A 144,179-nucleotide genomic window follows, 5' to 3' on the forward strand; every position below is an offset into this window, starting at 1 on the left:
AACCGAAGGTCACTCTAAAATCCTACCAATTTAAATACATAGAACAAACCAAGAGCTATGTATCAAGGAACATGAAACAGTTGTCATGAAAATAACACCCAACTGTTTTAACAAACAGCTTATGCATCCCTCCAACCCAATGCAAGTAATCAATCTGTTGTCAAGATGGGTATTAAGTAGACAATCACTAACAGAAATACAACACCTTTGAACCCGTCATTGCAGAAGCTGCTCTGCATTCATTGGGACTCCTCACTGAGTCTTTATGACTTGGGCAAAAAAAAACCCTGTTTCCTGACCAACAGGCCAAATCCAGAGCCCCACACCTATTACCCAACTGGTACTGTCAATATTGTATTTTTTTGATTGGCAGATTTGTTCTCGCCTAACAATATATCCAACAGGAAGACAATTGTTTGATTGCTTTGCTGGACAAACATAAGATTCAACCCTGATTCAGATGTCTTAAGTAAGGCAAAGATGTATTTGACATTGTTTCATACATATAGTCACGTCAAAAGGGTGTTCATGATACGTGACTAAAGGATCACAGATATGTATATATATCAGGGTCAAAATCAGCAAAGCTTTTCACATTGTCTATACTAATGTATATGATTAATGCACTTAAAAAGAAAAGCACATTTTAAAAACGTTATGCTAAAACTACTAAAAGCATCATTCACTTTCATGAATCATTTCAATTTCGAAAACCCTGTTCAACACAAATAACCTCTTCATAAACATGAAAAACAACCCAAAAAGCACCAACATTTCTTACAAGCAGAACAAAAGCATCCCATATTACGAAAACATTTTTTTCGTTTTTTCCAAAGCATTAAGTACTTTAGCAATATTTGCATCAAGTGCTGCTATGCCCTCTCTGAAAGCCATGTCATCAACTGTTGACAGTGATGTAGTTGATGTGACTGCTGACACAACAGATCGAACATCTTCTTCAATAGTACTGAGACTAAGATCTAACTCTGTGCCTTTGAAAGCTTCACTCTGTAATGAAGATTCTTGTGGGGCTGCCTGACTGGGAGGAATAGGCTTGGAGGCCCCAGGGGTACCCTCTGTATCAAGCCCACTGTCACTTGTGTCAAAGTTAGGTTGTGGCAGCTTCATCACCTGTCTGCTACTCCCTGTGCTAGACTTAATTGGATCTCTGATTTCACGACCTCTACTTGAACAGTTCCTCAGCAACATCTCGGTCACAGACCCTCGGTCACTCTTCGGGGAGGAATTGAATGGAGACATGTAACTCTGGAATCCTTTCTCAAGAGCTACAATGTCTTCAGTCTTTGGGGTCTCCTTGCGTAGTAGTTTGTTGTGTTGATGTAGGGCTTCTTTACTGAGAGGTGAAACTTTACTATTCCTTGGAGATGACCCAGGATTGTTGTCAAACCTGAGGTTTTTCTTAGCACTTGCCACAGTTTCCTTATTTGCAGTCGGCTGTCCAGGATCAGACATAACACTCTTGGCAGGACTAAAACAACCAACAAATGACCCATCTCAATATTCACATCATATGGAAGCCATCTTTAGTATAATAGGTAAGTAGTTACTGTGAAACGGAACTTCTTTCTACCTAGCAAAATAGTAATCAGACTAAAAGTAAATTTCAGTCTCATTAAGATGAAAGTTATGCTTGTTCCTTACACACTAAAATCGGGAGAACATCTCATTAACACTCACATCAGAAAGTACCATTTCCAACACCTGATTAACCAATGACCTCACTAGCAAAAAGAATCAACACTACCCACAGAAAAGCATGTTTCTGGTCTTAGTGCGTAAACCAATTACTTCCACTTCAGACTACATTTGGAGAAAGTATTTTGACAAAGGTCTCAATTAGAACTTTAAAAACAGAACAAAGGATAATTCTAGACTGTTTAATCACGTTTGTAGATGGCTGAAATTGTACAACTATACCTGCATGGGTTTTTTTCAAAATTATTATCCACTTTCAAAACCTTCACCTCTTGTCCAAAATACCTTGTGTAAACCTTTTCAAGGTTGAAGAATTAAAAACATATTCCAGGTGTGGCTTTTCCAATACAAGTACTCAAATATACCTAATACAGTCACCACATGGCAAAACCTACCTGTAGCCTGATCCCTGTTTGTTGAGTAGAAGTAGCATTTTCTGAAGACTGAAGCTGTTTTCTGTTGTAGATGACCCATTTGTCTGACCTCCATTATCCAAACTCCGAAGAACCTCACCCACACCATCTTTTAATGTCCTGAAAAATGTAATTTTCTAAATAAAATTGATATTTTATACTTATCCTGACTCACGCTTAATTGCCTATCTCCTATCCTGGTGGAGGTAGTGGAACACCTGAAATAAATTGAAGTTCCCTTCTAAAAGAAGTGAACATAAAAATACACTCACCCACAAGTCGCCTCCCCTCCCGCGCACATGGTCAGCTAATCAGCCATGATTATCACAGTCTGCTTAATAATCACGGACACGAGAATATAGGATTTCAGTGTGTCTGTGAGGGGCGGCTGGGAGGGCTTTTGTCATGAGTCAGGATAAGTATAAAATATGTCAATCTTATTCAGAAAATTACATATTTTTCCTTATCCTCACTCATGCTTAATTGCTTACAGAATCCTATGGAAACAGCTGTGGGTCAGACCACGCTGGATTCTGTTGGCTCTCTGCTAATATTACGTCCACATTTTCCCCTTTGGGAACTTGTAACGGCGATAATTCGGTCATGTTCTTCTAATATTCAGAAGAATACTGTAAACAGCCAAATTTTCGCGACCGTTTAATTTTCGCGAACTTCGCGTCAGACTTCATGACGCGAGAATAAAAACATGCGATAATATAGATATATCACACACTCTATTCAGGTAAGTCAACAACACAAAAACAATACAGGTGTCACTGCTCAATCACGTGTCACCGCTGGGCTAATCTGGATTAACACGGCTCAATCACGTTCTATATTCATTGCTCTTAAACCTAATTAAAAAGGATTAATTCCGAAATCAATTACATGAACTTGTTGTTAGATCACTTCACAAATCTGTTTATTTTATAACAGCTCAATGGTCACGCACCTGCTTGTCGTGTAAAAACATTCAGAGACGCCCCTGTAACAAGATCACCTCGCGAAGATAAGAAGGCGCGAAAAGGTTTAGTGACCATCACTCGCGAAAATTTAAAGGCGTGGAAATAAGACAGTTTACAGTATTGAGTGAGTTTAGTTTAACGCTGCACTCAGCAATATTCCAGCTATATGGCGGCGGTCTGTAAATAATCATGTATGGACCAGACAATCCAGTGATCAACAATATGAGCATCGACCTGCACAATTTGGAACCAATGACATGTGTCAACCAGCGAGTCTGACCACCCGATCCCGTTAATCGCCTCATATGACAAGCATAGTCGCCTTTTGTGGCAAGCATCGGTTGCTGAAGGCCTATTCTACCACGGACCTTCACAGGTCTAATATTCATTGTAGATTCAGGGGGGGATCACATCCAGTCGAACTTGTCTTCCATAGAAGGCTTCGTTGACTGGCATGTGATGACATCAAAAGCAACTAGCATCCTGCTAGTTTGCCAACCAGTACTACAACTACTGTGTTTGACTTCCAAAAGCAGCCCTCCATTATAGTTGATGGCGAGCAATTCTCATGTAGCGCTAGTGTAGAGGCTAGCGCTCTGACTTGGCTTGGAAGTTCACGGAGTTTCCAATCCTGCTGCTTTATATGCTCTTAGTATAACAGCTGACGACGTTTAGATCCCATGCTGGAGCTCTAAACTTGCGTTGCTGAGCTTCCAGCTTGAAGGAGCATAGTAAGTTAACTCCAGTACATTAGTCAATTTGGTCCCATTCCCATAGTGACAACTGAGCTGAGAGTTGCCATGTATGTAGATAATGTAGAGCCTTTCAGACCTCCGGAATGACATAGATGGCATAGATAATCTGCTATCTGAGGATGAGTCGCCTTAATCGCCAAGAATCCCTTCTTCCTGGCGTATGCCTCAAATCGTTTCCACTTGTCATCATATAGTGTGCGAGTGGATTTCCGTAAGGCTAAGGTGACTGCTTTCGCTAAATATCCTCTGTGTTTTAAAGAGGTCTTAATAAGGTCCATATATGAAGTCGGAACACAGATGGTTTGTCTTGCACCTGCTTTGTGTGGGGGTGGACGAGAAGATTCTTCCACTCTGGTAGTTGTAGTACTGGTTGTCCAAACACTTCTATAAGTGTTGAAACCAATCTCTCGTTGGTCAGTAAGGCGTGACCAAAATCAGTTGTAACCCCTTCGTTTGTCTGATTTTCTCAATGACTTTTGGTAGCAGCACTGGTGGGGGAAACGCATACTCGTTTAGTCCTTCCCATGGGATGCTGAGAGCATTTGTTGCCCAGGCTAAGGGATCTGGTACCGGTGACACAAAGGTTGCTGTCTGTTGAAACTTGTTGCAAATAGGTCTATTTGCGGCGATTCCAATGCCTGACTGATTAGTTGAAATGCTTACTGATGCAGCATCCATTCTGTTCATGATGGACGAGGAGGACGAGGTAGGGCATCTGCCATGATGTTGCAGGCTCCTGGTATGTGACATGCTTTTACTTGGAGGTTCAAACTGTTGACTAGGTCGAAGAGTTGAAACGTCAGGTGAAGTGGAGATGGTAATCTCGTTGACCCTTGTTTGTTTATGTAGAAAGCCACTCTTGAGTTGTCCGTATGGATCATCAATAGCTTGTCTCTCAGTGATATCAACCAGTGGTGGATGGCATGAATGACCGCTTTCATTTCCAACTGGTTGATGTGAAGAGGCTGTTCCTTTCTTTTCTGTTCCTAACCAGATTCCTGCTGCTACCTCGTTCTCTAGATGAGCTCGCCATCCTTGTGTCTACATAGAGATGGTTGTTACCAGCTCTAACAAATAAATCCCTATTCAATCGGCGAGTCCATCAAAGCAGACAGGACTTCTGGGAGTGGAATCTGACCTCTGTTGTTGAGATGAAGATTCAAGAAACATTGTAATGGCGGCAGCTGCAGTCTTCCTCATATCTTGCACTGATGTGAGGAGACCTAGTAGACACTGCCATTGTCGAAGTGTCAACGGAGAGAGTAGCGCTTGATTTATCATGATTTCATGAATCAGATCCGGGACGACAATTAACAAGTGTGGAATGGCGCCACATGATGTTGTTGAAACTGATTGCTGATTTAAACGCCATAGACAACGTCTCGGGGATCTTAGATATGGGAGCTATCAGCGTGAACGTTAACGTATCAATGTCATCATTCTTCATCTTGTACGTATTAAGTTCATTTGAGTCCTTAGATAGTGAGACTAAGTTTAAGCCATCCGTGATCCATGATGTGATTCAGAGAACATTCTTCTGGAGCATGTGCATGCATACATCTCTTCTTCGTCTTTCGGGTGTGAGTGCAGGTCTAGAAGAGTGATCTCTGTGAGTCGCGGTTGACATTGTTGATGAGTGCATTCTTCTCTCTTCTTCCAACCGTCGCTCCATATGGCTCATCATCTGCATTGGTTGCAGTAACAGCCAAGTTGTAGAGTTGTCTGCTGCGATGCCCGAGGTTACTGACGAAGTCTGCGATGTCTGATGATGATCATAAGCGTTCTGACGCGTTGATGATGCCGTCGGTGTCGATCTAGATGACGACGTACGTTGACTACGTTGGTTGATATTTTGCTCACTGCTCATCAACGGAGGTTCATCAAAGATGTGTCATTCTTGTAGGGGGACGATCTTTTCCCCAAACGATTTCTTCATTGAAGAATGTTGATTCTGCAATGATCTGGGAGACGAGGGCTTCGACTTAGATTTCTTTGACTGTGACGGCCCTGCCCCTGTAGACGGTCTCTTAGGTTTTAGGTAACGACTCGCCCGACCCTGGACATAACCTCGGAGATACGGCTGACATATCACTGGAATGAATCTCAGCAGCGATAAATTAACGGTTACCCCAAATTTAGACATGGCTAATGTGAGCTGACGTTGCCTGTCTCTCGCACGTCTGTGAACAGACCGGATGTATAAAGTCAATTCTGATTCAGATAAATTTATACAAAACACAAATTCAGCTAAAGGACCAAAGGAATGAAAAACTTATCGCCATATATGGGACACCAGGTGCCTCCAGCGCCCTCGTAAGGCGATAGGGAGAGAGTGATAATCATGGCCGATCAGCTGACCAGAGAGGGGAGGCTACTGGTGTTTTTTTACGTCCACTTTTTTTAGCAGGGAACTTCAAGGGATTTCAGGTGTTCCACTACCTTCGCTAGGAAGAGGAGATAAGCAATTAAGCATGAGTCAGGATAAGGAATAATATAAGCTATTTTCTTTGGAAGGAAGTGGTTTCTAACATTAGCCTTTCATCCAGAAAACTAAATCCCTACAATGATAGACAGCATAACTTACTGGACTAGGCCCTGTAGCCTGGAGATCTCCATGTCTCGTTGTTTGAGAGATACCTGCAGGATACGATTCTCACTCTCTGCTGCTGCATGTCTCAGATGACTTCCCTCAGTCTGTTTTCGGGCAAGTTCCAGCTCAAACTGCAATTTCTGAGACTCCTTTGAAGATTCTTCTCGGGTTCTTGTACAGTCATTCTCCTGATAATAAAACCATATACCAGCATATATTATCTTCATCATACTTACACAACTTATACTAATATAGGTATAAATGTCAGGCTGAAAAGAGAATTTACACGGACATTTTAATTCATTATGAAAAGTATATCTTTCCAAATCAGTCTCAAAACAAATGTGACAGGGGGCGAGTGGAATCGTGGTCATCAATATCTCATGAATCATAACATGGGTTCCATTTTCAAAATCCACCATGGCTTGACAAAAAACACCAAATCGGGTTTCCCAAAAACGGTTTCTAAGAAGATGTACCCATTGGGGATACCACGCACTAAGTAAAATAACACATGAAAAGGGCCATAACTCTGTAATAAACTGTAACACGGTTTCAATTTTGGAACTATATCTATGGATTCAAGTCCTGAAAACATACACAACATTTAGTTTCCCTATCTGTCCAACCATCTTGGACAAATGAAAGGACCAATGATAAAAGATGGATGGAGCTCAAACTATGTCCCCCTTCCACTAGTCAAAAGAACCATTGATTAAACCAGGTTATGTATACAAATATATACACATGATACAGTTCTTACCTTATCACCAAGTACAACAATCAGCCTCTGTCTCTCATACTTCATGCGTTCAAGCTCCTGGGACAGTCTCTGAGTCAGTTCTTTCTCCTCCTTCAGCTGCCGGTGCAGAGAAGCATTGTCAGTCTGGAGATGCAGCACTGAAACACAGACACAGGATCACCCTCACTTCCGTTGCTGAAGTGACATGAACATCACCCTCAAGTCACACAGAAAAAGCCGTGAATTTGTCATTATAAGCAATTTAACCTCATTCACTGCTGGGGAGCTTATGCTTCTCCATTTGACTTCCCCACTACCTCTGTAATGAATTATAAAACCTGAGATCTGTGCAATTACCAGTGGTATCTGAGATGACATATCAAACATATCTTGTTCAACTTGAAAATGCCCTTATTTGCCTACATAAAGTTCAGCACTATTTAAAATCCTAAATCATCCATCAGTAGACGGATTTTCAGATATATTTTGGAGGTGTGCACCAGAACCAGAGCTTTGGCAGACAGAAAGACATGGTGATTGCAATAGTCGAACCCCGTTGACCCGGACCCCACATATCCGGAAACCCCGCCTTCCGGACGATTTTTATGTGAAACGAAACTTACGTTCATTAATTGTACTCGCTTAACCGGACCCCGCACTTCCGGACCCAGACGGGGAATTTTCAAACCATTCCTATACATTTCCATTGAAAAATGATCCAGTTATCCGGACGGAGAGATCTGTGCAACGTGCATGTGTATGCGTCACATCAATACCGTTTACCGCACAACTACGTGATTTCTTAATCTATTAGAAGGCATTTGGTGTGAATTGATTAATTAGCCATCAAAACACTAGTGATGCGTGTCACTCGGGTTGTTCATTAGGATTTGGCGCGTGGGAGAACACCTCATCAGTGACGAAAACACATGTTAAGTAGGATTAAGGGAAACTACACTGTAATTGTACTGTATATAAAACTTATAAATCAACCCCTGCTATCTGTCGCGATGCAAGTTAAAAACAGCATACAGCATAAATTCGATACGATGTTGTATGTTTGAGGGCATTTAAAATCAAAAAAAGAATATGCAGTTGGCAAAAATAGAAACTTTTTGTCACCGATTTTTGTTTTTCATCTAACTTACCATCTGAAGCTCCACACGCTACACAATTACGTCCGAGACAACTTGATAAATGGTAACCTACATTCCGTCTTCCATGTATTAGCGGTACACTTATATGTTATGATGATTCACTGTTATTACTACTGACTGTTGATTTATTGATAGACGTACATATTTTTTGCTTTCACTTAATTTTCACGTTTTGGATGTTTCAATGCAGTTAACCGGACGTCTCGCTATCCGGACGATTTTCGAGTGATACTAAAACGTCCGGGTAAACGGGGTTCGACTGTATCCCATTTAACAAACTGAAGGGACAACATGAAATATACAGTATTTTCATTGTACTGCTACATGAATGACAGATCATAATTCAATGACAATTTTGGTTATCTTCTTATTACAGTCTTTGCACACATAAGCAAATGATCAAATACATGTAAATTAAGTGTTTGGGTTTTCATAAAAACTGATATTACCATTATTTGATTGCCAATATTCCGCAACAAAATGACTCACTTTCAAAGTTGATTCCATGGTTAGTGTTTTCCTTCTCTTGTCTCTCCCTTTCTTTCAGTTGCTGGTTGACAATCCTAAGTCTCCTGCAATACCATGGAATCATATGCAATTGATACTCAACTGACAGACAGGAACCTAAATGCGGTTACTGAACAAATACAAGAACTAGAATGAAACTGACTTGACCCTCTGCCTTTATGAAACTGAACATAAACAAAATGTCACTGCTTCATCAGTGTTCGCAGTAGGTTTTCTACGAATGCGTTCCAAACCTTTCTCCTGAGAAATTTTTATTACAATTCTCAATCATTTCAAACTTTATTGTATTTAACATGCTGCTGTTTTAAGGTACTTATACAAATTAATAAGATCAGAATCCAGGTGTCCAAAACACGCACACTAAACACTGTTTGTGTGTCTTTTGCTTGAAAAACAAAGGATTCTGTGTTAAATGCTGACACTGTTCAAACCTTATGCATGAACTAACACAAAATTAATTTATCAAATTAGCACAGTCAGCAATAAGTATGCCCAGATTGATCCAGCATTGTTCAAACTGAGCCAAGGTTACAGAGGCTAGTAGCTTATATGTAGTTAGCAAGCTACATGTAAGCTGCAAGCCCCTGTAATCTTGTATCTGAGCATACCACTGTGAATGTTAGACACACTGTTCTACCTTCTGAGTTGACTGTTCTCTGAGCGTAGAGGCTGAAGCAAAAGGTCAACCTCTGTCTGGAGATTGAATGTGGGTTTCAGTTGAGGGATGGCCTCAATGCATTCCTGAATGTCTTCAACTACATACTGTAGCTCAGACTCCCCTGTTCAACAAATGTAAAGACAATTCAGTTCAGATGTGCAGTGAAAGAAACAGCTTGTTACTGGACAGCTCAACAATAGTTCATCAACACTTGATAACATCAATACAAAATCAAGACTGATGTACAATATAAATGTTGGTACCCAGAATATTAAAACTTAACATTAAACACCTAGCAAGAAACTTACACTTTCATTGTAAATTTTAAAAAGTGACCTTCCAGTAATTCAGAAAATTGTTCCACATTTCTGTCTTACAAACTAGTACATTTTATCGCCTTTTCAGATAATGTCAAAATGAAACATAACATTTATTTGTATGGACCATTATATGTAAATTATTTGCATGTTATTGAACATATTGTATATGATTCTGCAAATTTCTTTCTTCCTCACCTCCAAGCTTGCAGACTTCTCCAAGTTCTTTGATAAGATACCTCAGCTTCCTAGGTCCAGCAATGGCCTCCAGTCTTGCTGGTAATGATGGCTGGTTCTGTGACACAGGATGCATGGACTGAGGAGCCGGGGTAGGACCAAGCAAATTACTAGGGCCTTGATGCAGGGTTTGGTTAGGAGCAGGAGTGGCAGGTGCCCTGTTTATGAATTTCGGTTCCTGACAAATTCTGGCTGCAGGAGAATTGACAGGTGTCATAGTCCACTGTGGATCAGTTTGCTCAGCTTGAAAGGTAGCAGTTTCCACTTCATAATTTTCCATTTGTTCTGCGTCCTCTATTTCAGGGGCATGGTTAGCTTCGTCTTGAAACCGTCTTTCTAGATTATCACTTGCCCCCCTTCGAGGCCTTATGTTGTCTGCATATAGATGGGGTTCATGGCCCTGTGCGGTCTCTCGAGTCATCCTTCTGAGAGTAGCCTCCCTTAGGTCCCGAGCTCTGTTCCTTGGTGTTAAACTAACAGGTGAATTTGCTGGAGTTTCCAACATTGGCAACTGAGATGCAACAGGTTTCGATATGCACACATTTGAGTTAAGGGTGGACGGATTAATCAGAGATGAAGGATAGTTCTCCCTCATGTCAATTTCTTGAGCTTCATCTTTGTTCAAGGAAAACTGTGCAAGCCTGTTGGACATGTCATAATATGGATCACCTCTATCAGACGGTCTACCTGCATCTCTGTTCATATCTGAATCATCAGTCTGTGCTCTCTCATAATTCACAAATATGTCTTTGGTCTCAGCATGTTGCTCAAAATGCTCAACCTTATTGCTGTTTAATTCTGTAGGCGTTAAATTCTTTCCAGTATGGCGTCCCAATATTGCACGTGGTTCAACAGGTATGGTTCTAACAGGACTTGACACAGATGGGTGATGGACTTCCTGGACTGATCGTTCCTCTGTCGATGAATGTGCTATCAGCTGATCAGAAGGTTGCTGCACACGATCAGTGTTTCTGGGAGTAAGTCCTGATCTTGCCGATTCTTTCTTGTCTACTTTCTGTGACAGGTTGTACTGGTAGGCTTCATTCAGAATAGGGCCTTGATTCTCTTCTGGGCCACAATCCAAATCATACTGCTCATCTCTGCTGGTTCTTCGTCTATAACCAGGACCAAACATCTTAACCTGGGAGCTGTTGAACAGAGGAACAGAATAGTCGTCCTGCTGGTCAGGATCGAAATCATTATTCAAATAGTCTCTGTTATGGGGATCAGGACTCTTTTCAGGGCCTTGCTTCTCTTTAGAACATATGTACACTTTGTCCTCAACTCTGGACTGCACAGCCGGTGCTGGGTAAACCAGCTCCTCAGTTGCAGATATTCTGTTCCCAAGCAAATCCTTTTCCTCCAGTCCTGGTCTTTGAGATGGATCAGGATCTTTGCTCATAGCCTCTGTCCTAGGCTTATCTTGACTAGATGGGAACAAGGGTGGAGAGAATCCTGTTGACTCTCGCTGAAGATAACACTGAAAATCACCAATGCTACTCTTCCTGTTATGGCAAGCTGGGAAGGAATCTTCAAATCTCTTTACACCTTCAATAAAGTCATTTTCAGCATGGAATGAAACAGGTCTGAACATCTTTTCAAAAGATTCTCCTTCTTTTAGATAGTTTTGGTTGTTGTCAATTTTCAAATCTGCAATTTCTTTAACAATATTTTGTTGAGGGAGAGGCAACCTGGGTGTATAAGTGATCATTTTCTCCTTGCTTGGTTTAGAAGGGTTTGTATCTTTCTCAGGTATCATCTGAGCATATCCATCATCATCAACAACCTTCTCAGGGTCAGGAGTGGATGAAACAAGACGCTGGTTAAAAGGTGTGCGAACCTCCACCAGTGGAGCACGGGATCTTGCCAGTCTGCCATCAACCATATTGGCTACCTGCGTATCAGGGGCTGGAAAGTGAAATAATGTTTTACCAACCAAATCATTTCTACATGCATGACTTATCTGAGCACGCGGAAATCTGAGCAGCATTTAACAATTTGACTGATAGGGGCAAAATACACCATGTACCTACAACTTGGGAAAGAGAAAAATGAACTGTTCAAACATTAACATTATTCACAACTTCCGGAAATTATCAATGGAAAGTGAAACCATTTTCACTTCAACAAACATGACATAGCTCAACTGGTCACCAGAAAACCAGTCTATTGTTTTGTTTGCCATGTTTCTGTACCTCCTGTTCACACAATAATGGACATACTTATTTTCTTGGAAGCAGAGTTACCAACAGTTTGAAATGGCAGACAAGCCACTGATTACATTTTGTGAAGTTTGTAATTTGACGTGAAAGTAGAAAATACTTGACTGGCTGTCGAATCAGACCCTCCATAATCATATAATTGTATTTTTTGAGTTTTAATAAATGTTTATCAGCATTTCCATCACGTCGGTTGTGTAGATATCAGTCATGTTGGTGGTCAAGCTGAAGTAGTATGGCAGTGTTGTATATATATGCATAGTGAAGCACTGTGAAATCAAATGCATTTTCAATCAAAAAATTTCAAATTGCGTATGTGGAAAAATCTCAAGTCCACATCAAAATCCATGGAGTTGTTGTTATGATCAGCCGACTTTGTGGTCAAAAGGAGGTCAGTAGTATAGGGAATGACAGTTCTAAAACACTTTCAAGAAAAGTCTCTACAAAGCCTTATTTACTAAATAAGGCTTTGTTTGGGTCCTTAGCTCTTGCTACTATTACCCCTACTACTCAACGTGTGTTGGAGGTAACACTGTGCCGTACGGTACGATCAATAATTCTTCTCTTACAAACCCCCTACCCGGCCCATCCCTCAAGTAGTACAAGTTAGGTTCGTCGGCTTTCATATCCACTTTATCTATGTTGTAAGTTTTGACTGACCATATAGGATCGGTGGCCCGCTTACGGCTATCACCCTCGTGTTCCCCCGGCTGGTATAGATACCTCACTAGGGCCCTATCTGGTATCTGTTTCTCCTTCCCACGCAATGGAGCGGCCGACTCTGCAACTATTGATTTTAGTTTGATAGCGTCTGCCGGTTTCTTACCGGTGAGACGGGTGACTTCATGGTTGATTGCCGACACCACCTTGGGTAACCTCGTGACCCATTCAGTCGATCGTTTTCCAGGGGTGACCATCTCCCTAGCATACTGATGGCCGAACAAGCGCTCAGCCAAAGTCCTATTAAATCTCTCAACTATGGCTTGGCTGCGATGGGCTCCGGCCGTGCCACGCCTGACCTTTGTATCGTGTTTGGCTAGCAGTTGTGACACGGCACCCATGAACGTCCGGGGTCAACTTGCAGCTCTGTTGGCCACGTCAGCGGGCTGCCTTTGTATATGCGTTCGAATCCTCTGGCTACCTGGGCCGAATCTTTCGTGGTCAAGGGTTCGGCTTCCTTGTAACAACTGGCTACGTCCACTACGGTTAAGGCATACTTGTACCTCTTGTCGTGGGGTAGGAACAGTAGGTCTGCCTGGTGAACGCTATTAGGTATGTTAATACCGAACCTCCTTCTAGGCACGTAGCGTGGTGCCGGCAAATAGATCTGCCACAGGGCTTGTTTTTCAAGCCACGCTTTGGCTTCCTCCGGGGGTACTCGCGCTATTTTAGCTAGCTTATCTACTGCGCTAGCTCCTTTCCAGTACCCACGCGGGCTGTAGTAAATAGCCTCAAATTTTTTCATGTCCATACGCGTATGTGTTTATCCCATCAATAGCTATCCAACGTTTCGTGTCCATAGGCGACAGGGACGTCTTGTTTATAGTCAGTCCGTATATCTTATGCCCATCACTTCTAAGTGTGTTCATTTTATGCCTAAAGGTACGGGTCTTGAACAGGGATTCCTTGAATCTGGCGTGTTTGATGTGTTGTTTCACCACATACTTCTTAACCCCCTTAGCCTTCCGGATCTCACTATTGTCGGCTTTCAGTATGGAGTACATCTTAGGTCTCAAACCTATGTACTCGGCTATGGGCGTGCCAGCACACTCGTCCTTCATCTTACCTAGGACCTTTTTATTTACCGTACTGTGTATGGCATGGGTCTTAGGGTAGTCGCTGGTGTCGTATAAATCGAGGTGTTTTTTCATGTCCTCGTACACGTCCTCGGTTCGAATCTCCATCAGAAGGGAATCCGTGTCAGTGTACAGCACTTCACACCTGTCACCGTACTGTTTCTTGAGCTCGTTGTAGTAAAAGTCGTACATCAGGTGTTTGGATAAATCGAGGATGCTCATCCCCACGTAAACAGGCCGGTTGAATTTTATGTGGCTTTTCTTCATGTGTAGGGCAACCAGGTTGTCTGTGAATATCTTACTACGGTTGAATGCCGGACTGGCTATCAATCTCCTCAGCTTGTCTTCCTCACTCGACCGAACCAGCTTCACGGTCACGCGTTTCCTCAGGTTCTCCATAGTCTTACCAAACACCGAGTTGTTCATGAGTTTGTAGAGATTTTTCTCAAAATCACTGGTGGCTTTTTTCGTAGGTCTGTGTTCATTCTGATGTAAGGCTCCATCCATGGGCTCTGGTCGAACATGAGCACCCTGTGTATTTTGGTCAGCCTCATACCCAACGACAGGTACAGCTGTAGGTTGCGATAGTGAACGATGTACTTGGTCTTATTCATTAAGTTAGGCACGAGTTTTTCAACGTCTGTCACACGCCCACCTAACAAGTTATGTTGGTACTCAGACATCCAGTCTGGGTTAACCCTCATACGTTCGGGGGCCAGGGGGTAGCTGTTGTGTGATGTGTGTAATTCCTTGGTATACTCTAAGTCAACCTCGAGGATATACCCTTTGTTCGAATCTGGTGCAACCCCCATAACATCAACGTGGGGTACCCATTCGAATCCCCCTGTAGGTAGATACTGGCTCATGGCCCAGCCGTACAGGTTGTTTGCGTCGAGGTAGAGAATGTGATTGGTTGGCTTGTTAGGATCGTAACCTTTCACGTATTGATTATTTGCTTTCGCGTATCGTTTGGATGCCATGGAAATCCCACCTCGCAAGCCTTTCTCAATGAATAGGTGCATGTCGTAATCTGTGAGCAATTCCAAATTAACTCTGGTCTTTTTAAGCAAGGCGTCCCACGACAGACCTGGGCTGGTGTAATACTGGTCGAGTTTATACTGCTTGAAACACGTCTGCCTAAACGTCTCAAACACGTCGGCTAACAGCAGTACATCTGTCCTCAAGTACAGGTCGTGATAATCACCCAGGTTCTTACAACCCAGTTTATTCCATACGTTAGTCGCGTGCGAGTAATCATCTCGTGAGACGGACGCCTCATTCAGCTTGCTATAAAAGCAGTCAATAGGGGGTAGTCTGGTCTCGGTGAACTTGACCCAACTATCCATGTACTCATAGGGGTACACACCCTTCCTCATAAGCAGGGGTCTAGTCTCGGCGTCTGTGTATCGATCGGTGATAGGGAAGGTATTGTTGGCCTTGACCAGACTGTCGAGTGACGACAGGAGGAACTGAAACGAGTCAATGAACCTAAGTCCGTATAAGCTGAAGGAGATGTATCTCTCCATGTTGTTGGGGATGCACGTTATATTACCATCGATTTTCGCGATGGCCTGCATGATCAAGTGTGAGTCGTACCCTCTCAAGTTGTGAAAGACAACGGGGATGTTTATTGTCTTAGGGTTGATTTTAAGCTTGAGGTTGCACGCGTTGTGAGCGGCGCCTCTATACTTACCAGTTATGTGACAGTGATCTCTCACCGAATCACCGTTAAGTGGTGAGTCACACACGTGACAGTTAGTGCTACTAGCGTGAGCTAGCCTGTCGACTCGGGTCATACGCATAGGAGCGATTCTATACAATACATTCCTAATAATTTTTTCTTCCTCCTGCAAACATTTTAGAAACCTTTCAGCTGCGTCAGGGCCCCTATACACTACCGGAGCTTTCGTTTCCCCGTCACAACGGACGACAATGTATCCAAACCCACAGGCTTTATGCTCGTGTGTTTTGTGGGTGAAGTTACCACTGGGGGAATCCCCACCCACAACTAAGGCTTCGAAGTCGGCGTATATGATATAAGGCACAGACATTTGGTTCTTGTGGTTACTGAATTTTAGGATATTATCACCTTCCTTAGGCATGTCGACTCGTATGGCCGTCTGCCCCACACCTTGGCAATCCTCCCGGTGGGATTCTAATAAATCAGCTCGACTGAAACCGTGTAGGCATCGTACACAAAAGTGTTTTTCCCCATCGTGTTTCGACTGGTCGTGCAACAACCGGCTGAGATGTTTTATCCACGTGTAGTGATACTTTTCACCTCGTTGGATCATGAATATATTGATAACTTGGCGATCCTTCACCGGGCTGACCCTGTGTACTATTGTTTTGTTACCTTCGTGTCCAAAGACATTTATAGCCAGATTATTCTGTTTTTCTACTTTAGTGATCTGGGATATGGGGGTGGGTTCATCTATACCATCCCAGTTGAGCCCATCATCCTGAGGATAATTAGAAGGCCTGTTCGGATTAGTGTCAGCTGGAAATAAGGCTGACCTGATAGCTAACCTCAGGCAATCGTTTCCTCTATTCTTAACGTTTACTATGGCATGTTTGTTCCTATAGTAAGTAGGGGTGCAAGGCTAGGTATGACCCGCCTCTGAACGGCACGTAGTTAGCTATGTCTAGATAGACATTATCGATTTTATCTACAGCCCACCCGGACCCCAAGTGTGTGTAGCGTTCTAGGTATTCTCGTATCTGCTGAAAACTGGTATCGATTGATGTATCAATGGTCTCTGTATGTGTGGCGACCTCTTGTTGGCCTCGGAAGTAAGGCTGAACATACTCAGTGGTACTCCCAACCTGCTTATCGAGCGACATTTTCACTGTGATCTGAAACTTGATACTTCCTAGGTTATTTAGTTCCTGGTTGACCTTATCAGCTATCAGAGGCTTGATATCTGTAATGTCTATGTTTCTATCAACGTGCATGCGCCAACCTCTCAAATAGTTGCCTACAGCGCGCTCAGTGCGCACGAACTGTAGGTCAATAGCTCTATTCTGTCGTAATAATTCTACAAGCTGTGGTTTTCTCATACGGGAATACCCACCTAAACCCAAATCGTGTGCCTCGGCTTTCAGTTGTTTTACAGTGGGACGTGCTACGGGGGCATGTGATAACAATGCTGTTAACCCGGCTCTCCCCAGGTTTGAATAACCCGTGTATCCAAGCTGTTTTGCTTGAGTTTTTAATTGTGTTACCGTAGGAGGGGCTTCTAAACCTAGTAATCTCAACAATGCTGACTTCCGCATTCGAGAATACCCGATCACACCTCTCTGTTTTGCGACCCGCTTCAGCTCGCGCACAGTAGTCATAGTGTTTACACCTAAGAGAACCAATGTCTAATTGGTTCACAGTAAAGGGAGGTAACCCTTAAGTGGCTGTTTCACGCACTGTTGGATATATTGGAGTCTATCTTGAGCAGTCGCCTACGTTCTTTTATGTATCCCTTTTTATTCTCGTAGATGAGTTGATGTCTGACTACGTTCGCTCCGTGAGCTTTACATAGACAGTAGTGAGCTTTAACCCCGATACCACACACAGAACACATGTAGTTAGGACTTCCCATATGGAAACAACAGAACCCCTGATTCCTGCATTTCCTACCACAGGCCTCGGTCTTCCCCATAAGTATGTATTCGCATCGGTATGGAGCGGGTCTCATGTTTACTTATATAGGTATTTTAATTTAATTGCTTCGCAACCAACGCAGTAGCTGCTATACCCAACACTATGAAGCCCAGTTCACGATTCATTTGTCCCTTGGATGGTGTGTAGTACTGAGCGAGTGTGGGTTTATTGAGCGGTTCCAATTGTTTACCAGTTAGTAGGTAGTATTCTTTCATTGCTTCATCAACATCGTTGAATGTTTGAACGGCATGGTTTTCACGCTGGAGTTGTTCGTTAATAAAATCGATCCTCTGGAGGCGTTTTTTAGCGTACTCGGCCTGTGCTCTTTGTAATTTCTCAGTAGCGAGATCGTGCCGCTTCCTTTCTTCCTGTATTTCAGCCGCGTGATCATCTCGTAGTTTCGAGAAGAGGAAATTACTCCCGGAAAATGCCAGGGCATTTACTAACGCCCCACCGACCATCATAGCTATCGTGGCCATCCCTATATTTATTTCATTATATTATCAGGTATGATCCCTTGTTTTACTAGGATGTCTTTTGTGGCCATCGCCATACCAAGGTTCATTATGAGCATACCCATATCCTGCAGGTTGAAATCTAGCTTGATAGTTGGTTGTTTAAGCACCATTTTAGTCAACCAAGCGTACCCTACTGCTAGACTGGCGACCACTGTGGCGTGGTATGCGTCGTTGACGAACGTTTTCCCCTCAGACATTATGTATATGATATAAAATATTAAAATTATAACATGATATGCGGGTCGACAGTGGGGGTGGGGGGCTCACTGTTGGGTGGTGGCTCACTGTGGGAGGGTACCCCCACGTATAACCACGAGATAGCCAAGGCAGCAGTTACGCCTACAGCCAACAACAGTCGGGTTGGGTTGGTCACTTTATGTTGGTTACACCACCGTTTTTTACCGGCAGCTACTCTCTTAGGATTCTTCTGCCTGGTTACTGTGGGGGGTACCCCCACTGAAGGGGTTTCCACCATCACCTCGGGACTCACTGTTGGGGGTGGGGTCTCCTCCATCACTGTGTCCACTGGGGTTTCCTGTGCAGCATCCATCTATACTATTATTATTATTCTTTCTCTCAAATTGACAATGTTTTGCCGTGATAATCGCCGCCGTCACTGGAGCCAACAACATACCATATTTGTGGTACAGCCCGCAGCTGATAGAGCTCACGGCGTGTTCGATAAAAGGGTCTTTCTTGAGGTCTTCCCACAGGTAAAGTCGGCGCTCTGGTGGAATGGGAAGGAAGTATGACACAATACCGGTGTATATCTGGGTCATAGCCGATCCTATTGTCTTTGTCATTTCTGCTCCGAGCCGGGACTCGTATCTAGCGTACAGCTTATCGATTTCTTCGGCTGACATTTTGTGAATTTTATCCGGAGTGTAGTCTCCAAAGTAATGTTTGGCTTTGCCACCAACAGCCAACGCCACCAGTTTCTCTCGCTTATCATCAGTGGGGCCTGCCGGCGGCGTGGGGGAGACCCCCAACTGTTCGAGCAATTCCTCACACTCCATCTTATAATATAACAAGTAAGATTTAGTTTTAACTATATAATACCCGATGCAGACAAAACACAGAGAAATGAAGGTTAAGTTGCACACGACAAATACTTCAAATATCATAGCTTTGCTTAGCTTTGCTTAGCTTTGCTTAGCATACTATATATGCTACTGGTTGGTCGGTCTTTAGCACGAGCTTAGCGTGTTTAGTTTCAGCGAGCTGTTTCTTCACCCGTTCCCGTTCTAATTTGCTCATCACATCGTTCTCTCTCAAACACTCCTCAAACGAATCCCTGTCCTTGCAGTGAAATAAGGCTACCCATCGCGTCTGCTCCCTGAGGTCTTTCAACACCGAGTTGAACTTCTGCGTTAGCACCCAGACGCTGTGATTTGCATGCCGGCCGGAGAAGGCCAGGTACGATAGCATGTCTCTCTTTTTTGTTATCTCGCGATTAGCGCTGCAGTCGTCCAGTATGAACAGCGTCGGTTCCCCTTTAAATTTCTCGTGAAGAGCTTTCAACCAGTCCTGCAGGCGTGTTCCAGGGTCGATTTTGTGTACGTCCGGGTCCGTCATCACCCAAGGTCGCGCGTACGTTTTATTCATGCTCAGAGTAGGGCACATGATAACGATGTTATCGAACACATCCTTGTAGTAACTCTCCAACATATCCAACACGAAAACGGTCTTCCCACAGCCAGTCTGCCCGCACACTATGGCGCAGTGTGGGTCAGTGGGTAGTTGTGGGTACCCCCCATCAGTAGATGGCTTGCACGAATCTCCCATTGTCTATATTAAGTTGCGCGTCCATAATAACGTACAGATATAATTTCAACTTACCAGCGGGTTGAGCCTTCTTAGTAATCTGAATGGTTATCCCTTCGCTGCCGTTATCTATACGACGCCCGCTACCGTGCAGTTTATCATCATCCGTGGATCGCATGTCCAACCATAGGGCGTACTTGGTGGTCAGGTATTCACCGATCTGCACGGAGCCGAGGTCCAGGTCCTTTGTTATATAATGTTGGGTCCCCCCAACTGTCACTGGTAGCTTTTTTATCTCATCCCACTGCTGGTGTGGTCTCATACCATGACTGAACAGCTGGTTGGGCACGCCCTCGATGGTCACTTCCACCTTTTCAATCTCGGGGTTGAAAAACTTCTCGCTGTCCCTCCGGAATGGCTCGTAATCCTCCACGGGGACGACCAGGATACCTTTCATCGATCGCGCCGGCACGTTCAGGTTGATATTCCACACAGTGTCGCTCTTATCTCGCATGACTGATCTATGCCTCAGTACGCGATCGTACAGGATAGCCATCTTCCCAGAGTACTGGCTTCGAACCTGCCTGGCCAGCTCCGGGCTAGTGACCATGTCGAACTCCAGAGAGATGTTGTCTATGGCATAACTTTCCTCATCACCGTTCGGCGTACGCACTACTTTGCTATAGTCGTTAAACGTGAGCTCGTATTCGAGCCTATCACCCAGCGCGGCCTGGTAAAACGGCGCGTGTCCCGTGAGCAACTCGAAGTCGAGCGGCACGCAGAATCGATTCCCGTATGCTCGAGCGATGGCCTTTTCACCGTCCGATAGCTTGTCTAGCTGGTCTTGTGTGAAGGCATACCCAATGCGCGACCGGGTTGATTTGCTGATGCCCTGGTACACATCATTGACTCGTTCTCCCTCGCTTTTCCAGAGATCCCCGTAGCAGTGAAACACGTCGCTGTCGTCGATGCTCAGCACCTCGTTACCGCTGATCTTGACGGTCGTTTTCTTGATGATGGCTCGCCCCACGTTCCGCACTAGCTCGCGTTTGTCGTTGTCGGAGGTCAACGTGATATTGAACGCCAGTCGAACAGTGCCTGGTACAATGAGGTCATTCTCACCAAGGTTTGGAAATCTAACCAGCAGAGTTTGATTCTGGTCTATCTTGCTGGGATTGTTGGTGATGGTCACCGACTGGCGCACGGCTCTGGCGCCTAATGGCTCTCTCAATCTTCTGAAAGGATCTAATTTTCTACCGTACATTGTTATATATAAATAAAATATATTTTAATACTAATGGATGAAGACATAGATATGACGGAGATGCCGGGCGCTAGTGCCCAGGCATCTGATGAGCAGGAGACCTCATTTACTAGTTCACCATTGAACCAAGAACTTTTGGAAACAACGGTAAATGATTATTACGAAAGTTTAAGAAGTGATAAATACTACGTTGAACCACAGGGCCGATACCTTGATAATTTTTTTATTGATACAAAGGGTGTTCTACGCCTTAAGTCTAAACCAGAGGTTGACCTCGTTAACAAGCGCAATAAAAAACCACTGGCCTTGTCAACTCTAGCCAGACGCCATGGTGTCGAATTTATCCGTGAACATCTAAACATGCATGATTAAGTTGGTGCAATACCTAAGGCCGTTGTTGAAGATCTGCAAGCTACCAGATCCCACCTCACCACTAGAGATGAAATGACACCACAGCGTGCTACAGAAGCCTCGGACAGCATAGAAAAACTGTTGAGCACCTACTGGGACAAACCGTTACCGGGGTTTGACTTTCCGGTAAGGGAACTGCACGGCTTAGACGAAGCCGTGAAACGCGTGCGTGGAGAACTCGTGAACAACATGGGGAAACTGAACAAAATCGACGAGGACATCGCTAAGGAAAAAACCAAACTCAACGAAACTGAAAACGATGATATAAAACGTCGTATCAATGAACGACTACGCGATTTAGAAGACGAGAGACGTACACGATTGGAAGCCGCTTCCTCGAATCGTGAACAGCTTAGATCCCAGATCAGTCGCATTCGGGAAACAATCGATAGAATACTGAACGAGGATACAACTTTAGCCAACAGGATTCGGATATTGTTCCGGGAGCAAGGGATCACCATCGCCAGCATTCTGACTGCATTGGGTTTCATCATATCAACCCTGGTGGTGTCACTGGTGGGGGGTACTGTGGTGCCTGCCGGCGGCGGGGGAACTCCCACACCTACCGGCGGTGTTAAAGACTGGATAAAAAAACTCGGTGAAGGCCTAGCTAAACTGGCTGGTAAAGCCGCCGAAGCCCTTCCCGGCATCCTGGGTAGCATCGTCTCGTGGTTGTTGGGCGCTCTGGCTAAAACTGCCATGTGGCTCAGTCAAAACATGTGGGCAGCCATCGTCGCCGTGGCGGGTCTGGTGTACGTAGCGGCTAAGAAATCTTTAACCAAATAAGTCCCAAAGTTACCCCACCAACCACCAGGGCCGTTTTACTATCAATATGCTGCTGATAGGAGGCCTGAATATGGGGGGCCACCTCCTGTGGTGTTGGTTGAACTTTAGGCTCCGGGGGCGGCGCAACTATACCCGTTTCACGTGGTGGGATGTGTGGGATATAGAGGGTGTTAATATCGGGGTTGATACCCAACTTTTGATCCGCCGTGGCTATGACTATTTTGTTGTTATAACCCACAACTTTTTTTACTCTCAGTTGCATATCACTCGGAGCCATGTACAGCCCCACGCCGAACACGTAATTGACTTTCGATCTGGCGTATTCTAACACATTTTGGTAACGGTCGATGGCCCGCGGGAGATCAACTGGAGAATTGATAGCATCCTCAACGTTGGAAACGAACTGTTTCTGAGCGTCGTAAGCAGTTCCCTTACCGAGGATGTTGGAACGCGTCATCGACTGCGCACCCAACAGCGCCCACACGTACGTTCGAATGGAGTCGTTCAAGCGTATTGTACCAGCACGAGTGAATTCTTTCGATGTTTTTGAGATCATTTTAGTCCAGGCTGTGGCTGCATCAGGATTGATTTGCTTTATACAGCTGACATGGACCTTTTCATTCGTTGTGGGACCTGTAAATGTATGTTTGCTTGGGTTGTATGAACCATCTTTAGAACCGGCATAATATGTTCCGGACCTGTAGAAGTACACGAGAACTATACCGAGACCATGGTTCACACCAGGAAGGCGAAAGTCTTTATTCGTTGGAATCTCAAACTCCCCACAAACACGTTCATAAGCGCGTTTATCATAGGGGTTATTCGTCATACTCCACGCTTTATCTTGGGGAAGAGGAGCACTTATTTCCTTCAATATTCGTCTCGTTTGATAATAAATATGAAACAAAATGACTGCCTTACTCAGTTCGTCTATACCGTAGTCTGGTGTCACACCCGACCCTGTCGTCGCACACCACACAGCAAAGTTGAGTTGGTTCTGCCAAAACTGCATTGGGTTTTGATTCCAATTTACCACCGTCTGCGCGTTATTAACGGACACGATATAGTTTTCAAAGATATTAATAAAGGTTGTTTTAAACCCCGTACTACCTTCCACCACGATTTTCAAGTGTGCTAAATCCATATTATAATATATAAATTATATATTATAATATGTACATAACACTTCCAGGAATAACGAGCGGTGAGGCCGTTCAGCTGACGCACGCGATCGATAACACGTCAGGTCAACTCGAAGTCGCACTCTGCGATATCACCTACCTACCGCAATGGACTAACATCAACGCCAGCAACAATAAGCTGTTCGTCAGTGGGGCTCGCAGTCAGATAACTGACGGCTACTACAACGTGTGCTCTCTAAACGACGAGGTCTTCAAACCCCTGGGAGCCGAACTCAAGATGAACGACTCAAACGGCACAGTGGTGTTAATCAACAACGGAAGAACCTCCTTGAGGCTCGGCCGACCATTAGCGAGGATACTCGGTATGTCTCCTGACGAGATAAAACCAACAACAACCGTCACAGGCACGAAGTTACCCGACCTAGTACCGTACCGAGAGCTGTACATTCATCTCGGTCAGGTGAGCACAACGTACAACATTCAAGGAGGTCACCCTTCCACTATACTGAGAGCAGTGCCGGTGAAAACTGAGAAATACAACGACGGTAGAACCGAGTCGTTTTCACCACGGCAGTATAAGAGATTAACCCAGGGCAACATATCTGAGCTGATAATATCAGTGTTAGATATAAATCATAATCCTGTAAATATAGGATACCTCAGCTTAACGCTTCATGTAAAATGACCAGCGCCCAAGGTCCCGGAGTGAAAAAATGCGTCAATATCGGGATCTCCGACCTCGGAGACACGCGCGGTTTCGACGCTCCCGGAGTAGATGGTAAATCGTACGCCTTGCAACTGAAAAACAACATTTACAAACGCGTTGAAATCCCCTCCGGTGGAACCCTAAGTGATATAGTAGATACCACAAGAGCAACAGTCAACACTAAGTACACCCTTGTCAACACCGGTAATAATAATTGGATAATATACCCATCGTTCGGGGGTAAACTGTTCGACTTAGACGATGTTGAGGGCACTACCGTCGCCCGAAACAAGCCATATATGCTCGTCTTCACCAAAGATGACAAGTGGGTGTTGTTACCCGATAACGACTGGTTTCTCAATATTAGACTCGTCTCTCCCTACGTGTTCACGGATAACAAAGACAACCACCTAAACAAAGTCGTGAACAATGGAACCCTGCTCGTGGCTTACGTCCCAACTCAGAGACGTAGCGTAGTCGTCAGCCCACTCAACACTATAGCAGCCCACATGCTATCGAGTAAACCGACCATACAAAACGTGAAATTGCAGTTGGTGTCTGAATTCGAAGGCGTGGCCACTCTACTAGAGAGTCTACCGGCAAACTCAACACTGATCATCAAAGTCTGCCTAGGGGAACCATCGGGGAATGATGTCGAGATCGTGAATGGGATCAAACTTGGGTGGGTGAAACGACACCAGTATCAAGTTTGCAACGTTTACGTGCGGGTGGGTTCCGACTCCAACACCAGTCTGGAGGGGGTCAACGTGATCGTGGAAAACAAGATATCACTAACCAATATCTTCCTGCCTGCCAACATACACTTCATGGGTATGAAGTTCGCCCCTGAATTATTATCAAAAAACCAGTTGGAAATTATATCGTAATAGTATAATAATGGCCAGTCATCGTCCCAACACTACGCTTAACGACCTAGGAGATACGGAGGGATTCGATCAGCCTGGTGAGGAAGATGAATTATATATCCTGCACTTCAAAGACAACGTGTACAGACTGGTGCCGTTATCAGATTTAAAAGAGCCCAAATGGCTGATCAACTTAACACTCGCCTCACCTTATATCACAATAGATACAGATACGGGGTTTGTCACTAAGATTAGGAACAACGGTATCTGGACCGGGGATTTCATTCCGGAGAGGATATTCATAGCAACTACTGAGACCGCAAAAAATAGGTTAAAGCCTGGAGAAAAAAATAAATTAGCATTCATCAATTATTCTTTTAATATAAGTCTTGATATATTCTCCCCTTTCACACTCATCATAGAAGTCTTCTTTTCCTATTTAGGTCATGAAAACACCTCAAGAGTACACCAAATTTTACCCGGGGTGTCAATACACTGGTTTGACGAACACCATGGCCAATATTGTCGTATTGTTATACAACGGGATACCCACGGGGGTCCTATAAACCGCTTAATAAACCTCAGTGGGGTTTTTATTACAACAGGAAATTCTATTAGACTCTCACCTATTACCCTGACTACTAGAATAGAACTTGTAGACTTCAAATTAATTTATAGAGTATTAACTGAAACCCAATTAAAATATCTTTCAAAATATATATTATAGGATGGGTCTGTACCCAGTCGTAGAGGAAGTAGCGAAGACGCTGGAAACCGTAGATGGGTTCCGCTTGAGGCAGTTATGTGATGTGAAACGTCAACTAGAACAAGACCGTGACACGCGGAAAGCACTATGTAAGAAGTACAATAGAGCTTTCAATATCGTGGATGGGGCTGACACTACCCTTATGGCAACCAGCATGGGACTAGGGGCGGCAGGTGTTGGATTGTTGGCTACCATCGTGGCTGCACCTATAGTGCTAGGTATTGAAATAACGGCAGGGGTGGCAGGGTTGGCAGGATTGGCGCTTAAGTTAGTATCACGCAGACTTCATCGTAAGGCATTGAAACACGACGAGATCAGGGTTCTGGCCGAAGCAAAGCTGAACACAGTGAGTGAGCGTATTTCCACGGCACTCTCTGATAGTAAGATCTCAGAAGAGGAGTTTCGTTCAATCCTCTCTGAACTCAAAAAATATAACGGAATGAAACAAGATATTCGATCCAAGTCTCGTAAGTCTGCTATCAGCGAGGACGAGAAAAAAAAGTACATAGAACAGGGGATACAAAAAGCCCAACAAGCCTTTATTATGAACACCAAAGAGATCGTAGGCGGTTCACGTTAAACTGTTTCATCGATATAAACGTGTATTGATCGTACCATACGGCACAGTGTTACCTCCTACCAACACACGGTAATAGGCACAGTAATTACCGCCAACTTTTTTGTAGTAGGGGTAATAGTAGCAAGAACTAAGGGCCCAACCAAAGCCTTATTTACTAAATAAGGCTTTGTAGAGACTTTTCTTGAAAGTGTTTTAGAACTGTCATTCCCTATACTACTAGGTCTCACAGTAAGACTTGTTAATGCACGGTGAAATGGCCTAAAATCAGATGAGTGTCAATCCAGAATTGATGCCATCAGATTTTTCTGAACAACCAATCAGAATCCAGTATTTTCTCGAGTCATGGTAGAATCGCAAATACACTCAGATCTGATCAGTTTATAAATCCTAAGGGATAGCTTGGTTAGGTCTATTTTAATCGTGATAATAATACTAGCAAAATCATGGTGGCGTACACCAGAAATGGGCTTCACACACTGTACCAGTAAGGGGAATCGAGCCCAGGTTTTCTGATTGAAAATGAACTCTTGACTTACACTCAGTGCCAGCTGTTGGTATGAAAACTCGATCTTTGGTCTGAGAAACTGGTGTGTGTCTTGAGGTATGAGGCAAGTTCACAACATCAAAATTCTCATTCCCTTCTTGGCTTAGCATGACCACTGGCTTAGCCCATTGGTTCCCTCCTACAAAAGTCAAAATAAAAACAATGTACAAGAGATTTGTTTCTTTTACCAGCAGCACTTGTTTTCTTTCAACATATTCAGAGACATTCTTTAAATCACGGTAAAAGGATCCTGAGTGTTTAGCCTAAAACCTTATCACATAAATGCAATGAGTTATGAGTCTAACTGATGATTCATATAACTGTTAACAATTTCAACTCATAAGCAACGTTTTGTTTTCAGTGCATAACTGGACATCATAAAGGAATGATCACCTTTCTTCCTCTGAATCAGATTAGCTAGGAGTTCAGAACACTTGTCAATGCCACAGTTGAGAGATGTTATCTGATCTTCAGAGTCTGAAGAATACAGAGAGTATCCAGGCTTTGGACGAGGAGCTTTCTTGGTGATCTTCTTTCCAGATTTAGTTTGCCTCTCCTTGAAACATCCTGATCTGTGAATGGAGTAATTCAATAACAACATGTGATAAACAATATAATGCTTGGAAAATCACATAATAGATACCATTTAAATCCCTGACAAACTGATTTGAAAAACATTTTCAGGTCACCAGTCATTATGTTTTCATTAGTGTATCACACTATCACCACACATAGGCAACTGAATGGTCATCAATCATGATCAAACTGTGAGCTGGCAGCAGCTCATATCAAAAGTATCATAACGCCAACCTACATATGGATATGGACAAGCTTTATGGATGAACAGCTTCTTTTTTCACATGATGAAATGTTTTGATAGAGATTCTAGTATCGTCGTCAAGCAAGTATACTTGGAACTGTATCAGAATGGTGCATCAACTGAATATGGATGCTGTTCATCCGTAAAGCTTGTCCAAGTTCTAAATAGCGCCACTCAAAGAAGTTATAACTCCAGGATGTAATGAAAAATAACACATCATGGATATATGTGAATATGAACAGATACACTACATAGAATAATAACAGTGGGTTTTCAGAGGTATATCACACCATTTCAGTGAAATGCCATGTTAATAAAGCTTTTAATACTAATAGATACAAATTATTTCTCAAAAGATACATCACCTTTTGACTGGGGTTGACTTTATCCCAGGCTTCACAGACACAGATTTGACTTTTGAAACCTAAAACACAAGCACTGCTATTTAAGCATATACTGAAAGAACCAAATACAAAAAGTTTGAACTTGTAGAAGAAACCATAAATACAAAAGCAACAACATGCTATTGAGCATATATATATCAGCAATATGAAGCAAGAATGCCCTGAGAATGGCGAAAGAAATTGGTTTACTTATCATCAAAGGTTTTAATGCATTTATAATGAGGTCAACTTGATCTACATTGTAAGAGTAACTTGATACAGATTTTATCACACGTGAAAAACCATAACATATAACAAGTGTCTGACAGTATATGGCTTCACACATTGTACCTATGTACACACTTTGTAAACACAAACCAAAATATAGCAACATGACCACAGGAATAAAGAGGAAAATGTAAGTTGTCTTGAATCATTACAAGCAACAGAAGAAAGGAGACACGACTTCACCTTGCCCCTTCCTGCTGTTGCTGCCTTCCTTCCTTTTTCTGACATCTTGAATATTCAGTCTGTCATCTTTTCTGTTTGCTGATACCTGTGTGTAGACATACTAACTTCAGAATCTCAAATAAATATTCTTATTAACCAATTAATAACATTTTATGAGGAACCAGTTGAACAACCACGTCTTCCTCTCTGATAATGAACATGAGAGATAGGTCTCACACGCAGTGTTTGCCCTGATGCAGAAAACCTTTGCTGCACAAATTATCTTAAATACACAGCAAATTTAAAAGCTTGCATCTTTGTTGACGCAATGCTGCTGGGCCCTAAGTTCAGACAATCTAAGCTTGAAATTTGCTATTTTATAAAACTGGTAAGTTTATTGTTTGCCAGTTAACTGCTCCGTGTTGATTAAATACCTGACCTGCTTTCTATCATTATTAAACAATCACAGTTGATGTCTTGATGAAAGTTCCATACTGAAGTTGACTCCCAAAAACATATCCATGACTCCCTCTGATGACATTAAATTTTCATGTCTAAGGCAAACACTGCTCAAATATATTCTCATTACACAACTACAATGTGAACGGCTTTATCAAAACACTTCATTGCAGGTAAGTTACAACTAATCCAAATGAGTTTAAAATATGTCATAAAACTGTAACTGCTAGAAAAATGAACAAGACTAAGCATGTTACACCACCACATTCTAGTTGAAACTAATTTATCGGAACCAGTAACATGGAAACACACTTATTTACTTCTTGAAAATCAACGTCAAGAACATTATTTTGCAGAAAGAGTTCCTTCTGTCCGCCAACACTCATTCCTCTGCAGATTAACAGAAATAATACTAAGTGGTTCAACCCTATATACTGCATTTTATTTTGGGGCTTCTAGCTATTTCACGGAGTCCTCTAGTAATTGTTGTGTTAGGTATTGTTAATAATTCTACCACATATCAATCTATAAATATTATTTGGAATGGGGAACTCCTGCCTAAGCATACATCAATAATTCGTCATGTGCAACAGTACAATCTGCGTTACATGGTAAACAATATAGTCTTTAATAATCAAAATGATAACATAATTAAAAACAACAGTTCAAGACTTCAACGGCAATCAGCATCAGCAAATTCGATATTTATCATGGAAGGTGCAATAAATGTGCTAGCTCAGTAGCTGCTTCACTACACAAAATGCTTGCACTGTTTAATCAACATGAATATTTGATCAGGGCAATTAAGATAGATGTATGTTCCAACATTTATATGACAGATGTGACATTATTTGATACCTGCAAAAATAAAATAATAAATACTTTATGAGCATTTCAAACCACACCGAGATCTTCCTTGACTGATATTTGGAACACAAGCGTGCATGGGCCTGTTGGCAAGGTGTCAGCGCTCAAGTCATGACTGATGTCGACTGTCTACTTGTTGTCTAGGATGCATGAAATGTGCACAGCCTCGAGGATTCAAAATACTTTTGTGGGAACATTCTTATTTACCTACTCAGCTCCTAAGCTCCTTCTTTGAACAATATGCGAAATCTTGCCGCTCGTGAAGTCTGCTCACGAAACGAGCCTAACAACAGTTTTGATATATCTGTAACCGACTTCCGGTTTGTAAGAATATAGTCTGTTCACCCGTACGCTCCTGCAGATTTGTAAGATGATCTAATGCAGAAATAAGGTATCATAAAGGTGTTTATACAAGGGGTAACCACAAACACTGCTCTTCTTTTTGTACTGTCCATTTACTGACACCTACCGGCGAACGAATACAAATGAGAAAACATAAAAGTCGAAACGATACATATTCGTACAACGAGTTTAACAGTAAGGGAGACAAATTCTAAACTCTGTGGCTTGTACTAAATGCAAAGTAATGAAACCATGTTGTCCAATTAATAATATTGTGCTTGAGAAACAAGGTACTGATTCCACTAAACTATGATATGTAATTGCATGTTCTAAAAGTTACATCCAAATGGCTTGTGTGACACAATTAATTTTAGTGCGCGAGATGGTTTAGCCCGTATTTAATCAACACTCGTTTGATTTGTATACGAAGGTGGATATGATTTATATAACATAGAAGTGAAACAGCATGTGTCTGACGCCACGTGTTTTTGTAGCGTGCGTGTGATGTTTAGCTCTGGTTTAGTAAACCTGTTGTTAACGCCTCGATCTGTATTATGTTTGTGTGTCTGGCCAATCATAATAACTTTCTTTTGCTGGTCAGTTCATATGTGATTAGTATATCGAAGATCATCAGTGTTGCATCCAACGCAGCAATTTAATTTTTACATCTTTATCTTCTACCCCACTTCAGACGAACATCTCGTCTCTGAATATAATATGTTTTGCAGATTAACAGAATAGTTCATAAATAATGTGCATTCTGGACTCGCCACACATTCTGGACTTGCCACACATTCTGGACTTGCCACATATTCTGGACTTGCCACATATTCTAGACTTGCCACACATTCTGGACTTGCCACATATTCCGAACTTGCCACATATTCTAGACTTGCCACATATTATAGCCACATATTCTAGACTTGCCACATATTCTAGACTTGCCACACATTCTGGACTTGCCACATATTCTAGACTTGCCACATATTCTAGACTTGCCACATATTCCGGACTTGCCACATATTCTGGACTTGCCACATATTCCGGACTTGCCACATATTCCGGACTTGCATGGACTATGTTGGATGTAATCATTATCTCTTTCAGATAGACTGACAAACTAATCCCATTTTGTGCTTGTGTGGACATTTTGCTTTGTACTATTACAAAGGTAAATAACCCTTTGTATCTCGCAGCTATGTCTCCACAGATCGTTTCAGAAATGACGTCAGATTCTCCATCCCATCTCATTCAAGTGAGCTGTTATGCTTCAAGGTCTCATGCACTCAGTTATCTGGTTGACCAAAAGTCGATATTTTCTGGCGTCACAGGTCGATACTGCAGAATTCACTCAAGTATTCATACCTCCAAAGGCGAGTAGTTTCACACTGGTGATTAACTCGCTAATTCTGACATTACGTTTCGTGATGTGCAAACATGGATGAAGGGACGTTTTCTGAAAAAAGGATTAAAGACTGTGGCAGAACACTGTACCAGAGCGGAGGTCTCTATGAAGTGGATATGACCTCCAAGTATGGAGTTTTATACTTAAGATATTGTTCCATGTTATAAATGTGACTGAAAAACGAATCGGACGAGGAAACTTTATCCGCATATAGTTATCCGCATTGCACAGCTGGTAATGCTCGTAGCTAACGTCTGGAGTTGACGGTCGTAGCATGATATTAACTGCTAATGATAATGAAGTAGTGATGGAGTGCAACTGATAAAACAGCTTCCACACGCTGCAGTCGTGGCACAGGCCAAGGGAAACGCATGCTTTTTACACAGTGTCAGATGTAGAAGGTTCCAGCAGAATGTCGCTATGCAGTCACTATAGTTAACCACTACAATATAATTTTCCAGAAGTCGGATTCCGATCTGAAGGAAACACAGACACTGTGATCAGTGTCCTCGAGACAATTTTCAGTCGTAAAGGGTAGGCCTAGCTAGTATCTGATGACTAAACAGAATTTGTGTCCGCAAAATGCGAGCAGTTTTTTAGTGAGTTTAGGTTTACGCCGCATTTAGCAATATTCCAGCAATATCCAGGCAGGGGACACCAGAAATGGGTTTCGCACATTGTACCAATGTGGGGAGAAGAACCCGGGTCTTCGGCATGACGCTCGAAAGCTTTAACTAGTCTACCCACCGGCCCCTGCTCGTTGTCAATGACAGAAGCTTAAAGCACACGACTGTCCCCATGCAAATAGATTTGTAGATGTTGGCTGCATCCCATTGGTGTGAAAGGTTGACGTACAAAACAACCTTAGCTCCAAGACTACCTCAAGTCTATCTTAAGGAATGAGGGTTACGATCGCCATAAATCAAAGATCGCTTTGTGCAACGGCACCAACTGCACGTTATTTGGATACATGTCGATCAGTGATCCTAAACATATCTGGTTTCCCTCCAACTTCAGACTGAGACGCCTTAACATGACGACATCATTGTTGAAATCAGCATTAAACCACTGGCACTTATTACTTTTTCACAACGCAAAGGATACTTTTCACCACCTCGTACCTCATTCATAAATCAGTTTATATAACATGTCACATGTCTTCATTTCAATGGCAATCACCCGTGAAGATCCGGGTTAGAATTGGTCTTCAGTAACCCAGGAGGCGACAAACGGGATCAGGTGGTCAGACTCGCTGAATTGGTTGACATGTGTCATCGTATCCAAATTGCATAGGTCGATGTTCATGTTGTTGATCGCTGGATTGTCTGGTTCAGACTCGATTATTTACAGACCGTCGCCAATGTAGCTGCAGGTTTGTTGATCGCGGCGTAAAACTAAAACGGCGTAAACTCACTCCCTCGTTCAGTGACAAAATTTGTTCACTGGCAGATCTGAATGACAGTCCATAATTATTTCTAAATAATTCCCAATTAACTATGCTTAATCTACAAAATGCAATTGTTGTTTCCCTTTGTCATTATGGGTTTATTAGGTCCTAAACGTAACCTGGCTGTGATGTATTGATCAGACGCGTTGACTTGGTTGATTGTGCGCCGATAATGTGTCAGACTGAATGTAGCATTTACTATTTTGTCCGGTCAAAAAATATACGTGTGTGCAGGGCCTAACTGAATTATTGAAGCGTTAAACGTGAAACAAGCAGGATACAAACGTCAAAGTGATCTTCAAAGTTAAGGCTGTCTCATACTGGTTACATCCAGAATGAATAGGTCACACTTGCCCAGCTGTATCATGCTTGGCGACATACGTGGTTGTGTGCCATCGTATCCACAGAGAGCGTTGATCATGAGATAACTCCAAATTTGACTATTTACAAGCCGTCACCATGTTACAGGGAATGTTGATGAGCGCGAGGTTAAACATCAGTCAGCGTGCCTAGGTCCTTCCACCCCCAAACAGGAACCTACTGACCCCCTTTTTGTGTTGACAACTGATTTGTGTCCATTTGTGTCATAATTCAAACATCGTAATGGCAGCAGTGATGCGAATGTGTGCTACGCGGCGTAGATGAAGTATTAGTGTAAAGCTCAAAGGGAGACTACTCCATACGGCATATAAGTTGTTCATATGACGTCGGTCTTTATTGGCCGTGCAAAGGTGATTAAAACTTCATTCAGATCCAAACATTTTGTATAATCTAATATCTCAGGCTAAAGCAACACAACGCTATGGATCTTGGAAGGAGTGCCATTAATTCAACAAATCCCAACATGGGCAGTTCCGACGATGATCTAAGGGAGGTAACTGTGAATCTTATTTACTATATTTGCTATGCATCGTTGTCTCCCTTTGTGCTAATTCTTATATATGTATATGGTTAGCTCCCTTTTATTGTCGGCGCATGTCATGTGTGAAGTTCTGAAAGAGACACTGTGTGGAGTTAAAGGGAGGGAACTAACTCATGTATAAACATAATAATGATTACCCCTCTTTGACCGTACACTAGAAATGCGGTAACGCGTACATGAACATGCTTACCTCACTTTTACCTCACTAAATAAAAACACTTTCAACAAACATGTAAACTGATCAGGAGCTACACCCAGTGTCCCAAAGCTAAGTCTCTTCAGCAAATGATGTGAAACCTCAGCAGATAGGGTACATGGTTTCGTTGGTGGTCTCAGGGAGGTAACTGTAATTGTTTTATTAAATTTTCTATAAACTGTTATCTCCACGTCTGACTAGGGAAATGACTGCTGATTAGTTTACATGGTTAATTCCGTTTAATTGTTTAATGCCGCACACGCCATATATGACGTTCTAAAAGGGACACTGTGTGGAGTTAAAGGAAGGGAGCTAACTCAGGTATAAACATAATTATGATAACCTCCCTTTGACCATGAACAAAAAGCAGTTACGAGTGTCTGAACACAATTACCTCCCTTTGACTGTACATTAAACCACTTTCGCAGGTGTATATTGGTCAGGAGTTATGCCCCTTGTCCCAAAGCAACGCCTGCATTGCAAATTCTATGAAAGCTCTTTCCTCAAAGGGTTGGAATTTGGATCGACTTCGCTGATTCAAAATTTGCATATTAACAGCTGCATGATTGCTTTATATGTATGTATTAGAATGAGTGTGTGGAGTCTCACCTGAACTAAGGCACCGTTCATAATTTATGGCTAGGAGTAGGCGTCATGATGATTTTTTATGGAGTTGCATGTACAACTGAACCATCACCACCCACCACCAACCCTAGCCATAAGTTGTGAACGACCAGGGATAGTCAACAACATTTCTATATAGTCTCCCTGACCGGACTCGCAGAGATTTTCTGTACACTTCCTCCTATCGACCAATGATTCAATCATTTCAGTCATCATCAACTGAACTGATTATCAAAAACTGAGATTGCAACTTTCTTATTGATGCATTTCAGTACTGAGAGAGAGAGAGAGAGGAGAGAGATGCAACTTATTGACGCATTTCAGCACTGAGAGAGAGAGAGAGAGAGAGAGAGAGAGAGAGTTAGTTTATGTTTATTTAAGTCTCGTTAAATATATTTCTGTCAAATATAGTTATAAGTTCACTGCAGATTCTTTTGACAGGAGTTCACATTAACCATCCAATGGCAAACTGTTTTGGGAGCTGGGTTTTTTTTATCTATTGCCTCTAAAATATAACATATTTATGTAATATATTTTGGATCAATTGATGCGACTTTCAACATCAAATGTCATGAATATTAAGGGGTCAAAGTCAATCTTATCATCTGCGCATTCAGAAATCTGAACATTCTTTCACCTTTCACCGCGGGGATACTCTTCGTTCATCTCAAATACAGTTAACATACATTTACAAGACACCCCACTCCTTTAATAAATTACCAGTCTCTTTAAAAAGTTGAAATTTACCAATCCTTCAAAGAATGTTTAAATTCGTTACCATTTTGTTCAGTTGAATAAATAGAACTGCATCCTACCCATCTAAACCAACCGTTGATTCATTTTAGCAACCTAATGAAATTATGAACCATTTCTCTTTCCTTGTGAAACTTTATTGAACCAGGAAACGATCAAAGTATAAAACGTGTTTGTGTAGTTTCAGAATATAAAACGACAACTGCTCTTAAAAGGGGCGTCAAAATAGAATAAGTAGATATTCCTTGTACCACCACCAGTAACCTCCCTTGACAATTTCCACCAGAGGGCAGTGCTCGATGGCGTGCACAGCAACGGGACTCGCACTTGTCAAGAGTAGTGTCTTCAACAAAAAGGACCGTCAACCGGGTCAAACAGTTGGAAATTAATGGAGAAGCCGTTGTAACAATGTTTTCACCAATTGTATGTGCCTGTGTATTGACAACTATTCATGTCGCAGGAGGTACGTAGAAAGGGCCCCTGCAGAATTTAATTTAGTTTCAGAGTTTGATGGCTTTTGATATATTGATCACAGCGTGCAAAGCGATGAAAATTACCCATGCGTGTCAGTATAAGTCTTGGAAAGGGTTCCTTCCGTTCCCCTATATTCTTTCTTCAGATTAACAGACGTAACACTAAGTGGTTCAACCCTATATATATTGTGCATGAGTTCCGCCCGTTACCCCCGCTGGAAAGGTATCCTATTTATTAGGATTAGTTTGAGGTTTTAGGGTCTTAGGGTTAGGGTAATGGTTAGTGTTAACGATTTTGATAAAAATATTTGTTCTTTATCATAGAATGATAATCTTTCCCACCTAAAAACAAATGGAATGGCCAAATGGCTTCAGATCATGTGACACAAAACTGACATACGATGAACATTTTCCTTATTAACAAATTCCCTTTGTACTAATGTTTAGTTTCGCAACATATTTTCCTAAATTCCCGAATAAGAGCAACACCAGACCAAACAGCCAGAATCAGAAGAAAATGTGGTTAGGATCTGTTGTTATTCCCTATATGTCAGTTTCATATAACATCAGTATTCCAAATTATCAAATATTATAAATTTTGTGAAATGATTAAGCTACCAGACTCATACATATGAACTTATTTGCAGGTAGCTTATCAGATTCATTGAGCTACTATGAAGTCATCGACCACATCAACGTTTTCTCGAGGTCAAAACGGAGCGCTGATGATGCAGAAGAGGGTTTAACAAGAGAATTTAGTTTTCATGCTTACAACAGGTGATTTGAAATGGAAAAAAAGCATACTTCAATGCAGATATTCTTAACTTGACTTCCATCTAGTTTTTTAATGTTTTTTCCACTATATTTGCCACTATCATCTTTGTGCTATGGGTTTTCAGACAGTTAAGAAGATCCATTGTTTTCTTGTTTATCCAGCATTTACAATGTCATAGCCCAAGTAAATACTTAAACGTCCATAAACGTATGACATAAAAAATGTATAAATCCAATTAAGCCTGTGATTGTGTTGACTGTTACAGTTTAGCACAATTTTTGCTGTGCATGTACTGTTTTTATTGGTAAAAATATTATGAGAAAGAATCTTAAGTTCCTTTCAGGAATAGTGACTGAGTGAGTTTAGTATTACGCCACACTCGGCAATATTCCAGCTGTATGGTGTGATCCAGTGATCAACAAGATGAGCATCAACTCACCTTTTAAATTTGTTTCTTAATTCCTTTTATATAGTACTAGGGTAGGGTCTATACACATATATGTCTTTCAAGCGCTGTTTCTAAGCGATACAAGTCCCTGTGATGGCAAGCATGGGTTGCTGAAGGCCTATTCTACCCCAGAATCTTTACGGGTCCCTTTCAGGGATAAATTAGCTTGTTCAGATATTGTCTCAAACTGAATACAATAACAATTCTCTTTCAGAACTTTCACAAATAGACTTCGTCCCAGAACTGAGATTTTTTCTTCCGGATTTAAGATCATGGTCATTCATGGTGACAACAGCAGGGAGGTGGTTGGTCTTCAAGAAGGAAACTTCTTCGCAGGGAATGTTGTTGGTAAGTGTCTGCTAAATCTGGTGGTGTCTACAGCCAGTTTTGAGCCCTGTTGACTCAAGCACGCCAAGATGTTCAGCACACAAACTACTCTACAGTGTTTAGAGAATATTATCAGCCCATCTCATGAGGCTCTGTACTTGACTTTGACAATTGTAGCAGTATTTTCCTGTTTGAAGATTCGTTCTTAACTATTCTTGAAGTGTTTTGGATCTGAATGTTTTAAATATTTACCCATCAATGACCAGTGATCTCCCTGGACGTAGGCACCATTATTTAATCTCTGATCTCTTAATCGCTGATCTCTGATATATTCTGACCAGGTCAAGGGCTTTTGTCTTTGAGCATATTTAACCTGCCATTTAAAAATGATGTTTGGCTCAGAAATGGTCCAAAACTTAGCAGAAATTCTGCATTTATATGACATTTTGATAGCATACACAGTCAACTCTTGTTAATCCGACATCATCCATTGCACAGCAAATCGTCAGATTAATTAGGATGTCAGACTAAATAAATCAGACTAAATTATATTTATTCAATTTGTTACCATCAAAACCGTCACATAAAGCCCATTCTTGGATAAAAGGATAATGAGACTTGACTGTATCAGGATATAGCACAGGGTTCATTGTTTCTTCGAAGGTGTGGAAGATTCAGAAGTGCATGGCTACTTTGAAGGAGAAATGTTCACAGGAACTGTGTTCGTGGAAAGAGAACTGTTTGTCATAGAGGTATGTTCAGTTGATGGCATCCATCAATACCATGTATATAGGCATGATGTTTGACTGACAGCAATGTGTAATGACAAGAACAATAACAGTTCCCTCACAAAATATCAGCAACTTGTGGATACATTTTCTTCAATGCAGGAAATCATAAGAATACTAAGTTGGATAATAAGGTGATGGTTGTATTTTGTGTTTCAGAATTAGTGAATGTTGTCAATGGGCTGCTACTTCAGTTGTACCAATACAAGTGTAGCAATCTGATGCCAGGATTATGGATGATATCCCAGTGTTACCATATTTTATCTTGCTTTGTACTTGTGAGCTGCATCTAAGTAGTAAATGTAAACAGACTTATGAACTGCCTCCCTGATTAATGAAGTGATATAACTGAGATATTATTCAAGATGATATTGAACCAAAAACTCTCACTGAATTTGACTTAGATATTCAGTATCATTTTCATGTTTGTGTTGCCCAGCCTATGTGGCGCCATGTTGACAAAGCTAGCAGACAGAAGTACAGAGGAAGGATGGTAGTTTACCGAGGCTCTGACATCAAGCTGGACTTCAACCAACATGAGGCAGGGAAAAGGTAATGGGGTGCAATATTGGTAAATTAGGACAACAAAGTGATGTGACGATATTACACATGAAATGAGTGCTCTTTTTGAGTATATTTTTATTATGATGAAACCATCAAGGATGGTCATTCTGGCACTGTAACCTGATTATCAATCTCTCCATTGTTACAGTATTGTTACTTCTTGAACGGAGCTGCTGCGTGTTTCAGGGGGACTTTTTGTGGGTCTGTCCATGCAGAGGATGAGGCTGACCCTATGGATGCCCAAGACCCACCTACATCAGGCAGAGGTTGGTACCTCCATTGGAATTCCATGTAAGATAGGTCCCCAAAATTGTTTGCTGATATGGATCGAGAGGTTTTGACAGGTTTCAACCGCAAATGTAGCATGTTGACGGTTCCATTTTCACATATTACTTTCCGTTCTGTAATTGCAACATTTTGTTATATAAGTGAAAAGTGTATCTGCCTGCACCCCAGTCTAACCATTGTAAACAAAATACAGACTGTAATGATCATATGGAAATTACTTGCAGACTGGTCAGAAAGAGTTTTTTCTTGTTCTTTACCAGGATGCTAAATACAATTCAGATGTTGATCTGACACTTGGAGGTCTGGGATAGAATAGGCCTTCAGCAACCCATGCTTGCCCCAGATGGCAACTATGCTTGTCGTATGAGGAGACTAACAGGCTAGGGTGGTCAGGCTTGCTGACTTAGTTGACACGTGTCTTCAGTTCCAAACTGTGCAGATCGATGCTCATGCTGTTGGTCACTGGATTGTCTGATCCGTACTCGATTATTTACAGACTGCCGCCATATAGCTGGAATATTGCTGAGTGTGGCATAAAACTAAACTCACTCACTCACAAACATTGATCTCATGATTAGTAGATGGTCATCTGACAGGACCTATGCATTGATGAGACGCCATCATGCCATCTTTGCACAACATTTCCAGGAAGTTAATTTAGATTCATCTGTTTGTTAGTGCTCATTAAACCCAACATGTCTGCAATATGTTTGGCAGTTTATTCTGCATGATGCACCCTGCACCATTTCCAAAGTTACTTTTGCAAATGATATTTTCAATTTTGATTAATTCACATATAACAGTACATGCACAAGAGATGATTATATACATGTGTTTTTGTATTATTTTTTTGTATTATATTTTGTTGGGTTTTTTTATTACTAAAACACTCCCTGCTAATAATCTCCATGTGTGTCTTCGAACTCTATGTTACTTGCAAGTGATAATACCCTTGCAGGATTTCCTGGGCGTAGTAAGAGATCCACTCCAAGCTGGAACACTTGTCAACTTGTAGCTGTAGCCGATTACAGGTTCTACCAGACGATTGGTGGCAGTGACATTTATACCACAGCCTCATATATGGTTAGTAGTCAAGAGACAGTTAGCCCCCAAATACATGTACCATTTGAGGTGCATTTGGGTGACATGATCTGAAGGGGCAAAATACAGAATGTTTCCACATTATCTTGGGTTAAGAGAGACAACTAGTATGTGCCAGGTTCCATATTAAATGATATTTTTGTCCCCCAAAATTGCATTTATATTGCATGATATGGTTACTTTGCAACCAGTTGTATATCCAAGCCTTAGCAAGAATCCTTATATTCCTTTGTTAGGCAGGTGTTATTGAGAGAGTAGATGCGATATACAAGAGAACAGTGTGGAACAGTGCTGGACTCACAGGACTTGGATTTGAGATTGCATTGGTAAGTAGCAATTTGGGATCTGTGAATAAGTTAGTGCTCAGGCACATGGCAGATTCAGGCTGCTTGAATACTGAACCAGGGGAGATAACTCACATCTTCACTTCTTTAAAGTTCCATTTGCAGTGAAACAGTGAAACTGAAAATATGGTCATTTATATGGTATATGACCAATGAAATAAGGTGATCTCAAAAGATATCTTTGAGGATGCTTATCATATATAATGCTGACTTGTTGCAGGAGAAGATAAGAAGGTTTTATGTTAAAACAAAGTGATTATGCTATAACAGGCAACCTTAATCAACTTCTCACTTACTTTATATGTACTGCATGTTTTATCATTAAGATTGTTTGTCTAGTTTCCTCTTCCCGTTGTGTTGCCACATAATATGTAAATAATGTCTATTATAGGTAAAATTGAAGGAATTATGAAACCACCCTCTAGTTGTGAGAAATGAGCGGGCCTCTGCAAATGATTATGGCCCGCTGAATCTTTAACGATGGGTCATTGTTGCCAAATGAAGTCACTGTATATAACAACATCATAAATGTTGTTTGGCTCCAAGATCAAAAATGTTGTTCCATGTTCAAACATTACAAGATTTTTGAAGTAATCTTACAATTAAATTTATGATGGTGTTTTGTCTTCTTAATTTTTCTTATCAGTTTCCACCCGTTTTATCTATTATAGAGTTAACACTGTTTTTCACCGCGGTATCATTTGCCTCCTTTGTCAAGCAGTTGATTGAAGACCTCAGGCTTCTGTATTGATAACAGTGTTACCCCTATAACATATGTATAGTCTTCACCCCAGGCACCTGCCATTCTCCCTAGCTACAGCCTCCAATAACCTCGTCTACCATGTGGTGGGGCCAGAACATCCCAGCTCTTATTTAGAGGCAGTCATTCTCTCTTGCAGATGCAGATCTATGAGAGCCCAACTACCGTGACTGGTGATGCTGTACACTTCAACATGGCCACGTCAAGCTGGGACACACTCACATTACTCCAGGTTTGCATTCAAGGGCTTATATCATACACTTGAGAGAACTGAATTTCAAAGTGACACAGTTTGGATTTTGGTCACATTTCCTTTAATAATAACCCCATTTTATCTCGGCATCATCATTTTTAACACATCTCTTCGTAGCAATGTGTGAAATCCTTTTTGTTTAACAGTAAAACGGTGTAGGACATTCCAGTGAACACCTTCAACCACCTTGCCCCATATGACAAGATGTGTTAACTGTAGACTATCATTTCAATTTGAAGTTGGAGTTTTCTGTCTTTGATTTGATTGCTGAGTGAGAAGTTTTGATTATGAAATGTGTATGTGCAGTTTTCAAGCCATACTTTAAAATAAATGGCTGTCAACTTTCTTACTTTGTGTTCATGTATTACTGTTAAACATCACTACAGTAATCATTCTGTTGTCCTTTTGTTTTCATGAAAGTAAATAAATGTACTGTGGAGACATGGTGTATCTCACATTCTGCACATGAACTTTTCTTCCCATCCTGATTATGACACTCTCTTGGTAAAACCTCACCAGAGAACAAAACTTTGTGGAAAAACTCTTATACAGTTAGGTCCAGTAGATATGTTGGCAGTATCTCTCTATCACAGAGGCAGAAGCTACTCATCAGTGACTACACCTGTGTGTATCTGAGCTAACTTCTCAGGAGACCTATGTTTCCCGCCGAGTTCAGTAAGGGTGGGGACAGGACTTCTACAGTGAGTTAGGAGGATGCGTTCGGGCACCTGTCTCATGATAATGCTGTGACGTTCATTTCATCAACCAGTGCACTCAAACAAGTGTCACACCCCATATTGCAAAGGTCTCGTCAGAAATTTGCACTGTCTAGAGTCACTGACACTGAGTGTGTTATCACTTCACACAACATGATGATCTCCATAGGTTTCTTGAAGGGTCAGCTCTCACCATTCATCAAACACATCTGTCAATGACTGGAAATAATCTTCTTTTCAGACATGTATCCATGAGCATAAGATCGTACTTAGAAACAAGTGTTTGTGAATTCTTGGTCTGTCAGGACGCACCATTACATGCAACATTCATGATGATATCCATAACAACCATTAATTGACACCAACACATTTCTATATCTTACTCTTATATTTCTCTTCTCAGGTATTTGGCCAAGATCTGAGCTTCAAGGATTACTGTTTAGCCCACTTGTTTACACACCTATCGTTTGTCAACAATGTACTCGGACTCGCTTACATTGCCTCACCCAAAACAAGCAGTGTTGGAGGAATCTGCTCTAAAGGTACAACTTTCAACTTCAAACATTCTACACAGGCGCTGTCATAATCATGCATGAAATGTGCTTACACCTGAATTTAGTCTGTACACCCAAGTTGTTTCCACTGTAGAGTCCGCTAACTGTATACAGTAGTGAAATGCTTTTCTTTAACAACAAGTTTTATGTTGTCACCATCAGGGGTGAAATGGTATGGCATGGTATTAGTAGAACAGTCTGTATTTTACAGTCAGTTTGGTATACCATAATACAATAACAAAATTCAATATTTTCAGTTTCTGTACCACCATTTTGTTCGCCTTTTTGAACCTTTTCAAAGATGTTTAGAGGTTGACCCATTTTTTTAGGTTTGACTCTTGTCAATTTTCTTCATTGTGATTATATTTCATGTACCAAACTGAAGGCCTTGCACTGCAATACGTATTGTACCTTAGTCACTAACATGATCACAATTTTTTTACAAGTGTACAATTTCATATTCTTATTGCATTAAAGGAATATACTTGAATATATACTACTCTCAGAAATGATAAAGCAAATGAGATATGGCAAAGATAATTCTAATTATTTGTTCTGTTCAAGTTGGATCAATCAATGGTGTTCAAACAAGTCTGAATACTGCATTCAGCAGTACCAGAAACGAGAATGGGGATGTTGTGCTGGCCCAGATGGCGGACCTTGTCACTGCTCATGGTCAGTTGTTACAAATCTTGTTGGTTTACTTCCACTGTGCCCACTTTGGTATATGGGTGGTGTTAATTAACAGGGGAATAATGGTCTGTATCAGGCTAGTGGGCAGAGGTATATAGTATAGTGTAAGTAACTCTTGAAGTCGTAATCTACATACTTAATCCTCTCAATGCTGCCGTCGAACCCATTCGACAGGAGTGCAGGATAATGACATCTCCAAATAAATCTTGCAATAATTATTCAACGAGTCGGATTTACGTGTCATATGAATTATGTATGGAATGTACTAATTCTCACCTTTTTAAATATATAATGTTCAATACGTTTATATACCTTAAAACGAAACGCCCGCGAAATAAAAATGAGATCGCCGAATTTCTCGGCACGCAGTCGAAAATAACGGCCATTGTTGACTTCCAGGGCACCACCGTCATATGGTACCCAGTCAAATATTTTCTTCATAATGAAATATTTTTTGATAGTTTAATCAATATTTTGTGTTCCTTGACGAAGAGAAAGCCCATAAGTTTCCCATTTTCTAAAAATTAGTAACTTTCGGCTCAAATAATTATAAACAAAACTAATCTCAATGTTACATCATCGATTGGATGAAGCATGCCATGTTTGTTTTTCGTACGTGTAACACGATCTAACACCGTCTTTTTGCGGGTTTGTGCAAAACTTATTGAACCATAACACTTGAAATTTGCACTCATGAATGTTTATAAATCATGTACTTTATTCGGCTATTTTCATGACATGACACGTTTAAATAAACGTAATAGTGCCATTTCAGTAAGACCTGTCATGACATCGAAAACATGATTTGATTACGACGAACGTTTTCGATTATTTTTTTTTCAGGATTAATTTTTAATTTGTCGTCGCGCGGATATTTGCCGATACAAATATACGAAATTAAAGTCAGATACTTATGAAATATCAGTAGTAAGAATATTGAAATCGGTTTGCAATAATTGGACAATTTATACGGCTCCTAATATAAAATGCATCCGGCTGTCAATCGAGCAGTTCAGTTAAATTCAATAAAATTTACTTTATTTATGTTTGTCTTGCAATTAATGTCTGTACGTTTGAAATTGTCTGGATATTTTTTGATAATAATGTTTATTTTTCTATCTAGTATTGATGAGCTGAATATTTTTTCAGTTGTTCCTTATTTAATGACACACCGACTGTTTGAAATCACCCACCCTCTTCTCAGCGCCTTATGCTGAAATTAATTCAGCAGGCTAAAGGTTAATTAATTCATAAACTAGTATATAACAGTTACAAATCGTTTGCTTCTAGTTATGAAGCGATGAACTCTTTGCTTAAAACCTTGTTTGAAATAGTTTCTAGATCTTATCTGTGGATGTAAAAGAAGGCATTTTTCTGATTTCACTATATTTAGTACACGTAAAGAAATAATGCTCCCAAGAGCATTTTGTCCACCCTGTGCATTATCAATGTAGTGAACTTGGGCATTAGTCATGATGAAGAATGATGAAATGGAGGCTCATTTTAACATACATATACAGGACTGTGACAGATTTGTGTGGAAATGTGCTCACCAATTTATTCAGACTTGTGGTCATGGTGTAGAGAGTCTTGCCTTGAAACAACTTCTTTTTTGTGAATAGCTCAACGTCAGGTGATGAAAGAGCAAGCATAGAAAGATCATGTTATTCACAATAAAGAAGTTGACATCCAGAAATCTTGCTTTTCTTATGCATCCCACTTCTAAATGCCCTTCAAGATTTTACATGGAAACAGACTATAAATAATCCTGCTATTGTTCTCTGGGTGACTGCAGTTTGCTGTTATAAGAAAAGTGGGCACAGTGGGGTACACTATGTCTTGATGATTCCCACTTTTATCTCAGAGTAAGATTTGGTTCCACCTCCCCTCTCTCTTTCACTTTCACATGGACATTAATAAACTTTCTTTGAAAGTTAATATTTGCAATATGATCACAATATTCTTTTTCCTGTTCATAAATACACCTCAGTTGTCTTCTTTAGGGTTTTGGTGTGGGCGTTATGGTATCATTTGATCGTTGCTAGGTGTATACTCAGACCTTGTTGTATTGCGGTATTCATGGTATCGCAGCAAATTGGTATTTCCGGTTTTGCGTGCTAGACATGGCTCTTAGAGGTGATTTTGTGTGTAAATCCACAGCCTAACGTCAGTGGTTTGTATACTTTTTTGAAACCAACAGCATGCATCGAATCTCCGTAAGCATTATCCAGCAGAATTATTAACATTCAAATCTGGAATCTGTCTGACCCCCATCTATGAAATACATGCTATAACATTTACGTTTCATATATGACCCTTCCCACTCCATCTGAACTAAGTCATCTGCATATCCTTATTGCCAAAACTAACGCGGAATTGATGTCATGAGCTATATTTATCTCCTGGGGAATGAAGTATTTTGTTTACTGCGATACGATGGAGTTCTCTCCTTCGCTAGATATTAACAGGCTCCATTCATCTAATGGCTTTAGCTGAAATACTGTCAACGTTAAAATAAAAGTTTTTTCACGAATGTGTTGATCAAATGTCATGTTAATCGGATTTCTCAATAAAATAGGCCACATAAGTTCAGAATTTTATATCCGATTACGGATGTGTCAAGTACCGCAATACAACGAGGTGGCAGGCTACCACCATAATGGCGAGTCAGTGTTTATTTGTTGACTCAAATTTGTTTCTTTTCATATTTTTCAACATGCTGCTGTTTTTCGACCTAAATATATGCAGAACTTGGTAAGTGTCCACCCCATAATATCTAATTCAATTTGATTCTTCTTTTATACCTCATTATAGAATGGTTAATTTGTCTCTGACAAAGCAAAAGTACTTTCTTCCATCAGATCAAAGTACTGTTACAACATCACTCTACTGCTGTTTTGTTTGGGATTGTTATGTGAAACACTTAAGAATATGAAGAAATGAATTTGCACATAACTCATCCACACTCTACTTTTGTTGGTGAGAGTCTTAATAGCAGTAAACTAAGATGAAATAAAATTCAATGTTTGTGAATTGTTGTGAAATTGCTGCATTTTTTCAGGACACAACTGGGGAAGTGAGCATGATGGAAGTGACTGTTCTCCTTCCTTCATACTAGGTGACGGCAAATACCTCATGTACCCCTACTCTGTGAGCGGGGTGGACCCCAACAACTATGTGAGTTGTGAAACTGTTTGCATACATTGCATACCAGATGTATATGATAATATGTCCATCTGGCAGAGGGTCTATCTTGTTTTAAAGATAACCAAGATATAAGTATGATTTAATTTTATTATGTTTTAATTGTGTGGGTTTTTTTTGTAATTTTTGAAAGATCATTAGAGATAGTGAAATAGAAAATGATTCAGTTTAAAAAGGTTTAAGTATGGATACAAAGCTTTTACATCCCAGCCCATGTGAATTTTGTACCATTTTCCATCATCATCCTTTTCCTGGCAATAAAATATCCAGTAAAGTCATACTGGATCTTCTTCAAAGGAAATCACCATTTCAACATCAATGTCAGCTGTGGCTTTCAGGTAAGTAAAATAAAAACTAATTTGAGGTCAGTGTTCTGATTAGTTCCTTTAATTTCAGCAATTTTCCACGTGCAGCAAAGTTCTGATTGACAGAGTTCTGCAGTCAAAAGGCAGTGCTTGTTTCAAAGGTAGGTGCACTGGTGCTGTTAAGAAAGAAACCAAAAGAGGTTTATGTGTAACATCGAAATGCCACACCAAAGTTGATGTTGTGAATCCCAAAATTCATTCAGTCTTGAAAATTGTTAAGCCAGACAAGTCCACAGGGATAATTTTTGATATTTTTGTTATTATTAGAAGTTGATGTCGTGCCACCCAGTCTGGGTATTTTGGTAAAACATTGTACATGTATATGTGCAAGGGGACATTACTCCTCTCCCATCTCCAACCTCACAGGCATAATTTTTGATGATATGTTTGTTTCAGAAGGTAATGTGTCATTATCAATATGTTATTTGCTTCTGATATTGTAAATGCATTTGAAACATGTTAATTTTGAGCATGCATTTGTTGTAGGGGTGAGTCCTTACAAATAGCAAACTGTATGTGTGTGTGGACATTTATTCCACAGGAATCAAATGATCAGTCAATCACCCTTTAATAAAGTATGGCAAAATATGAATATCACTGGTTTCATATAGATAAGTTATTATTACTAAAATTAATAAAACACTTCATAGTTTTTACAATTTAACATATGGAAGACAAATGATCAACCTTAATGATCACATATAGATAATTAGTCCGAAAGCAATGACAGGAAGATGATATGGATATGTGGATGATGGTAAGAGTGCATCCCATAACCCCCAACCTGAAGTGTATTCTATAAATTAGGATTATTTCCTCCCCCCAAGGGAAGGAAAAAGTAGCTGTCTAACCTGAGCTATGTGCCAGTGTCTTGTCCAGAGTTATAAGCAGTGTGACCAGAAATTCGGGTGCAAAAGCTGTGGAAGTACTCTGTAGTTATGTATTGTTAATCAAATAGGAAGCTGAGGGCTATTGTATTGAAAAGCTTGATTGTTTTAGAATGGAATAACCTGTCCACCCTTTTTATAAAACAGACTAACTCCTTAGACTGATAACCCCAGTACATACAGCTATGTCAATAAACATAGAAAAACTTGAAATGGCAAGTCTAAAACTGTATTCTTTAAAAGCACAATGTCACTACACACTTCTCTAAAAATGCAAAATGCATTGCTCTCTGCCCTAAGTATCAGCCTTCAGGCAAACTAACAATTTATTCTAAAGAAAATTATGTATTTAGATTACAGTGTTAAATTAAAAAATTCAGTTGAATTTATGCAACATTGCTTTAAATCGACTCTCACCCCCAGATACTACCTGAACATTATTTCAAGCGAAATCCACAGAGTTATGTTCACTTTTTTTTAATGTCCTACACACAACTTTTAACTGAAACCAGTTCTGCAACACAAAAAGCACTGTGCAACATTTTTCGAATGTACGGAATCATTTATGGCCCATGTATGGCAAGTGTTATCTGTTTCGAAGCTGTTTACCTCAAAGTTTCAATTATCAATTTCAGGCAAGTCGTAAGGGATAATGAGTCTTGTGTTGCCTCAATAGGAAGCTAAAGTCAATGAATATGCCCGAATATATATATATATATATATATATATAATATAGGCCAAAATATTGCCACGCACGTGTGACATTGTGCCTTTAAGAACTACATATAGAACATCCTGTTAGTCATTATTGGCACTGCAATAATGAGAATGAATGATTTCATTTCTAAGTTTAAGATAAGGGTACAGAAGCATAAGGTCAAAACTCAAACATTAATTTAATGCATACTCCCACTGCACACATGACACCTTTTTGGAAATGTGGTCGTCCTGCCATAATCTATTTACACAGATAATAGCTTCATAATTTGACTTACTCTATGCTCTGTACACAGATATGCTGACTTGACAATGCTGTACCCAGATCAAAAAGAAGTAAAGTGATTTTAAAAAACTCAAACACAATCCCATTTCCTTATTTTTGACAAGAAGATCAGATGATGTTTTTGATGTTTTTTCTGATATACTGTTTAACCAGCAATGCTAATGGTAAAGGTTTATTTAAATTATGGTTACATTGCTGTTGTCACCTAGAGAGGACTCCACAGCAGGCGTGTGGTAACGGTCGTGTTGAGAGTGAACTCGGGGAGCAATGTGATGCTGGATACCTTGGCAAATTTGGCCTTGACCCTTGCTGCAGTTCCACCTGCCAGTTTTCGGGAAGTGCAGTGTGCAGGTATGACCATCTTACACACCTGTACATGTCTGATGCCTTAAATCATAATTATGATGTGCTAGGTTAACAGTTTGATCTTAAATATTTCATAGTTTCATTTAAGACTTGACACTGCCTATAAATTATATGTAAATTCATCCGACACAGCTTGTGTTTTTTTATATCATGAATTTGCACATGTTTTGTCCTATGACACTGATTACATTGTTTACTATTAACTGTGTTCTGGAATGAGGCTTAGTTTATAGTATGGTTTGAATGTCATGTTGACCTCTCCTTGTACTCCAGCCCTGTGAACCATGCATGCTGTGTCAACTGCCAGTTGGCTAGCTTGGGCCACATCTGTGTTGCTGACAACAATGTCACTTGTCTTGATGCAAGTTACTGTGAATATCCTTTTGTAACTGCCTTTAAAATCCCGAAGTCAGTAGGTTAGTCTGTGAGCAAGTGTCACGACCATGTTTTAGTGCAATGATAGCTGTAAATCTTTATCAAGATATTGCAAGATATCTCACAAACTCTAAGCCTAAAATGTGTAAGACATTTTTCATGCCATGACTTAGAGTCTGCTAGGTTTTGATACTAAGATAGTTGGCATGTGGGCCAATCAGTTGCAGCTCTCACTATGCAAGGTATGTATATGATCATTATTTGAATGCTAGGTTACAGGACAGTCAAGTGTTCTTTCATGTCCATTATTATGATAAATAATTTCTGACTATCCATGTAAAAGATTTACTCCTCATAACCCTGCAGCTACCATACTAATGAAAACATCAATTGCTTTTATGCTAGTGGACATATGTATATGCTTCGAAACCTGCTCATCAGAAAAGTGTGACAAAACATGCTTTTACTGAATGTTTCGTTTTTGGAAACTGACTGTTGGTTGAATATTTGTTTCGTGTTCCACAATTCCAGCTTATCTTCTTCATGTCATTCATTTAAAGGGACCCTTGAAGGTCGGGGTTAGAATAGTCTTTCAGGCTAACTCATGCTAGCAATAAAAGGTGACTATACATGTCATAAGAGGCAACTAATGGGATCAGGTGGTCAGGCTCACTGACTTGGTTGACATATCATTGGTTCCCAAGTGTGCTGATTGATGCTCATGCTGTTAATCACTGGATGATCTGGTCCAGTCTTGATTATTCACAGACTGCCACCATGTAGCTGGAATATTGGTGTGTGTGGCGTAAAACTAAATGAAATGAGATGAAATGATGTGAAATTCTGAAAACAAATGAGTGTCATATTGAAAAGGACAGATATGTCCTCTAAATTGTAAGTTCAGTTAAGAACAAGATGGTATTGACTCCTTAACTTCATCACTGGAACCAGCTTGGCTTGTCCAGCAGCAGCAAAGAAGCAAGATAATACTCCATGTCTTGATGAGTGAGTACAGCCATTTTTTCATTAACAATATATAGTCACTCAAATATGATATCTCTCTGCATAAAAATCTGATAAACACACATAAAGATCTTGCACAACAAAGACCTTTTATTTTGACAGTCCAATCAATATATATGTGGATTCTAGAGACAGATGTCAGTTTTCTAAAATAATTCTTCATTTTGATTTGGAAACTTAAAAGAAACCTCAGTACATCCTTTTTGTTGTTGCGCCAGTGTGTAATAAAGCCCGTTGAAAGTACATGTATGAACAACATTTTTCTGATGTCTTTGATATTTCTGTTCATTATTGCCCATTAATATGTTCAATTTTAGGATACTCAAATCAGATACATTGGTCAGAATACTTTGCTTGTTTGTAGAAAGGATTTTGAAACCTCAATACTGCATGGCTGATTTGAAAAGTTACCATAACTCTGCCATTACTGCTAGTGGGAGTGAAAAATTATAGGCTAAAGCATTTGTTTGTCATTCCAAAAATCCTGATTTGGTTCGCCACATGGTTTTAATGCGTACTGCCCATTTCAGGTGTCCTTTTTTGTCTTTTTTCCTTTTTTGTTGATTGCTCCTATACAAAACCCAAAATGTTCAAAGTATCAAGAAATGTGACTTTGTCAAGTTGTTTCCATTTTCTCATGATTTGTTTTAGAGGGATTTGTAGAGATGGAGAATGTCTGTCATTTTGTGAGGGAAGGAACCTCCATTCCTGTATCTGTGATGGAGGTACGTAAAAGCAACTAATGAAACTAAGGCAATACTTGTTTTATTTCAATATTTTGTCTTTGTCATGATACATATTTCTCATAGAGGCACTGGATTGGGGGAGAACAGATTTTATTAAACAGAAATGCAATTTTTAAAAAGTTGAAAACTCATAAAAGTAAGTGTTCAATAAATTATTATTGTGTATTTCCGCTATTTAAATATTTGACAAAAGAACAGAGTTGCATTTCTTTTGCTGTTCAGAATATTACAGTCTATGGTCACTTAATGTTTTATTTTTTCGTTTATAAGATGTAAAGTTGATAACATGCAATAATGCAATGTCTTATTTTGGTATTATTTGTCATGTACTTTCCAGTGGACACCTCCTGCTACAGGTGTTGCCGTGTGAATGCTACGTCTCCATGTGAACGGTATGACCCTCCTTCCCTGCTGCCAGATGGACGACCCTGTGTACAGGGCTACTGCACCCAGGTATGTCAGAAACATGAAAACTTCTTCATCACTTAACAGTCTTTGTGAAATGGATAAAAACTTTTGTAACACCTTCCATTTCCACCATTGTATGTGAAATCTTTTCCAGGACATACCTTTAGCATCAAATGTAAAAACCCTTCTAGTACCTCCCATGTCATGAGAAAATTCATTGAAAAATCACCTACCTACCAGCCATGAAGACACACTTCCAATACCTACCTTGATTTATTGAAACCTGTTGTATTATCTTTCGTTGTTGGAAATGTTTCTTGCATATCTCGATCATTTTCTCTTGCTTTTGCCACAAGCCTTGTATATTTTATTATTACAGGGGACATGTAAACGCACAGTGCAGAATACTGTTGAGAGGCTGTTCTCCATCATCGAAAACCTGTCCATCAGTGAAATCAGTGAGTTTTCCAGAGTTCAAACTAAGTTCATTTTAATCCATTTTCTAAATACAGTCAGGCCGCGTTAGTCCAGACCCCAACAATCCGATTCCCGCGATATCCGAACAATAACTAGCTGTAACCAATCTTGTTTACTATGTAAACTCATTACCTCTTGATTCAATAATCCGGTGCTTCACTCTCCGTATCCGGACGTTAATCAACGGTAACAGATTAGCTAATTTACACATAGTTTTGCTTCATTAATCCGGCAGTACATCAAAAAGGTTCGGATGATCCCATCACACCATGGGCCCCATTCAGTGGTAATTGTTAAGTGACAGTGGTATATATAATCTATCCAGACATGATTGTATGCATTGATTGGTTATTATACAAATATTCAAGTAATTATGTCTGCAAACTGTAATAAAGTCTTTTGAAACTTGTATACGTTCGTATGTTTTTGTATTGCCATGTCAAAGGGAAGTAACTCTACTGTAGTTGTGTTCATAAAAGTTCGTTTCAGTAGTCCGTACGTTTCACTATCCGAACGTTTTTGATGAAAAACAGAAGTGTCCGGATTAACGCGGCCTGACTGTATAACTAAAAGAACTTAGATTTTACAAAGTTTGACATCAGACAGCACATGTATGGCAAATCCTTGTTTATTCAGCCACCTCCGTTTAAAGTCAGTTGACTTTGTATGAAAGGTGGAGGACTTGATTACTTGCATGACAAAGAAGATCTGGGTAAGAAATGATCTTCAGTAACCCCTGCTTGTCTTAAGAGGTGACTAACGGAATCAGGTGGTCAGTCACTTACTGACTTGGTTGACACATCATCATATCCCAACTGCATGGATCAATGCTCATGCTGTTGATCAGTGGATTGTCACGTAGAGACTCAACTATTTACAGACTTGCCACAAAGCTGGTATACTGCTGAGGGCATTTTAAAACTAAACTCACTCACGCTCACTTACTGCATGACAAAGCTGAAATATGGATATGTTTCATTATTTCCCCCAAGTTATTAATAATTTCAAGAGAGGTAATGCCTGCTTTTTCTTGTGGTGGCACATCTGTGCTATGTTGCACAATGATTTTGCTGTACCATGTTGATTCCTTTCTCGGGGGTCAGCTCTTGAAGTTGGTCTTTCTAAGTTTTAAGTCAATCTTTGTTTTGTCTTTTGTCCTTCGTGTCTGTGTTGAAAGTCTTAGGTTGAATTGTTAGTTACTCTCTTGCTTAAATGGATCAATGAGAGTAATCATAATCTGCCATAATTACCCATGATACTTCTGCTTCGCCTTCAAGATGATTTGTAATGGGAGACTCTTTCCTGTTTCAGTAATATTTTTTCGTGACAACTTGATTGGTGCAGTGTTGATCTGCAGTCTACTGGTATGGGTTCCTGTCTGTATTTGCATTCGTATCAGGGTAAGTACTTAATGGGCACCAGGCAGTTCCACTTTAAGATTAAAGTGCTCAAGATTACAACAAGCATGCTTCACTGCTGATGTCCACTGGACCCATGTCACTGACCAGTGACCACCACATACCTGAAAATATGGCTGAGGGCAGCATTAACTCAGTGACTACTGGACTGTGAATGTAACTGACATGCTATTTGCTTCATGTAATAACACGTCCCTTCAAAACTGCTTTTGATATCTGATGTTGTCCTTAATACAATGTATTTATCACAAGATTTTACTCATTAATCAGTTATTACAGTCCAACATAACTTACTCTGTTTTTTTTTTTTTCATTTCTTCATCCAGGATTACAGGCATAAGAAAAGATTTGTAGACGATATGTACAGAGAAATAAAAAGGGTAAGATTCCTGTTATCTTTTGATGACAGAATCATTTTTGAAAGGCATTTTAGAAGTTCTAAAGATGAAGGAAAACCACATAGCACTAAAGAAGTTGACTATCCATAGAACATGGTTTTCTGACAGAATTATTGTTTCTGTAAAATTTCTAAAGAACTTTACTACTATTCAGTCTGTTATGGTATGAATATGGAAAGAAATCTCAATGTATTAGAAAATTTGTTTGTGTTGCAATGCACACAGACAACTATACTAATGTTAAAATCATTAAGAAAACAAATAATCTTTGAGTGTTACAGTCTTAGTTATTCCTCTCCTCAGTATAGGATTGTTTTTCTTACATGCTGGAGTTGAGTACCTGAAGGAAGAACTGCCGCTGAAATTTTTTGTTTGTGCTATAGGATCGCGTGCTGCTGTTTGATCAAGATGGACGGAAAGTAAAGAGGCCTATTCTGAAGGATGGTAAATCCGAATTGCGTGAGCTGAAAGCCTCCAACCTTTCATCAAGATACTAATGGTGAAGATTCCAGTGGCCACTACAATCATAAAACAATTTATTAAAACACATTTCTGTCATAAACGACTACATTGTCAAGGGACATCAAGAAATGAGCCTAAACCATATGTTGTTGAATGGAGTCCTTTAAGATAATAGTATTGAAAAGACGCATGCATATGTTAGCATTTGAAATTGAATGAGATCCAGGGTGACCTACAAAGCGATCTTAACACTAAGGTAACCTTAACTCCCATACTTTAACATAGACTTAAAGTAGTCTTAGTGCTAAGGTTGTTCTGTACAACAGCACCCTAGGAACCTTGTGTTTTGATCCCATATCACTATAATCTAGGGACACTCTAAGCTTCACTTGCCAGCAATGGCATTGACAAGGGCGTATTGTCTTGCATGCCTAATTTTGAAGACTTGCATTCAGAATATACAGAATATTTTTTCACAATCAGTTTTCATACAGCTGTACATGTATATATACTGCAGTCTTGTGATTGACCTCAGTTTTGATTGGGTCTTACCAAATCAAGGTTGAGGTGACTCCACAGGATTGAGGTGAATGTTATGGGAATCCACAAGATTGAGGTGAATGTTATGGGAATCCACAGGATTGAGGTGAATGTTATGGGAATCCACAGGATTGAGGTGAATGTTATGGGAATCCACAGGATTGAGGTGAATGTTATGGGATATAATAGACTGTAATTTGAATGAACCCTCCACATTCCTATACTATACATTTTCAACATCTTATGAACATTTTATTCCATTATTCTTTAAATAACATCTGCATTTATAGACCATGGTTTATGCAGCGGCCACAGGTGCTTGTCACCACAACAGTAAGTAGTGTATACCATGGTTTTGCATCCTACAATCAACTTTGACCAATATTGACAGTGAAACAAAATTATCATAGGACCAATATGTCATACAGCCTTAATACACACATCACACAGCCTTAATAGACTACGACTGTACATTCAGCTTCTCTTCAGTGTCAGTGCTGAGTCACAGTACCATGGTACTGCTTATGACAGGCTTCCATGTTATCTGATATTCCTTCTAGCCTACCAACAGGTATTCTATTAGAGTCCAGTGCATGTCATACGAAGTGACTGAAGGATCTGGGAGGCAGGATGGTTGACTGTATGTCAGATATGACTCTTATTCTTTATTTAAATTGAATTTACAACCAGAATTGTATTTAACTTAGAGTGACTGTTGCTTATGACTTGATGAATGGCATAACCACATTACAAGCTGAACTTTGAGGATGTCATACTGTAATGTGGACACTGCGACTGTGTCAAGTTAGTAGGTTACACATGACTGGAGATTAATTTCATTTTATGAAATGTCCAGCTTATGAAAGCTTAAGATCTAATACCTACTGTTTGTCTGGACATCCTATAATACAAAAACTATCTTCATAAACGTTGTGGCATCTAATGACACATGTGTTATTACTAGGCTGCAACATTATGTACACTATGCACTACATCTGAGACATCCAGGTTTGTAACATGCAACTTCCAACCTGCTGGTTGTATCATCCGTGTAAGGGTCAGATGCTACAGATGCATGTCATTTAGCTGAACGGGGTACTTACAGTATCAACCACTGGATTGTCTGGTTCTGTCTTGATTATCTACAGGCCACAACTTTATTATTGCAGAGTGTGTTGTTAAATGTACAAACAAAACGAAGTTGTGTACGTATGGAGTATATGTCTTGCACTGAGTAAGTCAAAATGAAATTTCCTGTTATTCTGCTGTATTAAACACCAAAAATGTTTTTGCAACAAATAAGATATATAAATGCTCACAAACAATAATATGTACCACATTGATTTGGGGAATGTTTGGATGAAAAGCAGAATGAGCAATACACAGCATTTGTCATCAAGTCCATAAATGGGCTTGTGTGCAAGTCTCAGTATTGAACATCAGGGTAAAGTGAGGAAACAATCTTGGCTTAGTACTATGAAGTCTTTTGCTGTAACTTTGTAGTACTGCAGTGTTTTTGCTGCAATATTTAGGTGTAAAGGTGCAATGTTTTACAGGGAATTTCTTTCCCTCTGTGATAGGTCTCTTTTGATATGGTTGTAGTGTATAGAAAATACTTTATTTGTAAATACATCCTGACATATGTATAATATTTTACTGAAAAATATCTTGATTTTTCAGTTATTGTGTTTGTGAGATTTTATACTTGTTACTATTATACATCTGCAAAAGGTAAAGCATTTCTATGTTCCCTCATAATAATCATTATTTTCTTTTACATAATTACTGTTTTGTCAAAACACTTCTTTTCATTCAGAGAGACATATGTTCAACCTGACATACAGAAACTAAGATAGATTATGTCAGTGTACTCTGATGCCAGTAATATGTCATCCCTTTTCATTGTTGACACAGATTCTTTGTATCATACAATATGACTTGATTCTTGAAGGCAACTGGAGAAATATACAGATTTGTCATAATACCTGCAAGCAGGTTAATAGTCAATCTTTGGATGAGATTAATTAAAATGATATTCTTATTTTAATAGATACATGAAGCTATCGTGTTTCTAAACAAAGAAGGGGTCTAGATCTAATATGCTGTCATCAATATTCCTTGGTTAGGCTGGGACACCTCAGTGTGAGAGGCAGCAGTGGTGGATTATAGGAACTAAAGCCTTTGGTAAAATAAGTACCGGTAAAAAGGTCTGTTTTAATAATTTAGTTATTTATTTGTTAAGATTGACATCAAAGAGTTTGTAAAAAATCACATGAAATCACATATTTATATAATGACTTTTATAATGATCTCTTAAAGAAGAAAATTATTTGAATGTGTCACACATTTTACAACTACAGTCTTATATAGCCTGTGAAACACATATATCATTAAAATCAGCATATATTAAACAAGTGTTTGCCACTAACATGGCAATGTCCCCACCACTAAAGAAGAATGAAATATTTATAACATATTCATTACTCTTTACTTTCTGCTCACACACATGATGCATGAAAGACTGGTGTCTGGATAATCACCCAATTTACGCTGTCAACAAAATTGAGGACATTGGTTGCAATGTTTCATGGAATATTGCATAAACATAAGTTCGAAAAGTGGACAAAGTGTTGTGGTCATGTTGAAAATAAGATCAAGGTCACCTAAATTGGCTGGTGTTTGCACAATCCCCTAATGTAGACTCACCAAATGTAGGCTGTCACCAAATTGGAAGACATCAAATAAAATAGTTCATGAGATATGTTAAAGAGTGTAAAAAGTGTTATAGTGACCTTGAAAATAAGCTCAAGGACACCAAACTGACTGGTGTCTGCGTAATTCACCAATGTAGGCTGTCACCAAATTTGAAGATACTGGGTACAGTAGTTCATGAGATATCGTGTTCACGAGAATCTGAAAAGTGGCAAAAGAATCTGAGTCAACAATGAATAGGGATGACAAATTAGTGTCCCCAAATTTGAAGATATTGGGTACAATAATTCATGAGATAACATATTAACAATCTGAAAAGTAGCCAAAGTGTCATGGTGACCTTGAAAATAAGCTCAAGGTCACCAAACTGACTGGTGTCTGCATAAGTCCACAATGTAGGCTGTCACCAATTTTGAAGGTATTGGGTACAATAGTTCATGAGATATCGTGTTAACAAGAATACAATACAATAGTTCATGAGATACTGCATTAACAAGAATCTGAAAAGTAGCCAAAGTGTCGTGGTGACCTTGAAAATAAGCTCAAGGTGACCAAAACTGACTGGTGTCTGCATAATTCCACAATGTAGGCTGTGATCAAATTTGAAGTTATTGTGGATCCTTGTTTGAAAAGGGAACAAACTGCAGCTGTGAAGTCTGACTACTTGGACTGAGATTAACTAAATGCTGTTTTATGTTTCAGTGTTTCTGTTTCAATGAAACATCTTGAATGTTCATTTTATATTTGTGACATTTCAGTATTAAATATTCATATTTATGTTGCAATCTTTCTTTATGTGTACATATTATTCATTCTTTTTACTAATATAAGATATTAAATATTAATATTATTTGTGGTTTTTATAGCTCCATTTTGTAATAATTTGCTACTCCCTTTAACATTCTATGACTTGCTCAATAGATTTAGCTCAAATATGCCATCCATGTTCATTGTTTTATTGTCAGTACCATATACAACTGCTGTGATATCTTGGGTTTTGGTAAGTATGACAAATATGTATCTGCAGCAAGTATAATATAAGTCCTTTCCATTATGATAATACTGATTTCATTCGCTTCATACTAGATCAGGTTTAAATGACATAATTTTTACTATATGGTCTCAAATATGACCAAGTCTTCTGGCATAATCGCTTCTTTCACCCACTCAATACCCATACTACAGAAAACCTTATTTTCCAAATAATGACTTGTTGATAAAAGTCCAGTGATATGAAGAATTATGTGTTAAGGTCTTAGTAAATAAGAGGTGCGGTTTTCAAATTAGACCACCAAACTCTTCTCAGAGTTGATCTTCAGAGACATTCCATGATCAGTTTGTGATGTTACATTTTTAGTCCAGGAATTACTCATTATACAATAGAGGTATGTACCTAGATAGAGTGTCATGATTCACTGCAAATATAGGCAGATCCATGGGTATGATGAAAAGAAATTACAAGATAAAAACACTGTATTTTTCTTATCGAGACCAAATGAAATTCACAAAATGCTCACATGCACGAAATCTTATATTTTGGTCATCCATATTTGTTTGTTGTATATTGATATGAAATGGTTAAGTTATGTGGTGTTACTTTACTATTTTTTAACATACTCAAACCACTTGTTTTTAAATTTACATGAATGAATAAATATTTTTGTCACTTTGTAAGTAGTTTGTGATAGTGACATTTTCCTTGCCTCAGGAGAGATTGCATCTGGGAAAAGAACCTGACCAACTCAGTTCAGGTGTCTGTATTATGTTATACTATATTATTTTTTCTTAGAAGTCACAGGCATCTAACAGACAGCGACTGAGTGGAATAACTGAGGTTAGTTACTCCCCGGTCTGAAGGTGTTAAAGGTCACATGCTTCGTAAATTACAACTTTGCAGATTCCAATACCGTTCGATACGCCTTTCCAAAAGAAATCATCAAAAGTGCTATTTTTCAACATCTGTACTGCACTGCGCCCATTAACACAGTGAATAGGTTCGCAGAGCTTGAAACAGTATACCTGCCCCGAGTATAATAATAATCTACTCATTACATAAAGACACCTTGTTGATGGCGGTAAGCAGCCAGTAGAATAGGCTTTCAGCAACCCATGCTTGCCATAAAAGGTGACTGTGCTTGTCGTAGGAGGCGACTAACGGGATCGGGTGGTCAGGCTCGCTGACTTGGTTGACACGTTGGTTGTTGATCACTGGATTGTCTTGTCCAGACTTGATTATTTACAGACACTGCCACAAAGAAAGCTCAATTTCTGGTTGTTTGACACCTGCCTGCCTGTCTGCTAAAGACAATATGCAATATACAGCTTCAATCATTGACCACATGCAATTTGTTCTTAACACCTATCACCTATCGGGTGGTCAGACTCGCTGACTTGGTTGACACGTTGGTTGTTGATCACTGGATTGTCCGGTCCAGACTAGATTATTTACAGACACTGCCACAGTGAAAGCTCAATTTCTGGTTGTTTGACACCTGCCTGCCTGTCTGCTAAAGACAAAATGCAATACACAGCTTCAATCATTGACCACATGCAATTTAAACTTAACACCTATCAGGCTATATGCCATAAACAAAATAAATTGATTTATGACTTGTGCACCCAAGTCCTGTCTCTGCCATATTATTTAATTAGGCAGGTGTGATACTTGTACACATGACATGTTTTTATGTTTGTGGGTTGCTAACAAACTACTTCCATTTTTCTCGGATGACTGGATCTGACAGAAACTGGTGCAAACTATGGTCAGTTCCAAGTCCTGCTTTGTACTTGGACGAATGACAGTTTCCAGCCTCACAGCAGTTAACAATCTCTACTGAGATGATTTTTGATTGGATCAAACACAAATTCAGAGAATATGTATTTTCAAAATCCAGTAGAACAGACTTTCAGCAACCCATGCCAAGGTGACTGTGCTTGTCGTAGGAGGCGACTAACGGGATCGGGTGGTCAGGCTCGCTGACTTGGTTGACACGTTGGTTGTTGATCACTGGATTGTCTGGTCCAGACTCGATTATTTACAGACCATTGCCATATAGCTGGAATATTGCTGAGTGCAGTGTAAAACTAAACTCACTCACTCACAACAAAACCCAACATCTCTATATATATTCTTTATGGATAACAACTTCTTCTAGTGTATATGATTTTGTTTGACAATGGTATATAAATCCATACTGAATCAATGCATATAGAACATTAAAAGAAGTTGTTATCTTACTTTTTTGTGACTCACCATACTTCATCTTTCTGTACACACAGTGAGCCCTCAGAGTATCAGCAAATGAGCCAGCCAATCGGAAGCCGTCATTACACTTGAGTGCACATCCACCCTCTATGACTGGGTTCAGTTTCCCGAGTGTTTCGTTTCAAGGGCAGTAAGCCCAAGTAAAAGTTATTGCACTTTTGAATTGCTATTGTATACTTATAATTTGTTTTATTTCTTTTCTTACAAGCAATGTATATTATAAGAGATAATTCTGTTTCAGTTATGTTTGATTTTTGGTTGCATGTGACCTTTAACATATCACACATAATTATTAATTCCTTGCAGCAACATCATGCAAAACAATATTACATACCCTAAATCACTTTGTATAGATGTGTAAGTGGAGCCATTATTTTCAGGGTAACTTGTGCATAATCAAGATATCAAAGGAAGGCCATCCACAAATTATACTTGTTGGCCTGAGTAGCCAAAACAGGACGAGCAAACCATGTGTTAAATATCACCACACATCCTAGTGGATATCTCCAGAACAATAGAAAATGTATTTGTGATTATTCCACCTGGAACATGTTGTGGACATTGTAAAGGATTGTTGGTTATGTGATCAGTCAGCTGTGTGCAGTCCCTGCCTAAGACTCAAGTATTTATAGTTTGAGGTAAACACAAGCAACAGCAAACATGGTTCTAGTTATATTATATAAGAAGTGTAATCTGACCATTATCAAACAATCATCTAAAGGTAGTCAACAATGGTTGATGAAAAGATTTATTCTATGACAATGGTCACACTTGCATACAAACAAAACACACTACCGTCTTGTGTATAAACATGGATATAGAAAACACAGTTTCCATGACTTTCACAGATGTAAAAACTTTGTCATCTTGGTGTCCTCCAATTTCACTGCTGAGACAATGAAGTCCCAACATTTATCAAAAAGCTGCACATGCTTGACGTCATGGGTTTGGGCAGTCACACCCACATTAGTTCCACATTAGTTATCCTCTGCTTCACGTTCAGCGATCACAAAGTCACGAATGCTCTGTTTCCTCTTCATAATTTCTCCTCGATTGGCGACTACCGACTGTCTCGCCACTGCAAAGCCTGCAATCCCAACAGCAATGATCACTGCCCTGGAACAGGAAAGGTACAATGATTATTTATAATGGGTCCTGCTTGATGGTCTCAACAAGCATGGGTTTCTGGCGGTCTGAAAATGAACTGTCTTTAATCAAATGCATGAAGAAAGAAAGATGAACTGATGATGCTATTGTGACCTACACGAAAGATACAGGTGAAAGTGGAAAGTTGCAATTCTATATTACCAAATGTAAATTCTTCTGTGCTGGGGGAAACCTTAGAACAGGATGAACATACACTACATGTAAGACACGGAACAGACAGATCATAAATGAAATGAAGTATATACATGGATATTTATATATGTAGGACTCGGATCCATGGCAAGCCTCAAATCCGTGGCGGATTTCCAAATCCAAGGCTGGATATCCAATCTATTGCTAGTTGTACCAACCCTTATCTGAAGCGGATTTCCCACTCATACTCATTACAACATTTCAGCTCGGCAGAACTGGGGTTAACAGCATTTCATTTATGTGTTTCTAAATTACTGGTATCCCTGGCCCTTCATTTTTGAAGCTCTATTTGCACTAAGATCGTTTTTCCATATTGCTAACATTTTTACAACTAGCACTGAACCTAGAGAGCTTCAAAAACTTAGGCCATGCTAACAACAGCAAAGAGTGAACAATGTGATCTGGTAACACAGTCTTCGATACAGGTTTCTTCTTTGTAGGTGACTCTGCAAATTACAAAATCATCATTTTCTATGGTTTCCACTTTCTAAGCAAGAGGCTTGGCAAAGCAGGTGACCAGATTAAAGACAGTAGATTGTGAAAAAATAGGTTTCATTTTTCACACCAGTTATCATGATGTCAAACCTGTAGAGAAGATAATTTACTGCAGGAAGTCTCACTGAATTCTACTGTGGCGCACCTAGGCACAACTCACATCACATCACAGAGACACTTCTCTTCGATTGGATGAAATTTTGTTCATAGGAGAGAATTCAGCACTGTTGTCTAAAAGATTGATTTTAGGCAATTAAATGTCAAAATGAAAAGAATTATTAACAGTGTTTTACTTATAACGATGCCTATATATGATTAATGTATTTGTATCCACCTAGAGCATATGTGATGCACTATTTTATGTAACCTTTCACATTAAGATGACGTTTTGTGGTATAACTGAAATACTGTTCAATGGATTTTAGTGAGTGAGTGAGTGAGTCTAGTTTTACGCTACATTCAGCAATATTCCAGATACATGGCAGCGGTCTGTAAATAATTAAGTCTGGCCCAGCCAGTCGCGAGATCAACAGCATTCATGAGCATAAAGCAGTGCAGTTGGGATCTGATGATGTGTCAACCAAGTCAGAAAGCCTGACCACCTGATCCCAATAGTCACCTCTTACGACAAGAATAATCACCTTTTATGGCAAGTATGGGTTGCTGAAGGCCTATTTTACCCCAGAACTTCATGGCTCCAAAGGATTTGAAGGTCAAACATGATACTTTAGTGTGCTGAATCCCATACAAAGATGGCATTTCCAGATTCATTCATTACATACCACAACTCAAAGTCTCTAGTTTGTTTCCACTGTCAAATGTGTTGAAAATTAATCGCTTATGTTGAAACTGATGAACTGATCTAGATTCAAGTATTCAATCATTTACACAGTTATCTCCCTTATTGTGTCGCCGGGTTTAACACGACACTATTGAGATCGTATTTCACTTATGAAACAAGAAATGTAAGCTTTCTCCACACATACCATCCAATGTATATTTTTGACACTTTACCAAAGCGCATGATGAAGCCCGGCACAAGGTTCTGGCTTAAAACGAGGTTGTTATGTACTGATGCGATATCGACATGCCTCCAGAGTTACGCGAGCGTTCTTCTGCATAGGAGGTAATATTTTCGTGAACCGGAAGTATTGAATCATAACACATGTCAGGAGGAAATGAATCGCCATAATATATCGTAAAATACACAAGCTAGTGCTATGAGTAACCAGAATATTGACGAATTTGACGAAGAGGATTTTGAAAGCTTCGCTTTAAATCTTGAAGATGTTGTCAACGTAATTGATCTGGATGATAATGATCCACACCCAGATTCAGACGGTTTGTTCAATTTTCGAGATGGTGTTGTTTTTACATAGTAAAGATTTCAGGTCGTATTTTAGCTGTTAGGTAATAACATGAACAGGAAATTTGTAAATGACGTTAGTTTGGCTGTTCGAACATATCATGTATCAAATACAACTAGGGCATCCACCAGACATCGCGATGTCCCAATACCATCGTGATTAGGGATGGGCAGACAAGACTCAAGTTTTGATTGAATGCCTGAAATAAACATGGTGCAGAATACAACTTTCTTGGGTATTTTTATGTCCGTTGATGTTTATTCAGGTGATAATTTCAATATTTTCATGTACCGTTCATCCACACCGGTATTCACGACGATGTTCACCAAGAAAAAAACAAAAAGATGTAAATTCACAATTTCCTTAGTCATGATGATCGTGCTGATTATGAACGAGTGTGGTTTGAAACTAAGTAATATTTTGCTATCATCATGGTTATAATATGTAATATGTTTCCTTTGACCACTTTCTAAATGGCATTGTGTTTTCATATCATGTTATGTATTCATGGGGATCAGTTCTTTGTCAAAAGTCAAAACCTTCAATAATTAATGCCTACCATTGGCTCTTACTACAGTAATCATGACATGCATTGAGTGAATTATCTTGATCTTAATTAAGCAAAATACTGGAAATCAAATGGATTCTGTACAATCTGTGTACAGGACTGGGGGTGGGGTAGAAGATGCACTCATTTCACTTTTGGATAAGATCTATATTCATCACAAGAATTTAAAATCTTATGCAACAATGCTCTTTGCAGACTTTTCCTATGTTTTCAAAACAATGCAGTCACATTTTGTGATAAGAAAATTATTCAACATTGATGTAAATAGTAACATCATTAATTGCACAGAGGCCTACTTAGTTAACAGACCTCAACATGTTTGGGTCAATTCAGAGCATTCAGACATTAATCATGTTAATCATGTGAGTACCGGTGCTCATCATGGCTGTCTCCTGTCCCTGTCCTCTTCACACTTTATGCAAATGAGTGTATATCTCATTTATACACCTGTTTAAATTTCCAATATGCTGATGATGCAACTTTGGTTGTTTTTGTTTGTCAATCGGAGTTAGAGTATTTTGAAAAAATATTGATGCGTTTACTGCATGATGCAAAGAGAATTGCCTCTCCTTGAACATAAGCAAAACAAAGGAAATGATAATTGGCACTTCTGAAGGAGTAAGAAGCAAATTTGTATTGACTGACAGAAGGTAGAAACAGTAGAAGAGTATAAATATCTGGGTACTATCATCGATAATAAACTCTCATGGAAATCAAATTTACATAGTGTACACTGGAAAGCACAACAGATTCTTTTCTTTGTACGAAAATTGTGATCATTTAATGTAGATTCAAACATGAATGTTATGAAGTTCTACCTTCTGGCCGTGGTATTACAAAACTTCAAAATCACTTGTCCCATACAGCATAAAACTTCTAAATCTTCCACCAAAATTGTAACAGAGACATCTGTGATGAGGCACAAGTGATTTTTGTATAATGTACTTTGGTTATGTTGTGATTCATCATTATATCCTGATTAGCTTGACATTGTGTGTATATACTTTAAATTATTTGTTGTTATATGCTTTGTATTGGCTCTTTGAATGCAACACAGATTTCCCTTGCGGGACAATAAAGTTTACCTTATCCTATCTTAGTTTAGCAGTGCCGTGCCATGCCGTGCCATGCCATGAAAATGTGTCATCATGAGTTTGTTCCAAATGTCTTACATAGTATTGTACTCAATGCTTTCATAATACAATAGATTGAAATACTGGTACCTCACCAGGTGATGCTAATGATGGAATGGAGGTGGATGGAGAAGGTGCAGCTTCCAGTGGTGTAATTGCTGATGTTGATGATGCTGGTGTTGTTTTCAAGGAGCACAAAGGTCAGTATCTTATGCCTTGTTTCTTAGCAGTACCAGTCTTAGCAGTAGTGAGTGATATTGTCAGATACAATTAAAGAAACGTGTAAAAACTCATCCTTATCAGAAGAGGAATATACAGTAGAAGCCCTCTAAACTGGCATGTGTTGGGACTGGAAAAATATGCCAATATAGCGAGCGTGCTGGTTTAGCAAAGTTTTGCCTCACCTACCCAGGCATAATCCTTAACCACACTCCGCCATATTTAACCGTAATCCACTCTGTTGTTAATACACATTTCTCTAGTCTTCAAAGCCATCTTGACATGGTGAGCGACTGACAAACTGGCAAACTGGGAGACGCCAGTTTATTTAAGGAGAGCCAAGGTTTTGTGAGCATTACTACTGTACAAATAGTCATTTAGGCGTTTTTTTATTTTGCGAGAAGTACGGAGTAGGCTAACATAAATGAAAATGATCATAGATTCACTAGCTTCTGTCGGAACCAAATTCTAGTGCTGATATTGAGAGCATGCTGGATTGGAGGGTTGCTTATTGGTTTTGATGGCTTCGACAGTATATTTAGGTAATATACTTTGACTGAAATGAAGTTTAAAGGTTAGATATGGGTGGCTGCCTTTCAATTTTGTTTTTTTGGCAATCATTGTTGCAATTGCTTACCCTTTAAGAAGTATGTATTAGTTGGTCGAACCAGCTTTCTAGATCTTGGATCACGTTGACTCGGAGATGAAATATTGTATATTTTCTTCTTGATAATAAGTATTCAGTTTTTCAAACATCTGAGAGAAGAGCTAAAATGCTTCAACAATGGAGGCTTATCAAGTGAGTGGTGGAGTTCTTCATGCAATTAATGTTTCCTATTTTGAACATGGAATACTGCATTTGAAATTATTGACCTGGATTTCCTGCAGATTCTGTGTTCTGTGTGAGAGTTGACCCAATAACTTGTACACTGGCTGTGACTGGAGGACAAGATGATAAGGCTATAGTGTGGAACATCGAAACAGGCCAAGTCGTGTTTGAATGTACAGGTAAGGTATTTTGCAAGATAAACTTCAGCGTTTACATCAGGTACTGTGTTTACAAATGGTACATGCTGAATATACATTATAGAACATACAGAAAGACCATGTTGCATCCATGAAATAGTTACTGTCCGTTGTTAACCACAGGGTACTGGTTGTGAGTTTTAATATCTTTTAGTGTAAGCTTAATATATTCTTATGGAGGTAATGAACACAATGGCATATAGACTATCATTATAACAAGTGGCCTATCATATGGCATGTCATGAAACCAATGACAGATAAACAGTTGAGCAGCCAACACATGCATTAATCGTACATGAAATGTGATACGTTGATCAGATGTATTGTCATTGAAACAAGACAAAAAACATTTCATTATGCCAACATATATGCATACTTGAAACTACCACTATGCAATTACAAGATACAGAATTGAGGAAATAGATCAATGTTACATCATACACAGTATTTGTAAAACAAGAACTACAAGCCACCATATTGACTAAAAATACAGAAAACAAAACAACCATACCCACATGCATACAGGTTAAATAGCATACTGTGTAAATATTAACCTTTCATTTATCTTGAACATAAATTTCCATCCTATACAGTTATTTATATTAGGGTTTAATTTGCTGTGTATCTAACAATTACAAATGTATAATTGCTCCTTTTTAACCAAAACATAAACTTCTAACCAGTTCTCTTGCGAATTATTTTTGAACTTTAACCACTTAACTAAGAAGCTGGTTCTAGGCTATTGTTAAAATACCACAGACAATGACAAAAGATAGATTGATCCAAATACTCTTAAATACACAATGAACGAGCCCTGTGACACCGAAATGAACAGTTAAGACAAGATGCAGATGAACTGACAACTAACTGCAACTTATATAATGTATGAAGAAGTCAGCTGTCAGATCACTAATTACAACATACATACTGTAGTTTACTGAATTTGTCACGATTATTTTTCTCTTTTTGTTCTTGATGATTCTTTTGTACATGTTGGATTACCTGCCATACAGCCGTGGGATGTGTATATTGATGTCTTGTCACCAGGGCACAAGGATTCTGTCACTAGTGTTGGCTGGAGTCATGACAGTGTGTATGTGGCAACTGCAGACCTCGGTGGGCTGATCAAGGTGTGGAAGGTGGAATCTAAGGAGGAGGTGTGGTCATTTGAGGCAGGAGATGTTGAAGTAAGTAGTTCTCAGACATTGTGAAGGTCATGCATTATGTGCAACCGGCCAAAACAAAGTGGTTCTGTAACATCCCACTGAATTCTGTTCTTAATGTTTAATGTTTAACTATGAAACAACACAAACAAGACAAGAGTGGGTTAAGAGAGTTGGAGTTTAGATTTAAGCTGCCCTCAACAATATTCCAACTGTATGGTGGCAACCTGTAAAGAATCAAATCAGGACCAGACACTCCAGTGATCAACAGCATGCGCATCAATCTACACTATTGGGAACTGATGACATGCGACCCATTAGTTGCCTGTTACGACAAGCATGGGTTACTGAAGATCAGTTCTACCCTGGGTCAACAAGACAAGACATAAATCATAAACATTGTTAATCCTTCACAATGTCTTATTCAGTGAAATGATTTGTAGACAGAATATGTACAGTGTTTTTAACTTTCCTCTTCCCTTTTCAATATACCCCCTATTTGTATTTCTGTATCTGAATCTGCCCCCAAAATACACCATCCAAGTGTGTAACGCTCCCCAAATGATCTGCCCCCATGTTGCTGTCAGTAGTTCCATGGTTAGTGTATTCATCTCCAAGTAAGGTTGTGGTTGTGCCTGTAGTGGTTGCAGTGGCACCATGGCGCCCATGTCCTCCTGGTGGGCACCGTGGATGGGCAGGTGTGGATGTGGAAGATACCAGGTGGCGACTGCAAGACATTCAGCGGCCATGGTCCGGGAGCTCTCAGTGGCGTTGTCATGCCAGACGGTGAGATGGAACAACTCTCCTCAGTTACTTGAAATAGTTCGGCTGTAACGTTGTTTGTAAAAGCTAGTACAGCTTTATGATTGTAAGTAGGTCTCAATAGTTAATAAATAAATTTATGTTTCATGATTTAGAGTGATGCTGGGAAAGACATATAATATGTCTTGATGTCTAAATATGTCCAGCATGTTACCAAAATGTAGTTGGAAAACTATGTGGTATTTAAGTTCTACCAATAAACAATGGTGTATGTTTGTCTGGACTGGCCAAAGGTCAGTGTGCTGTTACATTATGAATCAAGGTCCATTATAGTTTTGTATGTATGTTTAGGTAAGCGAGCTGGTGTTGGATATGAAGATGGAGTAATCAAGATATGGGATCTGAAGACAGGAGACTGTCAGCACACTATAGCAGGTAATGCCTCTGAGAAACTGTTGAAATAATGATCATGGATCTGTAGTGTGTGAATTATGCCCTAGTTTCTTCACCATAGTTCCAACAGTGAGCAAGACAATTAGCATTCCAATACCAGCTCAGATGTTGATGTGTATTGTTCTACTGTGCTGACTGAACTTAAAGTATCTACACTGCCATCATGTGTAGCTAAGTGTTACTGGGAATCTCTGTTGAATATGTTATTGTGGTGCTGTATAAAAGACACAGCCCAGAAGATATTTATATGAAACCTTTTTGTGGTGTCCCCAGTTCTGATATGGTTAACGATTGAAAAATGCATAAACTGCAGAAAGTTAAACCATTGTATCTTTATTTATGAAGTTGTGTTGTTATATAGTCTGAAATCAGACCAGTTTTTTTTCATGTAAACATGCTATGCTTGGGACTTTTTTTTATTTTAACACACAACCTGTGTGGAAATGTGTCTGAACAAGCACATGACCATTTGAGTTGTCCCTTTCTCTGAACACTACAAGCACATTACCATATTTTTTAACTTATCCTATCTCATGGTTTGTACTTCTCTCTTGCTTCGACGCTGAGTGGAAAGAATAACAACTTTCCCTCTAGGCCTCTCTTGTCCATATGCCCCTGTTCCCCAGACTGCTCTCCTGAATGGGCCATGTAAATGTTTTATTCTAATTTGCAAAATGGCCATGGCCCCTGCTTTTCCCAGTCTCTGAGTGTCTTGTACTTTTTTGTTGGGTTGGGTCCTATGCGGGATTCAAAACCTGACCTATATGACACAGTGTAATGAGATGTCTACTTGTTGTTCCCCCTCATCGAACAACTCCCTTTTGCCAGCTGACTCACACAGCCGATCTACATCATCAAATCACCAAACTGATTCACACTGAGTGAATTCATCATATATGACTGTTTCTTATCACTGAAATGGCTCACATTATCGAATCCATTCACCACACTGGAACAGTTCACCACTGCAAATGGATTCACCAGGCTGAACTGTTTTGTCACGGCGTATTGGGTCATAGCATCAACTCAGTTTGCCATATATGACTGTTTCTTATCACTGAAATTGCTCACACCATCGAATCAATTCACCACATCAGCATTTAGAAATTAGAATTTGGGATTACACTTTTTTAGTAAAATACAAATTCTAGTACTTTTTTGGTTGAGTCCCATTGAATTATTACCAAACCACATCAGAATGGTTTTGCTTTCGCAGACTACTCGGTTTTTTTACCAGAAATGTTGATAATTAGAGTGACCTGAAGTAACCTGGCATACTCATGTTCGTCCCATGAGTCAGATATCAAGTCCAGCCTTCAATTAAGAGTGATTGTGTCAGGATTTTGTCAGCCAGCTGAAAGACACTGCTTATCGAGCATGACAGAATGTGAGAACCAACTCATCACCAGTTCATAAACGCATTCCTTGAGGCATGGGACGTGCACTTTCCTCTTCACTATGTGGCCGGGTGGTGGTCATCTGCTGAAGTCAGTTCACTTCATCGAGTTGGAATTCAGCGCTGTCATCCTCGACCATTCAGCATTGGGTGGCAGAACTCTGGTCGTCGCATCTACTGATGAAATCAGACAACTTGACAGTAGCATGGTGCATCAATCATCAAGGCTCAACAGGTTCGGCAACTCTGCTCAAGTGGACATTTCAATTTTACCATCAAATTGATTGTCTCAACATTTGGCCAGCCAGACACAGGGGGCAAGGAATGTCATAGGTGACGCCCAGTCACACCCCAAATGGTTATCACCAACAGAGTGGAAGCCCTCATATTCAGTGAGCTACCCAGTGTCTCAACCATCAATCTATTTGCCTTTCGGTACAACCGTCAGCTCCTCTTGCTTGCCATATCATAGGAGGGGCTAAACGCTTACTCGTTTCCTGCTCCATCTTTGCTTCCCAAGATAGTTCAAAGTTACTTGCAATATCAAGATTTGTCTGCTCTTGGTTGCATCGTTTTGGCCAGCGAGAAGCTGGTTTGTCAGCTTAAAATGGTAGCAGAACTGAATCTAGTAGTGGTTTACAATTCAGCCTCCCTAATTTACGACATGTAAATTTGCATCACAGAAATACCGCAACATGATTGAAAACGGGACAATTACGCATTCAGCTATCATTGTATCAAATTTTAAAGGTCTCATAAGTATGAAAAGCTTTTGTCCATATTTCCGATGTATGTGGGAGGTATATACACAGGCTTGCCATTGGGATGCATATAATGGTTTTTATTAAATCGCCAAAGACCAAGTTGCTGTGTTGGAGGTATACAAAATTATGTCGTCAGCGCTTCACCTCACTAACTCTGGCAATCTGATTGGTTAACACATTACCCTGATTGAATGGATACTTATGTATTTCTTTAAAAAAAATATTTTTACTCATTTTCATGATTATTCTTACCAAGATAAACAACAAACCATGACATCTTAGATGAAAGACATACTGAATTTCCCTCTCATTTTCACACATGCGTTTGTTGCATTTTTTTGTTTTATCAGCCAATGTGATTGCACTGATGACCTCATTTTGTATACTGCCGGCAAAGCAACTCGGTCTTTGGCGATTTAATAAAAATCAACAGATGGACCCCCTTGGAGAGCCTGTGTATATGCCTCCTACACACATCAGAAATGTGGTCAAAGGCGTTTGATACTTGTGAGACTTTTAAAATAGGATATATTGATTGATGTGGGAATAATTGTCCAATTATTCAGTCATTTCTGTGATGCACCTTTACATGTTATATAGTACAGAGTTGGATAGTAAACCAGGACTTAGTTTATCAATTTTCTGACCCGCAGTGGGGGCCTGAGGAACGTATGGTGTTGTAGTGAGTTACTAAGTAACTTTTCTTACATCATCTTCATTACCCGGGGACATGACATATGTTATTATCATAAATAGTTTCTCAGTGTACATCCTGATGGTGTTTTGGTAGGGTTATGAGAAGTTCATGAAAGCAAGATGATGTGTTGCAGGTAACGATGGCCACAACTCATCTGTGCTGTCACTACATAACAGCAAAGACAACTCCCTCCTAATGAGCGGCTCCACCGACATGACAGCTAAACTTATCAATGCAACAACAGGAAAGGTGAGATTGACGATGAAATGACTTTGGGCACCAATTAAAAACTTAGGCTTAGTTGTTTCTGTGTTTCAGGATAAACAAGTCTTTGTTCCTGGGGTCAAAATACAGACTGAAATGGCAGCTATCAATTAGCAACTGCATTAGCAGCTTGATCTATGCTTCTTGTGATAAAACACAAAGAATTGTTCACTTTTTTCTCAATTCACAATTCATGAAATCTATTTGTGCTGCTGAATTGCGAAAGAAACAAGGGAATCCATTGCGACTTGTTTAGGTGACATGTTTCTGTGGGTCTGCCAGCCTTTTAGTGTGACTTGATGCCCATCTTTATCAATATTATTATTATTATTATAAGTGTTCTTGATAAAGCACAAATCAAACTGCAAGGCAAATTTCTGTAGGTGCTAGGTATACAACTCTTGCTGGCACTAGGCGCACCGAGTTTAATATGAAACAGTGATACATTTGTGCAAGAGGGTATCTATTATATTGGTACAAAAATTAATTGTAACAAAGCTATTTTATGATAGACCCGTGAAGGTCCCGGGGTAGAATAGGCCTTCAGCAACCCATGCTTGCCATAAAAGGTGACTATGCTTGTCGTAAGAGGCGACTAACGGGATCGGGCGGTCAGACTAGCTGACTTGGTTGACACATGTCATCGGTTCCCCATTGCGCAGATCGATGCTCATGTTGTTGATCACTGGATTGTCTGGTCCAGACTCGATTATTTACAGACCGTCGCCATATAGCTGGAATATTGCTAAGTGCGACGTAAAACTAAACTCACTCACTATTTTATGATATGTTCACACATACTCCTTTACTTGTTAGTCTCTTTGATACAAGTGTGCCAGAATGTATTGTCTCAATCATTGCTTATTTACTGTTGGAATGGAATGTATTGACAGGACAACTGTTAATATGTGTTGGAACTGTATGGTAATGATAGCATCAAGATAAGCATTGGATTATACAAATCATCCGATAATAACAGACAAGTGGTAATGTTTCCACAGTAACAAAAGTTTGTGGTTTCAGGTGATATCTACCTATGACTGCTCTAGTCATCGTATTGGATCAGGTGATGATGAAAATTCAGTGGAAAGTGTTGGGTTGTCTGGTGTGTAAGTATTAACCCCAGCTGAAGCCTTGTGCTTCTACAGATAGATATGACAGTTTCATGTTAATGTTCTGTTAGTAGGGCTGTAGCAATTCTTCCAACTATCGACCCGTGAAGGTCCCGGGGTAGAATAGGCCTTCAGCAACCCATGCTTGCCATAAAAGGCGACTATGCTTGTTGTAAGAGGCGACTAACCGGATCGGGTGGTCAGGTTTGCTGACTTGGTTGACACATGTCATCGGTTCCCCATTGCGCAGATCGATGCTCATGTTGTTGATCACTGGATTGTCTGGTCCAGACTCGATTATTTACAGACCGTCGCCATATAGCTGGAATATTGCTAAGTGCGACGTAAAACTAAACTCACTCACTCACTCTTCCAACTATCAATTTCCTGAATGGCATTGTGTAATCATAATGGTTAAATTGTTTGCATGTCGAGCTGAAGACCCGGATTCAGTTCCTTACAGGGGTAGAATGAATTTTAGGATTTTGATGAAAAGCAAATATCACGTCTGAACCCCACTTTGATGACACAGACTTTTCAGCTGAAAACCGAGTTCCCTGTTGCCGTCCCTGAGTGATATAACTGCTGAATGCAGCTCTGGTAACTAAGATGTTTATGTTTCAGGGTGAACTATGCAGCAACAGGAACACTAGGTGGAGTGATGAGCATCTGGGATCTCTCCACGCAAGTTGTCAGACACCAGTGTGTCCATGGTGTGAGTAGAAGCTTTTGTTGGTCATCTCAGCTCACAGTTTAACACTTGGAAGATGCGTACAATCTGCTGACATATATCTTTGTGGAGTATGCTAACTGAGCTGGATACTTTGTATTTATTACTCGTTCGTTGAAGATATCCCTGTTTAGTAATTTTACAGAGTTATTACACGTTGTGTAATAACATCGTGTGATGCCATACATATGACAAGTGTTTTTACCGTTATGATGTCACAATGCTAATACCTCTGTCACAATAGTATTAGACCTTACTTGACTTGCAGAAAGCTGAGTGTCACCACACTCATTGAATTTTTAGACAAATGTACAAATTCTTGTATCAGTGTATTACTGTTTTATGTTGAATAATCGCTTTCGCTCGTTAGATACCGAACCATTCACTCATTTCATAAATATGGTATTACATGGGACATAGTTTGCTATTCTCTATTTCACAGACACCTGCACCCCATAGGGAAGTGCAGGGAATTGATTATTGGTCTCATATAGTTTTGCTTTTAACTTTAGAATCTCAGCTAACAAAAGACAAAATTATGTCCCACCATTGAAGTTGTATAAATTGATTCACTCATTCAGTCCTATCTGTTGAGACCTTTTCTGCTCCATTATCATTGGAGGTATATGTGTGGGGATACAAACAATAACACAATTTCTTTTGACATAAATACATGTTTTCTTATGGATTTGTACAGGATGGTATTGTGAAGCTGAAGTGGGACGAAACATCCCCACTGGTGTACACAGCAAGTCTTGACGGAGTCGTGAGAATGTGGGATGCTCGCAGCGGCAAGGAGGAGACTCGCTGGACGGGGCACTCAGCTGCCATACTGGACTTTGATATCACAGAGTGAGTCGTACTTTTACATCAGTGTGTATTGCATGCAGATTGTAGGATGTTTATCACAATATGTAAATAAGTAACAGAAATATTCTTGATAAATATCTGTAAGGAAGAGTGAGTGAATGTGACTTTATGCTGCTTTTAGCAGTAGTCAAGAAATATCAGAGCAATCAACACCACCAGTGTGCTTCATACATTGTACCCATGTTTGAAATCAAACCTAGACCTATGGCATGACAAGTGAACAATTTAACCACTAGGCTACCCCACCATCCCTTGTAAAGAAGAAACTGAATCTTTTACAAAGAGAAACAGTGCAGCATGAACATGACAGTGATGCAGTGAGCATTTCCAAGAAATGTGCTCAAGTACCAATGAATCTACCTATAGTTCTAAGATTAGACAGAAATAAAGAATGTTGAACTTCCTATCCAATTGTATAAGTTCAAGGGCAGATCTATGTGGGAAATAGAGACAGGTAATTGTTGGCCAATGTTTTTTATGAGCAAAGACCCATGAAAATATAGTGTCCTTGTCCACAGCTAAATTCTCTCCATGTAATCCGAGTTGCAATGACCCAGTTGTAAGCACAGCAGAGTTATTCCCCTTTGTCTCTAAGTGTGTGTGACCTTTCAGTATTTGAAGTCTTAGAGGAAAATCAATTTTTGACAAAGCACAACGTATTCATCTGTTATAATATTTTTTTATTATTTCTGTTTTGAAGAATTGTGTTATTTGTGCTCATTCTAGGTGATAGGTGAACATAGTGATGTAACATATTCTGTAACTGATTGTTGTCTGTTTTCAGGGATGGCGACAAGTTGTTGACAGTTTGTGAAGACCATACAGCAAGAGTGTTCTCAATCAAGTCACCAGATGGATAGACACAACACTTGTACAGTCATTTTTTTAATAAATTTAGAAAGATACTGAAGTTCTTTGTTGTCACTCTACTGGAACATTATGTGCTTATTGTATAGTAAAGATTTGGGTTGGAATTAGTCTTCTGCAGCTCACATTCCTCTTAGAATGCGACTAACAGGATCAGATGGTCAGGCTTGGTTGGAATTAGTCTTCTGCAGCTCACATTCCTCTTAGAATGCGACTAACAGGATCAGATGGTCAGGCTTGGTTGGAATTAGTCTTCTGCAGCTCACATTCCTCTTAGAATGCGACTAACAGGATCAGATGGTCAGGCTTGGTTGAAAAATGTCCCAGTGCTCATGATGTCAATCACTGAATTATCTGGTTTAGACTCAATTATTTTACCAACATCCACGCACCCACGCACCCACGCACCCACGCACGCAAACACACACACATTATATTATGGTTTATTCCAGAGTACTGTGATTGATTTAGACTACCAACATCATCACTGCGTATCACAATTTGCAACTCTTTATGACATTGACTGCTACATGTGTAACATATATATCATACCATTACTACAGGGTTATATTACTATTACTTCTAAGACTTCATTTGCATGTATGTTTCAGGGTAAGATCTCCAGTCAGAGACTGGTTTCTGTCCAAAGTAACTAGCAATCATTATACTAAATAAATGACGAAAATGTTCACACATGATGCACTGTTTTGCAACACAGCTTCCCTACAAGATGCAGATAAGTCATTACAAGGTACAATATCATAGTAACAGGACAGACATATGGTGCAGAAATGCCTCCACTTGATGCTGCAACGAAACATCATAGCAAAATGACAGCCATATGGGTGCCATTAAGCCTCTTTGCTGCAGCAAGAGACTGTGCAAGACTTGGGTGCAACAAAAACATCATTTTGGAGCAACAAACCTGCTACAAGGTACAAGAAAAGCTTCATGTGGGTGCAAAAATCCACTACCACTTGCAACATAACCACACTACTGATACAACAAAGTGTCCACTAGATGCATCACAATATCCTGCAGGTGTCATTTCAACTTAATGTGTAACGTATGGTTTAAAGCCTAGCCAACTCAAACACCCTTTCACTGTTACATTGGCTCCCAATGTGACGGTGTCCTGTCTTGTCAAATCATAGTTGTGAGAAATGAATGAATTATACCCTGTAAAATCAAGAATAATAACATGGAGTGACTTTGTTTTTGTTTTTAGGCAGCAGTCGGTGGTCTGTGAATAACTGAGTCTGGACCAGACAATCCAATGATCAACAGCATGAGCATCGATCTACACAATTAGGAGATGTCAACCAAGTCAGTAAGACTGAACACCCCATCTGTTAGTACAACAAGCATGGATTACTGCAGATCAGTTCTAACCAGAATTTTCATCTCAATCAGTCATAACGTGGAGACTGGGGATGTATTCATGTATAGGAACTCAGATTTATACATGAGGAATGATAATGAAACGACAGACGGACATAGCTGAATTGTGTTAGTGTTTCTGCTTGTCTTGCTAGGTTTTGAAAGGACAAAGTATCCTGGATTATTAGTCTCGGAAGGTGTCAGTATTTTCACGCCTGAACCACCGTTTACAATTTCTGTATCACTGGCATCTTCCTGTATCGTCGACGGTCTATAACCAATGTACCCTGCTTCAGCCACGCATACTCTGTTGAAGATTAAAGATATTGACTTTAACCCATGAACAGATTAATATTTACTGGCATATCATCATATGTCGGATCATCCTCTATTTTACCTTTCATGTGGCTTCAGGCTATCCTTGCAATGGAGTAAATATTGGATAGCTCAGTTGCGCAAATAAGTTTTTAAATGAAAGTCAACCGGTTAACCAGAAACAGGTTTGGAAGACATTTTCACATTCTGTAACATTTGTAACTACTCGTCTCTTTCCGTGACCTTCAAGGAATGACACGAGTAGTTACGAATGATTCTGTTACTTTACATCGTGACTGATGTATATTAGAAATCGTTTTATCAAGGAAAGTTACATTCGGTGCAATCAACGGTGAATAATGTTTCCTATTTTGCTTGCACAGGAGGACGTTATTCGTGTGTCAGATATATATACATAAATGAAGTCATGAATAGTATGCTTAGTGTACAGTTCTCTTCATAAAAGCATATACTGTCGAAGGAGCATTACAATGTGGGTCAGGTACTCAGATTGTCTGAACGTATTGAGGGTGTCCCGAATGTGTCCTCATGGCATTGGTCGATGCTTATGATATTAACCACACTTTGTGAAGTCAAGCTTCGGCTATTTCCAGGTCTTCGTGGTGAAGATATTTTACTGCAGTCTCCCAACGTTCGATTACCCTGTATACGACATTTCATATACGGAAAGCAACGAATTACACGACTCTAAAGGATCGACATCCACTCACACACCATGCTGTTCCTTGGATTGAACAATAGTCAGTATTAGTCGTAGTAGTACGTAAAACCTGATTTCATGCTCTGGCTCGTCAAGATATATCGAGTTATTCAAATAACGCCATTAATTCGAATGTTGTTCTGTGCCGAACTCGCGTTAGAAATGGTCATTTTGATTGGCTGTTGGTGATATATGGTACTGGGTGGGTCCAGAGTATCAGTTAGAATGGAGACATACGCTGCATAATTGAGGATGTTGTATGTGCGTTGCTTGAACTACAAACAACGAGGAATGTGTCCTCACTACATCCGTGCAAGAAGTCATTAGTTACCTCCCTTTGGTCCTGTCGTGATCCTGTGCGTGGGTTCGAATACTATCCACCTCGAATAAAATGCTTTGTCTGAACTAGATAAGTCATGTCAGCAAAGTAATAAATATTTATTCCCCCTTTTATAGGTCAACTAGACCTTGAACTGAATTAGGAATTGTTCAAAGTGGTGTTGATCTCAGGTTTCACAGACTTGAACCTCTTCATACGGCTTTGAACCGTTTTTGCACGTAATCTCTATCTCTCTCATATTCCGCCTGAGTTTCGTCAACGCTGAAATTGATTTCCATTAGATTCCTGGAACCTGGAGAGAAGCCAGACCCATCTCTTGTATAAGCCCCAACGTGCCACAGATAATGAGTCATTGAGAAGATCGTTCATGTATTTACATCTAGGGTTTGTGTATTTACATCTTTATAGCTTGTAGTAGAACTGACACATACGCTTATAAAAGTATCTTGGCTGTCAAGCAGCACACTTGTAGAAGGACCTCGTATTTATTATGTAGAACAAAGGGGTTGGTTCGAAATAGGCCGGGTTCCACATTTACTGGATACTGATACTGATACAACATGTTTTCATCATTCAAATTTCACTGCATGTAGAGTGCATGGGTATAGAGCTCTCACACTGTCGACCACATGTCTGACATCAGTACAGGAAACTCACAAGCTGCAGATACAACCTGGAACTGAGTACTGCAACATCAAGGCGAAGGATATCAGAACTACGTTTCAGTCATTGAACCCATTCACATAGGGAACTAAACCCCAATTAGTTCACTTGGACGTGACGCTCTCTCAAATCTACACTATCATCAGTCTGGGAAACGATTTTTACGTTATTTGACCCAAGATCCGGATGAGAATTTATTTTCAGCATACCCTGCTTGTCATTAAAGGTGACTTGATTGACACTCGTCATTGTATCCTATTGTAGATCGATGTTCATGCTGTTCGTCACGGGATTGTCTGGTCCAGACAGACCATATGACTGGAATATTGCTGAGTGCTGCGTAAAATGAAACTACCTCACTTACTCTAAACGGCACAGTACCCACTTAGTCTGTCCGACATGGGTACAATGTGTGAAGCCCATTTTCTGGTGTCCCCCGCCGTGATATTGCTGGAATATTGCTAAAAACCGGCGTAAAACTAAATTCACTCACTCAGTACTCATTTACTCTGTCGTCTGACCTAAGAGTATGAAATTAAGAAATTAGTCAATCGCACGCCCACAAGGATTGGGCAAGTGTACAGTACACTGTCTCAGTGCTTGACTGAAACTGAAAATGTTCTGGTCTTCCTTTCGGTTTCATTCATTCATTCATTCATTCATTCATTCATTCATTCATTCATTCAAGGATATATTTATAAAGAACCCATTATCTAGCACTAAATGTCACAAGGTTAGCTCTGGTACAAATCATTGATAGAGAGTGGCGCGACAATCGTCCAGGGTAAATAAATAATAATAAATAGATAGACTATATAATCGCCAGTCGAACTAAGCACACATGTTGACATGAAAGGCAAATGGTTTTGTTTAACATGTCACAGTTATTAAAGTACATGTGACAAATTCAAGTAAACGTTTCGCCAGTCTTTCTCGAACAGTGTGGCATAATTTTAACCGCGTGCGGCTGTTCCGAATTGCTGGCGTTTGTTTGTTGTCAGTCCGCTTACATCATGTATGAATGTGATGAAGGACGGCCATATTGATTTTTCCTAATGAAGTGAATAAAACATGAAATATTGTACGATTCTGATACAGATAAGCAATCGGGCAGTCAAAGGGGCTTCACAAGACGTCACTGATGAGGGGACATCTCAAATTGTGTTACAACGGTCATATATATCGTATTTTTTTGGCTTGATTACGTATTATGTCATCGCCCATGCATCGTCATTTAACTTAACTCCACCAGTCTTTTGGTAAAAGGGGCGGTTAAATCGTTCTCTCATCGTGCCGGAGATCCAGATACAATTGTATGAATCCCATTTCTGGAGCCACCCAGAAAATATGATATTGCTAAAGGCGACGTGAAACAAAACTCTCTTTCTCACACACACACAAAAATTCAAATTGCACATAATCATAGAAAAGAGTACTAATATGAGAGTGTAAAATCATCACCTGTGTTTATCCCAATGAAAAAAAATCACTCATCTGCTAATACAAGAATAAATTCATTATCAACACATGGACCCAGATGATGTTCTCGGGGGATGCCTCAAAGGGTGAATCTTTATTAAGCAGTGTATGAATTAATATAGAGTCGATCGGATTTTTATTTCATGATCTGAGATGACTATTGAAACACATGAAGCAGCTGAACAAGACGCCAAGTCAGCGGAAATGCATTGTATGCATGAAGACATTGCGTACAACGTCGTGATGTAAATACAAAGAACTAAAGGCTTAGGGTGGTGGTATTAATGTGTAGCTTCCCATCGATTGTCCACTTGCAGATGTAGCGCCTCTCCGGGAGATGGTCATTCATTTGCAAGACATTATACCCCTTGATAGCATGGGTTCAAAATCAGAAACTTCAGCGTTGTGTCCCCGTGAATATGAATACGGTGTTGCGTGGACGTTCGGAATAAGGGTGAATAACCTGAAATGTGTTACTGTATAGAAAAAGAGAAGGTTAAAACAGGCCTCGATGTTGGAACAACTTCTTTCCACGTTTACAGTCTGACATTTAAATGTGATACACATACGGAAGAGAGCTTTTATCGATGGCAGCTTCTTTATTATGAGCAACACATAAATTGATTCTGTTTTCAATATGGCTTCTGTGGCGGCCATGTTGAAATGGGGTTCGGACCTCTTAAACACATTTAGACTGAAGTCATTGATAGGAAGAAATTTTGTATAGTTACAGCATTGGTCAAGCGGTTTCTGAAGTGATGGTGTTATCAGTACAAGGCAATGTATTTGAGAGAAGTCGGTAGCATGTTCAAAATGAATAGCTGTAACAAAATTAATCAAACTTTTACAAAAATGCAAAAATAGATGTGTTGAGACACACTCTGTAAAGCTGGGCAAAACACTACATGCCATTACGTTTTGAAGAAACATAATGTGAGTCCATATAACGTTCTGAAGTTGAAAGCTGAAATCATGGTCATATAAAGTTCCAGAGTTCCACTGCTGACAACCAATGTACTTAACGTCAGGTTTATTAAAGTCTCACATGTTCTACATCATAAAAGGCATAATAAAATATAAATCTAAAATCGAATACAACATCTGGCTCTAACGGACTATGAGACACTATAATATACTGAGAAAAACAAGTAAAGGATCAGAGAAAAAATTAAGTGTTCCTTTCTTAGTTCCCTTTATTTTTTTTTATTGTCATCACTACGGAGCCATTCAAAACTGGTGATGAAATGAGGAAAATATTAAAGGAACGTTTGAATCTTCCGGGGATCCTTTATTTGTTTCTCTCAGTATACATTTAGAGACAATTAAATAATAAATTAACAATACATGTATCCATTAAAATAGTGTCATATTACTGAGAATGTTACATTAAGACACGAGGGGATGTTATAGGTAGTGAAGAGGTAGATTAATTTGTAAACTGACGGTGTACATTGTTACATTATTAACAACAATTGCTGAGTAATCGATATGAGTTTAATTTTTCAGTGTAACTGAAGTGTAACTGTCACATACAAATTACAGTCGGGGCGGTGGTTAGCACACATAGTCAGCCACGTAACCTGCTCGGCCACCGCGACTTACAATTGTAATCCCAAATAAAAACCAGCAACAATTGATAAAAAATAATGTTCTTGGTCAAACCTAGACAGACAAAAGACCACACGGGGATGAAAGAGAGATCATTTTCATAGTCTTTTCTGACAAAATTACGTCCTTGCCATAAATTGATTCCGCAGATAGCATGTTCCTATAGCACTTACATTTAAATTGATATCTTAAATTTGTCGTGGTGACTGAGCGGGTTAGGTGGCTGACTCTGGGGATGCGGGTTCCAATCCCGGATGGGATTTAACCAAAAATGTACTAAAATTTGTACTTTACTAAGAAAGTGTAATCCCAAATATGACATATGTTACATTTGACCACTTTCTAAATGGCGCTGTGTAATCATTGTTGTTGGTTGTTGTTAAACCCTCGCATTCAGCAATATTCAGCATCGATATACGCTATTGGAATACTGTGTCAACCAAGTCACCGAGCTTGACCCTCCAATCCTTGACCACCCAATCCTTGACCACCCAATCCTGTTAATCGCCTTTACGACAAGCACTGGTTACTGAAGACCAGTTCTCGCCGGATCTTCATGAGTCCGCAGCTGCACGATTCCACAAGTATCTAGCACCTGTTCTGATACAAGAGCAAGTTCAAGCATATATACCATACATGCCAGTGAGTGAGTTTAGTTTTACGCCGCATTCAGCAATATTCCAGCTATATTGTGGTGGTCTGTAAATAATCGAGTCTGGACCAGAAAATCCAGTGGTCAACAACATGAGCATCGATCTACGCAACTGGAAACTGATGACATATGCCAACCAAGTCACCCTGCCTGACCACCCGATCCCTTCAGTCGCCTCTTACGACAAGCATTGTCGCCTTTTATAGCAAGCATTGTTTGCTGAAAGCCTACTCTACCCCGGGTCCTTCACGGGTCCCATACATACCATATAAACCATATATATTATGTGTACATATAGTAACTGCTTTCATGTCAAGCCGTTACAGGACACGTATGCTGTGCCCTTAAAAGCACAATGGCCTTAAGCGCACAGAAATCATTTAAGGGCACAACATACGTTCATTTTTATCACTCAAGTTATTTCAAACTGATTTTAGTGGACGTGAATGCTTCCAATCCAACACCATGCATTATTAATGGAGTGTAAGGGAAATGAGGGGAAAAGTGTTCGCCTGAAAGTCAGTCGTTCCTAATCACCTTACCAGTGCATACCACAAGGCAAATGCCACATCGTGACTCGGTTAATTACAGAGGTGTGCTAAATAAATCGAATATACAAAAGACGGAGGGACAGATCAGAGTTTACCTTTTTATGTGTTTTGCTACCTAAAACTGATAATCGATGCTAGTACATTTCACAACATATAAGAGTTCACACATAAAAGATATTTTCTAGTAATCTGATATATAGATCGTGTTAATGTTACACTGAATATCAACGCTCGATTAAAGCATTTTGAATTTGAACTGGTATAACTACAAAATCAACCTCATATATATTTATACTAACTTGCATGTTAATGTTTTGCTGTGCAGGGAATACAGGATTCACCTGGAAATCAGATCTCGAGTGAGCACTCAGCAATATCCCAGCTATATGGTGGCGGTATTTAAATAATCGAGTCTGGACCAGACAATCCAGTGATCAACAGCATGAGCATCGATCTACGCAAATGGAATACAATGACGTATGTCAAGCGAAGTCAAGGTAGCTTCTTACGACAAGCATGTGTTGCTGAAGGTCAATTGTATCACGGGTGTTACATACCTGGGGCTCCTTTCACGAACCAACCTTTACAATGGTCAACCGTAACTCCCATTCTTTAACATTGCACTTAGGTTACCTTTGTGACTTACGATAACCTCTGTGCCATGTGCAAGGAGCCTCAAGACACGGATGATGAAGAACTGCCTCAGTGCAGTGATTCTGATGAGTACAGGGATAGTGACTGGACGCTTTTTGCTGTGTACGCCACGAAATTGTATGAAGAAAGATAAAATCATCTTATACCTGAATAATTTTGTTGTAATGACGTTCTAAATCACCAATACCCCAAATTTTGCAGTATGTATATCGTAAAGTGAACAGAAGGTACAAAGTTTGTACCCTGATGTAGGTATGTTTCATTTTAATCGATCCCTGTTATCAAGTGAATCACAAGACATGGGGTGATAAGTGAAATCCCGGCGATGTCACCATTGAATATATTTAAGTAAAAAGGCTCTGTATTTCACATATATCAGAATCTGACAATTTTGTTTTGGGGAGAATCGAAATCACGCTTACAGGTTAATAAAGCATTGCAATGTATAATGCTCTTCAAATAATGCGGAGCCATTCGTGTGAAAACTCAGAGACAGAGATAAAAGAACCTCATTTCCCATCACTTATTTTGTCGTTAATGTAAGCAAAGGCACTGTCAGGAGCCCGTGTGACTTATGACACATTACAAATACATACGGGTGTCTTTTCTGATACCCTGTGAGGAGATATCTGACATGAAGAAATGGCGGCGTGTTTGGAAGGTGTTCCGAAAGGATCGGACGACACATGCGGTAATAAACTAGAATTTCCTTATTATTAGGGTATACCAAGTACAGTGAAGTATACACAACCGTTTGCTTTGTGCCATGTGTTATGTTAAAGCCACCATGGATAGGAAATACATTGGTATGAGACAAGGAGGATGTCACCAGTGAGACGTGATGTCTGATGAATCACTGAATGGTGTTTTCTTTATTTTTTGTCGACACATAGGGAAAGATCGAGGCGAAATGGCAAGTTGATAGGTTATGAAACCAGAAACATAAATATGTCCATGTATTGTTGTTCGCTGTCGCTAGATCTCTTTCAGGTTAAGGTGATCTTGGAATATCTTTCAGTTATATAATTTACTATAATTAAGCCGTGCGAGTATTATGTTACATTCATTTTATTATTATCTCCGACCCTCCTGTTTCCATTTGCTGCGAACGTTAAATGACATGGCTGACCTATCTTGTACCTCGATCACCACTGACCTTTCATGTAGGTATACACTCGGACTATTGGTGATCTTTGTTGTATGGTGATTGTGACCCATCCTTCAAGGCGATTGGCGACCTTTCATGATTGGCGAGTTTCCCCTTACTATGATTGCATAGGAGGATTCAGAGGTGGGGTACAGGCCTCACCTTTTATCCTGAAATGTTCTTATTTGACCATTGAAACCCGGGTGAAAATGAAGTGTGCGCCCCCAACCCACCTTCTCAAAAAGCTATATCCACCCCTGGACTGGTGATTTTTCCTTTAATATGATTGATGATCTTTCTGTTAAGATGATTGATAACCTTCATTTCTTTTATGTAACTCGATGATTAGTGAGTGCTTTAGTACGTGTTACCTAAATAGGTTTCACTCTGATTGTTGTATGTGTACAATTAGTGACTTGCCGGGGGATGGTTGTATTTTCACGATCTGCGCCAAATGCAGCCAAGTGAATTCATCAGAGTGAACTATCAAAGTGTTGGCTGCATTAACAGTCATATTGCTATCGCTGACAACAGACAAGTCGCCATCAACTGAGTGAGAAGAATATTCAAAGGCAATTTCAGTATCTCCAGAAAAAGTTCGCACTATTATGAAAGATATTTTGATAGATAGTTAATAGTTAACCGACATTTTCATTCATAATTTATTTCTGCTTGGCTAAGTCAACTTGTCAACCATTACTGATGACGTAATACACAGTGACCTCTGACCTTGCATGAAATGTCACAAAATTGCGTACACAATAAATTGTGATGGGGTAACTGACTTTATAAAATGAAAGCAGACTTGTAATTGATTGAACTGATGCACTCGATATAGGAGAAGACTTTGATAAGGGAAGTATATACCAGTAACCTGTTGCCATCCAAATATGGTGCAAAATGTTACTTGCACTTTAAGAACAGCCTGAAAATAAGAGTTACCTGCACAATTACGTGTACTTTATTGTGATGATCGGTATTCCTCCGCGTACGTATGAATACAAAGAGATATTGCAACATGAAATAACCATTGTCATACATCAACACGCAGTGCAAATGTAAATCAACAGTTTTAAGCGATGTCATATATTTTTCATAAGACACTGAATTTGAAAACGATTGGCCTTGATAATTACATTTAAAATATTGTAGTATAACAGGCAACTTTGGTCTGAGAGAAGGAAAGAGAGAATGAGAGAGAGAAAGATTTTATTGAATTGTTGAACAGTGAAATCTGTAACTATGGTATTTGTGACATTCATTTGTGAGGAAGCGGCTGTGGTCATACTCAAGTACTATTTCTACATACTTAAACCAATATGTCATATGTACAAATTATTGTTATATCCCACTTGAGATGTGGCCATGGAGCCAGACATGTGCCAAATGGCTTTTCTGGTGATTTGTTCGAAAGTAACTGCAAACTCGGCCCAAACAGCCACGCACTGCTAATTCTCCATCCTGGAATAATAATTATGCAAGTCGGCAATAGGCTGACCAGTGGACCGTGCATGACGCGTGCCTGTCTTGTCACGTGACATGTTAATTGTCATTCTAGCGACGATTTTGGGAAAAAAAGCCGTTTGTGTTGATTGGGTTTGTGTATATATGCATTTAACACGTAACTGATTTTACATTTCGTGAACTCTATGAATGATTATAAACTGTAACTGTAAAATGTACTTTCGTTAAGTTTGTAAGTTAAGAAAACATTCACCACCAATGTGCGTTATATCGAGGATTAAGGGCGCTTCGAGCCCACATCAGTTTGTTTATTACAGTACGGATATGTGTCATGGGGCTGGATCAGTGTCTTGTGGTAAATGACTGGCACGATCCCTCATTTTAGAGTCGGTGCCAGTTTCGCCTTCTGTTTTGCCTGTAAAGATGCCAGTGCATGCTTTAGCAGGTGATGACATTTACGCGACCAATGAAATAACGCGTAACAAATGCCTTCTGTCGCCATTTGCGTTTACGCCATTTGTTCTCCGAAGGGGGTATAATAAGTCAAATCCGATATTCTTCAATACGGTTTGATTTATACGTTAAAGCGTCTATTTTGTTGAAAGCACATCAGATGTGTTCACATACAATAAAAGCACAATCTCTAAGTTAAAAATAAGTTGATAGTGGTGGTATGACATAGATGCATTCACAGTGATGCTGCTTTTCCCGTCCCAGCCTCGGAGGGAAGTCAACATCTAAACCTTCTGCTACAGTTAGCCGCTGGTGCCTGGCTTTATTTGAAGAGAATCTGAGAGGCGTACTTTTAATTTTGGCGTTATTTTTGGCTCGGATACTTATTTCAACACGAGATGAGGGTGACCTAAGCTCCCCTAGCTCACCGATTGCGCGCCTATGGCGTGCGGCAACAGACTATATCTCTCTAACGCAAGGATGATGGTGTCATGGCGTTTGCTTCCACGAAATTCCGAGATCTTGTAGACTCTAAAATGCCACCGGTGTCGCAAGTATGTTGTCATAATCTTTTTTGTCAAATGTTACTTTTTCGCATTTATATCACTAAATACACATTACCTGTTGTTCACGTAATAAATTCTAGTGAATGATGCTTAAGAACATTGGTGCTGTGTATGCGAAAGGATTCTTTAATATCACCGACAGATAACCAAATTCCTGAAATAGTTTGTTTACGATATTGGCTTATTCTTGTAATATAGTATATATTTAACCATTTTGCTGTAGAATATTTTGATTCAGCAGATTGGCCCACATTCTCAGTGGCTTTTTGACATTTTCTTATGGAAGTAAAGGATTCTATTTTGGTAAACATACCAAAGTGATCCGAATTCATTATGGGACGAAGCCAGTGGCATTCCAGGCATATCTTGTTGTTGTTTATAGGGCAAAGGAGCGAAACGCAAAGGAAAACGTTCTGATGGCAGTTTTTCGGATAGTTCTAACAGCTTTATCAGACAGGTAGGTTCAATGATGTTTTGACAGTGCGACCGTTTCCGGTGAGCGGAGCATCCAAAATGGCGGCTCTGTTCGTGTTCGTCTCTCGGTATAGGTCTATTTCGGGAGCGGGATACGCTATTCCATCCCTTACTCTGTGATTCCATCTGTGTAACGGCATCACCGCCAGATGTGCACGCCAATTTGACACTGCAGTGGAAATTGCCCAACCTTTTCAGCTGTGGATATGCATGACGAAAATAAATATTTTTCGCTAACTGTCTTGACAAAATGCCATTTAATGTTTTCTCAAATTATGATGTATCATTAATGCCCAGGCGGACAGCTAACACAACAAGAAACGTTTTATTTCTCAACATTGAAACGTAAACGTTCGCTTGTAACAATTTGTTTGTGTTCAAAATAACTGAATGTTGAGATGATTTCCCATCACTTATTTAATTGCTTCAACAATTATTGACATGTTCATTTAAAATAGGTTTAGCTTGTTACTTAATATTTGAAAGGCTTTAAATTGTATATTAAATAAAAACAGTTAAGGTATTGGGTGTATTTATATTACGTGTGTACAATGTTGTACAAACTGTTCATGACATCATAATGATGCCCAATCTTAATGGTAAATATTCCAGAATTACTGTTTGTAGAACTTCTTAGAAAATTGTCATACAGCACACACTAATGGCAGTGATCAGACATTTCATTTAGTAATACACTGTTCCCAAATCAAGTAACATATCTGTGTAGAAACATTTATATCATACTAGTACATATTCCAATAGTTTACCCATACATAATTATGATATACTTGCTTGACATCTAGGTTTACATAGATAATACTTTGTCTTCTAAGTACCATTTTTTATATCCCCCCAAATCCTTTGTGAAAATAGTTTTATAGTTAGTGCTTGCAGATAATGAGTAAACATCTGCTAAACCTTTCAAATGCACAACTCAAATTGACGTTTGTGAACTAGGTTTCTTGTTTGAGTTGGATCTATTCAAAATTGTTGAAAACATCTTTTACTTGCCACCATTCCCATTTTTGGAAAGAATATTTCTATAATAGCCAATAAACATCATGCTCATAATACATACAATATGAGTCTAAATTTAATTTAAAGTTGCAAGGGAAAATGCAGAGGTACAGATAAGCTGCGTATCAACATAAGTTATGCAAACAGTTATGTGAAAAATAAATTCCTATTAAGTCTGTTGTGTACAAGCACACTTGAATTTTTGTAAATACTCAGTGAATTTGATCCTACATGTGTACACACAAAAAATATGAAATCTTAGTTTGGCTACCGGCGGCTAGTTATTGAGAGGGTTTATTTCAACACATGAACATGGCAACTTTAGGTCTTTTTTATTGCTCCCCATATCACAAGATGAAATTTAAATAACAATAACGCAAACCAACATTTAAACTTTATTATGTTTTTATGATAATTGGAAAGAAGCGAAATACCCAACTGAATTTCAGTGAGGTAGGTACAGTTTATTAAATCTAAGTTTCAGACTGAAATCATGAATACAGATTTTTGCACAATACTGTTTCCCTCTAACCATACATAGAAGCTGATTCTTGTCTTTCATTCTTGTCTGTGCAAAATATGGTAGTATCGTCAAAAATAGTAGTGGAAATGTAGGTTGATTTTTTTCTTTTCCTATATTTTTCCTAATTGTTGTAGCCAAGGTTTGTGATTGAACTAAATGAAACTAGTATTAGGAAGGAGACATTTTTAGTAATTGGGAAGTACAATATGAACAAACTTTTTGGACTGCTTGGCAACAGTACAGGAATCTGGATTGAAACCTCATACTGATAAAATAGAAGAATTTGTTCTCGATGAAGTTTGTCAATATGTAATTTTATGAGTTGAAAACACATAAGAAAAAAACATTTATTGCTATAGCAGTATGAATAAAAAGTGCCGCTAACAGAAATGGAGAAAAAAAATGCAAAATGTCAACCAAATTTTACATGAAAGATCAATAGGAACAGTATTTATGGTCTGACTGAATTTTATGGTATGTTTGGTGAATGGAGTGAGTGAGTGAGTGAGTGCTTTCAGCAATATTCCAGCAACATTATGGCAGGAGACACCAGAATTGTACCCATATGGGGAATGGAGCCAGGGTCCTCGGCATAACAAGCAAACGCTTTAACCACTAGGCTAGTCCACCGCCCCTGGTGAAGAGAGATGGAATACTATTTCTATCCTGACACAGTGCTGTTATTTCAAAAGTTGATATTCTTTTTGCAGGAATCATTTGTTTCTAAATTTCCGTGACTGAAGATGGGATATTTTAAGGCAGACACATGTAGGATAAATGTGGATTAGTTTCAGTTATTTTCCTCAATTGTTTTATAACAAACCTACCTGTGAACATCGGGATAAACTTTGGTTTCAGCAACCCGTGAACGTTGGGTATCAAGTGGTCAGATTCACTTACATGGTTGATGCATGTCGTCACATCCCAAATACTTGCACTGACCAAAATTCATGATGCCAGTCACAGGATTGTCTGGTCAGGTATCACATGTATCACATTACCAGAGTGAATATATTCTTTTGCGAACCTTGTATCAGGCCTCAAAACAATTTCGATGATGAACAATTTCTCTGGGAGAATTACGTCAAACGGTATATGATATGTATGATGTTTTATTGTCCCACTGGATAGTATATGTAATATATATGATGGAAGATTCTCAGGACTTTAAACTTTGTAGCTGTTACTGGTGAGTTCTAATGTAGTTGTATATGCATAGAAAATTATACTTTACATTTAGACGTTGTACTGCTTTATTGATACTTATGTTGGATCTCTTATTACCCATTATGCATTGAACTGTGGCCTCTTATCATGAGTTCTTGTGTAAGACCTTGTGTATTACTGTTACTGTTGACATTACATTGTGTTTTACTACAACTGTTTTACTATAGGAGAGCAGAGACTTGGTTTAAAGGCCTCAGTTTAACATGCACCACTTGCTTTATCAGATGAAACACATGGTGCACTGAAGAACTTGGTTGCACACTGGTCTCATGAATGTATGGACAGAGCTGCCAGTATAACATGAATTAATGATTCAATGCTTTAAAACATGGACACATAACCTTGGAGTACCCTCAGTTTGATGTGAAGACTAAGAATGCAGGGCAGATTACACATGACACAGCGTTCTGTGGTTTGAAACATCATAGTAACTACAGAGATATTGAATGTTCAAAGACCTGTTTGTGAAGGTGCTTTGTGGTTGTGGAGATAAATGTTGGGTGATATTTCTACTCAAGTGGTTGTAATGGTGCTTGTAGCTGAATGCAACCTAGAAGTTATCTAGGGCATTACAATCTGCTTTGATTGTAGTTCTGTGATACCACATTTAAATCTGAGACATAATGCCTTGATTTGGAGTTAAAATGTGTCATTCCGTACCGAATATGTTAAATGCCTTAAACAGTCACACTTTGATATAACTGAAATGCTATTTGAGATTCAAATCAATTATTTTCCAATTTGAAGTTCTTTGCTATTTATTACTGTTCAGTAACAGACTGGAACCATTAGCCTCAGTGTGCACTTATTACCATAGTGACATTCAGCCCTGGCTGTCATTCCAGTGTGTTTGACCTACTTATTACCCACAACTTGTTAACAGTCATTAAGATATTGGATAATGAGGCATGTAGCTAGACTCCATAGCTCTCTGTCAAGGCCATCTGTCATCCGTGCAGAACATTTCATCAAACAAACACCCTTGCATCACATGACAAATGATTATGTGAGTATGTATGGTTTTACAGCACTTTTAGCAATGTTTTGGCAATATCACAGCAGGGAACACCAGAAATGGGCCTTACACATTTTACCCATGTGTATAATCGAATTACATGTCTTTCATGCAATTAGGAAACATTTAACCTCTAGGGTACCCCACTGCTCCCAAATAGTTAAGATTTCAGGTATTGCTAGTAAACTTGTGACATCAGTTTTGGGTTTGGCCAACTTTAAATATCATTTAGCTTCTCTTGTAGCGTTTAACTACCCACAACTTTTAACAGCATGTTATGTGTATGAAGTATATATTTGTTCTTCTTTCTAGATACCAGATCCTGCTTTTTCTGACCCAAAAATAGTGATTCATGATGTGGTGGTTTTGAATAATAACTGTTGTTTGGGTATTTCAGTGGGATGTTAGTTCTGTGCATTTGACAACATCATGGCTGAAGCTGAGAATGTACTGACTAATAAACAGGTCTGATGGGAACATGCAGATTGAGGCACATTATGCAACAGGCTTTGGGCAGTTGTTTTGCACATTTCTGTAAAGCTGTGGCATAACAATGGGATTGATGGCTGTTTACTGAGGGGAGTATTCCCAGCAGAGTCAGTCTGCATCCCATGACAGTGCTCAGCTGCCATTACAATGCACAGGCCATACAGATGTCAGGTATGAAACTTTACTGGGGCTTGATCAGGGACCATACATGATTGTGTTAAGCTATAACAAATCAATTATTCTGGGGGGAAAAATGTTCCTTTATTAGGAAAACTGGTTTGATAGTTGAATGAGAAGAATCAAACAAAAGTCTAATGTATACATTTGTGAAAAAACAGGGTGAAGGCTACAGATAAAGTGACAGGCCTGCCAAAGAATTATGATGTGTCTGTGATAATGGAAATGTGTAGTTATGTATATTTGCACATCCAAACACAAAAACTGAAATGCATGGAAGAAGTCTGTAAATAAGGTGCTAGTTCAAAGGAAGAGTCCTGTAAAATGTCCTTCAGTCCAGAAGCCTTTGTCAGAAAAATTTAAACATTTATGCTTAGGTCTTCTGAAAATGATATGAGGGATGGGGTTGCCTGGAGGTTGAAGCGTTGGGTTATCATGCTGAAGACCCAGGTTCAATTTCCTATGTATGGGTACAGTGGGTGATGCCCATTTTTGGTGTCCCCCTTCGTAATATTGCTGGAATATTGCCAAAAGTGGCTTAAAACCACACATACTGGCAACATAATGGCAAGTTAAAGAGAAGTTTGAGACTCAAAATGGTTTTGGCACAGACTGTATGAGAATTTATACAGTAGAACTATTTTATGCGCCAGCCATGGGAAATGACAGTATGCAGGAGAGTGATAACATGCATTCCTTTCATCATTTCTGTTTTTAGAGACAATTTGTGTGTTTTGTCATTAGGACTGAGTTAGTTGGGTGTTCATCTACTTATCAAGGACACACAATGTATCAGAATACTCAGTTGTTCCTTTCTGCAGTCCCAGGTATCAGATTCTTGTTACAATCCATGTAAGTTTCGTAAGTTTCTGATCAGATGCTTTTTACAACACACATTTTGGATATTTTTATAGACAAGCTGGTTGACGAATGATATAGTCTGTTTTTGTGAATATGAAAACATTTGTGCATTTAATCTAATACATACAGCAGCAGATACTGAAAAATGTGATTAAGAAGATATAATACATTGTATATCCCTATTGTCAAAATGGCAAGTCAAGAATAAGATTGTTGTTATTATATAAAGGTGATATGAAAAACCTGGATTCTGAAGCCAGGAAATGTAAAGAAACCTGTAGTTAATAAATGATGGAAGGAAAATGGTATGCAGGTGAACACAATTAGTGAGCAGCCTGATGTGATTCACAAATACATTTAGGTTTTATTAATGAAAATCTTTGTGAATGAGCATTCCAAATTAGTAATTACAAACACTTATTATCTAAAGTGAAGTGACTGACACTAAGTTTTGTGATAATAAACTTTCTTTTGGCACACACTATTTCCAGAGGGTTGGTGGTGTAGCCTAGTGGTTCAAGCGTCCCTTGTCATGCCAGTCAGATTTGATTCCCCACAGTGGGTACAGTGTGAGAAACACATTTCTGCTGTCCCCCTGCCGTGATATTGACAGAAGGCCATACTCACTTCTCTCACCCTCAGTTTGTTAGCACCATAACCATGCTCAAAGGTTTCACCAAACATGGTAAATATCTCGGACCTGCATCAGTTTGGATTTTCTCCCTGATTTTGCTGGCATATTTCTAAAAGTGGTGTAAGCAGAAACTTGCATTATTTCCAAAGGGTTACAAAGCTATTTATCATCAGTGCCCTGAGACACAAAATCACTTCTGTCTCTGTGTTGAAAATGAGAAGTTATTTTGATTTTACGTATTTGCTTTTCAATCATGATAGGTATTTAGCAAGCACAAGAGTCGTTGATGCCATGCATTTTGCTGTAATTTTCAACAAAACTGAAAGATGCTGGACACTATCAACATTTATCTGTGTTGCAGATTATTTGTGTCATTCACTGTGCTTTGTTTGACTACATTATGCATGCGTGCCCAGTGTGTTTTCAATGTTTTCTATGGCAGTTTTTTTCTGGTTTGCAATGATGTAAAACATCATGTAATAGGGTTTGCATTTTATGGCAAAATCTTCTTCACTAATCAGTATCAACTTGTCAAATGTATTCAGCATTTATGAATTTATACTCCTTGTATGGCTACAAATTGTGCAATTTTCAAGGCTGTGTTAGTTGGAGTTGCCTCCCTTGGCTTGACCATGTTAGCCAAAACAGAGTGGAGAAAATCAATATTTGTGAGCCCAGAAGCACAGTGGAAATGTCGACAATGTTGGATTTGTGCTGAGCTGCATGTACAAGCTGCCCGAGTGTAGGCAGGTCAGGGAAGACTGGATAAAGGAGGATATATACACTGATACTCTTTCGGGAAATTAATTACGCGATATTCATCCCCAAGACCCTCTTTGAATACTGTGGCTTGAGCCTTGGGGTAAAAGAATTTGTATTATATTGTGGGATAGTTAGGTGAAGAAATTATTCCATTCCATGTTGAGAATATTGAAAGAAATTGTCTTATTTTAGATGTTACCTTGAACAAATATTAAACATGTTAAAGCGGAAACCCTTTAGTTAACATGTTAGAAAAATATATAGAAGATGTTTTAAATTGAGAGAACCACAGCTGATGCAGGCAAGGATTTCTAGACTTAACCAGAGGCTGACCATTTGCTCATATTCTGCAGTGAATGTCATGTAAATTTCTAAAATGGAATTACACATTTCCAATGTATGTTTTACATTTGTTGTGGTTATCTATGTTTCATCACAAACAGGATCAGTAAATTTCAGGTTACAAGACATTCAGTATCGTCTTGGAATGAAATGTTAGTAAAGCTCTATATTTAAGAAGCTGTTTGTGCAATCAAAGCTACAAAGCTGTGTATATGCACATTACATTCAAAGCTGGAAACAAATGTACATTAACAGCTGCAGATAAACACATATGCACCAAAAGCTACAAATTAATGTGTAACAATGGCTGAAGACAACACTAAAAGTACTCCCAAACAAACATCCAGCTACAAAAGATTCAGACAAAAGCGTAATATGTTTCACACAAGGAGCAAACACATATGCAGCAATGGTTGCAGACAAAGACAAAGGGTGTACACTTAAGGCTGCAGACAGACACAGAGAGTGTAAACATAAAGCTGCAGACAAACAAAGGGTGTGCTCTTGAAGCTGCAGACAAACACTAAGGGTGTACACATGAGACGGAAGACAAACAGACAGGGAGAAGACATGAAGCTGTAGACAAACACTATGGGTGTACACTTGACACTAGACAAACACTAAGGGTGTACTCTTTAAGCTGTAGACAAAGACAAAGGGTGTACCCCCTACACTCAGAGTGTACACTTGGCGCTTCAGACAAACACTAAGAATGTACACTTGAACCTGCAGACAAACACTGAGAAGCTGAGGGTGCACACTTGATGCTGTAGACAAACAAACAAAGACTTTTTGTGTTTAATGTAAGGCATTATAAATGCATGAAAACATCAGCTAAATAAATAGTTAATTTTATTGTTGCACTCACAACGCTCAAGATCCCATTTCACTTTCAAAGTTTTGAGTTAAGTATTGCATTGTGTTGGTTTATCATTCCATACTTGTTGATAGTAAGGGCTGTTTCAAACCATGGTGATTGTGTTGTGTTGTGTTGTGTTGTGATGCAGACTCCTTGTACAATTTATGAATTTACCTGCCAGTCATTCAGAAACTAACATAAGTGTAAAACCCTGCTTGCTCTTTGTTTGAGATTATGATGACTGTTTTATGTGGACTCACAAACAGTGGGGTCCCAGGGATCCACAATTATTAGTTTCAGTTGTGTGCTTCCTGGCAATGTGCAGGTCGTGTAAGACTGCATAAAAATATGGGACTTTGATGACTGTTTTATGTGGACTCACAAACAGTGGGGTCCCAGGGATACACAATTGTTAGTTTCAGGTGTGCTTCCAGGCAATGTGCAGGTCCTGTATGACTACATAAAAATAATTAAATGTTTCTTGGGCACATATTTGTCAAATGTAACTGTTTTGATAATGCCTTAGAGCCTGGAATAAATCCTTCAGTCATATGGACTGACGAATGAAATGATGCATGTAATTGCCCTGAAAGAAACAACCAAACACTTAGTAAAGTCATAAATGTGTTGTGGGTACAATGAATAATTTTGTGAGTCCTGGACTGCGTAAATGTATTTGGCTGCATCCATTCTCTGCATTTGTGTGTACTGGATGCACATTTGTGCTTCGCTTGAAACCGTAATTTATTGGAATCCTACATCACCTAGTCAAAACTTTTGTGAAAACTCAAATTGAAAGAGGAAAACATATACTTATCATAGATGTGTTGTGGGTAGAGTGAATATTATGGTACCTCCCTAAATACTCCATGAATTTTTTGTTTTGCTGCTTCCATTCTCTACATTTGTGTGTACTGGATGCACATTTGTACATCGTGTAACACTCTGGTCTTCCAGGAGAAACTTTCTTTAATTTAGTAATGTTAAATATGTTTCAGTAATGATGGTTGCATTTGACCATCAGACAAGTTGAAACCCACCAGAATCAAACTGCTTGGGGTTTATTCTCTTCAACCTCAGTAATCCTTGTTCTTGGCAGTAATGAGTATACACTTGCTTCTCAATCATGGTGAAACAATATATGACAATGGGTCCTGTCTCATACATATGTATATGCTGGAGCATGACATGGCAACCCCTGGCACTCGGATGCTGTGATCAACATACGGATGTGGAGAACGTTTGAGAGAGGTGCATAGCCAGATGTGCCAAGAAATCCATTGCATGGATATTTGCTTCAACACATATGCTAGCCTTATGGAAGTATCTAGAAGTCAGTGTAAAGGGTGTATTGACAAGACAAACAGGCTTTTATTGTGTTGTTTGAAGGGCTTTCAAAGTCTCCTTGTTCATGTCTTCAAGAAAGGTTACATAAGTAGGTCTGATTTTATGTTATGACATATCCTTTCTTCATTTTCTTGGAAATACCTGGACCTGTGAAAGTAAATTTGTGTGTGTGATCCTATCATGCATCTTTCTGTAATATATATTAACATGATGAGAACCTGATGATTATGAACCTTGTCTGCAACTGTTAAATTAACCATCAGTGTGTTTCTAAACATTGAGATACATTCTCATACCAGCATTCATGAACAAAACTTGTGGTTAAGGGATTACAGGACTTAATGTACATTATGAAATTTCAAGAATATATATTTCATTCATAACAACCGTAGGTGTATTGCATTTTGTCAACACTGCCATCCAATTTTAAATAATCATTTATTTGTAAATAATTTTTCACTGAAATGGAAAATAAAAGATGTATCTGCCCTTTTTGTTTTATTTTGTCGATCAGCTCAAAGAATTTTGTATCCTGAAGTGTTTCTAAACGGGGATACACCTTGATTAAATTTGTGTCTTTGTTGTGTAAAGACGAAACAAGACGGTCATATCAGAACATAAAGAGGCTTCAACTCAAATGGTAATCCCTTGTAGGTACTCTTCATTGGATTTTTGAAAGGAGGTTATTTCAGTTCCCCTTGCTAATGACCCAGTTTTGTTTCTCTACTAATAGATAGTTCCAGGTTATGGTGACATGTTTCTTGAGCCAAAATCTAAATTCATGGACTGGCACTGGTGGAGACACAAAAAGTATTCAGTTGGTACATTCGTCACTGCCATCTCAAGTTCAGTGACAAACCCAGACAATCAACAAATTCAGTAGTTTTCAGTTTGACTTATATATGTGATCAGTGTCTGTGTATTACTGAAAAAAGACAAATCATTTAAATGATGCATAACAATCTAATGAGAAGACATGTACATGTGACCATAACTGCTTGGACTTGTCAGTGCAGACTCTGTAAGGCAGAGTTTCGCTTAATTCATAAGGTCTACATTGTGTAAATATATTAAATATTAAAATGATAATCAATGCTAGACAAGCCAAAAGTTCATAATAGCACTTCCTGGTTTTCATTTGTGATATTTCTAGGTGTAAAGAATAAACAGTCATACTCATGTTCAAATCGGTCACATTTTAATGTTCAATAGCCTACCTTTAAAAATGTTACTGTTTTTTGACAACTTTTGTTTTGACAGTGGCTCTGGAAACATTTTCTAACAGTATTTGTATGTCATATATATGCAACAGATGTACTATAGTGAAAAAATTACCCTTAATACCTCAGTCTAAGTGAACTTAGTCTCAGTTTCATTCATTACACTCCTCTACTGAGTCTAGCAAACCCAAGGAAAGTCAGGTAACCTGTGAGATTGTGGAGGCAGTACACTGCTTACCAAATCATGATAGTGGACATCCGCCCTTACGGCTTACCAAATCATGATAGTGGACATCGGCAAATACCAGTTACGAAATCGTGATAGTGGACATCTGCAAATACGAGTTACCAAATCGTGATAGTGGACATTCGCAAATACGAGTTACCAAATCGTGATAGTGGACATTCGCAAATACGAGTTACCAAATCATGATAGTGGACATCGGCAAATACGAGTTACCAAATCGTGATAGTGGACATTCGCACATACCTTTTGAACTTATACCTTGAAAAGGTTTCTATCTGAATGATTCCGAATGGGATTTGCCATACTATCTCTTCTGGGTGATGCACATGGAAGGAACACGCTAGAATAGTGTCAACAGTGAGTATTGCAGTTGCTGAAAATAGCGATTTTGTTAATATTCTAGAATGTCAGCTTGGAGAAACATTGGATAATGGTATCCTTGTCATCCTTGACCTTATTTTCAAGGTCACAAGGACACTTTGGCTACTTTTCAGATTCTTGTTAACACGATGTCTTATGAAATATTGTACCCAACATTTTCAAAATTGATGACAGCTACTCTGGGGTATTACGCACAGTTTTTGGTGACCCTGACCTTATTTTCAAGGTCAATATTATCAATGTTTCATTGTTCTTTAGCGGCAGGGGACATTGCCATATTTGTGGCAAACACTTGTCACACATATTTTTATCCCCAGTTGTGAGTTTAGTGCAAAGCGGAGGATATAGTATTAGGCTCAGTCTGTTTGTATGTGCATACTAATTAGAATATCTTAAGAACCACTGACTAGATTTATTTTCATATTTGGTACCTAGGTTTGGTACGTAGGTTCATCTCACAGTCTAAGTAAACTTAGTCTCAGTGTATTTCATTACACTCCACCACTGAGCCTAACAAAACCTAGGAGAAGGTCGCGTCAGGTAACCTTTGAGCGACCAATGACCGTCCAATCAAACACGAGACGGTTAAATAGATTTAACCAATCAGACAATGGCTACTCTTTAGGGATCAGATGGACTTTCAAAATATTCAGGTCACTGACACAGATCTCTACACAAACAAAAATCTGCATATAACACAATTATTTCACCTGCAGTATATATGCTTTGGGGTTTCTGTTGACATGGTTACAATTAACTAATGTTTCCGCAAGATAACATCCTTGAATATTGTTAAAGGCACTAATTTCAGCGACAATTTACTCACCGTTGTCATGGTTGTACGTATGCTGTGTGCATCACCCAGGAGTGAGTGTACGCTAATTAGCATTTGGAATCGTTCGGGTACGAACCTTTTTGAGATAAAAAGTTCAAAAGGTATGTGCGAATGTCCACTTTTGCGATTTGGTAAGCTGTGTTCTGATTGGTCAATCTCAAAGATTACCTGATGCAACCTCTCATAAGGTTTTGTTAAACTCAGTAGTAGAGTGTAACGAAAAGTACTGAGGATAAGTTTTCTTAGACTGGTTCATCTCAGTATAAGAAAGGTCCCAGTCAGGTTTGATGACCTTGACCTTCATTTTGAGGTCACTGAGATACCTCAAGAGCTGTTCACTAGATTTTCTTCATATTCAACACCAAGCTTTATCAGGGGAAGGCACAGGGACCAGTCGATTTTGTTGGCCTTTAATCTTATTTTCACTCACAAATTTATATGATCGAACATAGACTTTCAAGCCTTATGTTGAATGTTCTTTTACAGTTAATTCCTTTATTACTATTTTGTCCATATTTCATACACCTCGACATTCATGTCAAGGTAGTGTATGAAGTAGCATCTGCCCGGTGGCCTGCTGATTGATATTTACATAGTGGGCTTACAACTTTAATTCACAGCATGCCTTGTGGGCTGATACATTTCTTAAGGGTATACATTTGACAGTGTCAGAAACTACGGGAAATATTTCGAAAATAGTTTACAATTGTTGAAGCTAGACAATGTCTGTATGGTTCATGATCAATCAAACCATAAATTCCACAGATCAGCCTACACATTTATCTAAACTAAATGTGATTGGTCTGGAGAATGCTTTCAGCCAAGGAACAGTGATGGTCTTTTCTGATAGTCTGTCACAATCACACATCAATTCATTAATTACATTATTGTAACATCTTATATCAGTTTCTCTTTTTTCATACAGGGCTGTTACATGTTAGTGGGGCCAGGAACATTTTTAGGTTTTCTGTGTATTTTTAGGAGTTTCATAGACTGGTCAAGGTCTATATGACTCTTCAAAATAATTTTGTGTTTGAACAACTACAGTGCAAGATCTCAAGGAAGTTTGAGAGTAATGTTTTTGTTGACAGTTTACTTCATCTTAAACTACGACCTTCAATTTCCTTTTAAGTTTGATTTGATAGTATGTGGTTGGGGATTATGTCACCTTGGTGACAATGCTTGTTCTATTTGAAAACAACAGTTATAGCAATCTGCGGCACAAACAGTTCTAAGGCAATTCAGTTGAAAAATAGGCAACAAATGTGAAATTTTTATGCAGTGATTCGAAGATACTGTCTCGAACTGTTATTTGAGTAAACAGTTTGCTAGTTTTCATTGTCATTAAATATGGCAAATTATCCCACAAGCAGGCAGCAACTGGCATTATCTTAGTGTAGGCTAGTGGTTAGAGTGTTCACTTAAAATCATGCAAAAGACAATGGTTCAATTCCCAACATGGATACAATGAGTGAAGACAATTACCTGAGTTCCTAGCCTGGATTATAGGACCACAGCTCCAGATAGATTTAGCTCAAGTCAGTACTGTACCGACTGTATTGTGTTGGAGTGGACATTGTGAATGTTGAGTGGGTATTTCATTTTCCTTTACTTGCTGCTTTCAAATGAGGGTATTTCAGTGATTTTGATCACCTAAGAATATGTCATTGAGTAAGTTTAGTAAACAGTTATGTACTCCCTTATCATACCTGATAAAAAAACAGCATGAGTATAATGGAAAAAAATTTAATATAAAATCAGTCATCCTGTGTACTATCAGTACAAATCTTTAACAATTGATGTCTTACTCATTATGCAAGTGATTTTTATAAATATATTCAGTGTGCATACGTTTTGAAGTTTAAAGTTTAATCATATCTAACATTTGAAATGGGTAATTGGCTTGCATCAGTTTTTTGGGGGGTTTTTCAATGCATAATTGGAAGTTTTCTCTGCATATTTTACCTTTATAGGCAGCTTATCTGAGCCTCTGGAGGGTTCAGCTCTCAAAATTTTCTATGCATATTTTACCCAGATAGGCAACTTGTCTGAGCCTCTGTAGAGCTGGTGATCTTGCCTCACAATGAAATATTTCCTTTTGTTTGAGAAAAAAATCCTTTATGTTATACATTCCTACACCCATAAACCAAGTTTAGTGGTTGTTTTGCTGGCTCGACACATGACTTAATGTAGAAGTTTTGATACATTTGAGAATTATCCTAAATGACACATAGTACCCCAGCATGGGTAGCAGCTAGTGCCGGTGCCTAGGACCATACATAACTTGTTAGGTAATATCCTTAATTATTTTTCTCCATGCTGTTAGACACACAGGAGTATTGGGATCTATATAAACGTGAGCATGTTCACCCCTCTTGGGGGCTATGAGGTAGTTTAGTGATAAAAGTGTTCACTCATCACACTGAAGACCTGGGTTCAGTTCCCCACATGCATGCAAAGTAAGAAGCACCATTTCTGGTGTCCGTGCCATGATGTTGCTGGAATATTGCTGAAAGCAGTGTAAGACTTAACTTACTCACTCACTCACTACACACTGAACGTTCCCTGGGATCATATGTACTGTTACTGTAGTTTCATATTATAAAACACACAGTTTTCTTCTTGAATATTTGTATCAAAGGAAAAGTGATGAAGGGTTTATAATAAGGGATGGCACATGACTTTACCTCCAGAATATGTATCAATTTTTCAAAGAAAGCCCACATACATTATTCAACACTGCTCAGCAGATGCAAGGTTGTTGAGTTTGTTTTGTTTGTTTTTTCAGAAAGGATTACATTCAATAAGCTTGGGATATTGGTATTTTTATGATTTATATTTTATCAGTATGTCAATGAATAACTACATCATTATTCAAAATATCAAGATTTAGATATATCCCTAACTAGTTTTGTCCAGTTTATGTATAATTTATATAAGCTAAAGAAGAAGTACGTTCAAATTACTATAAGGAAGTAGAAAAAAAAGTGTTGTTTAATAAAGACTGCTACAAATTCTGTATGTTCACATACAGGCTATAGGAACTATGCCATTTGGCCAAATGTTCAAGGTGTATCATTCAGGCATTCCAGTCCAGTGCCTACTTGAAAAATGTGAGCTTAGTTTGTTGAGTCTATGTTAGTATGCAAGTAAGACCAAGGCCTTTGTACCCCTTTGATAGGGAGCTGACAATGCAATGCCAATGCAATATCTGTGCATGGCCGCCTGTGTGCTACAGGATATCAAACTTCAAATTTGTGAAACCTTGCTGTTGTAGATGCTATGGCACCTATAGAATCGTGCGATGATTGTATGGACGACATAGTACGACTGCGTGAAAATGGAACAGTTGTAGCCCTATTGGGGACAAATGTGAACAAGGCATTAGTGATTGTGAGTTCCCCCAACCTCTAGTTTTGCACTTGCCATGAAACCCTGAAATGACACTTTCAGTTTTTAAGGAAATATATTTGTAAGCAGTTGTTACAAGAATTTTTTTACAATTAAGAAGGAATTGATAGATTTGACACTTGTTAAGGTTATGTAAGTTTATACTATAGGTTTTATGATTGCTTGTGTTAAGGTTATAGAGTGAATGAATGTTAAATGTACCAAGTGAATTCTGATTGGAGAATGACCTAGCTTGTCTAACATGGATATTGTCTTGGGGGTTGCATGAGTACACATTCCAAGAAGCTGTTCCCAACAGACAGTGTTTGATCCCGGTGATGCAGATAACAGGATATCATGTTTTACATGACTGGATTGCACTGGACGTGAAACAGCCCCAAATACGTCAGCATTTGAGAAAATAAGGATTTTTCAAAGTCTTGATTACTGTATTGCTTTGTGAGGGCTTCTAGATAATCTCTGGTATGTCACAGATAAATCAAAGTTCGTAATATTGGCATTGAGTATTTGTCATGGACATTCCTACTTTGTTGTAACACTTGGTGTTCAAGAAATATGTCTTGCTCATCATCTGAATATTGGGTTTTACTACCTACTATGAAAACCTTGCTGGTATACTTGATTTGTCAAGTTCATCTGTAACTAACCTTAATATTGTCTGAACTCAGTAGCAGTTAAAGTGTGTGGGAATGCTCTACTGTTGTTGAAATGGTGTGGGCGGCCATACCTGCCCATATTCGGTATAGTTGTAGTGGCTTGGCTGGTTCTCTGGACAGCCGATAACAACAAGTGGGCAGTTACAGGAACAGAGACTACTAAAACTTGAAAAGCTTGAAATTTTGTTTCATTGTGAAGTTGATCTCAGGTTATGATGGATGGGAAGTATGTGCTACCTCATCCTCCGGAGACGATGTCATTGTTGTCAATATGTTGGATACTTTGTGTTTATACACCGAGAAATATAGAACTCTTCTGTCTTGCTCCCGCGTGGTTGCACAAGGGGTGAAAGTGAGTTATGTCATGGAATAATTTAAAATGAAGAAATCAAGGAACTGATTTCCAAAAGCAAAGGCAGCAGACCTCCATCAAGTGTGTTAGTATTCTATATCATAACTATGTTGTACATGTGTGGACTATCATCATCAGAGCCGATATAGTAAGACCATGATTTTGAACTGTCACCAAGCTACTTGTGTCATTGACCAGGTGAGGTGGCTCTTTGTTGTCAGAAACATGTCAGCAGTGGAAAATGTGTGTAAGATGATCGGGAACATTGTGGTAATACAATGCTGAAATTGGATCAGTTCTTGTTTAACTTTGGAGTTGTGTGATTTCTGCTTCTCATGACATCCATTTTATGTGGATCTGCATTGAAAAGGAACAGGAAAATATGTACAGTTTATGTGATCTTTTGAGAAAGAATTCTCTAACCTTGTGACAGTGGAAACACATGCCCTAGCAGTGATATCCAAAATAGTTTGGTACATGGCAATTGTGGGAAGTGGGACCAAATAACTAATGAAGTTCAGAGACTTGGAGTGTCATGTTAACTCAAGGCAAGAGGTTTTTGATGTCCATGGCTTTTCTGTTTGTATTAAGATCCTGCACATGCTGGAACTCTGCTATGCAACAGGTATGACCACACTTTTTTATGGCTGCACTGTTTATATGGTGGTGAACTAGTGTAGTAATGTGACCAGTTTTGATAGGGAACTTTGAAGATTTGGTTAGAACTGGTCTTCCGCAACCCATGCTGCTTGTATGAGGCAAGTGATAACGTCAAATGGTCAGGAGCACTGGCCCGGTTGATCCATGTCATCACATCCCAATTGCATGGAATGGTGCTCATGATATCAGTCAGTGGATTGCCTTGTCCAAACCTTTATATGCAACTCTGTCATATAGCTGGAATGTTGCTGAGTATGGGGTTAAGCAGACAAAGATTAGCATGAAAGTACATCTGACTGTTCTTAGGTCAGGTTTGGTACCTGAAGTGTACCTGAACTACAACAAAAATGAGTTGGGTGCATGGATGGTCAGATTGTCTGATGTGCTGCAGTTTTCTGTTCTGAGATGCATCCCAGAGAAACCTATGGTCTTGGTTCCATTTTGAAATTCTTTAGGTCAATCCTCATCATACTTAATTAGTCTGCTTTGCTCTGGTCTCTCTCCCCTCATCAAGTACTTAGAGTGTGACTGAAATAGTAAAAATACTTTTTGAAATGTTGAATGCAACTCACTGACTCTTTAAGTGTGATTTCAGACTTCTTTTATCATATTCCAGCCACTCATGTTTGCTAAACTAAGACCAGGCCTCAACCATCCTTGGTCAGTTCATTCATGAATCCTCAGGGTAGTGATATCATTTGATAAGTCAGATCAAGAGCTTCAGTGTAACACGAGTGCTTTAACCATTTTACTATTCAGAGCCCGGTGTTATGTGTGAACTAACTTGCAGGAAAAACAGTTCATTTAATCATTTCTTTGTATTCAGTATGCAATTTTATATAGATGTGAACGAAACTACATTTGAAACCATGCTATTTCTGCTTGTTATTTTGGTTCTTCCCATGTGAAATTTTAATGTTGGTGACGTGGATGGTAGTTTCAAAAATCATAATTTGTGTCAGGTTATGTTTGGAAATGAAATGATATATTGGAATTATTTTAGTGAATTATGCATCAAATTTATAGCAAGATTTAGTCACCTGTTTTCATGCATTTCTAGAGAACTGCTGCCGTGGTTCAGAATATTTCAGGAAACAACATTCTATTTTCATGGTAATAAGAGAGAAATAACAATAAAATTCAATCTATCCCCCTATTTATATATCTTGTTGACGAGATCATCTTAAATGTTGAGCTGAAGCTCATGACATCACAGTTTGCTGTTTCCATGACGTCACAAGATGGCTGGAGCATTCTATGGTGTACATAGACAGTGACATCATGAATAAATTGTTCCACTTAACTTTACCAGAAGTATTTATAGAATCCTCTGAGAATTCCTCAAGATTCGGCAAGTTCCAGCATATTGTGAAACCCCAACGCCATCTGTTATTTCTAGTACCTTTATACCTAAAAATGCCATGTAGTCTATCAATATCCCCTTTTGTGCCACCTTAGACTGTTCCAGTTGAATACTCGACTAGAGTTCAATATGGTGGAAGGGGGTTGGCAGGGGTGATATTGATTTTGTAGATGTAATTTCCCCATGTTCCCAGTTCTCAGGGTGACCGGGATTCTACGAGAAGTCTATTGATTATTATGGGATGCCGGTAGGCTCTTATCATTATTAATGCAATGAACAGAACACACAAGCTTGTTGCTGGCATCGTCACCTTATAGTATTGATGTAAAACGACCATGGAGAGAGGAATGTTGTAGTGTAGCTTGTTATCACCTTCAACCCAACAATTACGGCCCAACTTTTGCCAGAGAAGTCCCGGAGATCTAAGCAGAAGGACAATGGCTTGTCTGGCAAAGGGTCGGACATAATGCATGATACCCAACCTAGGAGGATGGGACGACTGAGAAAAATCCTGTCTGGCCTAAGCGACATTGATTCTCTTGTGGTAGTATACACTTCTCCATTTCTCTAGTCCTTCCTGTGAAAAATAAATAACCATGTTTGCATCTGATTCTGTGATGCACAGAACCAGGTTTTTCCTTTGTTTATGTATATCTATGTTGTGAAGAATCTACTGTTTCCATGCTGTCTTGACCATAGTAGTCAGAAATATGATGAATAGTAGTTATATTTTAGCAAGTGTATTATGGTTATTGAGAATTATGAGAACCAAGATGTCTGTTATGTTGTATCTGAACTACAGAGATGATTAACATTTCAAAAAGTAATATCATGCATTATTTACATTGAGGCCGTTTTAACAGGGATGCTTGTGTTGTGATGCGCATGTGTTAATTCCGTTTTGAAGTTCCATACCAGATATATTCAGAATAAGCCTACAGAACTTCCTTTTTTCATGATCATAAAGTTTCCTTATTAGCAATGAGACATGCAGTAAAAGTGTGAAGTTTGAAAACATTTTGAAGGTACTTTATGATTCAAAATTTTATGTGCAGCCACAACAGACTCATTTTGTATTTATATAAAGGATCTTAGGTCTAAGCTTCAACAAATAGACGGGTGTACTTGGTACTTTCTGTCATTTTAGCCTTACGAATTTTGAATGGTAAATATCATAGATATAAACATTGTATTTGGCAAGACTTGACAAGCTAGTCTCCAAATATTTATCAACTCAAAATTCTCAAGTGTGAAAAATCTTTTCATGTAATGTCATTAATTAATTCTGTCTTATGAAAAAAACCCCGTTCCCATCTCTTACAACTGTTGATTGTTGGGTAGCCTAATGGTTAAATCTTTCACTCGTCACACTGAAGACCTGGGTTCAATTCCCCATATCTGTACATTATGTGAATCCCATTTCTGGTGTCCCCGTCTGTGATATTGCTAAAAACGACATAAAACCCAACTCACTCACTGTCAGTACTCTTCCAATTTAGACCATTTATTAGACTGTAGCACAGCTATATTTCTGGCAGTTAATTATTTTGATAATGCTGGCAACCATCACTAGGGGTGTACTAACTCACAAATTGAAATGTAATATATTGTTATACATTGTATTGCAATCCGATTGCAATCAATATTAGGATATATTGGGGGCTAAAGTGTAAGGAAGTGAGTGACACTGATGTGATTGTACAATGAGATACTAAATTGAAAAATAGTAAGGCCCAAATTAAGAAGGAAAATATCAGCTGTAAATGAAAATCTGCATCACTGTATGCTGAAATTGTAGAGTTAATGACAAAAACTATTCTATTTTTCTTTTACCCAAGATAACAGTTCTGAGCAAACATGCAATATGTATTGTTTGAAAAGCATATTGCTGTAAACTGTTGTATCATGGTCATTTTTTCGTGTCTTCAATTATAAGTCCTCCTTTGATCACATAGACAAAACAGTGCTAGGATTGTATTAGACATAGAATGTGGTTCTTAACTGACCTAAATACTAGTATTTGCGTAATTATCCATATATGTCACAAAGAAATACAATTTTTATTCTCATTTTGTATTATCTTGCTAAGACATCTTGCTGTATATGATAACATTTAATGCTGTCAACATACTCCATGAAGAGGAATAAAGAATTTGTTAACTATTCATTAGAACTGATGTACGTGAATTCCCCTGACTTTAAATGTTAGTGAAAAACATTAATTACTTTGGCACAGCACCTGTGCCTAAGTGCATGAGTTCTCCCACACCTGTGTTGGGGCATGCTTTGTGCAGCAGTATCTGCACACCTGGGTCCAAATGCATCATTTCCGTGCACAACTCTGTGTCTATTCTCATATGACTGGGTCTACATGCATCACTTCTTTTGAATGAACTCATCCAGATGCAGGAAGTTGTTTGACAAGACTCATCTTGTACAACTTCTGGAATGGATTTTGTGTGCCAAATGGTTTTCATGCACTATGTGTTCTGAGGACATGAATGTTGTTATAGAGTTAACAATAGTAACTGAACACAGTGGCAGTATTGATGAGAATGTTGTCTTGTTGATTTTCTTTTAAAATATAATATCTATCTAATAAATGCATTTCACATATTGTATCTTAAATATTATATTTTGCTATAGATATAGACATTGTTATATGTCTCAGTATTTTTTATTGTTTGAGTAGTGTCTGTGGTATTGAGAAATATCTGTGGATGAGTAGCTTCCATTTATTATCTGCTTTTGTATAAGTCTTGCATTAGTCTGTTCACTGTATTTTGCCAGCATGTACAATACCCTCATTATATTCCAGGACAGACAATCTGACCTTGAGTAACCTGTTTGTCAAACTACTGATCAAATGGTCCAATTGTCACAGATACAGAATATAATGGAGTTGGATGAGGTGTGATTGTTGCTCATAACACCCAAACAGAATGGATCATTGTTCATTCCACAGATAGCATGCTTGACAGGACCATGCTTGATTAATTGTAGGCTGTCATTGACTCTCGCAGATCCACTGACACACTCCCACAGAGAGTGACCTCCCTGCAGTAGACGTGTAGTTCAACTAATGCCACTATCCTTCAGCAAACTAACATAATGTGCTATGTCTGAGTACATTTCAAATAGGTATTAAACCAAATTTGCTCATCCATGTATTCATACTGTAGTCTACTCAACGCTCTCCATTTTTCTGTAGGCAATGAAATGGAAATGTCTTACAAATCTTTTCATTTTATGTGCATTTATTTTTTTTTGTCAAGCATCTGTCTTTTCTCTGGAAAAAGCTTTAGACATTTTACACCAGCAGTCAGATTGATAAATGATGTCTTCTGATCTTGCCAGCGTTCAAAGTTGATCCTAGTGGTGTTGGGTTTGCTGAATTATTAGTTTGTTATATTTTTAGGCTCAGGTAGTAAGGGAAAGGTTTGGAACTGTGTTAAGCAACTTTAGAATTCAAATTATAATTGTTGCCAGTATATAGAGAATCTCACCCGTGTCTTTTGATATCAAGTATATCACTATGAGCTGATAAAGTTACAAATATTCGAGGCTTGCTGAAGACATTTTTATGTTTGTCATCAAGTGTTGATATATTTGTTATCAGCATACAAAAGGGTGAGATTCTATTTGTCATAAGAATCATTCTTCATTAGTTTTTAATGAAAAATTTACATCTCTGAACAGAGTTCTACCGTTAGACTTGCAGTGCAGTGTTGTAACATTGTGACATCATCAAGTTCATGACATCATGGTATTGTCAGGGCCATGTACAGATCCTACTGTCAAAGTGATATCTCCTATCAGATATCATTTGATCGCACACCAGCAATATCTCCTGTGTAACACAGTTGTACTGTTCCTACTTGTGGGGGCAGTTGGTTAGCCTAGTGGCCAGTCTGAAGATCAAGGTTCAGTTCTCCACATTGGTACAGTGTGTGAAGTCTTATTTCCTTCCATTGCTAGAATGTTTCTATTAGCAGCTTAAACCTATGCTTGCTCACACTGAAGATTTATTGAGGAAGAATTATTGTATATGGAAATGTCTGACCTATGGTCTTAAGTCTGACTTAAACATCCAGTGTTGTGAACATGTACATTTTTTGTGGAATCACAGTGAAATAATGTATTTAAATTTGTGTTGAAACAAGACAATAACTATGACTGGATTCAAGCAAGCATGATCCAGAATGACCAAGAAGCAAAGGTCGTGAGTAATTTAGATTAATCGTTGGGAAGGCCCCTTTAATGGATGGGGAATATTGATTGTGTAACTTGTTTGGATTTGTTTATCTGTTATCCCAGGAGCATCAAAGATATAGGTTTGGCTGTGGACGTCAGAGAATGTACATTGTTTCAGTACAGATGGCCCAGTACGTTTAGTACACAGAGCTGACAGAAATAGTCAACAGTCAAACAGGAAATGTCTCCATGTAAATATATATATTATCACCAATTTGCTTATAAAACCATGTTGAAACTTATATTATAGTGAATAGAATTTATGCCATGTATTAAAAGAGTTCTGAGTGCATGTAATTTTTATGGATGGTTACTTGAACCTGAAGGGACTTTGTTCCTGTCCATTGATATTGTACCTCTAATGTAAGGGTTGTATGCTCCTAGATTTAAAGGGCTGTAGCAGGTACATGTCATTCCTGCACTGAAAGTGAGAAGGGTTGGCTAGACTAATGTTTGTGAAGTAAGCACAGATGGTGCCAGGGTATTTGGGCTGACATGCCACAGTGTTACATGCTTGATTGATTGTTCTCGCTGACATAATGAGACTGATGTAACAGAGATCGGACTTACTGCCACCATCTGCCTCCAGATAGATACCTCTGTTGGACATTATTTGTGACTGAGTTTTGAATAAAAGAAGGAACGTTTAGGTATTCTACATGATTTGAATCTAAAAAGTCCTTAAGGGTTAGTTGTAAAGTGTTTTACCCTTTCTTATGCATTTTAAAACCAAGAAAATACTTGTATTTTCTTCTTACAAAATGTTGACAAAATGGTTTATGCCTGTATAATGGCCACATGAAACTGTCCGCATTTGTGATTTTTCACTTAATACATTTGTAATCAGTAATGATTCAAAACTGAAAGCAAACTAGTGTACATGGTGTCAATAGCCATTCCTATACCATACTTGTTTCTTACTTTGATCCACATTTTTCTTACAGGCTTACACATTGTTCCTACCTATTTTCTTATCACAAAATAATCAAGAAATTACTAATACCATTCAACAATATATGTTAGCTGAATGTTAAATGCCTGGTGGCTTTCCCATTTGCACCACATCAGTTAATTCCTCCACTTGGTATTTTGTAAATTTTTTAAATTCCTGAATGTGACAACTGTGTGAAATCATCTCAGGATCACATGTTAGTGGCACAGAGATACAATGCTAGTAACTTTCCACACTCTTCCTACAGAAGTTAGTACGGTCATATCCTCTTAAGTAACCTCTGTTCTTATACAGCCATGTTTTCCAGTTCTCATAAAATCCCCTAGCGACAAAAAATTGCAACACAAATTATCTCCCTCCTTTCTTTCTATTTTTCTTTCCAATTCAGTCACATGTTAAATCGAATTAGGTCCAGTATTGGGGTCGCTATTGAGTTAGTTCATGACTGAGCAAGGGATAGATTCAGTGTTTGTTCAAACTGAAAAGCAGAAAATAGCGGAAAAGGTGTTAATCGACAAGATGATTTTGTTGATATGACACACAAGACATTTAATGAGTAGCATGTCTGTTGTCATCAAGGATGACGGAGACACTGCCAATCCATGACATGACAGGGTTCTGTCTAGAAGAAACGCTTGTGCATCATGATGGGGAAGTGGTTCTAGTTTCATGAAGCATAGGGAAATTACCAAGTCTTTGCTAATGATCACTTCTGAAACAACATCACTGATTGCACAATTTAATCTAATTGCGACCAATCATGAATCCAGAACACTCACACCATGAAATTTAATAGGCTGTATTATAACAGAGGTCATGTAGGAAGATATGACAGGAGTAACTTCTGTGGGAAGAGAATGGTAACTTTTTTAAGTGTCAATTACCCAGCCAATCCTCTACATTCATTTTGATAAAGCCCTTAATTTACTCTTTTTTGACATTGAGGAAGAAGTTAGCTCTGTTGGACTAAAAGTCTGAAGGTCATGATTTCAAATCTTAACAGTGTCTCACAAAAAGTGGATGCTTGACTTGTAACAGTTAATCTATTTGCTCTGATTTTCTTCATAATAGAATGTGATACTGAAGTGCTCCCTAACTCTGCAAATTCTACATTTACAACACTCTCCAAGGCTATGTTTACAGGTTTTTCACTGAACACAATAAACAATATGTTAAGTTGTTGTTCTGATGAATACTGAAAAACTGCAGCATACATTCCCATTCATTTTATAGTACTCAAATAGGATGGCAGTAGCAAAACCTTTTTCCTGAGGCTCCCCAGCAGGGGGAAGGTTGAAATCAAGAAGTATGAGTGTACTGGTGTTGGGAGAAGTGAAAGAATGTGTGGCATTTTGTGTAGGTGGGGAGAAAGAAGACGCTGGCTGGTGCCACATTGCACCTACCCTGGTTGCCATCTCATTGCTTATCTATGCATATTGTCATAGTGTTATCAAAAGGGTGAGGATCATAGGTGGAAAAATAAACAACACTGTCACCCTGGACAGTAGTAGGGAAGGGCAACAAACCTCTAGTAGATGTGGGTGGATACTTACATTAATGTGAGTTTATACCACAGACATTGCAGATAGTGACATTTTCCAGGTGTATGTATTGCAGGAAGCTAGTGTGAGTTTTTACCACAGACATTGTGGATAGTGACTTTTTCCAGGTATATACAGTTGTATGAAATAAGACCCATCCAATCGATCAATACATGCTTAATCTTTGACAGACAGTCTAAATTTACAGCTGACCAGACTGATGGTATGGCAAAAATTTGAAATAGTGTTCCATACATCTAAGCATTACATTAAAACTTGACATTTACTGGTGTATGATTGTATTGCAATGTACTGCATAGACATTAAAATATATATTAACTGAAACAGCGACACTTTTCGACACATTTGCTGAGTTTTGCAAACTCAAAGCACTGCTTTCATTACTATGCATTGTAACTAAAAACATTCTTGGATTGTCTGGTGTGGCTGGGTTTTTGGCTTATTTCATACACTGGTGTATAGTTGGAAACTAATCTGAGTTTACACCACAGGCATTGTGACTAATGATCTTTTCCCATTATATGACTGGAAATGTATGTTGGTTTATACCATAGGCATTATGGACAGTGACAGGTAGATTTTCATTGTTAACTGGGTCATGGTGAACTACAGTGTGTAATTAAGTCTTGAACATTGTACTGAGCATTGATTTTCTTCATCAGTATCTCCTCCAATATCACTGCCTGGAGATACCAGAAAGTTGTCTTTATGGGCTGATGTTCCCACAAACTAGCAGTTTCCAGGTACTGTGTCATCCACCATGACATTCCAACTGAAAGACATGCTTTTCAATGGTTAACACTTTAGAAAACTATTTATTAATTCAGGATTTAATTTCTGATGCTTGTATTTGTGTAATGGAATGCAATCAGCAGGATGCCATTGGTGAACACTCTTTATTCCATTTGAATTGGAAATTGACCAGAGCAGCAGATATCATCTTTTAGGAATTTCAGGGATAGATCCAGTTCCAGTTCCAATCCTCCTTCATATACTTGCACCCACTTAGCCATTAATGATTGTAAAGTAATAGACAGTTGACTTTGTCTCACACCTACTTTCATGATACATGTTGAAGTGTAGGCGTTGGTAATGTACGCCCTGTGCAAGTCTATCTTATTTCCTGGCCTGGTATGTTAATCATCTCCCTGATCACAGCAGGTTGGTAATGATGATTACGTGCATCAAGCTTGGACTGCTCACAGAAGGATTGCCACATGGGAGTTAAGCCAGGCGTGTGAGAGAATGGTTTCCTGACAACTGATTAGATTTACTGGATTCTGTTTGAGGCTTTGAATGGATACAATTCTGAAAAATGCAGATGAAACACAGTCAGTGTGGAATGGGGTCCTCAGTGCATTATTGATTCACATGAAATAATTCAGGCCATCAATATCATATTACCTGTAAAGTCTTCCAGTGAATCAGGTTGGACTGTGACAAAGAACAGACATGCCAAGGACAGTGACTCAACCTAGTAAACGCTGTATTGTCCCCTTTGCTCTGCTCTACAATACTAATGCAACAAGTTCATTGAATTGCAACATATACTCCAAAAATAAGTCATGAATTCTAAACAGGGGAGTCATCAGTATTCTATATGGTAGTTGCAGTAACATAGAACAAAATATTCCTGTGATAATGTTTTAATAATGGTTTTGATTTGGTTTCATTCATACCAGGAATAACAGGAAAAAGCCGAATTATTTTGAGACTGTTTTCAAATTCTGTAAAAACTTTTACGTTTTTCAAAATGTTCTTTATTTTAGCAAGCAGGACACAGAGATTTTGTCATTCAGGAACTCTTTTTTTTTTCAAGAATAGTGCGAAAACATGAAATGCTGCTGTTACGTTATATATACTGAACATGTTAGTTTTATGCCATTGTATCACAATGCATTAGGACTCCCAGTGCTTCCTACGATAGTCACAACAACTCCGTTGAAGTCAACAGAACAAGACATTGTGAAAGTTGGAACAACTCCACTCAAGTACACAGAACACCACTCTACAATAGTCACAACAGCTCCCTTTGAATGAACAGAACACCACCCTATGATAGCTGGAACAACTCCACTGGAATAAATAAAACAACAGCAAACAATAGTCAGAACAACTTCAAGGGGAATAAACAGAAGAATCCCCAACAATAGCAAGAACAACACCACTGGAATAAACAGAACAACAGCGTACGGTAGTCAGAACAGTTCTACTGGAATAAACTGTACAACCCCTTATAGTAGTCAGAATAACTCCACTGGAATCAAAGGAAAACAGTCATACAAGAGTAAGCAGACCACCGTCCCAAAAATGGAAACTTAAATCTGCTGAACTCTGAATATGCAGTCTGAAGGGCCATTTATTTCATGACAGATTTTATGTTATTTCATAACAATCTGTAAAAGTATACATCATCTTGCTAACCTTACAGCATCAGTGAGAAATACTTGATCTACGTTCTATGTCTTTGAAATGAGATCAGTCAACTATCATTCAAAATTTACTGACGAAACAATAGACAGGATAACAATCATTGTTTCTTTTTGGACCTTGGCCAGTATTCAGTGGGTTTTTTACTTGTCATCTCACAAGGATGGACTTGGTTGTTTCAACACCCAGTTTGATAGTCACTGAAAGCCATGGCCTATGGTTAGGACACAGCAAAGTTAACGACAAGGCAGGGTAATTACTAACTCCATCATGTCTGGGTCATTGGCATCTACTTAATGTGCTAACATTAATGCATGTTTACTCAGTAGCTGAAATAGAATTCTTGCTTATTTTGTCAGAACTTCCTGCTTATGAAATTGGAGGTCTGAGTTGTTCATCAAGGTATTAAGTTTGTTTTCCATTACTGAGGTCTGAGACTTGTACCAGAGCCATTTCAGTAGGTCACGAACTGGTTTGTTGATTATGCCAGGATTGGCAACTTAATCAGAGTAACAATAGTGCAGTTGGTTCAGACAGCAGGGTTGCCTTGTAATGTGGTTAAATCATTTAGCCACACCTATTTGAGAAGTGTAATCTACTCCTTGCATAGTGTGGAGAGAAGGAGAAGCGTGCCAGTTAGCATATATTGATTTGTGGAAAGCGCCACAGCCAGAAAACTCCCCTGGTCTCAGAACACGCTGGATGTTCATAACGTACTGCTATCAATTATTCACAGAATTCGAAGCCACAACTGGATTTGGAATATCTGTCTTAACTGTGTACGACCTTGCTTTCAACTGACTGCTGTGGAGCTTCCCTGTTAGAGCTGCTGACGTGGAATTTTCCTGTTTGGCCGAGACAAAGGTCATTGTTGCAACAATTGGCAAAGGTTGGGAAGCAAGCCTTGCAAGTCACGAGTAAATTGTGTAGTATGTTGAACTGATACTTGACCAATCCGACTCCTACCATCAACTAAGACATAATTGCAGTTTGTAGTAATACTACTTTTACTGGAAGTGTATTAGTGATCTTGTGGCAGTCACAAAATTCTTCTTGCATTTGAAGTTTCTTGCATCTGCTACTGCTGTCTTACTACCCTTGCACACTTGATCAAGAAGAGAATTGTCAGCCAGGCTCCGCTTCTACATGGAGGAAATTAATCAGAGGCTGGAGAGAGAGTTCTAGCTGTGGAAAGCAGCCGCCATCAACCCAGATCTGTCACCATTGTTGACTGTCTTCTCAGTCAGAACATTTCCACAGAGTGCTGGTGTTTCCATGGTTACCAGCAGGTGCCACTCCCAGCTCCATCTGTTGGAAGACGGAGCTGTTTCTGGTGATTCTTTGGTAGGTAGGGGTAAAAGTCAGATCTCTGACACAGATGTCTGAGTCTGCACTGCTGTTATTGCTATTTCAGTTGCTCTTTGTAGCTATACACAAATTCGATGCTTATTCACAAGTGCTGGCATTCAGTCACATTCCTTCAGGTTCATTTCAGGTCATTGAGTGACACTGAACCAGTATCTCTATTTTGTAAGTCAGTAGCTGCTCTTACATTATGTCAGATGTGCATATATTTGTTTTAATTTTTGATTAAATGCTTTTGTATACTGGGCTATTACATATGCATGTATAATGAATTCTGTTACCATTGTTAACTATTTGGAGCCTTAATAGTTCACTGTCCTTCAGCTGTAGAATGCAAGTTCTAAACCAGTTTGTAAGCTAATGTTTGCTTTATTTTCAGAATAGCAGTCTTAATTTGTTATATCTATATGTTAGTTTTTGCCATTAATCCTGAAATTGTTTTCAAAAGCTTAAGTTGTCAGAGTTTTCATCTCTGTGGTAGGGTAGCTGAGTAATTACAGCATTTGGTTGTCAGTCTAAAGGTCTAGGTTAAATACCTTGGTATGATATGAGAAATCCATTTCATAGATATTGCTGAAATACTGTGAGAAGGGGCAGATAATCATACCATTATCACTTCAGATAGTTCACTGTTAACAGCTCTGAAGGAATAATGTTTCTGAAGCTTTCACCATGAATGAAAATATACAAGATCCATTTACAGAAAAGAACCATAATGGTGGACCAGTGTTCAATTCTGGTTCATTCAGTTTTGTTACTATAAAGACATTATTCAAGGGCATAAAAGTGAAGTTGAAAAAATGTTTTGGCATCTCGATCCGAGCTGACTTGAATGAAGCCATTATCAGCACATTCACACAGGCCACTGTGGATAGACATTGTGGTTTGTCATTATGCCTACAGAGCTGTGTTCATTAGAGCGTGAATCAGTTGTTGATATGTTGCAAGATGAATAATTGATGTAGTCTCAGTGTTCTATTTGATGGCATAATGGTTTCTTGCCTCTCTTGTTATCACCAGTCCCAACTGTTTTATCTGAATGTTTGCTCACTGTTTTGGAGTAGATGGTTACCAGCCCTTCTGAGACTAACCAGTACCTTTGAATTCACTTTAATGGGATTCCTATTCTTGAAGCCTGTTTGGGAGATGATTGCAGATGAATGATAAAATGACAAATTCACATGGTGTCTCAGTTCATGGTGCCTGACTCACTGATTTGAGTTAACTAAATCCATATCTTAGTCATTCTATGCTTTCTGTGCAGTTTAGCCAATCAATTTTTGGCAAGATTTCAAAAAGCAAGATCATCCCATCCAACTGCAAGCAGTAGGATCTTTGCAAGGTTGGTCCGATTAGGTTATTGCTTAACCCTTTCCGAATATGATCACTTAACTCTTGGACATTGGTGAAATGTTGAGTCAGTTCCAAGAGCAAATTCCCAAACTTGGCAGCATGGTATCATCTATAGCAGTTTATTGCAGTTTGTCACATTTCAATTTCTAATGAAAGTCAATTTGGATAGTTGCAATATATACATTTACATTAACCACAAGGAAGAGGCAAAACTGAGACTTGTTGTCAAGTTATTTCACTTTTTTTTCTCTCTTTCCCTTTTGGTGTCTGTGATTTATTATTTTCTCAGTTTCCATGGAAATGTTTCAGACTTAGTCTCGAAATGGATGGATGGGCTTCATTTCTGGAGCAGAACTAAAAAATCATTCAATATTTTTCTGCAAAACTTGGTAGATATATCAATCAGCCTTTTGCTATGTACAAGTTTTTGTGATATATTATTTTCTCGGTTTCCATGGAAATGTTTCGGACTTAGTCTCAAAAGTGAGAGGTGTGCTTTGTTTCCAGAGCAGAACTCAAAGACTTCTTAATATCTGTCAGTAAAACTTGGTAGATATGTGTGGCAGACCCCAAAATGGTCCCTTTTGGTATTTACAGGTTTTTGTGATTTATTATTTTCTCAATTTCCATGGACACGTTTTGGACTTCGTTTCTGGAGCATAACTTGAAAATCATTTCATATCTTTCAAAAGATCTTGGCAGATATATGAGACAGATCTTGAAATGGTGACTTTTTCTGATTACAGATATTGGCATTTATATTTTTGAATTCCATGGAAACAATTCAAACTTTGTCAAAAAACACAATAAGTAACCCTCAGATGATTTGTCTTTTCGAACTTGTGGGAGCCGGGGGGATATGTCATCTTCTGATGACTCTTGTTTCGGAATGGTACAGTTCAAAGTGAAATCAGAGACCATATAATAGATTATATGGTCTCTGGTGAAATGTGTCAGGATTGACACATTTGAGAACTTTCTGGGTGCTAGTTTAGAAAACAACTGTCTGCACAAGATGCTTTTTCATGGCTGCAGAGTTGTTACATACGTCCTTTTTTGCCCAATGGATAGAATTATCATTTGTCATGGTAAAGATTTGGGTTTGATTTTCCACGTGGGCAGTTTCTTATGTCCAATAGTGTAATGCTGGAATATTGCTAAAAGCAGCATAAGACCATACTCTGTCTCTCTTACAAATATGTATTCAAACTATTTGATGGCCTATGCCTGCTAGTAATCAAGTCAGGATCAGACACAATCAGGATTGATGTTATAGATGAGGTCAAATACCATCAGGTTGCTAGAACATTCATGGAATCAAGAAACAAAGTCTGACCACCCAGTCTCTGTTGCCTTGTAGCTGAGATTCCCTGGACCTGTACAAACATGGATTGAAAAGAATAGGGGTTGCTTATCTTGAATACTTCTTTTTTTCTATTTGGCTGGCAATAAAATTTTGAGGGCATATTTCAGAGAAGGATTAATGGGACCACTGTTTTTTAACTTTGACTTATCCTATAGTACAGTAGAGAATTGAGAATTAAGCTCAATGTTCATGGACTTTTGAAATGGAACTTAGTGAACTAGAATCTTATCATGACTGAGAGTGTGAAGTTAGCCTTTGTCATCTTCTGTTCATCTTGACAGATATTTACATTTATACATTTCAAGGTCTTCAAGGGGAGGTGGGGTGCTTAAAGTATCAGTTTGTCTTGTTGAAGATAAGGGTTTGATTCTCCACATGGGTACAATGTGGGAAGTTTATTTCGGATATCCCTTGCATTGGTATTGCAGGAATATTGCTGAACTAAACTCACAAACTCACTCACTACCTTACTCCTTGGAAACTACAAGGCCAAGGAGCTGATATTTTTCTGAAAGGTTCCCAGCTCTGGTATCTCTAAACCGAACTAGTTACTAACTCGAGGGAGGTTGACTTTCATGAGAATGCATGATGAGACTATCCAGCTGACCTTGAACTTACATATTTACCTCCCTCAGTGAAACATCGGGCTGATTGTGTAAGCAGATAAAGTAGCAGAGGTAGTGTTTATCCAACACTCAAGCAAGGTAATAACAGGCGTAACACATCTTTCTGTGCAGTATTCCACATGGCTGTGGTGAATGCTGGTAGTCTGGTGCCGGGCCAGCTCTGCCAGAGTCATTCAATGAGGATGTGATAGAAGGGATGGGATGGGGTGATGATAGGGCACAAAGAGTTTTGAATGGAAACAGCTGTTGAATAGTTTTAAGTAGATGTTGAGGAATAGATGCAAAAATATTTAGTCAGCCATTATGCACATAGCAGCAGGATTAGATCACCGTTTTATGAATGAAAATGTATTTATGGTGTTGAATCAACAATTTCTCAGGTGAAGAGTGGAGGTGGAATTGATATAGGTTTATTTTAGTGAAGTGTTTAGGTAGTTTGGAGTTAAACTAGGAAAAAGGGTTTCAGCAAGGAATAAGTAATGATTAGTTAGACATTTTATTAATGAGTAGTATTTTTAAAGAAAAGGATGTATCTTGATATACTTTGATTATCTTCATATGAAATACTGTCAACCAATGATGATATTTCTTGACGTGTCATGGTGAGTGAGTGAGTAAGGGTAGTTTTATGCCACACTCTGCAATATGCCAGCTATATGGTGTCGGTGTGTAAATAATCGAGTCTGGCTCAGACAATCCAGTGATCAAAAGCGTGTTCACAGTACATGCACATAATGTCTGATACCTGTTAGGTACTTGGTAAGGAATTCTTACAATAAAATATCAAAAATAGGAATGACGTGAGGACATAGAGATATTGAGTCCTGTTGTGATGTGAAGCATATGGAGACAATATGTAGGTTTGAAGAACATGTGGAATCAATATTAGGTGATGGACAATATGTGGTTACTGACAACTAGTGTTCTGGTGGAAGAGATACAAAGACAGTATTTACTGAAGGACATTAACAGCAGTTGTTATTCAATACTATGCTGTATGGCTGATCAGTTTGGGTAACTCACCATCTAGTCTGTCTCAGAGTCAGTTTCCCCACAGTGTAGCCTTCCGTGCAGTGCTAAAGTGTTAAATGAAGCACGTCTAGATTTCCCCAGGTTCAGGAACTTTAAGTCTCTGGTCTCCCAGGGGCTCCTTTTCAGCTTATAATAGAATTGTTTGTTACTATCAAAATTATGTCTTTTAAGAAACTGAGCATTAGTGTACTCACCAGTCAGTGTTAAAAATTACTTTGAAGTGCCAAGCTTATGTTTACAGCCCATGGACGAGAGAGCAGTGAAATTTTGCTTCTTCAAAGACAAGACATAGTTTTCCTCATGTAAAATAGGGAGTTTTTGTCACAAAATTGGTCATGCAGTGCCTTCAACTTTTTGTGAGGATTCAATTTGGTAACTTCACCACAATTCCCCCTGTTAAAACGTAAGTAAATCCATGATTTGAGAAGAACATGTCATGAGTTATAATGATATGTTTGTGTAACCATTTTAGAGATTGTGTCCTTAAGCATGATAGCAATACATTTTGTTCGATGCAATAGTCCACCTATGTGACATTGGTCTGAAAATAATTTAGTATGGATCCAGTGATTTTCACCATGAACATTGATCTAATCAACTGGGATAAGATGACATGTATCAACCAATTCAGTGAACTTGATCACGAGGTCCCATTAGTCATACGTTATGACAAGCATGAGATGATAAAGAACAATTCTAACCTGGATCTTTACTGATGGATTGCAGTCAGAACCAGGAAGTAAAGAATACACTGTTATCATTTGTATTTGCCACACTGGTTTATTGTTTCAAGCTGTAAATTGTTTTTGTTATACATATTTTATGACAACTGACAGGAATTCGGCTAAAATTTATGGATGACCATGAACTACTAAATCTGTATTGGCTTTCTTTTTCAAATATTTGGCATTCTTCTTTAATGAGTCAAGCATATTGAGCACTGGTAAAAATACTAGCATGATTTAAAATATAAGTTAGGATCACATTAAGAAATTTTCTAGATAAAAATGTGAAAGGAATGGATCATTACAACAAATTACCTGTTTTAGAATGTTATAAAAAATAACCTATTTTAGAACATTTTTACAAATGACCTATTTTTAGAACATTTTTACAAATGACCTGTTTTGGAACATTATTACAAATGACCTGTTTTACTAAAAACTGTTGCACCCTCACAACCTAAATGTGACAGATGCTTGCTTGAACAGGATACATTTCTGAAGGTCATTGTCAACAGGTGAACACTCTTACCTACATTATTTAATTATCTGTGTGAGTCTCACCATGTCAGAACCTGGCATGACAGTGGATATAATGAAAATTTGAAAGATTACCTAATGATCCGTTTCTGTCCAAAAATTATACCTTCCTGTTTAGGCCATATAAGATATTGTACCAACCCACACAGAATTTCACAAGTCACATCAAAGCAGATATGTTCGAGAATTACTTCAAGTATTGTTTGTGAACCATCCAAATGACATTATCACATTCTTACTGAATAACACATTTTAACACTTTTTTTATGTGTGCAAATCGTGACATGTAGGTTTCAAAGTTATATAACTTGATTGGACATTGTCAATATATTGCTCATGAGGAATTTGTCAGCTGTTGCCTTTTAATGAGAATTTCCAACTTGACTGAAATGCGAGGCTCTAGTACATAAACATTTGGTATCACACTACTGCTCAGTATAGTTATTATTGATTTTGATCATGATGAGTAATTTCATGATAAAAGAATGGCATGTCAAAATAAACATAGACATAGCTGCAAGGCATGTTGGCAGATAATGAAGCTGTTTAATGGTAATGTGGACCTGTGCTGTAATTAAAAATGAGAAAATTCTGTTTTCCTCATTTAATAAGAACATTCATTTTGAAGCCTGAGAGAAACCAACATTGATTATCATAACAAACAATTTGAAGTCTAACTTTTGCCCCAAGTGGTGTTTCTGTGTTATTTATGGGGCATTGAGGCAGCCTAATGGTAAGCGCATTTGCCCGTCACACCAAAAACGTGGGTTAGATTCCCCACAATGTGTGCAATGTGTTAAGCCCATTCCTGGTGCCCCCCACACTGTGATATTGCTGGATTATTGCTAAAAGTGCTGTAAAACCAAGCTCACTGTCTCTATGTTTTTCGCATACATTTACATGTTCATTCCTGACATTAATCATGCCTGAAAGAAATCATGACGTCACATTATTTCCCTGTCAGTTCATGACATTATGTACCCTGCTCCCATATTTTGTGGTAAAAACTCCATGCGAAAGGAAAGTATGTACTTATAAATCCTTTTGCTTATGTTCTGGCATATTATTGTATGTAATTTGATAAGAAATCAATACTATGTGACGGAAGAAATACACAGTCATGAAGGGTGTGTCACATGTTGTGAATTGCTGTGTTGCTCTGTGCATGCTGCTGTGCATTCACCTGTCCAATGTTTATGGTCCTGAAGCATAGAGGGCGCTGCAACAGCTGTGGTTAGTATCTGTTTATTGCAAGCCACCTGATGTACAGAGCTTGATGATGACGCACTGTGGTATTTAATTGTGGTTAGATCGGAATGTATTCTGCATCTCAGATGTTGTGGGATGCAATGTTACAGTTTCAGTAGTGGGATACAATTGGGAAGAGCTGTGTAACAACCTTGCTAATCATGTCATAGTACAGCAAGTGTGTCTGTCAGAAACCTGTGGTGTATGACTTCAGACTACAGATTGATTGGCTGGATACTAAGTCTTGGATATTATGGTAGCTGAAGCTTGTATGTAGATATTCTGCCTAGTGTGATTTGACCAACAAGAAAGATGCACATATCTGATGAGGTTTGTGTTTGTGATTATGTGTTTTCACTAAACATTTCAAAGCATAACTGTTGCCTATAACAGTTTAATGTTTGTTTCACTAATAATTGCGAACATTATATGCCATCTTTTGTGTTTGGTCCTTAGAATGATATACATTTGCTGGGGTTGTGATAATGTTGTTACTGCTGCCATGTAGAAATATCAGTTCCATATATGACATAGTAATATTCCCTAATAGGATGTTTTGTTATAATACATGAGGTTGATTAATGTTACATTCCATTTCTTCATCTTTACCTATGGCTCTGTATTAATAGCTGCAGAATGAGGTAGTGTTATATGTGGGTAGGGTTGTGAAGATTGTCCGTTAGTCTTGATTGAATTCATCACACACCACATTTCTGAGTGGTAGAACAGAGTTTCTCTTGCCTACATTGATAGTCATGTATGCTTGTCATTTGGTTTGCTACAGGATTATCTTTGCCTGTTTCATGATAGTGTGGTGTGACATAAGTTCTGAATATTCAGCTCTAGTCTGTTTTCTGAATCCAATCATTTGCTGTGTGTTGGTTATGCTGAGAAAAAAGTCAAAACTCAGTGTTATTTCTCAGTGTAATGTAATCTGCAGTCATGTCTACACATCCCTCAGTTACTACCATGAATAGTGTTTTATCTCTATCAATCCCGCCCTAGCAGAGTGAAAGCCAGTGTTTCTTTTAATCTTGTCTGAGTAGTGTGCAACCCCTAGGTACCTGGCCTCCTTTCTGCAAAATACATAACACACATTCTCTACAGTGTCTCATTTGACTAATGTAGAGCCATGACATCATCTATCAGTCATGGAGGTCCCACCAGTCCTCCTGGCATTTGTCTAGACTCAGAGAAACACCCTATCTCCTGAACATCATGTCTTTTCCATTAGGGAGCCCTATTTCCCAGTTAAAGTCCTGAACAATACCAGTCTAGGCCCTCCGCAGGAATTAGTTAAGTCTTCAGCCAATACTGTGTATGGTGTTTCTTGGTTATGAACATGGAAAGTGAATTCAAATTTCATGCAGTCTTTATATTGTTACAGTAACATAATCGATAATTCAGTGTGGAAATGTTCTCTGTCTATCTTGTCTGAGTAATATATAACCTGGTGCCTTGCCATCTTGTCTGAATTATATTTTAACATGGTGCCTACTTCAGTGGTATTGTAATGTTAGCCTTGCTCCATGGCTGTGCTTAATGCTGAGCCCATGGCTGTACAATAATTCTGGAAAAAGTCAAGATAAGCAGATAGTACAGTCTAAGGACCTATGTCTGTTATGTATTACTTTTGAGAATTTACATTTAAAGTAGTATTTTTTTTTTTTATAATTAATAATTTTTATTTCCTATTTCCCCAGTTGCAGTAAAAAGCAATTGATCCAGGGACTCTACGTCCTATCTTACTGCTATAATCTGTGTGTAACCATAATCTCCCTTCCAGAGTTGTCCAGACTAGTGTTTCAAGGTCCATCAGGACCAACAGAGAGGCCTGGCTAGTATCACATCCCTCACACTCCTGTTCAGCCTTCTCAATAATTGACCCTGGCAGGGTCCCTTTTTCCTGTGTATACCTTTGTGTAACACAGGAAGTATCCGGCAGGTGCTTCCTTTTTTGTCAGGAGGTGGCTTTTTGGTGAAGAGCCAACTAAACAAGAGTTGTAACTGAGTTACATACTTGCACTGACACGGCAGTGGTACTCGTATTGTTGGAGCTTCTGACTGTTTGACATGCTTGACTCTTAATGTTGAGCCTTCCTTCAGTGGTTCATTAACTAATCTTTTCCATTTTACAACATTTTAATGTATGAAAATGGTAAAGGGAAGCAATGTATTAGAGGATGAGGAAGAGGTATCAGCTATGAAAATGGTAGATGCCTATCAATGCAAAAATCTGTGTCAAACTGCAGCAGTGGCAAATGAATTATCATTCAGATGCAGATTCTGTTCTGGGAAAAGCATTATGTTTCTAATGAATGAGGAATCCTGATCAGGGTACTTCTACGCACATGATGAGCTCATGGTTTTATCAGGCTGTCTGTGAGCTTTGGCTAGAAGTTGGACATTGACTGAATGTTTTTTGAGGGAGGGCTCATCTAGGAAGTTTTCCCTCAACAACAGAGCAAGGAGAGTGATGTGTTGCATCTCAGTGAGAAATCAGGAGGCTATATGCCGAAGTGAAAAAACATTGTTGACTTTTACATCATTGGCCCATTATAACATTTCATCTTTGTGCGATGGTGTCTGTACTCTGAAAACAGAATTGTTTTTCATTTCTTGTTGGTGACTCCATTCTTGAGATTGTTCTTTCATGAGTACATGGAAACAGCACTGATGTCAGGTTTGACACAAGCCAGGATTTTGATGAAATACACACATACACCTCAAAATTCTCCTCAGTGTGACACTTCAGACTTTTACCTTGCAAATCATAAGTGGTGGATTAAAAACAGTACTGATTTTGATGAGAATGTGATGAGAATCCTGTGAAGCATCCTTCAGAATTTCTTCGGATAGAGTTTCACAGATGTGCCATTGTGTGTCGCAGTCATAGCCATACATGCTGTGTGTCCAAACAGTGTGATGTTTGTTCTTGTGTTGAAGTGTACTTATGGTCTTATACTTTGCTGAATATCCTTTTGTGCCATGCTTATGGGAATCAGATAGCTGAGTTCAATATGAAAGAAGTAAGCTATGCAACACATAAGACCTTCCGATTTTACGGTTGGCATCTGGCATGTTTTCTCGTGTTTGCTTCGGTGTTGCCTGATTACACAAACATAATGATGACAGTTTAAATTTATGTGTAGTTTATCATTTTCTTTATTCCTTTGTTAAATTTCAAAGTGGCTCAGGTTCGATTCCATAGGTAAGTACCCACCTGTGGTTGAATATTGTTGAAAGTGGCATAAAACCATACCAGTTAACTCAATTTTTACATTATTCTCATTGAAGTGGATAGTTTTTGTTTAAAGTATCTGCTCTTTGTAAAATTATTGCCAGCTGCATAATCAAGCATTATATTGGAGGGACTCCCAGTGTAAGCAGATTATTATGTCGTTTAAAGCTATGCAGGACAATATATTCATAAAAACACATAGCAAACAATTACTTATGACTGGAATGATTATCCCACCACAGCAACTGTCAAAAACGTTTTAATGACTGCCACTAATGCCTAGCATTCACTGAGCCTGTACTTCTTCATCTAAACCGATCGTGACTATAGTTATTGATTGAATTGATATCACAAGGCACAGCTCTCTGATCCGTGTTCATACATACACATAAATATATCATATATCTATATACACACACACAGCCTAAACTACTGCTGCCATATTAACTGATGTATAACTGCACATAGTGCTTACAGGAAAGCCTCAATATAAGACTGTAAGTCCATTGTGATCAGCTGTAATTTGACTTGAATACTTACATACCCTTTTTGTGGTGTGATTGATTAGAAATTCTCATTGCATTACCAGGTGTGATCACTCGTTCCCACTGCATCGTTAACTTGATCCGTAAAATGATTAATGGGTCAGAGTATTGTAGTCTGACAATTACATACCGGATGAATAGTGAGTGAGTAAACATTTAGGCTGGCATCAGCAACATTTTAGCCATAATTCCTGAATTGTATGCTATAGTAGAATATATGAATACGCCATAAGTAATTATTTGTACATTAAGAATAAATTCTCCAAGTTCGATGATCTTTGACCTTAGCCCTCCAATGTCAAGGGCTTATTTCCAAGATATTTTCCTGTTATGGATAGAGTACCAGTTTTTGAAAATATTGGAACTAAGTTTAGCATTAGCAAATACAAAAGTTATGCAATGAAGTTGGAAGATTAAGATGTATCTTGTAGGACCCCCCAAAAACCACAAGAAGCTTTCATGACTTTTTTTGATGAAAAAGCTTTGATTTGTAACAATGATGCATTTTGGTGGTCTTGTGGTTTGTTATGACAGGTATTTGTATCTATTAACTTCATATATATCTGAGTTATGAGGATCCCTTGACTTTCTGTATTTCAAACACTAACAACACGCACTTAACAAGCACTCATGAAAATCCAGGTTAGGTATGGTCTTCAGCAACTCATGCCAGACATGAAGTGCAATTAATGGGTTCAGGTGGTCAGGCTAACTGACTTGGTATATACTTGTCACCATATCCCAACTAGGTGGATCAGTGCTCATGCTGTTGATCCCTGCATTCTCTGGTCCAGATTTGGTTATTTACAGACCACCGCAGTACAGGTGGAATTCTGTTGAGTGCAGCATAAAACAAAATTCAATGACTGACTAACCAACAAAAATACTTCACTGGTATTTAACACTTCAGTCATCACTTGTTGTTTCTTGTATGATTTGCTTTGTGGATGTACACCTTAGTTGAGGTCCCTGTACAGCTGATCCTGAGTATGTGTACTTCAGTAATGTAGGTGGTGGCTCATTATATCAACCACTTCAAAGTGACTTTCTGTACTGTAAGCATGTGACTTCAATATTGTTGATTATGATGTCCAGCAAAACTGACTGCTTTTGTGATTGCACCAGTACTGATGTGTATCCGTCCGTTGCAGGGTTCTGCTGACTCAAACTACAGCCAGCCTTCCTCTGATCTCTCCCTGGATGAAGAACGGGAGACACTGCGGCGAGAGACGGAGCGACAAGCACTGGCCCAACTGGAAAAAGCCAAAGTGAGTGTGCTGTCAAAGTTGATCATGAAGGCTCTTCATGTTGGTGATTGATCCATTTGAAGAAATGATAAATTTGTATTTCATTAATTTGTATTTTCAATACTGACATTGCAGTGAATATTGTACAGGTGTGAAAACATTGTCTTATGTAGATATTAACTGTCAAAAATATTTATATTAGCAATAATTAATAAACATCCCAAAATTCATTTGAACAATCTTTGCAATATTTCAGAATACCAAAACCATATAGTTGGCTTGAAATACACATGAAATATCAAAAACAAAAGTTGTTTGGGTGATTGCCATAAGAGAAGTGTCTATGTGCTGTAATTCAGAAACAAGTGAAGGTGTGCACGTTAATGCAGCAACCTGCGTTTTTTACACAGAAATATTTTGCCTGTTGTTTTTTTGGGACACATAGATTCTTATCTGCTTAATTTTAAAAAGTACCTGAAAACTAAATCAGGGAAGATATGAAAAAAACAGTAAACTTAGAAGTGATTCTGGATTGTAATGAAAATTTAACAGTTTAAGACTACATACTATTCTATTATTTCTGCATTCATATTTTCCACATTCATATAAAACCTACGTGATCTATCTGACTACAACATATTAGACCATCAATTCATTCCTTCATTGTTTTTCAGACCAAGCCAGTAGCTTTTGCCGTGAGAACCAATGTGTCTTACGACGGGTCCTTGGATGATGACTCGCCTGTCCATGGGTACGCAGTGTCTTTTGGGGTCAAGGACTTCCTCCATATCAAAGAGGTAAGTGGGAAATATGAAATGGGAGATGGATGTGATGCAGATAGATTTTTACTTCAACTACCACATCCTTCTCAATGGCATCCTGATGTGTTTGGTGTTTCTCTTCAGAAATTCAATAATGACTGGTGGATAGGGCGTTTAGTGAAGGAGGGGTGCGATGTTCGCTTCATCCCCAGTCCAGCCAAGCTGGAGAACCTCAAGCTACAGCCAGGCGGCGGTGGGCGCACAGGAAAACTCTACACAAGGTAGGCCAAGTTGTAGCTCAATTGTGCAACCTTCTTTTTGAAACAGTTGTACATATGCAGGTCTTTAGGCCAAAGACACAAGGTAAACCATCTTGGTGCTTTGGATCTACTTGATTTATTGAGTTTATGTGAAAAGTTTTTATTTAGGGAAATACTAGTGTCAGGCACACAGTGTGTTCACACTGTGGAACATGCATTTTTAGCTGAGGAGTCGTTACAATATTTTATGTTTCCTGTCACTCATAGTCGGCTGCATGATACTGGCTCAGTGTATTACATATGATGTCACTCTTTAAGTAATATTTGTATGATTTCACATCTTTTCACAGTTTTTTTAGTAGTGGTAGTGTAGTCTGTGTTACACCTTTCTGCCACCATTATTTTGCAAGAGAAACATATTTTTCAAAGGTTTTTATGTCTCAAAGAAATTCTGTCTCTACTTTCATTTCTTTGATTTCATGATCACTTTATTTTCAGCTATATCATTTTAAGTCTTTTCTCCCTATTTTGTGTTGTTTTCTCTATTTAGAAACAAAGAAGGAAAAAAGACCCCAGATGTGCAGGAAGGACCGACTCCTCCCATACCAAATATAGCAACACTGCCCCCAGGGTATGCTATTTGATTGACCAATGCATCCCTCAGATAACTCTGATTGATTGAGCAGTTGTCTAAAATTCCATGTGATTGGCTGATACTTCCCCACACACTACCCTGGTGTGAAGCCTTCACTTCTGTCCTTTGTATTTCCTAGGCACTATTCAGTTAAAGTTTATTTTCTGTCATCAAATTCTTCATAGTGTGTCCAGTCAAAGAAACCAGTTGACAGGCTGATTGTCACTTGTCACCCACACATAATCCTTGAGTGTGGAGGAAGCCTTCACATGTGTTCCTTGTAGAACATGTAGACATGTATATTTAACTTGTCATTGTTAGTCTCCCCAAAGTGTTATGATTTTGAAGTAAAAACAAGTGCATGATTTGTACTGAACATTAAAAATATGAATTGTTATCATTGAAAAATAATCAAACTTTGTTAATGCTTGCATTGTGTACATTGAAACTAATTATGCACAGAGTCCCTGAGACAATAGTTTGTTTTCTACCTGCATGACGTTAATGTTTTCTTACCCCTCACTACCACCCCACTCCAGCATATAAAGCAGGGAATGGGGCTGGAACTATGGTGATCAGCATGTCTGTCTGTCTGTCTGTCTGTCTGTCTGTCCTTCAGTTGTTTCTCTGTTTGTTATTTGTTTCTGGAGCTAACTCACCATATATTTAACTTTTTTAAAGTATACTTTGCACACACACTAGTGAAGTCATTGTTTCCAAACACTCTTGTTTTTGTTTTTTGTCCTTACTCTTAGGGTAGAGAGAGTGATGGGAGGAAAAATAAAACATACATTGAATATTTTTCATAAATCTTTACACAAGGCAGCCATAAAATAAAGGATTTGCTGTTTAGAGTGTTTTCATTTTGGTAATTATTGTCTTAAAAGATGATTTTGACTTTTCTTAAAGTTTGTTCTGTCGTGGTTCACTTTGGCATTTGAATAAAAAGTATTTCTTTGTGAAATAAGTCACATATTTCACCCTTGTTGGATGGGATGCTTTTACTCTTTGGAATGTTATCATCATTTCCATGGTAACTGAAAAGCCAGTTGAATGTTGCATTTCAAGAACCCATGCCAAGGATTTTGGGAGAAATACCTCCTAATGATTTTTCATGTTAACAATATGGTCCAGGGCACTTTTGTACAAGACATTTTTAGCCCTGTGATGACTATGTCTTTGTTAAAGGTCACATGCAACCAAAAAATCAAACATAATGAAAATACAATTATCAATTATTTATGACATATAATATACACTGCATCTTGTAAAAAAACAAATAAACAAATTCATAAGCGTACAATCACGATTCAAAAGTGCAGTATTTTGTACTTGGGCTTACTTCCCCCGAAACGAAGCCCTCGGGAGACTGAACCCAGTCATAGCGGGTGGGGGTGCACTCAAGTGTAACAACGGCTTCCGATTGGCCGATTCATTTGCTGATACGCTGAGGGCTCATTGCGTGTACAGAAAGATCATCTGTTTGATGTCGAGTCACAAGAAGGTGATATTCTTTATGGATAACAACTTCTTTTATTGTACTTGATGAGTCGTTTCAGTATGGATTCATATGTCGTTGACAAACAAAATCATGTGCACTAAAAGAAGTTGTTATCCATAAAGAATGTATATACAGATGTTGGGTTTTGTAAATACATGTTCTCTGAATTTGCGTTCGATCCCATCAAAAATCATTCCAGTAGAGATGGTGAACTTCCGTGTGGCTGGAAACTGTCATTTGTCCAAGTACAAAGCAGGACTTGAAACTGAGAAAAGTTTACACCAGTTTCCGTCAGATACAGTCATCTGAGAAAAATGGATGTATTTTGTTTGCAACCCACAGACAGAGAAATGTCATGTGTACAAGTGTCACACATGCCTAATTACATAATGTGGCCGAGAGACAGGACTCAGGTGCACGAGTCATAGATCAATTTATTTTGTTTATGGCATATATCCTGATGGGTGTTAAGTTCAAACTGCGTGTTAAGTTCAAATTGCATGTGGTCAATGATTGAAGCTGTGTATTGCATATTGTTGTTAGCAGACAGGCAGGCAGACATAAAGGTGTCAACAAACCAGACATTGAGCTTTCTCTGTGACAGAGGCTGCTTACTGCAATCAACAAGTTTTTTTTTGTGTAACGAGTAGATTATTTACTTGTTTGTGTACACAACCAAGATTAGACTACTGCTGATGACCTCATACTCCGGGCAGGTATACAGTTTCAAGCTCCGCGAACCTATTCACTGCGCATGCGTTATGGGTGCAGCTCAGCACAGCTGTTGAAACCACTTTTTCCCCCAGCGCTGGGGGAAACTTAGTGAATTGTTTGAATTCAGATACCGCAGGCTTTTTTTTTTTCATCGCACTTTTTTTTTAGCTTTATAGGTTAAATTCTCATTTTTGATGATTTGTTTCGGTAAGTGCATACCTTTCGGTATCAGAATCTGCAAAGTTGTATTTTACGTTGCATATGACCTTTAAAGTATGGAAGTCACACTCACTTTTTACACCAAGATTCATTTCCCAATGGCATCCAATTTGTTCTGTATCGTTCATTTTTTTTGCAACCTCCAGGTAGTGTTTGTGTCGATTTTGTACCTAATCAAGTCTATTTTGCTTTTGTTTTCCATGAACTAATTCATATGTTCCAAATATGTATCTGATTTATGATATGTTCTTGGATGTTTCTTACAGAGAACTTAGTCTCTGGTAGACAATGACAATAACTAGACTGTTTGACAATGTAGTACACTGTCATATATGATTAAAAATGAAGTTTCAGGAAAAAGAAATCTATTTGGCATGAGGAATAGAGCAATAAAAAAAGGATTATATGTTTGTGATGAGTGAGAAACAAAGTGAAAAATGGAAAAATATGTCAAGTAGAGATAGTTTGTGATGTGATTGCTGTGATAAAAATAATTGTTTGGAAACATCTGAGAACAGTTGCCGGAAGAATAAAGGCATTACTCTGTTCAGTTGTATGGTTTCTTAAACATTAATTTTCTTTCAGTTCTTTGTTAACCTTGACCAAGCAGATTCTTGAGAAGGCAAATACGCCAGACTCTTACCCTGGTTCCCCACCACCATCTGGGTCAGTGAGTTGGTCACATGAGTGGTCATGTGACCTGTAACTAGGTGTGCAGTGTCTAGATCAAGAGTTCTAAATGAGTTTGAGGCTAAAAGCAGTTTAGTCAGTTGAGCTTTGGAAGGGTTTGATTGGGCTTGCTTCATGCTTGCATCAGAATTCACACAAACTGGATGTGGAGTGTGATAGCTTTCGTAGAAATTGAGCACCTGGTTGATTTTCATGGTTTTCGTGAGCGATGGTGCCATGTTGTTAATGATGTATATTGAACATTTTGATGTAGATAGAAATAGAATCTTAGAAGATAAATCTTGAAGAAGCATGAATTATTAGTTCATGAAAGATAATAACATATATTTTACTTCATTTTCTTCTGTATCAGTATTATTCAGTGAAACTATAGCTTAGGTACATGTTATTGAAAATGCTTTTGGAGCAATGATCTCGAGGAATACCGGTATATTTCATCAAAGGAGCCTTCTGGTAACACTGAATATATCACAGGCCTGTGACACAATGACGTGCTTTCAGAAGATGTTTATGCATGTTTATGCTTCAAGCAAACCAAAGCATGGAGTAAATGGCTTGTTCTTTGACTTTATAGCTTTTGAAATAGATCACATAAGGGCACATATTGATGATTGTATTGACATCAGAACAGTGCAGCATGGCCAAATATGGTCTGCATTCATAGTTTAGAAAATACAAGAAACATGTATTTAAAATCATAGTTGCACCTGGAATTGCAGTTCTGATTATGTGTTGAACAGTGCATAGTTAGCAGAAACTGCTTAGTTTGTATGTTAGCAAGCAGCTTGCATTAGTTTTACAGCCAGAGGAATAGAACCACTAACTCAGACTTTCCATTTCTTTGTATTGAGAGGCTTTCCTGATGAAGGCTTTTGTTTGTACAAATATTTGACAAGCAATATGCAGAGGTTAATTCATCTGATTCCGTGGATGTGAGTATCATAAGTACCAGCCTGCTGAAAGGAGCAAATCATTAGGGGAGCTTCCTCCATGCGCCACCACTGATCAATCTGACAGTGCACATCAGCCAAAATCATCCAAGATAGGAGCAATTGCTCAGAAGTGATGCCTTCAATCTGCTATGACTACTGGACAACAGTTCTGTAAGCTGCACAGAGGTAGCTGCAATGTATTCCTGATGTTGATGGACTGATTGTTTGATGCCCTTGGTTTGGGGAGGCTCCTGCTTTGAGGCTGCTAAACAGTCAGTGAAAAATTTGTGTTGACCACAAAGAACTTCATGTAAGACATGAAATATCAAGGCGTGCTTTGTAATTGTAGTCATTGAGTAAATGATGTCACCTGCTGTCAGAACTTCCTTCTGAAGATAGTTCCAAATGAATATGTGGAAGATATCAAATGGATAAAAGAACACAATCTGCACTAATTTTTCGCAGTTGTTATTTCCCAGATGGCTTGCTTGCATGGTTAGATTCAGGAAGTATGTAAACGATATCCACAACAGATTCATCAATATTACTTAAAGTCTGTGATGGCTCCACATCAGCCTCCAAACCAGTGCTATTAGGAGTCACAGCTTGACATTGATGGATCCTGTATTAAGATGTGTTACATCATCTCTGCTTCTTTGAGACTGGAATGTTTTGTGAGTTGATAAACCTAGAGACAGACTTTGCAAAGTAAGACCACATCTTAAGGGGTTTACACTCACTGTTGAGGAGGCTTTGGTCAACAGTCAGCAGGAGTTGTAGCCTGATACATTATCATCAAAAACTGTGCCAACTGACAACCTGGATTTCTTCTTTGATGAAAAAAATTGCAAACTCAAGCGTGCGAAATAAGAATGAGAATGTAGCAGACTATCATTGAACAGAATATTAATGCACTTAATGTACTGAATAACTGTCTCATGAACAGTTGAAACTATCCTCTTTGAACTTTCTGAAATAGTGAGCCAAGCCAAGTACTAGAGTGCATGCTGTGAGACACATTTGTGCTTTAGTCATTGAATGAGTTCATATGTGCTGTTGTGTAAATGTCAGTTAGTCATGTGGTAATTAGGTTAGTGGGAAATGCTAGTATCACCATGCAACGCAGAATAAGAATCAAGCAGAGCTGTGCTTAGAAATTTAGTTTCTGTTCATGGGCTTTTTAAGTCTTTTGTTTTCTTCTGCAAAGGAATTTTTGGCCACTATTGAATACAAGTTTTTTTTTTAATTTTCTTTTTGTATTTGTATGTATGCTTTTTATTACGATAAAGACAAAACACTGGTAATTCAAATACATGTTTACATCTTGTCTTGCCTCTCAAACATTTATTATTTTATTTTCAGACCATGATTTTGGACCAGAATTCTTTCAACAAACATTTCCCATTGATTAATGTTATATGAATCGTCTCAGCTGTCATAGTTTGCTGCTTCTTGGGGTTAAATGTTTTCTTTCCATTATATTTCAGCAAAACCAACTCTTCCTCTAACATTGACAACCTGCTCGCCAACTCCAAGTCTTCTAACTCGCGTGGGTCTACACCCCCTACTCCAGGTAAGGGAGACAGCTGCAATAGACATGGTGCTTAGACTCTCACAAATGCATGGTTCTGTCTCTATGGTAATGGTTGATAGAATTTATTTCATGGTGGCAATATTATGATGCTCAAAAATGCAAGATGACTGTAGTTTTGATAACATATCTATATATATACTGGACAAAATAAGTTAGGGATATTTTTGTTTTTATGACTGATATTTTATCTTTATGTCAGTGAATAAATACATCATTGTTCATAATTTCAAAACTTACGAATATCCCTAGCTATTTTTGTCAAGTATATATTAACATTGTATCACAGTTTAACCTGTCCCAATCAGATATGTATTAGATTTCCTCTGAATTATTAGATTAGCCTCTGAATATTCATTTTAAGCTTGACTAACATTGATCATGTCATTGATTTTGAGGATTGTTTAGGAAAATGACTTGAGTACTTGCATTGTTATTACAATGTCTAATATAAATTAGTCAGCTGTAGAAATCATACAATCAGATATGGATTTTTTAGATATAGAAAACTATCAGTTTTACAGTAATGTACACACTGATTTAGTAGTTAACCCAGTTACAAAAATCAGTAAATTCTTAGCTTGTTCACCAAACAGGACATTATACAAAAGGAAACACTGAAGAGTTATGTAAGCATACTTTTGCATGTGGCATCACTGATAAACGTTTAGTATTGATCTTTATTGTAGCAGTATTGTAGTTGATTTAAGGGGAAGAGATGACATTTATCTTTTTATAAACAACTCTTTTCAAACAATAATATCGTGTTGTGGCTTCAGATTTGTGTGTGTTTGAAATTTCAGGTTTAGAAGATCAGAATGGCTTGGACAGCAATCTTGGAGAGGACAGTGACAGTCTTGGTAAAACCAGCAAAGCGAACATTACACCACCGGCAAAAGAAAAACGAAAACCTTTCTTCAAAAAGGTGAAGTGTATTAAAATGATAAAATACATAAAAGCTTATGCACAAATAACCTCTGTGACTGCCATAGCATATTGTTCAATCAAAATTTACCTTCCATTTACCTTCCATTGGGGCAACTGAGTACCAATGTGGTTAAATCTGTATTCAAGTGTGATTCCTCACATGTGTTCAAAGTGTGAGGCCCACTTCTGGTGTCCTCACCATATTGCTGGAATATTGCTAAAAGTGGCGTAAAACTTAAACTAACTCACTCATTCACTCACAGGAGGTACAACTGACAAAGTTGTCTGAGACGTCACAATTTGCTATGCAAGTGTTGCCCCCCTTGGGCACACCAGGAAGTAAGGATTGTTGATTCAGTTCCAGGTTCACACTGATAATGGTTCTAGGTTTCCACCACACTTTAGTTCATGTGTTTCACAAAAGTGGTGACATATAGGACCTTCATTGCTTGGACCGTTCCTAACACATTAAGTGGAAATTACATAACTGGAACAACAAGTAATAAGTTCACAGGCCACAGTCATAAAACAGGAGGATTGCATTGTGGCCCTAAACAACAAACCAACACAAACATTAAGCAGTGGACTCAGAACACATTAACATACTTCATTCCCTTGATTTTATATATTAAAAGGGGCGGTTGTGTAGCCTGGTGGATATAATGTTCGCAAGTCATGATGACTACCGAGGCTCTATTCCCCACATGGGTACAAAATATGAAACCCATTTCTGGTGTCCCCAGCCATGATATGCTGGGATATTCCTAAAAGCTGCTTAGAAACGAATTCACTTACTGAAACAAGGGCCCTTCTTTTGTAGTACAGTCATATGCCTGTAAAAGTAATGATTTCAAAGCCTGAATATTTAGTGTTGCTGAATGATAGTTAACCATATATGTAAAAGTATTCCATGAACATGGCTTACTATTTAATTTTCCAAAGAGTGAGTATGCTACGTTTTACGCCACACTCAACAGTATTCCAGCTATATGGCATCAGTCGAGTCAAGAATAGACAATCACATGATCAACAGCATGCGCATTGATCAGCACAATTGGGAACTGATGACATGTCAACCAAGTCTGTGAGCCTGACCACCCGATCCTGTTAGTTTCCCCCACATCTCCACTGATCGATTTAAAGTTAGTTCCCCGGTTGTTATGACGTGTTGTTTCCTGTTGCAGTCTGAAAGCATTCCTCCATATGAAGTTGTGCCTTCAATGCGGCCTGTCGTGCTGATTGGGCCCTCCCTGAAAGGGTACGAGGTGACGGACATGATGCAGAAGGCACTGTTTGATTATCTCAAACACAAGTTTGAGGGAAGGTAGGAGAGAAATACATTTCAGAGTGCATTCAAGGAAAATTAATGCCATAGTTCAGATTATCTTATTAGTTGTGTTAAAATGGGAGTGGTGTGGTATCGTAGTTGTTTAAGTGTTGACTTGTCTTGCCGAAGACCCAGGTTGGAATCGCCAAATGTGTACAGTGTGTGAAGCCCATTTCTAGTGTTCCTCTCATGTTGGTGCTTGAATATTGTTATTACCAAGCTCAGTCAGTGGATTAAAATGTTTAACATACTAATGACAAGGCTGTAGAATGTTTTTTTATTTGAGGATTATGGCACAAAACACTGAATGCCTTTTTTTTTCTTTTTTTTTTCTATAGGTTAACCTTTTTTTTTATTAATATTGCATCCCTATGTTGTAGGATAATCATCACTCGTGTGACAGCTGACATTTCACTAGCTAAGCGTTCCCTTCTCAACAACCCCAGCAAGAGAGCAATCATGGAGAGAGCAAACAGTCGGGCTGCTGGGCTAGGTGAGATATTTACTATAAGTCTACTGAGGCAGATAAGTACATGTACTATTGAGTGTAATAATAGTCTTTGCTCAACAATGACATTTGTATCTAAGTGGCTATATATAAACTCTGTTATCTTACAGTGTCATACATGTAAATCTCGTATCTTCATGCATCCCAGAGTATTTTCGCAGTTTAGATAAAATGAACAGACAGTGCCTGAACTTCATGATTTTTTGTCATTTTTTAGTGATCCTCTTAAAAAGTGTTTTGCATGCCATGGCCGTCATTGATGATATGATCTTTGGCCATTATTGGCTTGCTTATTCATTAATCATCATGAAAATATTTAGTGACTTTATACCAATACTCTTTGGGGTTGCCTTAGTGTGATGCTTCAGTGTAGCATTCATGCATGTTACACGTAACATTTGCAGCAGTTGCCCCAGGTCTTACTATTTGGCATTCACCAACAAAGGATACATCAGTGAAGTGTACTGTTGAATAGACTTAATGTTTGTTGTAGGTCAGATTGAGAGAATTTAGAAAGAAATCAACACCGAAAGATAAGCAAAGTTTTAAACATTTGAACACAAAAACAAAACCCAAAACAGTCTATCGATACACCTGTATGTACTAACTATTTACTTGATACAATGAAATCTCAATCCATGAGTGTAGATCAAACATGACAACAGTTCAACACTGGTACTGTGATGTTTTTTATTAAAAAAAGATATTGTTTTCTGTGTGATTACAGTGTTAAAAGTCACCTTTAAACAAACTGTAATTGCTGATCAACTAACCTGACTCTTATTATAAACACATTCCTTATGTGAAAAGTGTTTTCTCTAAATTGTTGATAAGTTACAAGACCAGTAAAACGAAATTAATCGTTTGTGTTCATGTTTATTGTTTAATGATACAAATTAACTTGATTTTTTTTTGTTCATATTTTTAAATGAAGTGGCAGCCCAGCTGTTAATTAAAGGAATTAAGTATATTATAAATGTTTTGAAAATCAATAATTTTTTAGATAAATCAACACTTTCTGGTTGGAATCTTATTTCATCTACAATGTTTTCACGATACCTTGATTTGATATTTTCAGGACAAGGGAAACAACTCTGCATGTTCTGTTGTTTTGGTTACCAGTAAATGTGTAAATTGGATTTGTTGCAGCTGAAGTACAAGCTGAGATTGAGCGGATATTTGAACTGGCCCGAACCCTTCAACTGGTTGTGTTGGACTGTGACACGATTAACCATCCATCTCAGTTGGCAAAAACATCTTTAGCTCCAATTATTGTTTATGTCAAAATTTCATCACCAAAGGTAACATGGTGTTAAAATGAATTATATTCTGCTCAGTTCTATTCAAATTGCTCTGTCTGAGGAACCATGACTTATACATTTACGCTCTAACCCCTCTGAAATATTCTGTCTAATATTCTCCCAGTTTTGTGTCAAATGCCTCAAAATTAACTTCTTGATTTAATTTTCTAGTCTCTTTGTCTTTATCTTCATGTTTTCATTGTTTTCTGGCAGGTACTACAGCGATTAGTCAAGTCAAGAGGTAAATCCCAGAGTAGAAATATGAATGTTCAACTTGTGGCTGCTGACAAGTTGGCGCAATGTAGTCCCGTAAGTACATTCTTATGTATATATCCAGCAATCCCTTACTGCAACACTACATCTGGGGTCCTTTTAACTAATGAGCCTTTCATGATCAGTCATTGAACTAAGATGGAGTAGAACTTGCTTGGCCTGTTGACGTCATCTGCTTTAGCCTCACCTCCCACATTGTATATTAGAGCTTGCAAAATAAATTTGGAATAGCATAGTTTTTCATGATTCATGGTGTAGATAAAAATGTATCAAGTATCTTTTCTGCCAATTCTGGTAAATGATCAAAGTGTAATTTGGAATAAAACATCCACAGACATGATGATTTCCTATTAAATTTAAGAATGATCTATTCCTGTCTCATGAAAGAGTATAACCATTAGTATGCCCTTTAAAATATTCCAGCTATGTGGTGTATTGTAGATTGACATTGATGGGTACTTTTTGAGCATGGAGCAGTTTGATTTGTTTTTTTTCTCCTTGAACACTTCAAATTCCTGTAGTCCATTTTTGAATCTACTCATCTACTGACTTGCCAAAGGGATACATTTTGCTGAGTGGACTTGAGTATTTGCGGATGTACTTGAGTAACATCATGCAGTGTAAACTTCTTTTTAACCGGCTGGCATGTAATGCGGGGGGGATATAGTCGACGCCTTGTCTGTCCATCCGTCCGTCCGTAATCATTTTCTTTCCGGAGCATAACTCAGAAACCGTTCAATATTTTTAGACCAAACTTTATAGATATAGTAATCTCAGCCTATGGTTGTGCCTTTTGCTATTTACAGATTTCTTGCATTTGTATTTTTTTTTGTTTTTCCATGGAACATTTTGGTGTTAGTCTTATGGTGTGGTGGGCTTCGTTTCCGGAGCAGAACTCAAAAACCGCTCAATATTTTTCTGCAAAACTAGGTAGATATATCAATCAGAACCGAAAGTGGTGCCTTTTACTAGATACAGGTTTTTGTGATTTATTATTTTCTTGATTTCCATGGAAATGTTTCAGACTTAGTCTCAAAATGGAGGGATGGGCTTCATTTTCAGAGCAAAACTCAAAAACCGTTCAATAGTTTTCTGCAGAACTTGGTAGATATATCAGTCAGAACCTAAAGTGATGCCTTTTGCTAGATACAGGTTTTTGTGAGTTATTGTTTTCTTGGTTTCCATGGAAATGTTTCGGACTTACTCTCAAAATGGAGGGATGGGCTTCGTTTCCAGAGCAGAACTCAAAAACTTCTTAATATCTGTCAGTAAAACTTGATAGATATGTGTGGCAGACCCCAAAGTGGTGCCTTTTGCTATTTACAGGTTTTTCTGATTTATTATTTTCTCCATTTCTATGGAAACGTTTCGGACTTAGTCTCAAAATGGAGGGATGGGCTTCGTTTCCGGAGCAGAACTCAAAAACCATTCGATATTTTTCTGCAAAACTTGGTAGATATATCAATCGGAACCTAAAGTGGTGACTTTTGCTACTTACAGGTTTTTGTGATTTATCATTTTCTTGGTTTCCATGGAAATGTTTCGGACTTACTCTCAAAAGTGAGTGGTGTGTTCCGAGCAGAACTAAAAAATTTCCTGATATATCTGTCAGTAAAACTTGGTAGATATGTGTGGCAGACCCCAAAGTGGTGCCTTTTGCTATTTACAGGTTTTTATGATGTATTATTTTCCATGAACATGTTGCTGACTTCGTTTCCGGAGCACAACTCAAAAACGATTTCATATCTTTCAAAAGATCTTGGCAGATATACGAGACAGATCTTGAAATGGTGACTTTTTCTGATTACAGATATATGGCATTTATATTTTTCATGAATTCCATGGAAACAATTCAGACTTGGTCTAAAAACACAATAAGTAACTGTCAGATGATTTGTCCTTTCAAATATGTGGGGGCCGGGGGGATATGTCATCTTCTGATGACTTTTGTATTGATTTCTTATGTCCCCAGCCACCGTATTGTTAGCATAGTGGTTATAGCGACATTGAGTTAAACTCTCTCACACACTGGTAAATAATTCAATTCCTTCTATGCAAGGCTTCGAATTTTTCATTTAGCGCTTGCATCAGTGACTAAGATATTCTGATTCTCTTTGCAGGAAATGTTTGATGTGATTCTGGATGAAAACCAGCTGGATGATGCATGTGATCATCTGGCTGAGTTTCTGGAAGCTTACTGGCGTGCCACCCATCCTCCCACCCTTACCCCTGCCTCCCCCTCTCACCCCCACAGGACTATGCCCCAGTCCCCTACGGGACCCCTCTCCAGGCACAACACAGTGCCTGCAGGTGTCTCTCACAGTCGTTCAGGCAGCCTGGAGCGCCACCGGCGACCAGCGTCACCCGAGCGTCGCCATGAGCACGACCGAGATGCCAGGTTACGGGATGTTCACGACTATGACCGTGACTACCAGTCACGTGACTATGACACGAGGGGGGGCAGGGACTACG

At 38.8% G+C, this 144,179-nt stretch overlaps 4 protein-coding genes and 1 long non-coding RNA gene across 8 annotated transcripts in view; 3 read left to right on the top strand and 2 right to left on the bottom strand.

The window, feature by feature from the left end:
* Positions 1 to 366: 366 nt before the first annotated feature.
* Positions 367 to 30,534, bottom strand: LOC137298129 (uncharacterized). Its single transcript, XM_067830233.1, has 12 exons — positions 30,282 to 30,534; positions 28,770 to 28,854; positions 28,281 to 28,339; positions 27,489 to 27,667; positions 27,088 to 27,234; positions 10,040 to 11,986; positions 9,504 to 9,645; positions 8,828 to 8,910; positions 7,203 to 7,339; positions 6,434 to 6,627; positions 2,112 to 2,249; positions 367 to 1,489 (listed from the first exon to the last, which is right to left on the bottom strand). Exons 2-12 carry the CDS (start codon positions 28,812 to 28,814, stop codon positions 805 to 807), a joined length of 3,756 nt encoding a protein of 1,251 aa, XP_067686334.1. The 5' UTR covers positions 28,815 to 28,854; positions 30,282 to 30,534; the 3' UTR covers positions 367 to 804.
* A 5,637-nt stretch (positions 30,535 to 36,171) lies between these two features.
* On the top strand, positions 36,172 to 55,014 carry LOC137297920 (ADAM 17-like protease). The gene is made up of 23 exons (XM_067829911.1): positions 36,172 to 36,226; positions 36,884 to 37,013; positions 37,674 to 37,807; positions 38,450 to 38,538; positions 39,014 to 39,126; positions 39,325 to 39,404; positions 40,385 to 40,509; positions 40,764 to 40,853; positions 41,771 to 41,863; positions 43,004 to 43,142; positions 43,719 to 43,829; positions 46,596 to 46,601; positions 46,909 to 47,024; positions 47,448 to 47,517; positions 49,516 to 49,657; positions 49,946 to 50,047; positions 50,990 to 51,052; positions 51,722 to 51,795; positions 52,154 to 52,269; positions 52,604 to 52,682; positions 54,013 to 54,101; positions 54,446 to 54,499; positions 54,901 to 55,014. Exons 1-23 carry the CDS (start codon positions 36,172 to 36,174, stop codon positions 55,012 to 55,014), a joined length of 2,184 nt encoding a protein of 727 aa, XP_067686012.1.
* A 7,212-nt stretch (positions 55,015 to 62,226) lies between these two features.
* Positions 62,227 to 64,473, bottom strand: LOC137298133 (uncharacterized). Its single transcript, XR_010957720.1, has 2 exons — positions 64,337 to 64,473; positions 62,227 to 62,612 (listed from the first exon to the last, which is right to left on the bottom strand). It is a non-coding gene; the product is annotated as an uncharacterized lncRNA (long non-coding RNA).
* LOC137298132 (angio-associated migratory cell protein-like) lies at positions 64,445 to 76,779 on the top strand. The gene is made up of 11 exons (XM_067830238.1): positions 64,445 to 64,691; positions 66,517 to 66,618; positions 67,526 to 67,645; positions 68,711 to 68,850; positions 69,468 to 69,612; positions 69,940 to 70,023; positions 73,032 to 73,147; positions 74,186 to 74,271; positions 74,899 to 74,989; positions 75,702 to 75,856; positions 76,659 to 76,779. Exons 1-11 carry the CDS (start codon positions 64,571 to 64,573, stop codon positions 76,732 to 76,734), a joined length of 1,236 nt encoding a protein of 411 aa, XP_067686339.1. The 5' UTR covers positions 64,445 to 64,570; the 3' UTR covers positions 76,735 to 76,779.
* Positions 76,780 to 88,371: 11,592 nt separating this feature from the next.
* The window catches only part of LOC137299153 (voltage-dependent L-type calcium channel subunit beta-1-like), a 62,047-nt gene continuing 6,239 nt past the window's right edge, over positions 88,372 to 144,179 (top strand). The window contains exons 1-13 of one of the 4 annotated variants that reach the window (XM_067831700.1): positions 88,417 to 88,722; positions 89,117 to 89,191; positions 129,974 to 130,090; positions 130,744 to 130,866; positions 130,975 to 131,111; positions 131,641 to 131,721; positions 137,268 to 137,353; positions 138,175 to 138,296; positions 139,483 to 139,622; positions 140,006 to 140,118; positions 141,283 to 141,434; positions 141,648 to 141,743; positions 143,828 to 144,179. The exon at positions 143,828 to 144,179 is cut by the window's right edge and continues 6,239 nt beyond it. In XM_067831700.1, coding sequence (XP_067687801.1) covers positions 88,660 to 88,722; positions 89,117 to 89,191; positions 129,974 to 130,090; positions 130,744 to 130,866; positions 130,975 to 131,111; positions 131,641 to 131,721; positions 137,268 to 137,353; positions 138,175 to 138,296; positions 139,483 to 139,622; positions 140,006 to 140,118; positions 141,283 to 141,434; positions 141,648 to 141,743; positions 143,828 to 144,179 — 1,657 coding nt within the window. In that variant the 5' untranslated portion in view covers positions 88,417 to 88,659. Of the gene's footprint in view, positions 88,723 to 89,116; positions 89,192 to 107,843; positions 108,131 to 129,973; positions 130,091 to 130,743; positions 130,867 to 130,974; positions 131,112 to 131,640; positions 131,722 to 137,267; positions 137,354 to 138,174; positions 138,297 to 139,482; positions 139,623 to 140,005; positions 140,119 to 141,282; positions 141,435 to 141,647; positions 141,744 to 143,827 lie in introns of those variants that run through there. The other 3 variants (XM_067831703.1, XM_067831702.1, XM_067831704.1) reach the window with 3 other exon arrangements.

Source organism: Haliotis asinina, chromosome 10, assembly GCF_037392515.1.
Source record: "Haliotis asinina isolate JCU_RB_2024 chromosome 10, JCU_Hal_asi_v2, whole genome shotgun sequence".
Taxonomy (NCBI): Eukaryota; Metazoa; Mollusca; class Gastropoda; order Lepetellida; family Haliotidae; genus Haliotis; species Haliotis asinina.

What these genes read in the sequence shown, in the direction of transcription:
- LOC137297920 (XM_067829911.1), top strand. Translation starts at nt 36,172, where the DNA reads ATGTTTTCACCAATTGTATGTGCCTGTGTATTGACAACTATTCATGTC. An exon ending in ACACACTCACATTACTCCAG is followed by an intron (nt 41,864 to 43,003) that starts GTTTGCATTCAA and finishes TTCTCTTCTCAG; the next exon opens with GTATTTGGCCAAGATCTGAG. An exon ending in TTCCTGTATCTGTGATGGAG is followed by an intron (nt 51,796 to 52,153) that starts GTACGTAAAAGC and finishes TGTACTTTCCAG; the next exon opens with TGGACACCTCCTGCTACAGG.
- LOC137298132 (XM_067830238.1), top strand. Translation starts at nt 64,571, where the DNA reads ATGAGTAACCAGAATATTGACGAATTTGACGAAGAGGATTTTGAAAGC. An exon ending in TGTTTTCAAGGAGCACAAAG is followed by an intron (nt 66,619 to 67,525) that starts GTCAGTATCTTA and finishes GATTTCCTGCAG; the next exon opens with ATTCTGTGTTCTGTGTGAGA. An exon ending in GACACCAGTGTGTCCATGGT is followed by an intron (nt 74,990 to 75,701) that starts GTGAGTAGAAGC and finishes GGATTTGTACAG; the next exon opens with GATGGTATTGTGAAGCTGAA.
- LOC137298129 (XM_067830233.1), bottom strand. Translation starts at nt 28,814, where the DNA reads ATGTCAGAAAAAGGAAGGAAGGCAGCAACAGCAGGAAGGGGCAAG. An exon ending in ACCAACAGCTGGCACTGAGT is followed by an intron (nt 11,987 to 27,087) that starts GTAAGTCAAGAG and finishes TTCACTTTCCAG; the next exon opens with CCCCTGATACGCAGGTAGCC. An exon ending in CCATGGAATCAACTTTGAAA is followed by an intron (nt 7,340 to 8,827) that starts GTGAGTCATTTT and finishes TCTGTGTTTCAG; the next exon opens with TGCTGCATCTCCAGACTGAC.